At 38.4% G+C, this 144,179-nt stretch overlaps 2 protein-coding genes across 7 annotated transcripts; one reads left to right on the plus strand and one right to left on the minus strand.

The window, feature by feature from the left end:
- Positions 1 to 2,314: 2,314 nt before the first annotated feature.
- Map7d3 (MAP7 domain containing 3) lies at positions 2,315 to 35,687 on the plus strand. 4 transcript variants are annotated; one of them, XM_026392218.2, is made up of 18 exons: positions 2,315 to 3,266; positions 8,604 to 8,702; positions 8,791 to 8,874; positions 9,693 to 9,856; positions 13,555 to 13,669; positions 17,525 to 17,617; positions 18,537 to 18,662; positions 21,543 to 22,111; positions 22,691 to 22,827; positions 23,097 to 23,299; positions 25,071 to 25,206; positions 26,365 to 26,503; positions 27,705 to 27,809; positions 28,914 to 28,967; positions 30,150 to 30,252; positions 31,337 to 31,535; positions 32,615 to 32,886; positions 33,458 to 35,686. In XM_026392218.2, the coding sequence occupies exons 1-18, from the start codon at positions 3,200 to 3,202 to the stop codon at positions 33,463 to 33,465; spliced, it is 2,673 nt and encodes an 890-aa protein (XP_026248003.1). In that variant the 5' UTR covers positions 2,315 to 3,199; the 3' UTR covers positions 33,466 to 35,686. The 4 variants fall into 4 exon arrangements, with proteins under 4 accessions (XP_026248003.1, XP_026248002.2, XP_026248000.2 ...); XM_026392217.2 differs by having other exon boundaries at positions 26,365 to 26,491; positions 32,615 to 35,687; XM_026392215.2 differs by having other exon boundaries at positions 32,615 to 35,686.
- Positions 35,688 to 39,452: 3,765 nt separating this feature from the next.
- Positions 39,453 to 52,369, minus strand: Fhl1 (four and a half LIM domains 1). 3 transcript variants are annotated; one of them, XM_026392221.2, is made up of 7 exons: positions 52,149 to 52,369; positions 44,737 to 44,918; positions 43,689 to 43,863; positions 42,919 to 43,088; positions 42,236 to 42,422; positions 41,420 to 41,619; positions 39,453 to 41,020 (listed from the first exon to the last, which is right to left on the minus strand). In XM_026392221.2, exons 1-7 carry the CDS (start codon positions 52,168 to 52,170, stop codon positions 40,937 to 40,939), a joined length of 1,020 nt encoding a protein of 339 aa, XP_026248006.1. In that variant the 5' UTR covers positions 52,171 to 52,369; the 3' UTR covers positions 39,453 to 40,936. The 3 variants fall into 3 exon arrangements, with proteins under 3 accessions (XP_026248006.1, XP_026248007.1, XP_026248008.1); XM_026392222.2 differs by lacking the exon at positions 52,149 to 52,369 and adding an exon at positions 46,463 to 46,509; XM_026392223.2 differs by lacking the exon at positions 41,420 to 41,619 and having other exon boundaries at positions 52,149 to 52,354.
- Between the last annotated feature and the right edge of the window lie 91,810 nt (positions 52,370 to 144,179).

Here is a 144,179-nt window from a genome sequence, read left to right on the forward strand (position 1 = left end):
AATAATTGGGAAATGTGAACACTGGCTAGATATTTGATATTTTTGTTAACCCTACAGAGTATTTTTTAACTTTAAATGTTATCATCATTTTAAAGTAAGAGGTTTTACATTAAAATCCAGATTCCAAGCTTATTTTTTAAAAATAGAGAGCTCTGATCCCAAATGGACCCATCTCCCCACTCAGGAACTGTGTGCTGTGGTGAAGGCGTACTGGTCTTTTGAAAGTAAAACAAGGACTATCTGGTTCCCTAAGCCCCCATCTCAAGTCCAAAATAAGTGATACTTCTTCCCTTGACATCTCAAACAGGACTAATGTCTCATCCTTCTCAACTCTTAGAACCTATCATAATTAGTTAGCCAGCTCCTTGTACTTTTGTTTGTGGATGTCCTATCTCCCCTCCCTCTCTCACACCCAGGCTAAAGTTTTAACAGACTCTGAATACTGAAAAGATTGTGTAGGGTGCTTCCCTATATGTAGTTCCCAATCAATTTTATGTTTCCAAGTAAGCTGAAGACAAACTTTCAAGATTAAGAAATGAAAAAGAAAAACCTATGGAATAGTTGAAAGAATGGCAAAATGAACTCATGTGACTGTCCAGATTTTTAATATTTTTTGGTATTTGCTCTTATCTGGCTTTCTCCCCGAACTCCTCCTCATCAGTGTGTTTCGAATATTATGAGGCTTCACCTCCAAATTCTTTTTTAAAAAATATTGTTTAGTTGTCAATGTTTTGTGTTATTTATTTTTATGTGGTGCTGAGAATCAAACCCAGTGCCTCACACATGCTGGGCAAGCACTCTACCACTGAGCCACAACCCCAGCCCCACACCCAAGAAATTTGACCTTTATGCAGTATTATCTATTATACCGTTTGTATTCAAAATCTTCCAACTATCCCAATAATGAATGTCATTTAGAGTTATTTTTAAATTCAGATTCTATTCAAGGATCATGCGCTGCATTTGGTCTCTTTAGACTCTTCCAAACTAGAACACTTTCTTGATGTTTCAGTCTTTCATGACACTAACATTTTGAAGTATCTAGGACCATTGTTTTGTAGATTAAGTTACAGCCTCACTTTGTCCAAATATTCTATCATTTCTAGATTTGAGTTCCACATTTTTACAAGAAGCCACAATGGTGATGTTGTTTTCTAGATTTTCTATTTGTGAAGTTTCCAATGAATTAAAACCCAATTCATCAAAGTTGAATTTGGGTTTGTGTATGTGTATGTACTTTGCTGGTGCCCTAATCACAGGTGTGTCATAATAATAATCATGGCACCATGATCACTGTATTTACTTAGAAGCAGGGCTTCTAGTGTTGTTGATTATTTCCTCACCAATACTTATTGTTCAGTCGTTAATTTGTGCCAAATCTGTAGGTGTAACATGATATTTTTTGGTGCTTTTTGTTTGTATTGACTACTAAAGACTGAGCATTTTTCAATATGTATTGGCTATTTGTGTTTTCTATTGAGAGGTGTGTTTATGCCTTTTGCCAATTTTTTGGAAGTTGTTTTATCTTACATACTTTTAGATCTTTGAATTCTGAATACTAATCATTTATACATTTTCTATGTCTCAACTCTCATGAACCAGTATCACAGAAGGCATAAGCACATGAATACTGTAGTGAAACATTTTGTTCAGATTCCAGTTTTGTCACTTATGTGTGACTCTGGACAAAAGATTTAACATCTCTCTGCTTTATGTAAAAATGAGGTTGATAATGGTACATACGCCATAGGTTAGGAGGGGGATTAAATGAGTTAATACATGTAGTGAAGTAAGAACAGTACATGGATCTGGGTGTGGTGGCACACACACTGTAATCCCAGTGGCTCAGGAGGCTGAAACAGGAGGATCCCAAATTCCAAGCCAGCCTTAGCAACTTAACAAGGCCCTGAGCAACTTAGTACGACTCTGTGTCTAAATAAAATATTAAAATGGCTAGGGATGTGCTTAGAGTTTAAGTAACCCTGGATTCAATTCCTGGTACAAAAAAAAAAGAAAGAAAGAAAGAAAGAAAGAAAGAAAGAAAGAAAGAAAGAAAGAAAGAAAGAGAACAGTACATGGCACATAATAACAATAAGTGTTTGGTATTTTAGCTTCTTCCATTTTATAGCTTCCATGCTTTTTTATTTGTTCTTATTAGCTATACATCATAGTAGAATATATTTTGACATATTATACATACATGGAGTATAACTTCTTATTCTTCTGATTATACAGGATATAGACTTACATTGGTTGTGTAATCATATATATACACACAAGATAGTAATGTGCCATGTCATTTTGATGTCTGATTCATTCTGAGACTCAGTGGGCTTATTCAAGTGCTGTCCTTTAAGTGGTCTCCTGCTCCATTTTGAGGGTCTCCTGAAGCCCCAACCATAAACCCTTTCCTTTCAACCATGTGTCATAACACACAGTAATAATACATTAATGCCAGGGGTGAATGCATCTTGTATAAGCAAGTGTCCATGAAATCATGTTCTTCAAGCCAACTTAGTTTGTCCTGTGAATGGGAAAAATATTCTGCAACCTCAAAAGCCTCCCTCCAAATCTGGAGATTCATGCCAATAAGTGCTCCGTTTTACTTTAAAGGTACACACATATCCCAATGATTTTTCACTCAACTTTGAGGCCCAATGGCGTCATCATTTGGTCTGCAACCAGGTAAGATAGTCTCTCCTCACAATGGAGCCCCTAGCACCTCACAGCAACGTATCCTCCCATCCTGTCCCTGGGCCTCTTCCCTCAACTCAGGCCTTTGTGGTTCAAAGACTAGTAAACTGGTGATACAAGTGCTCGGTGGAGGCACTCCGTAAATGAATGGATGGGGAAGGATGGAATGTTAATGCGTTGCTAGGTAGAGATGAAAAAAGGAGAACAGGAATGTTGGATGGACAAGTAGGCTACTGATTAGCTAGCACCCAGGATGCGCAGGAGTACAGCACGAAAATAGGAGAGGGTTTCTTCAGATAAATTAGTCACTGCCCAGTCGGTGAGGAGACCTGATGTGTGAAGAGCCGCGCTGCCTAGATTGAGGGTTCCACGGCGGCGCGGTGGCTCTCCGGGCCCCGCCCCGCCCCGCCCCCCGGGGTCCAGGCCGCGGTCCCCTCGGAGGCTACGGCAGCGCCTGCGCATTGCCGTTCCAGAGTCACCAGTGGGTCCCATCTCGCCTCCGAAGATGGCGGACCACACTGTCGCCGGCCCCAGCGGCAGCACATCCTTGCGGGGACTTCGAGAACGTATGGGTGAGCTGGCCGGTGGCTCTCAGGTTAACTCGGGCCATCACGGGAGGTGGGCTTCCCAGGGCCCTAGAGGCTGAAGGAGCAGCGGCATGAGTTCCACAAAACTTTTCTCCGGAGTCGCCACGCGCGGTCCGGTCCTTCCTTCACCCCCGCGGGAATCCCCTGGGATGGAACTCCGGGAGTCCCGAGCAGGGGGCGGGAGGGGAAACGACTGTCCAGACCTGCCAGTGGTTGAAGTCCCGCTGCCAACGGCCAAACTGTCGCTGCCAACGGCCAAAGTCCCGCGGGCTGGGCGCGAGTGAGCTAACGGGCACTGCCCAGGCGGGTGGGGCCCGCGCGGCTGGAACCCCGGACTCCGCCGTTGGCCCCGAGCCCCGCCGTTGGAGGACGGAGGACAACCGTGCGACCGGCCGAACGGATGCTCAGCTACGGGGGATGTGCGGGAGACCCAGACCCCGCGCACCCGCGCCGCCACTGCGGCAGGGGCAGCGCTTCCAGCCTTGGAAAGTTTTGAGTTTTTTCCCAGCCCGAGGCGTTCACACCCTTCTGGTCAAAGTCCAGGAAGGAAGGAGCTGTGGGTGGGGGGTTTAAAGTTGGGAAGAAACTTGGCTCTCTGTACCTCCTGATTTGCCTTGCTGTAGCACATGACTTTGATAAGATGTCACCTTCCTGGGACATTTTGCAATCCCTCGGCTGAGCAGTACTTAGGAGTGCTTTCATCTCAACAGATCCCATCGTCAGAAAGTTTTTCCCTCCTAAAAAAAAAAAAAAAAAAAAAAAAAAACGAACAAACAACAAAAACACATTAATCAAACGTGGCAGTGCGTTGTTTGATTCGGGATAGTGCGCTCCTACCTGAGCCAGAGTATTTCTTGCTCACGGGAGGGTGTTTTAAGCCTGTCCTCAGTAATTACCTCTGCTATGAGCGTGAATAAACGGTTTTATTGTGTTTTTTTTTTAAATCCTTTTTTCATTTGCAATTAAGAAGTTAATTTAGATTGAGATTGGGAGGCTATATGGTACTAAACAAGACTTTGAATCAACTTTCCAAAGAATATATCAGAAAGAAATACACTTTCATTGTTCCGTAGGGAAAAAAGACTATACCTTCTGCGTCTAGGTTTGGTTCACTCAGAGTTTGCACTAACTTGTAGTGCTTATTGACACCTTAGGCCCTCTGATAGTAGATTATCAAGGATTGAAATTAACCAGCATGTATTCCAATATGTTGGAAAGAGCATGTGTTCTAATATGTTGTCTGTATACCCACTAAAAACATTTGTATATTGAGTTTTGGAAAATGTTTTAAAATTATGGAAAGTTGTCGGAATTTACAGCATTTCCTACTTCAAAAATATCATGCAAAAAAGCCTTAACCCTTCTAGAACCCTAGTTTACAGCATAGTTTACATCCTTGCTGCCCCTTTCATATTCACAATCAAAAACATCACATGTTAAGACTTCCACAAAGCACTAGCTTGACTAGAAATGCCCTCATGGTGTCAGCATTTTCCTGAAGGGGTCAATGAGACAATGGAATGTTTTTGCTAGAAGGTCAATTTCATCTCCTACTGGGAGCCTAGCTGCATGAATTAAAATAGAACAAATAACTTATGTAGGTGCACAGTAAACTCTACATATATTTATTTTATACATTTATACATGTATGCATTAATATATACATTATATAAATGTACATGTATATACACTATATAAATGTGTGTATATGTACATTTACTGAGTTACATTTCTCTGTATAGCACTATGCTAAGGTTGTAGTATTATATTGACAAGAGACATGTTTCACACTTTTATACAGAATTGTTTTAAAATAAAGTTTGTTTGAATATTTCAGCCAGATGAGCATAAGAAACTTTGCTCCTGACATGTCACCTTTTCCTTCTTATTTTTTAAATCTGCACATGATTTCTCAGTGTAGAGTTTATTATTCCAAGAAACAAATGCAGAAAAAGCCACTGAGACTGAAAGCCACATTATCATAGAATTTGAGAGCTGGAGTAATCTTAAATTTAGTTCAGAAGTCAGTATCCCAACTAGAAAATTCTGGGCAGGTTCTACAACTGGACCATACACTGTAATGGGGAATTTGCTGTTTTTCCACATAGCCATTCTATTCTAGACACCTTTAAATGGTAGAAAATTGTCCCTAATTTTTATTGTGTTTTAAGATATTGGTTTGGCTTTGTGTGTGTGTGTGTGGGGGGTGTCTTCTGAAAGTACTTATCCTTAGGACTTTGGCTGTTGCTGTTTTAGGCAAAATTCTGTGATCTACCTTTGTGTGTGTGTGGTTCCCTGATTGCAAATTTGTGTTCCTATTAGTTTTTTCTTAATACTTTAATATTTCAAAATTAGTTGCTTTTTAATGTACAGTTAATTCCTGGCTTTATCACTTACTATTTTTCTCTGTGATCTGGGAAAGTTATATTTAGCTTCAGTTTATTCATTGGTGAATATAAAAATGTGTACTTCATAGGATTGCTAAATGAAGTAATACAAATGAACTTTGTAGATTGCAAAGTGATATGTATTATTTGGTTTGGCAGTTCTATAAATATTAAGACTCATAATTCAGTTATTTAATTTTTTTAGCTATAGATGGACACACTATCTTTATTTTGTTTATTTATTTTTATGTGGTGCTGAGGATCGAACCCAGCACATCACATGTGCGAGGCAAGCACTTTGCCACTGAGCCACAACCCCAGCCCTATTTAAATTTTTTTACCTCATTCAATTTTAGTGATATACTTCAATTTCCAGGCAAAAGGTGGCTTGGTCCGTTACTTTGAGTTTAGAGTTGGGATAACAAATATAGAAATAATATAGTGTTGTATACTTACTGTACCTTGCCATTACTTTTTCTTTTTCCCTTCAGGGCTGGGAATGGACCCCAGGGCCTCATATGCTAGGCAAGTGCTCTGAGCTATCATCCATTGCCCTTGCTGCTGATATATATATATATATATATATATATATATATATATATATATATATATATACATACACACATACACATGTATGCATTAATACTTCAAATGAATGTTAAACAAATTTTCTCATTCCGTGAAGTTGAATGAAGTGAATCTGGAAGGAATTGAATCTGGACATAATCTCTCATTACCTGGACATTTAAAATAATTTTTAAAGCCTGTCTTTTTTGTGAACATATTTCTTACCAGTAGGAATTTGTATACAATGATCTAAAAATCGGGTTTAATATTATTACTACATTAGCCTTTATATGATTTAGTTCATTAATCCCACCGCAAGTACTTCTAAGGTTATGTGGTATAAGATTTTTATGGGCTGAGGTTGTGTGGCTCAGTGGCAGAGAGCTTGCCTAGCATGTGTGAGGCATTGGTTTCCATCTTCACACCACATTAAAAAAATAAATAAAATAGTTATTATGCCCATTTACAACTAAAAATTTTAAAAAAGGTCTTTAGAACCTGGTAAAATTGTACCTTTTGAATGAAATTGTCTTATGGTCAGCTAAATTGTAAAATTCAGAGTCTAATTCTTAGGACTTCTAAGTAGGAGAATTGAATGTGCAAAAACAATACTGTGTTCACAAAAATGTGAGTGGGGAAGTATGTGGGAGGGTTCAATTTATAGACTATTTGTAAAAATTACTGTCTCCACATAATTGCCAGTAGTTGAATTATCAAGAAAGAGGAGAAGAGTCTCATCTTCAAATTTAGCCAGGTCCTAGATTATCTGAGCTGTTAGGTCCATGGGTCAAAAATATCCCTTTTCTCTCTTGAAATAGTGATCCCTATGGCAGCATTTGTGATGTCACTTTCAAGGCTACCCTGTAAAACAATTCCCATGTAGCTTAAGTGCAAGGAAAGTACCTCTTTTCCCTTATTTTTAATATTTTTTAAACTTTTATTTATTTTATATTGTGCTGAGGATTGAACCTAGTGCCTCACATGTGCCAGGCAAGTGTTCTACCATTGAGCCAGAACCTCAGCCCCCTTTTCCCTTATTTGTTTTGATTGCCCATCTTTGTTATATTTTTCCTATACCTAACAATCAGACTTGTGTGCAGTTTCAAAGGTGCATATTTTCTGTGCTTTTATACAGGAGTAAAAAAGTTTTCAGTGTTATTCTCCATACCCTTCCTAAAGAAGTCCAGGATTGTGGAGTATTTTAGATACAACCATCATGGAATCAAAGGGTTCAGAGATCCCCTATAATAACTCTCATGTGTATCATTTTATAGTCTTTCTTACTTTCTCTCAAGTTGCAGTCTCCTAATCTTGCACATAGTCCTTACTGAAGTTTATTTTCTCTCTTTTCTGCCTGTTGATATATGTTAGCAACTTTGCACAATTTGTATTGCTTTGCTTGACCGTTTTACTACCTAGAATGATATGTCATTGGAAATTCCTTCTACACATTGCTGCTGCCTCCACCTTCCTTGTAAATTAGAATAGACTTTGGGAGGCCTGGAGATGTAGCTCGAGTGCTAAGAATACTGGAAAGCCTGGATTAAATCCCCAGCACACACCAAAAAGAAGAAAACAAGAAAGAGAATAGAGCTTTTTACAATTGCAGATGCTTGTGCCCCACCTGGGGCTGGATTAGGCATTGCTGATGTTTTTAAATTGACTCAGGTGATTCTAGTATGCAGCCACGATAGAAAGCCCCTATTCTAGATGATTTACAAATGTACTTCTATTGGGCCTAAGCACTGAGGATTTCACTGTTCATACTCTGCTTCCAGATTCAGATCCATAAATTTATATTTATATATATGTGTGTGTGTGTGTGTGTGTGTGTGTGTGTTGTATTTGGACACAATAACCTGTATTTTATTTTTATGTGGTGCTGAGGATCTAACCTAGCATCTCACACGTGCTAGGCGAGCACTGTACCCTCAGATCCATAAATTTTTAACCTCTTAGTTTCTAAATTCCCAAATTATGGTGAAACATATTTTTTCCCAGTTCTTGGCCAGCTCAGTTTTTTTCTACTACTTGGTGTAATGTCCTTCTCACACATTTTGAAGAGCTATCAATCATTGGTCCCCCATTGATCCATAAACTTGTGCTGCCATATACAATACAGTTGACTTTATGTCCACAAATATTTTGGCACATCCATAGTAAACACTTTTAACTCTTTAATCAGGTATTGTTGAACAATATAGGTATTCAGTACATCTTTATTGTTGACCCAGATTAAGCAGTCACAATTTTACCTTGAAGAGTGACCCAGTTCTTTATCATCACATAAAATTGACTGTGGTGATTCCTCTATTTCCTGTTTGTGTTTTGATATCTAATCCCTTTCCTTTATCTCCTAATATTTTAGTTGCTGCCGCTCAAGCAGTTGCAAAAGAAAGACGAGATCAAAGTGGAGTTAGCTCTTTTTCAAGTCAGTCTCCAACTATAAGATCAGCATTTAAGCCAGGTATAATTTCTTTAATGCTTCAAGAACAGCAAAGTGTTGTATCTTTAAGATTTGAAAGCATATTAATGTCTGTATTCTTTTTTTAAAGTAATAGATGGGTCTGTTCTAAAAAATGACTTAAAACAAAAATTAGCAAAGGAGCGCAGAGAAGAAAGAAAAAGACAACAAGAAGGTATATTTCAGACTTTTATTTATACTAAAATGAATAAATTTTATGTAAAGTTCATATTGGTTTTACTTGCTTTTTCTCTGTGTTTATATGATAGATAATAACTTTTGTTATATAAAAGATTATTATATTGGATTAAATCCAGTTACCAAATCAGATAAAAAATCTTTGACTAAATTATTCAATTTTTCAAGATGTAGTTTCTGTTGTCTGTAATTTTCTGAAAAGTAAGGTATGAACATTTCTTCAACATCTGCAAAAACAAGCAGAATGGGATTTTAGTAAAAATGATTTTAAGCCAGGTGTGGTGGCACATGCCTATAATCTCAGCATCTTGGGAGGTCGAGGCAGGAGGATTTCTAGTTCAAAGCCAGCCTCAGCACTTTAGCGAGGCCCTGAGCAGCTAGTCCCTGTAATCCAGGGTTTACAGGTGTGGGCCACCATGCCCAGCTAATTTGTTTTATTTTTGCTTTTGTTTTAAGTTTTGGGGATGGAACCTAGGGCCTTGTGCATGCTAGGCAAGAGCTATATCTGCTGAGCTATATCCTCAACCCCCTTAATTTGAAATTACCATTTGGACAGGATGACGGTCATCTGGCTCAGACACTCCAAATCACCAGAGTTAAATGAGCACCCAGTGAAAAATGGTTCTTTAGTGTCCACCTTTATCCACTTATTACATAAATCTTTAGTTTCTAGCTAGGTTATGTTGTTTTGAGAAAGACAATGAGTAATATTAGCTGTTTTCTTTGTGTGTAATGTAGAAAACAAATTTTTTTTCTTGGCTCTTACACCTTGAAATTGTGTTTGGACTATTTCAGCCAGTAAAGAAATACAACTACTTGAAAAAGAAAGAAAGGCCAAGCTCCAATATGAAAAACATCTGGAGGAAAAGCAACGAAAACTAAGAGAACAAAAAGAAAAAGATGAGCGGCGAAGAATATCTGCAGAAGAAAAAAGAAAACAAAAATTCGAGGAAGAAAGGGTATCTAATTTTATAGCCTATTCATCAGATGTTGCCTGAATCTGAAATATGTTTATTCTTAGCCCTTGTCTGCTTTACTCCCTGTGGAAAAGGACTCAGTCCCAGCTCTTTCCTCTCTTCTTCCCTTTTCCTTCCCTCAGCAGTAGAGGCTCTTGCCCTGTCCTGATAAGGTCCTAGGAGCTCAGACCCTAACCTCAGAAAGGAGTAGCCTTGCAGATGTAGGAACAAAGGTCCCATTTGCCTTTGGGATATGGCTCATAGGATACCTGTGATTTGGGTTGTGCTCTGAGCAGTTCTATCTATTATCGAAAACCATTCACTATTGTCCCATTGCCTAGAGACTGAGGACAAACCCCAGTGCCTCAGCTCCCTGACCTGCCCCCATCTGACTAGATGGTTTCTCTGGACTCCTCTAATTGTGTGACTCCCCAGTCAAATCTAAGCACTTTCTCTCCCCTTCCATGTACACTGCTGGCTCTCTTGTGTGTGTGTGCCTACTCTCTCCCTCCCTGTTCCTGTCCCTTCTGTGCTTCACAGTCCCTTTTCTGACTTGGCCCCTATGGACCTGTGGTTCATGGTCAGCATTCTTCATTTTTTCTCTTGTCTGTGGCACTACCACTCTTCCTTTCTGGGCTCTTTTTGGTGTGTGACATGTTAGTGTGAGCCGGTGGCTTCCTTATGCCCCCTTTCTTCCTCATGTGTGCCTCTGCAATCAGTTTGTCTTTTGTTATTTAAACTGTGCATCTGGCTACCTGTCATTCTCTATGATTTTCCTTTTTTTTAATCATAAATTTTTGTCTCATAGGTCATTTCACTGCTTGACTCCTGAATCTGGCATACTCTCTGTGACACAGTCTGTTTGTTCCACTGACTATTCAGTGTCTCTAAATGTTTTAGACTCCCTGACCCTGATTTTTTCTTCCTGAGACCACTCACTTTTCTTTTTATTTTCTTTGTCTTAGAGTCTCCATACTTTTCCCCATCTTCTAGCTCTCTGCCTGTCATTCTCTCAGTGTGTATGCATCTTTAATCTCCCTTCCTTATTTTCGGTTGGTCTGATTTTTGTATTTCTTTTTTTCTCCTTGTCTCTTTGGTTCCATTTCTCCCTGTGAAACTTCTTTTGTCTTTCTCTGTGGTACATACTTGTCCTCCTTTCTGGTGGATGCAGGTGCTCTCACATGTGCTTCATGCGCAGCCCTGCACCCCATCTGGAGATCTTCAGTATTTTCTTGTGCCTTTTGTTCCCCATCCATGGTCTGTTACCTTTTCCTCTCTGCCTTACTGAACATTTTTTTTTCAGTAGTGGGGATTGAACCCAGGTGTGCTCTACCACTGAGCTCTATTTCTAGCCCACACTTCTTTTTTTAATTTTGAGATAAGGTCTCACTAAGTTGCCCTGGCTGGCCTCAAACTTACAATCCTCCTGCCTGAGCCTTCAGAGTAGCTCAGTTTGTAGATGTGTACCACCATACCCAATCTGAGCCTTTTTCTTTTTTATTTTTTGGTACCAGGTATTGAATCCTGGGGTGCTTAACCACTGAGCCACATCCCCAGCCCAACCTGAACTTTTTTCTTTGGATGTTTGTGATCTGCAGGTTTCATGTTCCAGTATTTAGTATAATATCTTTCATAATTTCTTGTCACTTTCCATTGTCTTCTGTGAAACATGTCCTCATGAAAGCCAGAGAAAATAGTAGGAACTACGGAAAGACAGTTCAAGAACCAAAGAATGCAAAATAGAAAACTGTGTGCAGATTGAAGGAGGGTCCCTGGAGAAGAGACAGTCCCAGGGACTGAGAGAGAAGGAGAGAGATAGAGAAAGGACCATCTAAGTAAAAAAAAAAAAAAAAAAGCTGAAAGACAGAACACAGAGAAGAGAATATAACAAAATGACACTGCAGACAAAAGTGGAGCCAAAGGCTAGGTGTGGTAGTGCATGCCTGTAATCCTAGTGGCACAGGAGGCTGAGGTAGGAGGATCACGAGTTCAAAGCCAGCCTCAGCAAAAGTAAGGCCCTAAGCAACTCACTGAGACCCTGTCTTTAAATAAAATATAAAATAAGCCTGGGGATGTGCCTCAGTGATCAAGTGCCCCTGAGTTCAATCCCTGGTACCATAAAAGAAAAACGAAACAAAACAAAAAGAACAAAAGAAAGAAAGGGAGCCAGAGACATAGCCAAAGGGGCAGGAAGGAAGAGAGAACCACAGAGAGCTAGTGTGAGGGAGTCCCAGACAGAGTAGGGGACATGATGGGGCACTTTAAGTAGGTTTGGCTATAGGAAATGAGAATATAATTTTGAAGAGTAGAGAAGGAGATGTGAGTATAGAGAGGAAATATATGACACAAAATGGAAACTACACGTAAGCTATGGGCAGCCACAGATTTGAGAAGGAACCTGAAAGACAGCACAGAGGGTCAGTACATTTAAAACAGTGGGATACAATTCTTATGGATCAGAAATATTTTCATAAGGCAAGGTTCTTCTCTAGTTTTAGTCTATTATAGTTCCAGGGTTTCTAAGCAATTTAGAATAACTTGACTTTCTGTTAGAAAATGTGATTTTCAAATATTGCCATTACATAAATTCTCTTTCATTTTCCTGGCATGTTTATCTTTGCCCTCAGAAATGGTGGGGACATTATAAGGATGATGTTGCTATGAAACGGTTGTTAAGGAAAAATAGAAAACCTCTGGCCCTGAGGTTGATTTGCTTACTCAAGTATAGTACATGGTATTTTATACACAGAAATGAGAAATATCTGAGTAAAGATCTCATTTCTGGAGTGCAGCTCTTCTGCCACAGCATGGCAATTGTGAGCGGTGATTTGACTAGTTTAATGCACAGTTGAGGTCAAGACAAAGACATCACTTATCTTTTTTAGAACACTATTAGTTGACACCAGAATTAAGCTGCTATAGGTGTGGGTATAATAGATGAGTGTGGCATAGATTTACTGATATGCATGCTGTTATTTTCTTGCTTCATTTCACAAAAATTTAAGGAAATTTAAAAAATACATAGCACACCAGATATTAAAATTAATGGTTGAGAAAGTAATGATTGAGGGATTCAAGCTGAGGGGAGAATTTAGGTAGACAAAGGTATTAAGGTAGGTAAGATATGATTAGCACTCAGTCTTTGCAATTGCTAAAAATAGACCACAAACCAGGCTGTAGCACATGCCTGTAATCCCTCCAGCTCAGGAGGCTGAGATAGGAGGATCTTTTGAGTTCAAAACCAGCCTCAGCTATTTAGCAAGGTCCCGAGCAACTTGGCAAGACCCTGTCTCAAAACTAAAAATAAAAAAGGGCTGGGGATATGGCTCAGTGGTTAAGCACCCTTTGGTTCAATCCCCAGTACTGAGAGAGAGAGAGAGAGAGAGAGAGAGAGAGAGAGAGAGAGAGAGAGAGAAATAAACCACAAGTTTGACTCTAAATTTCCTAAGGATATAAGCAAAGAGGAAAGCATGGTCAGTTCATTGATGCAGGGTTCATAAAACAAAATAGAAACTATTCAGAAGAAGCACTGGTATTGATTGGTACCTGAAACATGTCTCCAATTATTTTAAACTTTTATCTAATAAAAACTTAACTTCTGATAATGAAATTTGGTGATGAGGTTTGCTTTGTAAACCACAAATCAAAATTTTACTAATATAGTGAATGTAGAAAAACGTGTTGGCATTTATTTTAAATAGGAAAAATACAAAGCTGTTCTTTCTCGCACTTTGGAACGGACTAACCGTGTTGATCAACGGCAAAAGAGATGGTCATGGGAAGGCTCCGCCATGGCAAATTCTGAAAACAAACCTGGTAATGAACACAACTATCAGATTTTAAGTTCACTAATGTTCATATTTAAATGTTGGCTATTACTATAAGGTTGCATTTATAGCAAGATTGTAATCTCTATCCTAAACAAAAATGCTATACACAGTAAATTTATATTTAAATTTGTGTCATATGCCAGTGTAGAAGAAACAGGTAAGATTTTATAATATATTTTAATTCAATATACCCCAAATCTTAATTAAATTTATAACCAGCATAATATTATAACTACACACTACTTGTTTTAAAAAATAAACTATTTTCTTTACTATTTACTCACCATAAGTTTTTTTATATGTAGGTGTAATTTTATGCAGTTTCATAAAATAAAATATTAAGTTTATATAGTTTGGAAGAAATGACAATAAATATTATATTCCTAATTAATGTAAATCTGTCCTCCATAGAACTACATCTATGAAAACTCATTTTTTCAGCTAATATTATCTTGTAAAAATATGATTACAGTAAATATCATATCTTTTCTCAGTTGATAAATGATCTATATTTACTGAAAATCTTCAGCAGGGCTTATCTGCTTTAATTAAATAGATGCCTATGTCATTTACAGGTCTTAAATTCTATTGCTAAGAGTAAGTAGTTATGTCATGAATTCTGCTGATTTTCAACTTAAGGAAATCAATTATTTTTATGTATTTGCACAGTGCCACTTGTTTAGATTGTAGAACATTTTAGATTTATTTCAGAAAATCACCACATTATTTTACAGTAGAATGAGATGGCCATTGCTATTTTGTATTTTCATCAATATAAATCCTTGTTTCATGATTTTTGTGTTAATCATATTAGATGGAATTTGGGGGGCTCAAATTTGAAATGTTTGAAACATATTTTGCCAAAAGACATTGGCATTAAGTGGCATAATAATTTATTTTACTTTTAAATTAATTCACATTCTAGTCAATTTCTAGAATGTAAATTAATTTAATTTACTTTTAAATTAATTCACATTCTAGAAATTTTGTTTTCTAAAGTCTGGTTTGACTAGTCATTCAGTTTCCACTAAGTGTCATTTAAAGAAAATAATAGTGGTGGACAGAAAATATAGTGGTGGACAGATTGATCTGCTTTACAAATATCATATTTGTTATCTACAGTGAACTTGTGAAATAGATCAGCAAGTACAATTGCCTTCCTTGTTTCATAATTAAGACATCAAGAAATTCAATGATTTCTACCTTAACATGCTTTATTTTTATTTTTTATTTTTTGGTACCAGGAGTTGAACCCAGGGGTGCCTACCAATTGAACCATAACCCCAGCTATTTGTTTTACATTTTATTTAGAAACAAGGTCCCCCTAAACACTTTAATGATAAGAATATTGCCAAGTTCACTTTACAAATCTTCATAGTTAAAAATGCAGTGTTGTTTTAAATAAAATGAAGTTATCTGTTATGAATACTTTAAATACCTTTTTTGTTCCTGGTGTTTTATCTTTTCATTACTATTTTTTATTTTTATACTTTATACCTTACGCTTGCTAGGCAAGTGCTTTGCCACTGAGCTACACCCCAGCCTAGTATTACTTATTTTTTAAAAAAATCTTTACTTCAGTGTGTGTGGTGACCATTTCTGACTTTTTGCACACATGTATTGAAATATATTAAGCAACCATATTTATCAATCTAAGAGGAAAAATACCTTTGTCTTTCCAGAGGAAGCAGTAGGAATGATCTTGGCAAGAAAAACATTGGGAAACAAATTCTGCATCATTCCCTCAAACTTGGCCATTAAAAAAAGATAAAGATAGCTGGGCATGGTGACATGTGCCTGTAATCCCAGCTACTCAGAAGGCTGAAATGGGAGGATCACTTGAGCCCAGGAGGTTCTAGGCAATATTTTGAGACCCTGTCTTAATAATAAGGACAAAAAAGATGAAACAATATCATTTTTATGCCTGGAATAAGACATCATAATAGTTTGAATTTAAAATGTGTCCTTGTTGGGCTGGGGATGTGGCTTAAGCGGTAGCTCATTCGCCTGGCATGTGAGGGGCACTGGGTTCGATCCTCAGCACCACATAAAAATAAAATAAAGATATTGTGTCCACCAAAAACTAAAAAATAAATATTAAAGAATTCTCTCTCTCTCTCTTTAAAAAAAAATGTGTCCTTGTGTTATTAGGTGCTTTGACATTTTTTGAGCAATGCTGATGACTTTAAAATTCTAGTACAGCAAAAGATTCTGGGTGGTACCATTTAAAGAATAGTGAATCGTAGCAGTGACTAATCTAGTGGATAGGATTTCTGTTTTTTGTCCAAAGCAATATTATACTTGTGATAGGTTCAGGGGAAAAAATGATTTTTATTTTGTTAAAACTCACCTGTTATTTGTCTTTAGAACTCTTACAATTTCAACTATGAGCTTTCATTTTGTCTTTTGTTTACTTTTGTTGACAGTCTTAGTCTAGCACATTTTCTCTTACAATAGTCTGGGAAAAGTTGGATCCACATTTGTTCTTTTCCAAAGCACTTTTATGTGTAGCCTGGGTTCATTCATACACTAATGTAGGAAGACTTTTTTTTAGCACCTTGCTTGTCCCATGGTAAAATTAATGTATTATTTACCAACTAAATCTCTTAGAAAAATTAGATAGCAATAATTGCAATAGCATATTTGTGTCCCACAAACATTGTTCTACAAGTGTTGACTATGTTTTATTATCTATTTACTTCAAGAATTAGCAGAGATTAAATATAATATTATATAAAACTATGCTTTCATTGATATGTCCACTTGCCATATTCATGAAACATGTAAAGAGAAGGGACAGGCGATGACTTAAAAGGTAAGGTAATGACTAGTTAAACTACACTGAAGGAGCAATACCAAGTTAACTTTTTAAATGATTTCTTTACTAGTTTTTAATAGAAGGTATGTATGGAAGATACTTTGTGAAGTAACCTATTTAAAGGTACAGTATGATATATACTCCAAAGTGATGAATGCTGTAATTAATGATTCCAGAAAATCTCTTTAAATTGAAATGAGACCTATTCAATCCAGAGAGATCAATATTTTAAACTCAAATGAAGTTCACAATTTAATATGTAATATTTTAAATAATCTTGTTTTAAATCTTGGTTGATTCAGATAGTCTTATTTTTCTTCCACTCATTGCTGACTCATAACTATTCTCAGTATTTTGTCATTTCTTGCAGTCTACTAATGAGGAATTGTGTAACTTAATCATTGACTTGCTTACAACTTTGTAGTTCATGCTATACAATCACATTATCAATTCAAGAAATTTTCAAATGATGCTAGATTGTCAATATGTACTTTAATTTACAGATCTCCAAAAGAGAAATTGTTTTTTTCAAACAGACATTCCTCAGTATTCTGAACTAGAATATTTGAAGCAAAATGAAAAAAGTGTCTATTGGAAGCAAATTGTTTTCCCTTGTGAATGGTTGGGTTGCTTAAGTTGTGACATCTATTCTAAACATTAATATTTTTGTTTAAAAATACTAGTTATAACTAACATATAAATCACTTTTACTATTAGACATCATGGATTGTGTCTAAAATCAAAGGTTGTATATTCCTAACTTGGGAACTTTGATGTTGTGGATAGTATCAGACATTTTACCTCTTAAATTTTAACATTTTCTAAATCACCTTATTTTCATTTCAGTAACAGAGCAAATTAGTTTTAAGTTTGGGGAGTAGAATCTCTGTATTGTATTTGAAATTAAATTCTTATAAGCAAGGGTAGACAAGATAAACAAAAATATGTAAACATGAGTGGCTCCTAAAATAATATATTTATGTCATTCATGAAAAGTGATATTTCTTTGCTTTTGACCTCTAGGAAAAACAGAAAATAAGAGAAGCTCATCTTTGAATAGAAGAGAAAACAAAGTACATTCATCTACTGACTTAGAACACATGGAGGACAAGCCAGGTGATTAGTGGTTAAAACAGGCATATTTATGTCAACATTATTGGTTAAAAATCATTTCTGAAACTGAAAAGTGAAGCATCCTTTTTTTCCTCCTTGAAGTTCTATGGATGGAACCCTTTCATATGTGTTTTGTTGCTTTTTGTTTCTCACCATTCACTTATGGAAGACTTTGTACTTAATTGATTCAGGTTCAACCCTATTGGAACAAATGCCATTTCATAGGAATCTTTAAGAATATAAATACTTATTGGAGCAAGATATTTATTTACAACAATGCTCATTTTGGTAGGAGGTACTGGGTATTGAAATCAGGGGCACTCGACCACTGAGCCACACCCCCAGCCCTATTTTGTATTTTATTTAGAGACAGGATCTCATTGAGTTGCTTAGTGCCTCACTTTTGCTGAGGCTGGCTTTGAACTCATGATCCTCATGTCTTAGCCTCCTGAGCTGCTGGGATCACAGGCGTGCACTAGCATGCCTGGCACAAAGCTCATTTTTAACAAAAAAGTTCAGTCAATTCCTGGGAGCTTTTGGCAATGCACTTGATCATTATGATTGTCAATGACATACATCTGGGAATCCATGTAAATGTTGTTTTGTCATGTGCAATTCTTTTTCTCCATGTGTGAGTTCCCATAAGGACACCATACTATGGGAGGTGGTTATGTCAAATATGTTACCTGAGTTTCTTCTTTGGGGGTATTGTGGTATGCTGAGGCCTTTGCTCCTTAATTCAGGTAATCTTGTCCCTGACAGTGCAATCTGATTAGATTAACAGTGTCCAATCCTATTATACTATGTATTGTTGGGAAAGTTACCATTTTTACAGCAGTTTACATTGATCATTCTTGCTTTGTATTTATTCATGTGTAAGACCTCAAATTGAATGCTTTTTAAATTTATTCTCATCATTTAGCTCGTCGATTTTATTGCAATCCCTCCGAGAATAATTTAATCAGTCGCCTGCTTATCCCAACAAGAGCATCAGTAGCCAGAAGCAAGACTGCTGCTTCATTATCCGTCCCAGGAAAAGATACTCCAGGTAACAGGCACATGGAAAAAAGCCTGAAAGTACTCGTGTTTGCACTTAAAAAGTAGGCTCTAACACTTGACTTTTTGCTTTTAGGTGTCAAAATAATTTGATTCAATAGTTACAAAATTTCTAGCATGGTAGATTAAACTGGGTAATGGGTAATTAATAGGATGAGATGACTAACTTGGTGATGGTTGTTAAAATTTTATTTTGTTTATTCAACTATTTATTTATTTATTTATTATTACATGGTGCTGAGGATGGAACCCAGGGCCCCACATGCACTAGGCAAGTGCTCTATGACTGAGCCACAACCCCAGCCCATGTTGGTTAAATTTTAAAGCTCTATAGATTCTAAAAATATAGAAGAACTTCACTAATATCAAACAAGAAAATTTCCTACTAACCTTTTTTTTTTTCCAAAAATATGGAGCAATAACATTGATCAAACTTTCAGTTTTCAATTAGGGACATAAAGATTGTAAGTACAACAAAACAAATCTTCAGGATTATGAGGACTTTCTCATTTGTAGTTTACATAGCCTGTGGACAGCAAGATATCCCCAATAATGGAAAGGTCTATTGCATTGTCCCCATTATTTACCCCCTCTGCTCTTTCCTTTCCAGAATACATCCCACCTCTTTTTTTCTGTCATTTTCATGTGATTAGTAAAATGAATCAACATTGTATCAGTCTTTCTTGTAGTGCTCTGATTCCTGGCATGCTTTAGGTATATATATATATATATATATATATATATATCAGATTAGTTTCTGCCAGTTTCCCCCACTACCAATCTAGATATTTCTGATTATTTTTGTTTTAGCTTAATAGATCACTATCATGAAAAACTCAGTATTTTGTCTTAAATTTCTATAACGAGCTAAGTGTAGTGATGCACACTTAAAATCTCAGCAATGTGGAGGCGGGCAACAAGACCCCATGTCAAAAATCAGAAATAAAATGGACTGGAGTGGGGCTGGGGTTGTGGCTCAGGGATAGAGCGCTTGCCTAGCATGGGCAAGGCCCTGGGTTAGATCCTCAGCGCCACATAAAAATAAATAAGTAAAATAAAGTTATTGTGTCCAACAACAACTAAAAAATAAATATTAAAAAAAGGACTGGAAGGAGATAATGCTCAGTGGTAAAGTGACCCTAGGTTCAGTCTCTAGGATCACACAAAAAATCTTATACTTTATACATTTTCTATAATACTAATTGTTGGTGTTAATTAATGTAACTGTTAGGCACATGTAGATATGTAAATAAACTGCTTTCTTTATCAAAAATGAGGAACTAAAAAAATAACAACTTTGTCAAGTTTTATTCATAAGTAGTTAATTGGTAATTCTATTTTAAATATTTGACAAAATCGTGAAAATTTGCCACTTAAAGTTGATGTGCCAAATAATTTTACCAAGTGTTAAGAAAGCTACCATGGAAGACATTTTTAAAATGTTTACTTTATTATATAAGCAGTAAACATTTAGCATAGAACAAGATTTTAAGTGTAATCTCCCTACTATTTCAAGGCACACTAGTAATTTAATATCTTTCCACATATATATTTTTTCACAAAAGGAGATAATAACCTGCCTTTGTTAAACTCAATAAATACCATTTTCTGTATCCAAAAAATTGCAAATTACTTCTTTTAATGACTGCCTTCCTATAGTGCAAGTTTTCTTTTGAATATTTGGATTATATTTTCAACTATCCCAGTATTTAAAACAATGGTTTAGTTAGCAACAATGTGAATACATTTTTACATATTTATCTAGTTTCCAGGGCTAAGGACTGAACTCAGGGCCTTGCTGTGCTAGGCAAGTGCTCTGCCACTGAGATAAATCCCCAACCCCTTTATCTAGGTTTTTTATCTTTATTTTTTTACTAAGGATAAATCCAGAGGTGGAATTGCTAAAACAAAGAGTATATACTACTTAAATGGCTTTTGATACATATTACCAAATTGCTCCTCAGGAAACATATACAAATCTACAATCCCACCAGCAGTGTATGAGGTTGCCTGGTTCCAAATATTGGAATTACCATTTTCTTCCATACAAGCTGACATGGAATATTAGCATTTTGCTCCTTCCCTAGGCAAAAAAAATATTTGGTTTGCTGAAACTGGAAGAGACCTTTGAGATCTAGCCCACTCCTAGTAAGTCTTAGTACAGTTTTTAATATGGCTGAGAAAATGCTTTTCTTAATTCCCTTCTGCAACAATCAACTATGAAGTGTCTTATGTAATCACCTGTAATGGTTAAAATCTAGTCCTGGTGAAGATGTTCATATTACTTTTTAAAGATGTTGAAGACCTTGCAATTTTCATGAAAATAATTCTGAAGTGCAGTGCAGTTAAAATATAAATGGCAGGTCTGGGGCTGTAGCCCAGTGGTATAGCCTTAACTGACATGTGTGAGACACTGAGTTCAGTCCTCAGCACCATGTAAAAATATAAATAAAACAAAGGTATAAAAAACAGAAATGGCAAATATGAACTTTGGAAAAACATCTTATTTTCATCTGTAATAAAGACCATTGTGGGCTGGGGATGTGGCTCAAGCGGTAGCGTGCTCGCCTGGCATGCGTGCTGCCCAGGTTCGATCCTCAGCACCACATACCAACAAAGATGTTGTGTCTGCCGAAAACTAAAAACTAAATATTAAAATTCCCTCTCTCTCTCTCTAAAAAAAAACAAAAACAAAAACAAAAAAAAACATTGCTTTCACAGTGACTGTTGTTGGCGAATACTTCCTGTGATGTGTGTAATCTCTGTGATTTCCTAATAAACAGTTGTCTCTTTTCTCTGTTCCTGTTCTTATACTGTCTTATCAAATTTCTAACTTTAGGGCATTTTACTCTCCATCCTCATTCACTTATAGGTGTCACCAATCACCTCCTCCAGTATGTACATATGCCCTTGCGTAGCCACAGTAGTGATGAATTGAAGAGTTCCATCATGTTCAGTAAGCCAATAGTGAAGACACCTCTTCAGACAAAATTAGAAATGGCTCCCCTAGAGAAAGTAGTAACACCCTTCAAGGTAAATGTGGAAGCTACTCCCAAGGCGAAAATGGAAGTGCCCTCTGAGGTGAGAATGGATGCCTTGTTGAACATGGAAGCCTCCCCCATGGAGAACATGGAATTGTCCCCTGTGGCGAGCACAGAAACATCCCCCTTGGTTAGTGTGGAAGTGTCCCCTGTGGTGAGCATGGATGCCTCCTCTGAGGTGAGCCTAGATACATCCCCTGAGGGGAGCATGGGCTCATCCCCTAAGGTGAACATGAAAGCTCCCTGTAACGCAAACATGGAAGCATCCCAGAGTGCGGAAACACTTCCTGAGGCAAATGTGGAAGTGCCTCTTGAAGGGGAAGTAGAAGCATCACCCAAGGAGAGCTTGGAATCATCCCCTAAGATGGTGGCAGAAGTGTCCTACAAGGCATCCCCCAAGGTGAGCATGAAATCATCTTCCAGGTAAAAGTGAGAGACTCTCCAGAAGTTTGTCATGTTTTATTGACAAGTTTCCTATTAAAATGCGTGTATTTCATTGTATAGAACATAATAGGTTGGGTTTTACAACAAAATTAACATTATTATAGTGTTCTGCAATAAAATTAATAAAATAATTCCCTAAGTAATTTAAAATCTCTGATGTTTGTTACTCTAGTGTAATATTTTCCCCAAACTGTGGAATATTGCTTTTGGTTGAAGGGAGAAAGTGTAACATTCCTATGAACTGTTTCTGAACTCTGAAGAAAAGATTTTTTTAAGAAGTCTTCCAAACCCTTAATTAAGACTTAGAAATGGAAATAGGTTTTGAAAAAAAGATTTCTCATAAATTAGTTATTTCTGTAATCCATTTGAATTGTGTAATATAATTGTTAGTCTAGAAGAAAATGTGTCTGAACCTGATTTCAAGCACTAAAGGAAATTCGTGGATTTAAGGAACTATAATTGTACTTTATTCAGAATGTTTTTCTTTTACAAAGCTAGCTGCAATAAAATACTTACTAATATCCTACTGCATTAGCCTGTTCAGAAACCAGAAATGGACAGACAGACCTCCAACCCTGTTATCAAGAAGCATCCATCCTCAAACATACTATCTAATATGCAGTCACCATCTCCTGCCAGCGGGTGTCATCCACCCTCTCCCGTAAATACTATGTAAGTAAGTAGCCTACTTGCAACCATTCTGGTAGGTGTTAATTTCATGTCAGGACAAATTTCATGTCAGTGTTTCATGATGAAATATGATTGTATGCGCAGTAACACAAATGTGAAGAAAAAAAACTTTTAAAATGGATTTAGCTTTGTCTATTATAAAAACTCCCAGATCATAATCTTATGATCATTATCTCATAGTGTTGAGACATTATATTTTATCAAATTGTATACTAAAAATTAACTAACACACATTTGTTACTTTTTCTCAGCAGGCATATTCAAAAGAACCGCCCACCATCACCTTCACCAGTCTTGTCAAAACAATCAGTACATGCTCCTCTGCCCTGTAAAATCATACCTGTTCAACGTACCCTATTTGTGCCAGATGGTATTGTCAAAAAGAAAAGAGAAACAGTTTCTAAATCCCCAAACAAATGTGAGCCTGTGAGCCAAAAACAGATGATCTCTGAGGGTAAGTTCTCTCATTAAGAAGTGTATTTTAAGCCAGGTGTGGTGGCACATTCCTCTGATCCCAGCTACTCAGAAGGTTGAGGCAGGAGGATCATAAGTTTGAGGCCAATTGGGACAAGTTGGTGAGGCCCTAAGCAACATAACAAGACACTGTCTCAAATGAAAACTAAAAGGGCTGGAGATGTAGCTCAGTGGTAAAGCACCCCTGTGCTCATTCCCCAATATAAAAAAAAAAATTTAAGAAGTTCATTTTAACAACACATAAAATCTTGAGGTACTTTGGGAATGGTCAATATAATTTTATTCCCCAATGGAAAGAACTTTAGGAAGTGATCTTTCTTTTAGATATTAAGAGAATTTAACTAAATCACTGGTTCTCCTGGAATGTAGCTTCTCTGCTTACTTGTCATTGCCAAAGCTTCGTTTTCACCCCACCTCTTTGTTTTAGAAAGTTCATTTTGAAACTACTGCTAAAAGCACAGGTTGGATGAGAGGGTTGGTCTAGGAGATCCCTGTAGGCTCTCCCAGCTCTGATGTTAGATGATTGCTGGAGAGAACACATCTAGCCATTCCTGGATGAGCAGGTTTCCATTAGGAGATGTAGGTCAGGTTCCATATATAGGTCAGAGCATGTGGTGTGCCTTAGTTTGTATTGTATGCAGGTTCCTGAAAATTGCCACATGGCTGTTTTGCCTGCCACACACATTTTTACACCTACAGACATTATTTAATTTTAAATACATTAGGGAGTTTTGCTTTTTAAAGGAATTTCACAGTAAATTCTTTGTAACAGAAATAATCTTTTTATTGCATATTGTTCATTCTTGATATGTCTTAAAATTTTCCTTTTCACATGTGATTTGTTTAAAGTAAAGCAATGAGTTACACAGACTAAAATATGATAATAGGCCTCCACATCTTCACCTTACTTTACTGATAGTCTTGGTTTCTTTGGTTATCATCTACAGTTAGCCACTTTATGATAACCAGATATACACACTGTTATCAGAGTTTAACTGGAAAGTAATGAAAATGTGCCAAAGATTTCCAGATGTATGCCTAATGTATTTTTGGGTTAATCAGGTATTTAAGATTTATACTCTTCATTTGGACCAGGCTAAACCTTGACTTTCCCTATAATCAGTATATCTTAATCTTTTCCTATCCAGTCATTTGATTGAGTTATCTCCAAATAGCTAAAACAAGGCCAGATGTGGTGGTGCAAGCCTGTAATGCCAGCAGCTCAGGAGGCTGAGGCAGGAGGATCCTGAGTTCAAAGCCAACCTCAGCAAAAGCTAGGTGCTAAGCAACTCAGTGAAACCCTGTCTCTCTTTTTTTATTGTGGTGCTGGGGATTAGAACCTAGGGCCTTGTGCATGCAGGGGCAAGCGCTCTACCAACTGAGCTATATCCCCAGGCCAAGACCTTGTCTCTAAATAAAATATAAAATAGGGCTGGGCATGTGGCTCAGTGGTCGAGTGCTCCTGAGTTCAATCCCTGGTACCCACCCACCAAAAAATATAGCTAAAATAAAGTAGAAGTATAGTATTGCATTTTGGAAAAAGTATTTATTTAAAAGAAAATGCTAATTCTCTTGTCAGGGAACAGTTGAGGCTTTGAACAAATCACCTATAGTTTGCTTATGGTTTATAAATTTGGATCTATGCACACATTGTTCATTTTTTAATGTTTTGGGTTATATTGTACTTATTTATTGGACTGAGAGACAATAAGTTCCCTAAACTAACTATTCTACATTTTCATTTAAACTAGAGTCTAGTAATAAAATTGCACCAGGAACCATGAGTGCTGAGGAAGCAACGAAAATTTTGGCAGAGAAACGCCGTCTTGCTCGTGAACAAAAAGACAAAAAAGAAGAAGAGAGACTCCAGAAAGAAATGGAACCAAGGTCAGCACAAAATCATCATCCTTTCTATACTAGTCTAGGCTGGGGCCCCAATTTTGAAATATTACCCACAAGTTATAATTTCTCAAAAATTGAATTTTTCTTCAGCAAGGATCAAAATTTCCTTGTTACCTTCTAACCAAGTGAGTGGCTGAACATAGAGGACCTCTCTGTCCCTTTTAATCTCCATACATTGTGTGCCATTAGGTTGTGCTACTGTATAAAAAGACCAAACTCATGCCCAGAGTTCCCATCTCTAAGCACAGTAGCACTTGAGTGATCACATGACATTTATATTTGTATTTTCTGGTGTCAGACCCTTTAAGACTTGTAACTTCAGTATTTGTAAACCTGGAAATTATACATACTCCTATTTCACTTTGGGTTCCAAAGACCTTTGTGATACCTGAATCTCATCTAACTAGTGAGTCACTGCTTGTAGGATGTCTTGTGGGCAGCAAACCTTATATACAGCTGTATGCCTCAGAACTTGAAAAGAAAGGTTCCTTGCTCTTCCATTTAGGGGCCCATTTTAAGTTGAGCCCTGTAATGTAAACCTCTGTCCACTGCCTGCAAGGAATACCTACAGCACTGGCTTTATTTTCTGTGCAATATAATTTCACAATTTCCATAAACTTTATATGGGCTCAGAGAAAGAGGAGAAAGGTGATATTGTGAATACTAACAAATTATAAGTGGAAGAATATTATCACCTAATGTAAACATGGCTAATTTAGCATTTGAAAGCGCTGGATAATGGGGCACCACTAGACCATCCTCCATATTACCCAGGTGAGATTGGGTGTAAGCATGTGTAAATAAGGACTTTGGGGAGGATCTCTAAAACAGTTCAGGAGTAATTCTTTTCTGTTTTGCATATGTGCATGTGTATGCACAGTTTTTAAGATTCAAAGCAGTCCAGTACTTGAGAGAAGTCCTTTTCTACTCTCTCAGGCTAGTTCCCCCACTTTTAAAAAAAAGGGTGAAATTGTGTAAATTTTGTGTAGTAACAACACAGAAAAAGTGGTGAATATGGTGTAAATGTAAACTGTATTAATGTGGGAGCAATTTCATTATAAAAGGTTGCATACTACTGCAAGCTGTATATGGTAGCAACTAAGATAAATACTAAGAATTATTTGAATACTCTTGTTTTCCTAGGAAAGTGGCAGATGTGATAGAGAAGGTGGACAAAGGCCAAGCAGAAGAGCTATCAAAATGTGAAGATGGGCAAGAACAAGAAAAAGAGATTAAAAAGAACAAAGGATGTCAGCATCAAGACCAGGAAGTACTACTACAGGTTTACTGGCTTAACATTTTAGCAGCAATTAAGAACCAGCTAATAAAATTTAGTTGAAACTCACAGCAGGGCTGGGCCTGGGGCTCAGTGGCAGGATACTTGCGTAGCATGTATGAGACTCTGGGTTCCATCCCCAACACCACACACACACACACAAAAAAGGCAGCAATCTTTGTTTCTTATTTTTAGTACCAGGGATTGAATGCAGGGATGCTTAACCACTGAGCCACATCCCCAGCCCTATTTTATATTTTATTTAGAGACAGGATCTCACTGTTACTTAGAGCCTTGCCATTGCTGAGGCTGGCTTTGAACTCACGATCCTACTGCCTCAGCCTCCTGAGCCGCCAGGATGATAGGCTTACTCCACCATGCCCAGCTGAAATTTGTCTGTAAGGAGATGTAGCATTCCCTGTGGCACTTTAACATTACAGTTTCACTATAACCCATTACCACTGCAGGTCATCTTCAGCCATCCTTGGCAAAGTCCCCAAGTTTCCCGAGGGCAGCTAAAAAAAGGCAGAAAACAGTATATTATAGATTAGTAGTCCTTTAGTTTGAAATCCAAACTGCTTGCTCAGATAAGATATCCCAGGTTGGTTTTCCCCAAATTTGCTTTCTGTGGTAACACTAATGGCATTCACAGCTGCACCCCACACCTCCCACACCAGGCAAAGTTCAAAATCAGATCCACCAGTAAGAATATATCACCCTTCTAAATTCAAGCCACTAGGAAACTAAATTCCTGAACTGAGCTCAAACTATACTCAGTTTGAATTATTACCATAGTCTAATTTCTAGTCCCAATTTTAGTGTGTGATTCATCAAATTTGGTAACATGTAAATTCCATAAATGATTGTGTGTGCTTGAATTTCTCTAGAAGGAACCTTTGTGGATTCTCTCAGTGACACTGGGAGAAATATGACTTTTCACTCTTGTTGCTATGTTAATGGATAGCTCCATAGTCACCTACGTAGTTTTAAAGTAAGATGATGTGATGTTCATAATGATACTCTTGACATCCTGAGCCTTCCAGATAACATTTCACCTAGTTCTGTGTATTCTAACTAATGGTTTGAAAATTGATAATCCATGACTGGTCATAGATAGGAGTGCTCAGTCAAGAGGTTACAACAGTTGACTTTTTAAATGTGCTATCATATATTGAATTTAAATGATATTTTTACACACTTTTTCTAGAAAGGGGATGCCAAAATAAAAGCTCAGGAAGAAGCTGATAAACGCAAGAAGGAGCAGGAGAGAATTATGTTACAAAATTTACAAGAAAGATTAGAGAGAAAAAAGGTAAGTGTTTTCTGTTTTGGGGTGTTTGATTATGTTAAACACAATTGGGTGGCATTTTTGAAAATCACAAGTCAGGTGTGTATTAGCATCTGGCTTTTTTTCCCACTATACTCTCCTCTTCCTTATCCAAGGAGCTGGTTTATATATAGAAGGTTTTTCCTCTACATTGCCATTTCCTCAAGAACCCTTGGTAATGATTACAGCATTGCCACAATATAGCAAACCTGTGGGAACACAGCTCCTTTGAACAGAATGACTAGTCATGGTACGGGTTGTCAAAAGTTAGAGTTTCTTCTAAACTGGCTAGCATTTGCAATAACTATCGTGGGAAGAAGTGCAGGCATCTTTGAGAGGCCAAGGTGCAGGCCATTTGTAAGGGTGAGCCACATTTTATGCAACTCACATGGCTCATCTGGGAGCCCCAACCTGGGCTGAGGTGTGCAGGACCTCCCTGTCCATAAATCATCAGGCACCCTGAGGTGGCCAGGGAGTCACAGTTCTCCTCACCTTATGCATGGTAGAGAATTCTTTTTTGTTAAAATAGATACAATATTTTATTTGTTTATTTTTATGTGGTACTGAGGATTGAACCCAGTGCCTCAAATGTGCTGAGCTATAACCCAGCCCCGTGCATGGTAGAGAATTCTTAACCCTCCCTAAAATATACCTCTTGTCAGCCTCCTGTCTATTTTTAGTAATGAAATCTGTTGACAGTGCCATGACTGAGGTGCATTATTTTCATTTAGCCTCAGGAAAGGTCCGTGAAGACTAAAATCCTACTAAAAACTCCAATTTGTCTGCAATAAAATATGCTTACTCTAATTAATGTCTATGTGAAAATAGAAGTAAGAAATTGTCATTTGGGTATCTATGTTGTAATAAAAAGTACAACTGTCACCATTCATGGCATATTATAGCTGAAACCAGTTCAGAAGAACAGGGAGGCCAGCTGTCCTGCATTGTCTTTTGTGGGTGAAATCTATGATTTTGGAGCATACATTGTGTGTCATTGTCCACCTGTGTAAAATGGAGATAATCAACTGCTTCAGGACCACTGGTTTTTAATCTCTTTTCATGTTTGACTTTTTGTTTTCCTTTTAATAGAGAATTGAGGAAATAATGAAGCGGACAAGAAAGACAGATGTGAACATCACAAAGGTAGTCTTCATTCTACTGCCAGCAGTATATAAGAATTCCTCTTAAAAAATAAAAATCATTGAACACCTGTATTAAAAAAAAAAAGAAAGAATGCCTCTTACTTCCCATCCTTGCCAACTTTTGCCTTTTTGCTGATCTTATGGCCATGGTATGAAGTATCAAGTTTACATTTCCCTGATCATTACAGAGGTTGAACACGTTTTCCTGTCTTTAATTAGCTTTCATATTTTCTCTCATGTGAAATGCTTTATAGGTCTTTTTACCTAAATCTTTTGGTTGTTTTGTCTTTTTCTTGCACTTTAAATCTCCTAGATATTGCTGCTTTTTAGGTTGTGTGTTGTAGATATCCTCACCCTCCAAATGGTTTGGCTTTTTGAATTGTCATCTTCTGCTAGGTAGAAGCTCCTAATGTCATTGCTGTTGAATTTATCAATACTTTCTGATGACTAATGAGGTCAAGTGCTTTTTGATATGCTTCCTGACCATTTGGAGATTCCCTTTGGTGACATGTCTTTTCAAGTCATTTGCCCATTTTCCTATTTTGTCACTTGCCTTTGTAGGAGTTTTTGCCTACCCCAGTGAGGAGTCCTTTAGATATATGTACTACAGGGAGCTTCTCCCACGCTGGTTTGCCTCACATAATATTAGTTTAATGGACCAGATGTTCTTCAATTTAGCAAACTCCAGTTTTTCTCCCCTTTATGGTGGAAAGTTTCTCTGTCTGTTGCATCATTATTTGCTTCCCCCAACAGTGTGTCTTTTGATTGAGCATGTGCCTTTTTCCTAGATTCTGTGCTGCTCTTTATATCCTGTGTTACAAAACTTATATTTTGCCTTTTTACAATTGTTCAGTTATAGTCGTTTATACTATTAAGCCACCCTGTCTTTAGTAAAATTCTAAGCAGAGATGATGAATACCAGTTCAAGGCTGTAGTGTCTGTTCTTGCTCAGGGAAATCTTTAATTCTTGAGGGTCTTTCTCTAGCTGAAAGACACAACAAGGGCAACCTGCCCCTGTCCCCATTCTTTGGACCACTTAATGTTGTTAGAATTTTTTTTTTATCTTGTAGTTGAAGTATTGAAAGTTAGCCATCAATCCAGTCTTGATATCTAAATTCTCTGAAATTCTAAGCCAGAATGATTGAATATTAGATATAATATTGATTTTCTTTTTTGACCATAGGCCTCAGAAATATCTGGCAGTAATACATCTGAAGAGGATGAAGCTGATGATGAGGATGAGACAGAAAGTGATGAGGACTCCCTTGATAAAATGTTCCCATCAGGTTTGTTTGTGCCTAATGTTCGATTAGTTGCCACGAAGGAGCTGGACTGCCTTGGTTTATATTTAAGGGCTCCTTCACATCTGAGCTTTGTGGCCTTGGGCAAGTCATTTAACCTCTCTGTGCCCAACTTTACCATCTGCAAGAGGGAGAGATAATGTCTCTTTACCAGGGTTGGGCATGAGATTTCAGTGAGATAAATCTGAGTAATGCTAAGAATAGCAGCTAACATGTAGTAAACTGTCAATAAATATTTGCCACTGCTTCTTAATTTTATACTTTATGCTATTAGATTGTAGGTGGTAGCTCTTCCTCAGTAGAATATGAGGACTGCTGACATAGCTCAGAGCCTCAGAAGGCAGCCATGATTAACTCTAGGTGGGATTCAACTTTCTAACTTATAAGGAAAAATTGAAATTGTGTCATGATGCTCATACCCTCTTGAAATATATTGGTGACTCCCTCCAAGTAGGAAATACTTCATAGTAATGGGCATTTGAGAAAACACTATTGATCCATATTTATCCTGAAAGCAGACATTGAACAGGTAAGCAGGGTATTCTCAAGGTACTGAAAAGCCATGGGGAGATAGACACCTGAACAGAGAGTGGTTACTATCACACAAGGACTGGGTTCAAAGAAGTCAGTTGAGAGTGCAGCCAGTGTATGGCATTAGGACAGAAGCTTTGGGTCGGCTGGAAGGAGGAGAGCCCACAGGAGAGTCCAGTGTGAAAAGTAGCATTTGGGGGCAAGACAAACTCAGGACCAGCCTGTTCTAGATGAATGCCAGGTGTGAGTAGCAAGAAGTAGCCCTACCCACTGGTCCACCAGTTTTTCAGGAGACAGGACAGGTTCCTTAAAGGTGGCCCCTTTGTGCATGGAGGGCAGGGTGAGTGCAGGTACTGGGCAGCGCTGACTGTAGCTCAAGCACCACAAGCAGCTGGGGGTGGTAGGCCTGGCTCCCCAGAGTGTTACCTGCCTGATGCCCTCTGTGTCAGGCACCCGCATCTCCTCAGGATTGCAGCTTTTTCTTTTTCTTGTGTTGTTTGAAACTCCAGTTTTAATTTTGTTCCTTTCTCTTCCCTAGCTAATGGAAATGGCAGAGAGTCACCTAACAAGCCCAAAATGCCTTATAAAAATGCCAAGAAAATGCCTCAGAAACTGGTGTTTTTACAAGCCACAACTGGTGAGACCGATAAAGAAAAGAAATCATATTTTAATGGTGATTTGAAACCTTTTAGGCAAAAAAGCCTGAAAGAGTCTTCGACTCAAGCAAAAGGCTTAAAGTAAGTCACTCTGCATCTTATTTATCTGAATAAACTTGGGGGGGATTATGATTGACCTTCTTAGAATGCCAAGCAATATTATTTCTTGAGCTCTTAGTTTGCACATGCCAAACACTCAACTTTACAGAAATAAGCTAAGCCCCACTATAGCCTTGCTTGGTAAAGAGCCTCCTCCTGATTAGACAACCAAACTGAGGTGCAGTGAGCTAAGGGGATTTCTTCAACATCCCACTGCTAAAGGGCAGAGCCCAAACTGCTTTTCTTTACATAATGACTGTTGTTTCATAAAATTAGAGAAGGAGCCATTTATTGAATGCCTGTTGTAAACCAGGCCTTTTACATGGCCTGCTTTAATTCTCACAGTACTTGTGAGATTGGTAATAATATCCTCATTTTTTAGATGGGGAACCAAGTTAGAGGTTAGTTTCTTGGAAAGGAATAGTAGTTGGGTGATTACCTGAAAAGATGTTTAAGCTATAAGGGCCTGTGGAAACACAAGGCTGCTAAGAGGCTCAGAAACAGTTGAAAAGAGCTCTAGAGTTACAAATCCTGCTCTGCTTCTCTAACTGTGCCATAGTGGACATTTCCCTTGACCAACTTGAAGGAGGGGGACTGGGTTCCTATGTGTTTATCTGCTCCCTATGTCCTGGTACCTCTGTGGCACTGTAGGGCTTTCAAGAATGCAATTTGAAAAGCAGTGTGTGATCCCCTGGTCCCTTCCAGCTTTCCCATGCTAGGATTCAGGAAGTTCATTAATACCCAAGCATCGTTTAGAAGTTAACTGAAAAATAATGCTTTTTTCAGGGTACAGGCTTGATTTTGGAACTATCTGGACCTTGTTTTGGTTTGTTTGTACCAGGGATTGAACCCAAGAGCACTTAACCACTGACCCATATCCCCAGCCCTTTTTAATATTTTATTTAGAGACAGGGTTTTGCGGAGTTGCTTAAGGCCTCACTAAGTTGCTGAGGCTGGCTTTGAACTCACAAAGGCCTCAGCCTTCCTAAGCTGCTGGGACTATAGGGGTGTGCCACTGGGCCTGGTACTATCTGGATCTTAACCAAAACATCTCTCTCCAGGTCATCTACCAAAAGATCATCTACACGCACAGCAAAAACTGGAAAAGCAAAGGAACTCAGCACCACCACCCAATCCATCCCGAATGTCAGCACACCTCAGGAGCAGACTTATGGCAAAAATGACAGTAGTAGTCACAACACTGAATCACAAGACACAAATGTCACCCCTGATATCCACAAACAAAATTTGAAGGATTCTGTGACATCCCACCCAAATCCTCAGATGCCTACAGACCATAAGAAAAAAAGCCAATCTGTGCCTGCTAATTCCAGTAAGGCCTCATCCCATCTCTGCTCTGCTCCAAAGGCAGTTGACCTTGAACCCTCTCCTACTTCTAGCAGTAGGGCATTTTTTGGAGGAGAGGAAGAAGATGGTGTTGAGTCTGCAGGAATGCTTTAGAAGAGTCTTCCATTAAGTTAGTTTTGAGAGAGTAGATGGCTTGCTTCTAATTTTTATGTCCTGCATTTCCTGTCAGATACAAAAAACTAAGTTCTTTTCAAGATCCAGATTCCTCAGAGCTCTTGATCCACCAGCAACTTGACAAGCACATAATTTTCCTTTAGGTCAGAGGTCCAGGAAGGTCTTTGGAATTAGTCCCTCATCCTCTGTTTCCAAAACCAAAAGACCCAAAAGACCATTGTTTCTCTTGAGAAGCTCTCTTAGAAATCAAGTGAGGCAGTGTGGGCTCCTTTGGGGATCTAGGAAGAGGGGAACATTTTAAGGGACCCAGTGTGTCAGTCTAGGGGGTCCTAGGCCCACCCCAAAAGGAGGCCAGGGACAAGTTGCCATGAGACCACCAGCATCTTCTCTACTGGTCTTTCTTTCCTTTTCCCTCTGCTTAGATACATAAACCTCGTACAGCCTAGAAGATTGATCTGTCCTCCACTCTGGATAACTCCCAGGCCTATGCCTCAGAATTTGCCTGCTTCATACTTGAACCTGGCAAAGGAAATGACCATTAAAACAAAAAAGAAAGGATACATCCGAAGGTCACCCTGACATCTGTCTTGGAAGGTGTTCATATCATTTTTTTTCTCTTGTGAGAGTTCTGAGTTAAAAAGAAATGCTTTGGTTTCCCTTAAAAAATCATGATTGTCTTTTGTGTGTGTATCTCCATGTGTGTTGGAGTGTGTATATCCAGGGTGCTTTCATTAGGTGATAACTATTGAGTTTCTAAAAGAACTCTATTAAAGGAACGATGTTCTTTCAGCATATATTAGAAGTCTTAATGATTCTTGTTTGACAATGACATCAATTTAACTACTAGAAAATTTGATTTTGTGGAGAACTTGATAGAAGATGTGAGGCACTCAGGATTGCTGGCAAAATTGTCTCTAATATACAAATGCCAAAGGCTGCATGATATAGTAAAATTTGAGCATAATATATGCGTATTTCAGTTCTTCTATTGTCAGTGCCCGGCATTGATACCCACAAATGCTAGCAGTCTTGGAAAGCATAAACTTGGAGCATTCAGCATCTCTCACACTCCTGTCAGTGTTTCCTTTGAAGTACATATTGGGGCTTATCTACCAAAAGATGGGTTTTATTTGTTGTGTCCATAAAGCAGTAATTGGCCATTGTCTCATGGGGTATGTTTAATTCCTCTAAATGTTGAATATTTATCATCTTTTTCTGTTTGTGCTCCCTAGTTCTGCCCATCAGTATAGGCTTGGGATATATAACCAAAATATACTTGCCTTTCTCTAGGCACTGGCTGCAGGTGAGGACAGCAGCAGTGTTATTCTTCAGTTCCCGTGATAGGCACACAGATGTACGTACACATACGTACATACGTACACACATAGGCTATATGATTCCATAAAACTTGAATGCAGATTCCTTGTCCTAATGGTAATGAGCTTTTAGTGTTGAATCACAAATAGTTTGAAGCGGGCCTGTGTTCCTTTTGGCCACCAGTCTTGGATTAGTCAACGAAGGTAATGATTCTTTCTGATTGCCTGGTTCTTTGCTACACAGAGTACTGTACCTTTGTTATAGATTAGGCAGGATGCCTTAGGTTTAAAACTATTTTTATACACTAGCTTTTTTTGTATAAAAGGCAGAGACAATCATCTTAAAATATGAAATGCTATTTTTCTGCACAAATGTCACACGCCGAAACATTGTTACCGTTCCCTGTAACTCTGATCTGTATGAAATAAACTTCACAGATAAAGCAATTTTTGTTTTCATTATAATGGCAAAAATGTACTGGTACTGGTCATACCAAGTTGTTAACTAAACTATGAACACAAGGAACCAGTAAGGTCAAGAACTAGTAATCAGATCTTCTGCTTTCCCTCTTCATCTAGTTGGTGATTAGACAGAGTTACACTTCTAGGACAGTAAGAACTCTTCTTCCAACTCTTCTTCCAACTTCTTCCTACAACTCTTAGGATGCTGCTTGTTGCTCTTCCTGTGATGGCTTGCACTTATTATCAAGGCCCATTGTTAAAATCTCTTTATTGTAAAAATCATAATCTAACAGTCACCATTTTCTTTTCTTTCTCTTTGAGATGGGGTCTCCCTGTGTTGCTCAGGCTGGCCTCAAACTCCTGGGCTCAAACAGTCCTCAGCCTCCTGAGTAGCTGGGGCAGCAGGTGCATATCACTACATCCAACGAAAAGTCATTGTTGTAATTGAAGTGTATGTTCACAAGGTTGTGTAGGTGTCCCCACTATCTAGTTCCAGAACATTTCAGAAAAGATATCTATTCCCCTGGCCTTTTAAATATTGAATCCTTGAATTCAGTGCTTGACTCAGAAGAGGAAATCTATCTCTACATTTCTTAATTTCTTTATTCTTTCTTTTGCTCACTTTTGTTTGTTTGATTGATTGATTGATTGATTGATTTTTGGTACTGAGGATTGAACCCAGGGAACCAGGGGCACTTACTTAACCACTGAACCACATTCCCAGTATTTTTTTATTTAGAGACAGGGTCTCACTGAGTTGCTTAGGGCCTCACTAAGTTCCTGAGGCTGGCTTTGAACTCACAATCCTCTTGCCTCAACCTCCGAAACCCTTGGGATTATAGGTTTGTGCCACCACACATGGCGATACTTGCTTGTTTTTTAAAGTCTATACTCAGGCAGTTTGTGTGCTATTTTATATGTACATTTCTTCATTACATTACTGTTAACTGTGAATGATAAAACAAATATTCTGATATACCCACAGATGTTTAGTTTGAACCTTTTTTGGGGGAGAGGTAACCAGGGATTGAGCTTAGGGGCACTCGACCACTGAGCCACATCCCCAGCCCTATTTTGTATTTTATTTAGAGACAGAGTCTCACTGAGTTGCTTAGGGCCTTGCTTTTGCTGAGGCTGGCTTTGAACTCATGATCCTCCTGCCTCAGCCTCCTGAGCCACTGGGATTACAGGCATGTGCCGCATCCGGCTGTTTAATGAACTTGCTTTCCTCCACTAAGTTTTTTGAAAAGGCCAGGTACTTGTTATCCCAGGTATTTGGGGTCTGGCAGTTATGTAGCCATTCTCCATTGACCTTTCAAGAGCATTCTATGTACATTTGAATCAACACAAGCTAGACACATCCCATTCCTGCCAAAGGTACCACCTCCATGTATTTATCTGAGGAGTTCTTCACTGCCAAGTCAGGTACCAGGTACTGTTGCTTCATCTGTTGGAACTGCTGAACCAGGGTGTTCTGTTTACAACTCCAAGGTAACAGAATCCCTAGCCTTCTCCCTGCTTATCCCCTCATGTTTCCCTCCCTCTATAGCTTTTAGGTCCCCTCTCCCTGAGACACAGATCTCTGGCCACTACCAGGTTTTACAGATGAGCACATTTCTTACATCACTGTTTTCATGGGCACTGCATGTAGAATGAAACTTTACACAGCTTCAGTGCCTAGAAAACCCAGCAGTGCAATATGGGATCCTGTCAGTGCTCCACAGTACCCTGAAGACCTGAATTCTAGCCACAAGGATTTGTGTGTGTGTGACTTTGTGCACACTGCCTCTCCTCTCTGAGCCCTGTTCCTTGTCTATCAAATGAAGGGGGCTCTGGGCCCTTTTGGTTCTGTAATTCTGACATTGCTAAATGCCACTCATTCTGGTCGGGGCCAGAACATCAGGAGATATGAAACAGGAGTTACTGCCAAGGAGCCAGAGGTGGAAGGCAAACTGTCCATCACTTAATCTTATCAGGGGTCAATTCCCTGTTGTTACTTTTAGTGCCCCTCCCCTGGCCTGGTTTGTTTAAGCAGAACATCTCCCTTCCCAGCAGTCCAGTTAGTGTTTCCAGATGGGTCCTAGCTGCTCCTCTACTTCTCCAATTCTGTGGTATAATGGTGGTCAGCTCTCATGTACCATATGCCAGCTCTTTAGAGACATCATTTTAAATCCTCACAACAACCCTATGAGGTGTGGTATTCATTTTTACTTATAGAACATTGCCATTTATACAGGTTGCATTTGTTCCAGGTTGCACAACTAGAAAGAGGAAGAGCTGGTATTTGAATTTAAGTCTCTCCAACTCTGAAGACACCTCCCTACTGCTATGGGAGTAAAATTGTCTTTTGGCTTACAGGGTAGGTCAGGGACACCAGAGCAGTGTCTTTGGTGCTGGGGAGAAAATTTTTGCTAACATTGATTACATTTACTGGATGCCAGTCACCCCACTCATTAAGCACTTATAATCATGTCATCTGCATGTGATTTGGCAAAGTAGGAGTCTCATTTTAAAGATGAAAAAAAAAAAACAAGCCAGAGAGGTTAGGGAACTGCCAAAGGTCTCATCGCTAAAAGATGGCAGAGCAGCCAAGGTTTGAACAGGCAGCCTGGCTCCCGACACCATCCTATTAGCCGTAGTTGGCCTGTTTTGATATTCTGATCCCCTTTGAGGATGAAAATGCCTCTTTATTGACAACGTGGTAAGTAGAATTTTACCCTCATTCCTCCTGAGCCTTACAGTTGTTGCTTTTTCAACACACACAATTGCCTTCTAAAGTATTGAGCATAGTGCATGGTAGTTTCCTTATTGTGATGCATTCCTTTTTATGACAATGCAGTATCACCATTGATAAACTAGAGGGTGTGGCTTGTCAGGCAAGCTTCTCAACCCATCTGAACCTCCATTTTCTCATCTAGAAAATGGAAACCATGGGCCTAGAATGGGCTGGAGGAGCAGATCCAAAATGTATGAGGTATTCTGAAGATGTTTAAGTACTAAGTGCTGAGCAATTGCTGAAGACAGACCCTTGATAGGCCTCCATGTCTTAGGTGAAGAAGGTGGTGGGGGCAATCTGTTGGGAATGTGGCCAAGTAGTGGAGTGGCTGTATTAGGAATGTTAGGCAATGTGGCTGTTCCTCAGTAGAACTCAGGCCACTAATTCAGGTTTTGTGGACTGGGGGTGAAGGTAACAGAATGGAGGCAAGAAAAGAATGATTGAGGTGCTGGGAGCAATCTAGGACAGATTTGGAGGGGAAGTAAGGATAGGAAAACAGAGGAGTTTAGAGCAATGAGCAGACTATAGAGGCCAAGGAACCAGCAAGGTGAGTGCCAGTTTCCAGAAGGACAGGAGTTCTGGGTAAAGGAGGGTGAGCTTGGGTGTGGAAAGGCCCATTGCCTGGCCCAAGTGGAGCTTGCAGAAGTGGAGATTACTGGGGTGCTGTCATCGGCTCTCCTGGGGAAAAGGGCATAAGCCAGGTTCCAAGTATTCAGGGAAAGGAGTGGCTTGTCTGTCCCAGGCCCATCTCCTTTGGGTTTTTTGTTTTTTCCTTGTTGTAGTTTCAAGAACCTGCTCCCTTGAGAAGCAGAACAGCTGCTCTCTACTCCCTAATCCACCACCCCTGCTCCCTGGGGTCCCCAGAAGACTGGACAGACTCTGTTGGTTTAAAGGTTTTGACATCGAATTTGATCTAGAGAAACACAAGGGGATGTGTTCCATGTTCTTAAAAACATTCATGGTTGTGCAAGGCCCATGTTCAATCTCTAGCACCAAAAACCAAAACGAAAACCCCAGTGGTTTTTGACAGGTTTCTATCCTCTTCTGAGATGGTAAATGTTAGCTACTAAGGGATTCTGCCCTAGTCATGGAGCCCATCAAAACCTAACACCCTCTCATCCCTCCAACTCTGCCTGTTAGCTGAAGTGCAATGAGGAGATGCCCTTAGGGCCTGTTAGACCCTTCCATGCCAGAAGGCAGGCACAGTAGCTTTCTGATGCCCTGGGACTCCTGAACTATACAGAACCCACCACAAGGGTGTGGGTGGGATGTGTGAACCACTTATGTCAATGTGTGGTGATCTGAAAGCTATAGCAACTTGGGAGCTGTATGCTGGACCAGCCTCTTCCTCTGCCCACACTTCTTCTAACCCCTCAGTCCTATCAAGAGACATGGGCCCAAACCTCATGGAGGAAACTGGGTCTCATTAAAGTAGAGGGCAGAGACTATGTAGTTGGGCTACAGTAGTGCTCAGCATGGATCATGGCCTCCAGAGGGCCCAAGAAGAAAGGAGCCAAGAGGAAGATCCTTCTGAAACAATCAGGGACCATGATTACTTCTCAGTGACATGCCTCATCTGGGATTGCCTCCCCACCCCACTCACACCACCCTGGCCAAATAGAATCAACTCATCCTTTTTAAGAGATGCAAACCTGGGGCATGCTATTTTGGGGTCAGAGTGGTCACTAGGTTTTATTTTTTAACTAGATCAAAGTGGCATTATAGGCTTGTTTATAATCTTTATGTTCAGAGTAATTGCACTGAGCTGAGGAAAATCTCTCAGAAGAAGTTACTTGGATTTCCAGTTTAGTACTATCAGGCTGTAGTGCTTCCTCTGCGCAGAATTGAAAGACAGGAGGCAAGTTCTTTCTATGCTGCTTTATTTCTGTAAGGATACACTGAAACGTTAGATGATAATATCTAATGACAAAATGTAGAAATGAGGCATTGGCTTCTATAACCACTTCTACAAGAATGTTAATATGTATTGTCATTACATTTTACTTTTGATATTGTCTCATTATACTATGTAATATAATAATGAAGAATACAGTAAGTAGGTGATCCTGCCTTTCAGGGAAGCAGGAGGTGGAAATCTGGTTCCACTGGTAAGGATGGTGGCCTCCCCACTCCCCCAGAGATCCAGCTAAACTCTTAAGGAAAAGTCTTAGTAATCACAAGAGAAGGGACTTTGCAGTCCTCTTGAACACACAGACAAAGAGCAGACAACTACTATGTTACAAGGAATTCAACTTGTCACGGTTTTGAAGTGTCACAACCACACTGATGACAGCCCTGGTGCCTGCTCAGCTACCCCTCTAGAGTTTTATAGTCACTTTTGTAGGATGACTCTCAAAACTGCAAGTATGTCTGAGGGGGCTCAAATATTGTCATGCAAGTTTCCAAACCCATAAACCATTAATTAAAACAAAAATATCATTAATTAAAAAATATAAAAAGGACAGCAGGGTTAGTTTTGATAAGCTTCCATAAGTACTCGCTGTGACACTGTTGCTCTGAAACAGGCTCGTTTTCTCAGGTCTGTTTACACTTCCCAAATCACCTGTATGTTCCATGTTTTAAAGTAGGAACACTCAGAAAACATGCCACACCAGGAAACCCAATGTTAGTATGGGGAAAGGTCAGGTGAGAATTACCATTAAGTTCAAATGTTAATTTTCTGGAAATTCTTGTTAGTCAAGTGAAAGCACAAAAGAACAGAAGTCAGAATTCTGATGAAAAAGTTACACCATGCATTCCAGCAAGTTCTGTTTCTGTTCACAGAATAGAGTGAGCAGTGAGTTGGAGCAGCCGCTGCAACTCTTGCACGTCATGTCACTACATGGTGGGTCCCAGCTGAGCCACAAAAGATATCTCAGTGGGGGCTTTATCACATATGCTTCTTGCTTACATCACGAAGGAGCTAAATGGTTAGCACTTTTCTGCTCTATGATAAACATGCAGAAGAGTCAATCTATCTAAGTTTTTGTTTTTTTGTTTTTTTGTGTGTTTTTTTGTTTTTTTGTTTTGTTTTGTTTTTTCATTGCAGCCATAGAGTAATGAGCTTTGCTGCAAAGGTTGCTTTTTGCTAAATCCTAACATGATCACTGTGTGCCCTTATGTGACAAATACTGTAAAATGGGAGAAAAGACAGAAGGAACAACTTTAAAGAGGTGAAAGGCCACTCTTCCCCTATAGATGGTGTTGGGCAGAGAGGGCAAGGACACAAAGAACATGATGCAAATTCCATTTTACAGGACAGGGGCCCCTGTCGATTTACAACTTTTTGGCACAGTCAGGGCAATACACTTGCTCCCCATGAAAAACAAAGCGCTTGTTGGCAAGATTCACGGAGCATTTTTTGCAGTGGAAGCAGTAGTCGTGCCAGGATTGTCCTTCATAGGCCACCACACTGGAGCCTTTACCAAACCCTGTGGAAAAACAAAAGAAAATGAGAGAGACAGCTGAATGAATACAGGTGAGGAAGCTGCGGTTCAGAGATAAAATGATGACTTGCCCCATTCACAGAGCCGACAAGCACGCAGAGTCAGTGTCTGGCCTGTTCCCAGCCCCCCACCACTCCACCGCGCACTGGCCCCACGCCGCTGCAACCCTGCTACGGCTCTCAAGGACCTGAGAAAATGCCGGAGCTCAGCCAAAGGCTTCCCTGATTTAAAGAACCCACATTCCCATGCCACTGCTATCGCCCTGTGACGCGCACCGCACCGGACCTCCCAGCATAATCAGTTTCTTTTGATTTAGGTCAGGGCCATGGCATCAAAGTGGCCACCAGGAGGCAAACTTGGGCTGTTTGTGGGGTGTGCACTTACCGGGCCTCGAGGAGCTGCTAAGCTTCGATTTTTTCTATAAAGAACCACCACCCACGAGGGACAAGTCCTCTCTCCACCCGGATGCCTGCCCCGGAGGTTGGCGCTGGGAAACAGGGTGAGAGGCAAGCGTTTCCCGTGGCACACTGGGGGCTTCCTAGCTTTAGAGACTGGGTGGCTCACTCTTGACACAGTCCTTTTCCCTGAGGATGGCAAAAGTCTTCTCAAATGTACATTTCAAGGCTCCCCCGGGAGATGGGATAATTGGAGGCAGGGGAAAGGGCCCGGGGCACGTGGATCGCGGCCGCGAGATGAGGAATGAAGTGATTAGCTTTGCTTCTGATCGCAAAAAAATTAAAAAATAAAAAAATAAAAAAATAAACCCTGCCAGCAGGTACCTCTGCGCTAGCCTTCAACTATGGGGTGTCCCCATCCCAGGTTATCACTCCGGCCTCCCTGGCCCTCCCCCTCCCCCAACCCCATCCCCACCAGCATCCCTCCCTTTCCCTCTCCCCCCAACCACCCTGTGCAGTGCCTCCCCCCCTCCGCACCCCCCACCCCACCCCCATGGTCTCAGGCTTGTGAACTCCTGGCGTGGTTAGCTATTCAGCAGTATTCAGGAAGTGTTCTGTATTGCAAATGCTAACCTGACCTGGGGGAGAATCCAAACTATTGTGGGACCTTTGGGAGCACAGTGGCAGGGGCAGAAGGGCATTCTTTGGGGCCTTTGTGGATGAAACCGACGACATAGGAAAATGAGAGATGGTTACCATGCATAAAACCTAGCCTGGCAGACTTAGCAAGGACTCTTTAGCCTACCAGTGATGGGGTTCTTGCATCCAGCACACTTCTTGGCCACAAAGTTCTTGTAGCAATCCACGCAGTAATACTGGTCCTCCACAGCGGTGAAACGCTGCCCAGCCAGCTTCTTAGAGCAGGTAACACACACAAAGCACTCGGCATGCCAGGGCTGATCCTGGTAAGTGATTCCTCCAGTTGTGATGGCCTAGACCAGGGGGTGTAGCACCGGATTCAGATTCAACAACCATTTTGTTGAATGACTACAACATGCCAGGCACTGTGCTGGGCGCTTTGGTATACATAATCTCCTTCTATCTCCACAACAGCCATGGGAGGCAGGTGCTATTATTATCCCCAATTTACAGATGAAGACACCAAGGCCCAGAGAAGGCAAGCCCCTCTGTGAGATTCCAACAATTAAGCAGCAAAAGCAGGCCTCTGGAGCCAGGGCTTCCCTGGCTCAGAGCACAGTGCCAGCCGCCGTGCCACACCACCACAGTGAGTGCACACACGGGGAGCCTGACTTGGTCAAGGCACTATTTTCTCATCCCACAGTCTCCTCATCTGCAAAATGGGCATAATAATTCCTACGTCACAGGGCTATCATGAGGATGGAATGGGATAGTGTGTGTGCAAGTGCTCGCAAACTGTGAAACACTTCTAGAAACAAAGGTCAGTGCAGAATTCCCTTGACAACATACCTTCTTGCACTTGACGCAGTGCTTGGCAAACTTGGTCTCATGGCAAGTCACGCAGTAGAAGTCTTCCCCTTTAGGGAAGAAGCTTCCAGTCCCGATGACTTGCTTGCAGCTGCTGCAAGTGAAGCAGTCCTTGTGCCAGACGGTTCCCTTGTACTCCACATTCTGGTCTCCTGCAGGGAGAAGCAACTGGATAGCCCCACTGACAGGCACTGCAGGGGGCTGCATCCACTCATCTCCCCTCCTCTTGGCCCTACAGAGGTGAGGGGATGCAGGCCCTGCAGTCACTGGCCTCACGCCTCCAACTAGCCTACTGGTGTGCTACTTGCAGTTGTGCCAACCCAGGATTTTGTCATGAGTAGGGACCCCAGCAGTATTAATTTAGGATGAGATGCCTGAATGCCCAGTCCCCCGCCTCTACCCCCTACATGGACTTAGAGGTTCAACAGGGGGCTGCCACATCCAGAATTACACCCCAGAAAGAAACATGCTTTGATCACTTACTACACCCAAATGAGAAAGCGCTACATACTTTTCACTTCATTCTCTTGCCACAAGCTGTTCTTGCCAGTGTTCTTTAGTCTCCGAGTGTGTGCGTGTGTGCGAGCATATATGTGTACGCATATATACGTGTATGTATATGTGTACATATATATGCTAAAATCTCAAAGCAGCTCACAGCAACGTTAGCCCCACCGTGACAAGCAAGCCCGAAATCACGCCTGCCCTCAGGGCCTCCTCCCTGGCAGCCCAGGGTGGGAGAGAGATAGTACCTGCCACAATGGCCTTGAAGCACCCTTTGCACTTGGGGGAGTCCTCCCGAGTGACACACTTGTTGCAAAAGATCTTGCTCTCCTTGGACACGAAGGTCTCATTGGCCAAGGGGTGAAGGCACTTGGCACACCGGAAGCAGGTGTCGTGCCAGTAGCGGTTCTTGTAGTGCACCTCCTAGAAACAAAGCAGAGTGGGGCAGGCCACTGTGAGGGGTGTCAGGGGCAATGGAAGCAGCCTCCTATCAAGGCCACTTTCCCCAGGACCGACTGACTACTGAGATGCTGCAGTCCCCTATGCCTTGGGGATGCCCTGGGGTAAGTATTCGTATCAGTAGCAAGAGAAACACTGAGGTGAGGATGAAAAACTCACATTTCCTGAAATATAGAGGGTGCAGGTTGAGCAGTCCTAATCACAGAATCTGAAATTCAAAATGCTCCAAAATCTGAAACTTTTCGAGAGATAACACGATGCCACAAGTGGAAAATTCCACACCTGACCTCATTTGCCGGGGGGAGTCAAAACCCAGGCACACGGCACAGTTTATTCAGTGACCCCAAGGGGAAAAAAGATCTTCAGAGCCCCTTCCTCTGCAATGCACACAGTAAGCTGCATGTACACAATTATTTAAAAATTTGTATAAAATTATCTTCAGGTTATGTGTGCAGGATGTATATGAAATTTTGTATCTAGACTTGGGTCCCATCCCCGAGATACTCATCATGGGTATATAAACATGGTTATGTAAATATTCTAAAATCCAAAAAATATCTAAACTCTGAAACACTTCTGCTCCCAAGCATTTCAGATAAGGGAGAGTCAACCTGTACAACCAAAAGAGCTAGCAAGGGCCTTGGCATCCCTCTAGTCCAAGGCACATATTAAACATCTCAGGACACCAGGAACAGTCTCAGGAACTGGAGAGGCCATCTCAAGGTCTCAAGATGGCTACCCTGATGAGAACTCACAAAGAAAGCTATTGTCACAGCTGCAGGAAAAGTACACTCCAAAGCCCAATCTGTCCTGCTCACACATGGGGATGATCATTACCTTGGAGTCGGCACCAATGGGCTTGCGGCATTCCACACAGGTGTTGGCGCAGAACTTGTCAAAACACTTCAGGCAGCAGTTGTGGCCATCCTTCTCCACGTACTTCTTCCCCTGCAAGGGGTCCCTGCAGTAGTGGCAGTCGAACTTCTCAGCCATAGTGCCCACCCTATAGCTGGAGGGACCTGTGGAGGCAAGCCAGCAGAACAAATGACCAATGGAAGAACTAGGGCACTCTACAGAAGAGGGTCCTAGAAATATCTGTGCACTACTGTGTGACCAATAAAACCCTCTGAGTCCGTGGGATCTGGGGACCAAGGCCCAGCTTCCTCTGGGAACCGGAGCCCAGCTTCCAGTGGAGACTGACTGGCCATCTGGTGCCAAGGCAGCAGATACTTCACTATGATTCCCAAGAAGAAAGTGCTCTGAGTGGAACTCCCCTGAGTGCGAGAGGCCAAGGGCCAGCAACTCCCTGGGGAGATGGCAGAAATCCCTGCTGGGACATACCACTATGCTGACTCTCATAGGAAACTGAGGAGGATAAGGGGATCAGAGCTTCTGCTGGCTGGGATTACCACACTGGGATTTTGGAAGATGAGGTCATAGTGAGCAGTGAATATGAGAGACTGAGGGAGTGTGATGGAACAGAGAGGAAGAAGAAATAGTTTCACACAAAAAAGAGCAGCAGGCATACTATGTGCCCACAGCAGCTTCTTGGGGAGATGCCCACACTGGCAGCTCGGTCCACAGGAGGAGACAGGGGTCAGGCCCTATGCTCCAAGGACTGCCCTGGTTACCATATTACAAGACAGAAGCCTCCCTGCCAGCTGTTGCCCCCTTTCCCATCACTTTCTAGGTAGAAAAAAAGTATTCTCTGCAGGCCTTACTATCTTCCTATCTGTCCAATTCTATTTGTCCTGAACAAAACTTAACTGCTAACTCTGTACCATACTAGGTACAGAAGTTCCTCAAGAATTCATTTTAATTTACTTGAAATCTGGCAGAAATGTTTGTAGTCCTTGAATAGATCCCTAAAAGTTTTACCCCTGACTTTTGAGGCCTGAGCAATAGGGCCACAAAGTATTTATCAATATGGCATTCTTGACAGGCACCAGCATGTTTCGCAACTGAATAATTTTGTCATAGTGATATGTGGTTTTGTGACAAACCAAAATCAAATCCCCTTTGGGTCAAGCAAGTGAGAATCAGTATATTCACTAAAGTATATTCACCAATTCGGACAAGTGCTGTTTAAAACACTGCAAGTTTAAAATACAATGTGGAAAAAATGACTTTTTACAAAGGTTTTAGCTGATTATTCCAAGAATCTCAGAAGTCCCTTCTCATTAACAGACTCCACTTATTCCCCCAGCCCTGCCATGGCCAGCCGTAGCCCTAGACAACAGGCCAGAACAATCCTGAGCACTTCCAAGGCCTTTTGTGGCCCCTTTGCCAAGTCATTTTCTAAGGAATCTTGTGCCCGGGAAAGTACCAAATTATAAGTTTCTATTAGCTCTCAATTTCTTTACACATATGCTAATTTTTCCTCTCCTTCTGAAAAAAAAGAAATCTGTACAAGTAAATTGAGAGCAATTATCTAAGCTATGCAAGGAACACTAGAACTCAGAGTATTTTATTTCAAACTATCCACATACATGGTTATCAAGCATCCCAAGTATAATTTAGAGAGAAAGGAGGGGAAATAAATGAGCAGTTGCCTGCTACTCACCGCAGCTCTCCCATCAACTGAATGGCCCCAGACTCCCACTTTGGGTTCCATTCCCAGGTTTTTTTTTTTTTATACAACCACATGTCCAAGTTGTTTGGATCCTGTTACCAGTGGCAACCAAACAGCAGAGAGTGAGCTAAGGAAACCACACCCTGTGTCTGGGAACCAGCCTGAGTCCAGGCTGTTGAACTCTCACTCAGACCCCAGTAAGTCTCTGCAGCCAACCTCCAAACAAGGGAAACTGGGTCACTGAACACACACAACACCTTCTGCCTCATAGGGACATACATCCAGGCCCCCTCATCTCCAGAGAGCTGGCATGCGAAGTAAATGAGTGACATTCTTGTGTAAGGACAGTTGCTTGGACAGGTGTGTCACAGTGAAGAGACAAGGAAGACAAGAGAATGGTTCTTACTTACATATTTCCCTAAAAGGAATATGGAGATGTTCCCTTGTGTGACTGGGTTAGAAACAAAATGTACACACACAGTGAACCCAGGGCCAATCTCCTTGAACTATGCATTGTTTATGTAAGACAGCTGTTCAACTGTCTGTGGCTCCATGCCTAGAGACAAAAGTACCTGTCACTGTGAGAGCATGTGGAAAAATCACTCTCCCTCATCCACTCTCATTGGTCTTTCCCATGTCATGAGATTCTTGTATTCCCTTTGCCACATTGAAACTGTGCTCTCAACAAAGATTTGCTTTCTTGTTAAGAAGCTGACTAGTGAGACCAAATAAATCTCCAGTATGAGTAAATGCCAGGAAATTAAATTATCAGTGGCTCCTAGGTGCCATTTGGCAGAAAAACAGATTTTGTAAGATTAGCCAGCAATGGCTTCCTACACGGCTAGGAAGCATGACTGGGCTCACCTTTCAGAGACTATCTTCTTGGACTATATCTGAAAGTCCCTCTTACTCCCTTACTGAGGCCTCTATTAAGAATACAACTTTGAACCTGCTCATTTTAGACTCTTTTAATGTCTATCAAAACAGAAATTGGATTCCAAACATTTCTACATTAAGGTACCATGCACAACCCCACTTAAGGGGAGTCCTCTACCTTTTGGTAATTTCAGAATCCTAGCTTTATGGTATATAAGTATCAGCATCATACAATAGAAAAAGAAATGCTAGGTGCTGGGGTTGTGGCTCAGTGATTGAGTGCTCGCCTTGTACATGCAAGACCCTGGGTTCGATCCTCAGCACCACATAAAAATAAATGAATAAAATAAAGGTATAAAAAAGAAAAAGAAATGCTAAAAAACAAAGAATTTCATTTAGAGTTATCTAGAAGTTTTCAAGAGAAGGAAAACTGCAATAGGAGTCACAACACCAAAGATATAACTGCCAAGCCTTTCTCACTTTAAAAGCAAATGCTTTCTGCATTATTCCCAGTGCCAAGGTCTTCAGTGCTTACTTTCATAGTTTTAGAACACAACTCTCTCAGTTTCTAGGCACCCCAATGATGAAACAATCCATGGCTCACCAATGAACAAGGAAGTACAAAAGTGTGTTGAAAACATCAGTCAAGGAAGCACAGTATTATTCCTATATAACAGGGTCTTAAACCAATCAAAAGTAACAATAAACGAGTCAATCTCAAGTTAATGGTACCAATAAGAGGAGCCTCATTTGTTGGCATTTTGAATCCTGGCTGTTCTCCAAGTGTGAGAAATTTAGGGTCATATGGCATAATGAATCCAAATATTATGTATAGTTATAATACACCAATGGGAAAAAATAAGAAATCCAGGGTCACTTGATATTCCCACCAAACTCTGTATCCAGATAGACATAAAGATTTCCAAGGGCATAATTTAGAATTCACTTTGACAGTTGTCTTAAGTCATTTTTATGTGTGTGGAAACATTTATTAATCAAGATAAAACAGGCACTTCTAGGAATGTTGGCTTTACTGCCTAATAAGTAAGTAGCCTAGAAATACCTAAAGTATGTTACCAATATCTATGTCAAATTCATGAACTTTAATACTTTTTGTTTTTAAAAGAAATCTTAAGTAGAACTTTGGGAAACATGAATTAGCTTACCTCATGTATTTCTTTTTGATCATTTGGTATGAAATTATTTCAAACCCTCACACAACAAGTTTAGGGTGAATCTGGAGTAATAGCTATTCCTACTGGCAGGATAGCTACCACACTAAAACTTTCCATAAAGGAGGGGATAATGTGTACAAGATCAAAATGTTTTGCTAGGAATTATCTTCAAAGGGGTCCACAACTCTAAAAACCCAGCTGATAAATGACAATGCTGACAGAAAAGTTCCTAAAGGACAGAATATCCCAAGTGGTGGGCACCATCAGTGTCTGGGACACAGTTCAGCTTTAGCTTCATAAAGAGAGAAAAGTCTGCACTCCCCCCCTTAGCCTTTATTAGACATGCTCAGAGAAGAAAGAAATACTATGATTACATTTCAGCTTTTCTTCAGGGCTCTATTTATTCTTATTCAATTGACAAATTCTTAGTTACTTTTCTCTAGGGAATAATTTTTATCCCTTTAGCAATTTCTACATATGTGAAATGTGAAGCCTTTTAACTTTTTAGAAGGCAGTTAGAAATGTGGATAGGTGATCAAATTTTAGATACCAATTCCAAAAATGGCAGGCTTTCTTTTTATCCTTCTTTTTTCAAAAGACACATCATTCTTCACTTTAAAATTTTTTCCTGAAGAGAAAAAATTTGTTATCTACATCCAACATGCTAAAAGGTGTCTACACAAACCTTAATATTGCAATAAAGTTTAAGCTTTCAATTTAATCATGTATGTATATGAGTAATATAACATTGCAAATTTGGTTTGTTTTTTTTTTTTTTTTACTATAAACCTCTCATTAGAAAAGCTCCAGTCTGTCTTTTATATGTATTTTCCCAGGTGTTTCTTGCTAACATTCATTTTTTTTCTTCTTGCCCAAGTGGCTCAAAATAAGAATACTGAAGGAAAAAGTGAGTATTATGACTAGGTTGTGTTTTTCTAACCATTCCTTTCCCGGGGTACTATAATGTACAGTATCAACAATGAACAACAACCCAAATGGAAAAAAATTCAGGTTATTTCTGGTCTGTTGATGGCTAAGTCCAACATACCAGCACAACAGTGACTCCATGTAGAAATAAATGTTGGCTTCCAGAGAACATCTGACAAATGGAAGGAGCCTCAGCTGATGAATAGGACACTTGTTGTCACAGACATGCTAATGCACCTGGAGGTGTCATCAAACATTTGGGAATAAATACCCAAATAGCTACAAGGAGCTGGAGCTCGTGAGTCATGGCTGCAAAGTGATCTTTCATAGACTCTCACAGAAAAATCAGAAAGTATTTTTCCCTTAAAAACAACATGTACAGGGTGATTCTATATTATTGGTATGCTGCATTTAGAAAAAAAAAATCCCCTTTGGGTCACCAATACCTAGAGAACACCATTTTAGATTGTATCTGGTGTCAGGAGGGTTGGATATAGATCATTAAATTAAAAGTTATGTGCCACTGGGCTTGCAACAGGCCAGATTCTACCTTAGTACCATTTTGTCAATATATGAGGTTTATCTTGATGTTGTACATACTACTTGCAGCATATCCCATCTTTCATATAAGAAAAAAGCGATCACAACCTGGCAGCAATAGAACATGTGTTTTTAGTTTACCCAGTTGTAGACAGTCATTTGGTGGTCATTAAAAGTACAAAATGTTCAGTTCACCCTCAACCAAATCTTTTGACTACCATTTTTCATTGATTTTAAGAGGACAATCCAGTTTGACTGCTCCCCTCTCACCCCACTCTCTCATTTTCCAGCCCTTCTCTGAGAAAGGACTAGTGGGTATGTGCAGCCCACTGGTCAGTGACTGGTAAAGGGACCTAATGGCTATATAATATGGCCAATGATCTTATTTCCCTTTCTAGACCCCATTCTGGCCTTGATTTCAAATGCCAAAGGGTAAAAAAATCAATCTACATTATTTTGCAGTGTTCAGGGTCCCTGAAATGTTCTCTTAGTGTGTGGATTTGCTCACAATAAATTCTGATCCAATGATCTGAACCTCTATTTTTGTCCATCTGAAGCACATTTCAGTGTAACACTAATTTTCCTTCTGTGAGGACTTATCTTCCTTTCATGGACCTAGTTATTCTCTGCATTCATGGAACAATGAACATAATGAAATATAAAATGCTATTTATTGATTTAAAAAATCTTCTAAAAGATTTTTAGAAGGACAGACCCCAGATTCAGATAACCAAAAATAACATGATTTGGTGTAATTTAAAACCCAAGATTGGGCATGCCATAAATATTTCACCTTTTAAACTTATTTTCCTATCTGTCACTTAATTAGTAAATAAAATGGAAAGTCACTCTATAGTTAATGTGCATTCAAGGTCCATCATAACAACAGGGACAGTTGCCCAATTTGTCTACACCCAGAGAATGCAAATGTTGGTCAATAACCACGTTCTTGGGCACGCAGTACCATGTTTTTAAAACAGTTTCTAGGGATTGGGGGGAAATACCAAACACCTTCAGAAAACTTAGAGACAAAGCAGGTATTGCATTCTCATTAATTAAAGTAATGAATTCCATTGCAGCATATATGCTTTAAAAACCAAAAGGATTACCATTGTTGAAATATTGACAGACATTTACAAGTTTTCAAAAATAATTTTCCCCAAACATACCACAATAATTACTTTGGCCCTTAACCTGAAAGCTGGGAGACAGGACAAAGTGCTTGTTTTCTTCCCAACTGTCTTACTTCACCAGCTCCAGGGCAGAGGGCAACAAGAACAACTGCCACATTCCTGGCCTTGGGGGAGAGACACAGGGAGCAGGCTAACTCCACAAAACTGGGCTTCTGTCCTTTAGCCCCTATTCCATGGGTTTCTTGTTTGTGGCAAAGGGCTTTCATAATGCCAGGTTACAAAACAAGAGGATGAGTTGTGTGGTCATCATAGACTAAGGGACCCAAAACTTCGACCTTTTTTCCAAAAAGAAAAACTAATGACCTATTTGTCATATCAGAAGAATCTGTAGTTATTTCTTTAGGAACACTAAAAATATTATTCAGGGCTTGGGTTGTGTCTCAGTGGTACAGCACTCACCTAGCACATGTGAGGCACCTCAGCACCACATAAACAAAATAAATAAAATAAACGTATTGTGTCCATCTACAACTAAAAAAAAAATTAATTTTTTTTTTAAATCTTGGTCTGAAAAAGGGAAGATATGGTAAGTCACTATTGACTTTTATAGTTACAAATATCCCTCCTTCTTCTCCATGTTCATTTTATCTTTTTCCAACACTTTAAGTTATATTTCAAACACAGTCAAGATGAAGAGTTATATATTATAAAAAACCAAATACTAAATAACCAGTCTCCCCTCTTTTCTCATAATCTCTTATAGTTTCATAAGACATCCTGAAAAATGTAAAATATCATCACTTATATTTTTAAACGTCACTCAAACGGCTAATTCTATTTGAGTAATAATCTTTTGTCTTTGAAACAGTATGAGAGGGCAAGCACAAAACAGATAAAAACTATGATTTGTGTACTATTTCAATAAGAGTAAAATCATTTAATTGAAAGTATCTTTTAGGCAAATAATGAGTTCATTGCCCTAACAAAATTGTGCTCAAGAGAAAAGAAAGAATATGAGGTTTTTACCTGAGTGTCTATGAGAAGCCATGGCTTAAAGACCAAGTTCAGCAGCTGCACCTAGATCAGTCTTCCCTCAATCTCAGCTGATAGGACTGTGGCTCATTTGCGAACATACATTTAAGGGGAAGCGGCTCACAAAAATAACCAAGAGCAGATGTCCCACCCCTCCTCAGAGATCACAACCTTAATCCCACTAGAAAATTCTTAACCATTTTAGGTGATCCAAGGGAGAAGAATAGGACCCAGTAAAAATACCAAACGCTACATATAAATACCTGTGGGGCGACTCAGCATCCAAATTAGCTCCAGAGCCAGAGAGGCCACATAGAAAGTCATCCCCGTACCGGAATAAAATTTGGACTCAGCTCTGACATAGCTTAACGCTGAGCCAACCTTATTAATCTACTTTATATGCCTCAAGAGCTTGCATTTGGCCCTATAAATAATGCATTTTTGTGCTGTTAATGATAAAAGTAACTAAGTGATAGACTTTTGTTACCAGTGTAATTAAAGAAGATTAGACACTATGACTATAGAGATTAAGGGTATTATAAATGCTTAACTCTATGTCCTCCTTGGTATGTACCAGAGATCAGCAGATAGCCGAAGAGAACAATTATAGCCACCCTATCTCCCCAACATGAGATAGAAGAAAACAGAATGGGGATGCACATGCATATCCCTGCTACACACACAAAGAAGACTGTCCCACCTACTCAAATCTCTCGCTTTTTATTGTCATTGGTCTATAAATGTAAAAGCATGAATGAAAATAAAGACATGAAACCTTACATGTTATAATGGCTCCACAGACCATCAACTGGCTGGAGACTGGCCAGACAGGAATTTTAGCAAAAGCCTCCAAGTCCCTCCAGGACCCCCTACCAGCCACTCCTCTGCCCTCATCCCCAAACCCCTGGCACTGGTACACTCTTCACTGGCCTTCTCACTATTCCTTGCACCTTTTTGGTACAGAACATCTCCTGGTTGCTCCTCCAACTACTACAAGTCTTTGCCCCAAGCCACTGTCAACAGAGTCTCCTGTGACCACCCTTAAGGTTCAAATTGCAACTTCACTCCCTGCCAACATACTCCTTCCCTTTCTTCTGCAAGTTCTTGTCCACACGATAATTTTCCGCAACTCCTTCTTCTCCTTCTAACACAGCAGGCGTCACACTGATCTCTCTCACTTGTCTGATTTGCCCCTCTGCTCCAAGAGGGTGGTGGTGTTCACTGCTGTGGCCCCAATACCTACAACACAGTGCAGCTCCCAGGAGACTTTCTAAAACCATTTGTTGGAAAAATCAAACAAAAGAAGCCAACAAGTGTCAAGTAACCCTCCAAAAACATAAGTGCTACCAAGAATCCTTAAAGTGGCTTTGGCTACTAAACTTCAAGGATAACAAGATGAGTTTTGACTCTGGGACCAGCCCTGGGATGAGTACCTTTATATCCAGTGTCTTATCTAATAGTGCATATGTCACTGCTTTGGGCCCTATTCAAAAAGCTCCCCTACCAGGCTGAGGGCTCACGCAGTGCTTTGTCTTGTCTCCACATTCCTACAGCACATAATAGGTAAGTGCTTCACAGATAAATGAATGAATGAGTTTCCCAATTCTCATGCTCTTCAAGCAATCCAGGAAAAGTTATTCTAGGAGATAGCTGAAATTGCCATTGACTCCTAGTTAGCTGGAAAATGGCATAACAATAAACACCTGCAGTTTCAGGCAAATACATTGCATGTTAGGGTTAAAAAAAATAGACCTGAGAAAAGATAGGAAGTGGCACTATGCTCTCCCCTCCACATTTTTCTAGCCTTTTACTCATCCAGGCTGATTAAATTATGGCAGAGGGATTGGCCAGTTGCAACAACACCATGCCCACAGAATAAACTTACACTTTTCACTGAGGGGAAATGCTCTTATTTTATTATATGATTAACATTTACAAAATCAAAATTTTAGATTTTCATGAGGGAGGCATATTTTTTTTTAGGTAGAGTAAGTGTATTTTTAAGTGCTTCTCTTATAGTGGTGTGAATAATAAGCTTAGTGTGCCACAAATGCTTTCCTTTAGGAAGTCAATTTTAGTTTCAAGCTATTCATCAGGAGGTAGATCGTCATGGTGAGTAGAGTAGTCCTTTAGGGGTCAAATCATTTTGAAAAGCAATCACAGATAAATATGAATCTATTTTGCCTGAGACATAAGAAAATACAAAGACAAAACACCACTTTCTGAACACTAACTACTCAAATATGACAAGCCACTGAGCTGGGAGTGCCATCCTACAACTAACTACATTTATTCCAGCTGAAGTTCACATCAACTAGATAACTCTGCCTTCCTAAAAACTTTATGAAGCATGACCCGTGCCTGCTTGGACATTACTCCCTATTCCTGCTGTCCTCAGGTCACAAAACTAGACCTTTCACAAAACCAAAAAGAAAAAGGCCAACTGTAATGTAAAAATCAATTTCTCAGTAAGAATAGTTGGTAGCTTTGTCCTGTGGTTCAGAAACCTTGATGGTTATTTAGCAGATACCTGAATAGTCAACTGGCTTTACTGGTGTCTGAGCTGATCTTATTACACATTAACAGTGTGATGTTTAATAATATCCTTGATAATCACTGTGCTGCTTTTAAGTGCCTTAGTATAGTGCTGCTGTAGCTGCCTGCACTAGTGAATCAATCTTGTTAGTGTCTGAACGCACATTTCAGGTCTTCAAGTCTCTCCTGGGCTAGAAAAATTAGGATGACTTTTTTTTAGGGGGTGCTAGGCATCAACCCCCTGGCCCCCAACTTGGTCTTGTATGTGATCCTGAGAATCATTCATATCAGAGTTTATCTACATATCTTCGTATTCCAACTACCCATGGATGCATTATGCCCTATCTTGGGGTCCACCTGTATGTGACACTGTGCCATCCATTCATTTATTGTATATGATAAACACTGAGCAGATGTCCTACTATGTAATGTAAGACATTTTACATATCCCTTACTTTCAATGGTGCTAAGATAAATATACAAATGACTTCCATTCAAGGCAGGGCTTGGTGAGTATTACAGGGGAGATATAACATATTATCGAGATTTATCACTAGGAGAGATCATACCAACTTTGGTATGATCTCTTTCAAGTGAGAAAGACTTGGTGAATAGTTATCATGGCACTGGAGTGGTCCCTGAAGAATGGCTAAGACTGTAGCATGCACATAATGGGGAGGGGCCATTCCAAGATAAAGGTATGGTGAGGTCAATTGTGTGAGAAGAACACAGAGCTTATCAAGAAGCAGGATGTAGCCTGCAAGTGGGGAGGTGACAGGGCATGATGATAAGTGGTAGGACCCATAGAGAGAGAGGTGGGAAAGCCATAGCAGAGGGCTTTTTATAAGTGGTACATGGAAAGGGTGAGATCTGAGTGATGCAAGCAGCTAAAAGAAGGGTGGATCTCACAGGAAGAATCTGGAGGCAGGGAAAGGGCCTACAAGAGCATTACACTTATTAAGGAAGGGCTGCATGAAAGACACTGGCTGTGGGCCTGGAAAAGAAAGACTAGATGGAAAGGACACTGTGAGACAGGACTGAAAAGACTGAGTAGACACAAAGGAGGGGATGGAGCCAACGAGCTCTTGGGAGATTAAGATTCTGGCAAGCAGGAGAATCATAGGGGATGTGAGAGGCAGAGCCAGTGTGGGACAGAGTGGCACTCTGGACTCCATGATGAGGTTCTTTTATGATGTCAATAGTGAACCCCTTTAATGAGATTCAGTTGTTAAGCAGAGAGAAAGTAAGACTAGTTTGTGGGGATTCCCACACTGCAATTGGATCCTACCCTCTACCTCAGAAGCACCACTGGGAGGATCACACTTCAAAGTTCAAAGTGGTGCAACCATAGAGTCAAATGCTGCATATTCAGTGACCCACTTGGCTCATGCACACCTCAGGAATTTCTCCTTCACAGTGTGACTTGTGGTCACACTTCTCCTTTATTTTCCTTTTATTAAAGACTTTTTCAAATGGTTGAAAACTTATTCAGACAATTACTGGTCATTAGTCATGGCCAGAAGCAAGAGGCTGAATAACAAGGAATGGATTCTTTGTGGATTTATCAGTGATTTCATCTCAATATTTTTTACATTCTTCTTCTCCTCTTGTCTACTACTAATAAATTAATATGCTACGAGTTTTTTCTCAATATAATTTTGTCAGGCTAATAGTTCCTCTGCCAACAATTTCTCCTGAGTGACTCCAACTGCAAGATTAAAGCATCTAGTCATGTACTATGATATGATGTGATTCAATGTTGAACTCTCCAGAGTATTTCTTGTCCTATGTACTCTTGCCAGAAAAAGTCAAGTATAGCTTTAGCCATCTCAGGTTCCTGTCAATCTTTAAGGTGGGGAGAGTACTTTTTCCTATTCACAAGTCCAGTTTTGCAAAGTCACTGCTTAAATGTCACCATTCCCAGCATAACTATGAAAGAGCAAAATGAAGGAGCGCTCCCAAAACTACATAGGAGGTGATTTTCTTCATGCAAGATGCAAATTAAAGTCCTCAATTCTGCCTCTCCAAAGGGCCTCTGAATCTCAGAGCAAAAGCAAAGGTGGCTATGAACAGGGGAAGATCTGTTACAAATGAGATAAGATACATGAAATAAAAGACCCTGTAAACAGCAGGGCACCTTTAAAATGCTAATTATCCCTACTGCCGACCTGTTCATTCTACAATTGACCAAGGCTCAGAAGGTTTCCAAATAATATTCACTGAGGGATTAAGAATTGAAATATATGCCATGGCTTCTGTCATTTGATTTTTGAAAATGTCATTCCATGATTAGTAACGGTTTAAAATGTCTCCTGTTCTCAAAGTCTGCCCCTTCCCATGTTACCTTTAGACTCTCTTCAAGATGTAGAAAATATTCTACAGATATTTTCATGGACCTCTAATCAGAAATCATTATCAGGACACCATTGCACAAATGATTTTCAGAGCAAGCCACTATGATGAGTTCAGATATAAAAAACAAAGGTGGCACTTAAAAGAGAAATAAAGAGAAACCAGAAAATAACTAGAAACCAGAAAGAATTTTAGAAGGAAATATATAATACACACATAAAATCTCACATCAAGGGGAAATGGACATTTCATGAAACTGAGAAGCTGGTAGGGATAAATCTCTGTCATATTTTAGGTGTTAAAATTCTCTTCAAGTCTATTTCTACCACCCACTTGTGATATATCTGTTTTATTTCCATGTTGCCATGTGCCATGACTCAAAACACCCTTTCAATCATACTAAGTCCTGGCATTCACCAAGCCCACCTGTTATGGACATTTCAAGCCTCTGATGGATGCTTGAGGGCTAAACATTCCATGGCCCTCTTCTATAATTTACCCAGATGATTAATACCCATAACAGGAAAGAAGAGCAAGTCAAATAAGCTACCATCCATACCTGTACTCTTAATGCTGATAGCAACTGACTGCTTGAGATTCGAAAGAAACCCTAATACTTCATGAACCCTTCTTCTTAGTGTGAAATATTAAGACTAGTAACATATAATCTGTCTTCACTTACCAAAGGACTATGTTGAGTATATTACTGTGCTATGCACTGTTCTTTTCAAACACCAAACAGGATAGTCCTAGAATTCAAGGTCAAGGTTGAAGAAACACCTTGACCTTGAAGGTTGAAGAAAGTAGTTGTATGGGATTTGCTCAATAGAACATCTGAACTTAACGTACCCCGAAGTAGGACTGTGAACATAGGAGAAGGAAAGAGACCAAGCAGTGATCTGGATGTCACTCAGGAAGTCATATTTTGTTAAGACACTAGAGCATCTTAAAAGCAATCTAGATTTCTGGAGAAATGACTATAGTACAGAAGGTACTTGGCCTCCATATGCAAGTTTTCCTAAGGGCCCTGGTAAGTGTCTCAGCAATGCCTCAATCTACACTCCACCCAGGAGTAGTTAGAGGTGGACTCAGGAAGGTGGTAGCCCACAATGATCTATGTTGAAAGAGCTCACAAGAATAACTTTCTACGGAAAGAACTCTTCTATTGTGCCGAGACAGGCACTATTTTGTAAAAACTATGTGGCAGTAGCAGAGTGATCTGCATGTGTGGTCTGCCAAGACATTATTACCCTGAAGCATAGCTTGTATGCCCTTGGTCCGTCTGTGCATGGTCAAAACAGAGTGTAAGTAGGTCCCTCCAAATGTGGAGATTCTAGGAGGACCTAGAAATGAAGTGGACCAGGTCTATGGGTGTTTCCACTTCGGTAAAGATTGCATAATGACAGAGCTAGAAATCATCTTCAATACCATCTAGTTCAACTCTCTCATTTTGCAGATGGGAAAACTGCAGCTCCAAGATGGGAAGATGACTTACTTCCCTGAGTTAGCTGCAGCTCCAAGTCTGGAACCTGAGTGTCTATTCCCTCAAAAGGTACTCTTTCTTGCTCCCTGTCAAGCGACTTCCACCAGGGGGTCCTTTACTCATGACAATGCAAAGCCTAGGAATGTGGTTTATGATAAATGAGGTTCATGATCCCTTGACTTTGGTAATTACAACATTTGGTCTGTAATATGGATCACAGACTCCAAGACTAAAGGACAGTTATATGACTTACAAGTGAAACAGCTTAGATTCCCTTGTGCTACACCAAGAGTCTAGTCAAAGAGACCACACACTGCTGAGATAATTTGGAAACAGTTGCTGATATAGAGCTGTGGGAGACAAGGTCTAGGTTGAACAAAGAAGCAAAGAGTCTATCCAAAACAGCTAACATTTAAACAAGAGTGTGTGAATTCAAGGATCTCAAAGTCAAGCAATATGTTTACTATGTTAGGTAGCAATGAGAGGATATAAAGCCAGCAAATTGGCTTCACAAAAAAGGAGGATCTTGAGGCTGGGGTGTAACACAGTGGCAGAGCACATGCCTAGCACAGGTAAAATTCTGGTTTCAATTGCCAGCACCACAATAAAAAGAGGGTCTGCAGGTAGACCCAGAGTGGCAGAAACCACCAAAGGATACACGCTTATTGCATCACACTGACATCAATCTCAGCCCTTCTTGTTCATTTTCAAGCAATGTGATAAACAGAACATGTGACATATGTACTTAGTATAAATAAGACCAGATTATGTAAAGTACAGAAAATGAAACAAAGAGTGATAGAGATTATTCTATTCAGATAAATGAATGTAGGCTGGATCAGAACTATTTTGAAAGTTTCTGTGAAAGAAATTCCAAGTTCAATTATATATAAGATTGGTTGAACAACTAGCATTGTTAGTTCTGAGATAAATAATAAGGAATTTCCAAGATTAATATGAGTTTCAATAGAATAAAGTGTACTACAGTGTCCACTTCCTGGTTGTATAACATACACAAACTAACTTCTCTGTTACTCCATTTGCTCATCAGTAAAATGGGGATAATAGAAGCTATGTAATAGGGTCACTGCAAGGATTGGCACACAGCAAGAACTATATTATTATTTATTCAACTGCACTCTAAAAATATAGCTGTTCCGAGCAGCAGATTCCTGCAAGTACAATTTATCTTCAAGTTTACCATTTCACAAGAGATATGTTAAAAAGAGATAAGAGCTCAAGATGTTGGCCAAGAGCCCAGCTGTAAAGACCATGGGAATAACTATAGCAGAGAGCAAACCTCAAAGTCCTAGGGACTTAGAGGTATTGGCCTCTGGCCTAGCACAGAAAGATGTATAAGCAACATGGGCAGAGAAGGGTTTATGAACAGAGAATGAGGTCGTGGGAAGAACAAACCTCTTTTGCTCCTCAAGGAAAAGGCCCAATAATCTAGGTCACCTGCCCAGTTTGCGGGTACATAAGAGCCTTCCTACCAAGAAAGGGTCCAGGTAGCACAAGAGAGGATTAGAACTTCCCTGGCTGGAGTTAATAGGCTTTCCAACATAACAAAGAAGGGTTTGCTCTTATGAATGCTATTTAATAAAAAGACTATACGTGCTTCACATCTTGGAGCTAAAGTTGGTCCATAAAGATCAACAATGCAAAGAAACTACTTATATCCATTAGGCAGCTCCCACCAGAATGCAGATTAATTTTGCATCATGAGTTAATTATGAATGTATGCCAAGAATATGGATCTGAAACATCCTATCTCCAGCTCTTTTTGTTTATTTTGAGACAGGGTCTTGCTAGGTTGCTGAGGGTCTCACTAAGTTGCTGAGGCTGGTCTTGAGCTTGCCATCCTCCTGACTCAACCTCCCAAGTCACTAGGATTACAGATGTGTGCCACCAAGCCTGATGTTTTTCATTATCTTATATGTTCACACTGACTGTTAAAGCTTTCATTTTCTCACTTTACCAAGTAGCTTTTTATTTATAAACATCTTATTTACATATCATAAAATTCACCCTTTAAAAATGTACTATGGTTTTTAGTATACTCAAAGTTGTACAGTCATCACCACTATTCAGAACATTTTCATCAACCCAAAAGAAACCCTGATTATCTTAGCAGCTACTCCTCATTCTCCTCTTTACCCCTAGCTCATCCCCTGGCAACCACTAATCTACTTTCTATCTCTACAGATTGGCCTATTCTAGACATTTCATATAAATAGAATCATAACAAGATATGGTCTTTTGTGTCTGACTTCTTTCACTTAGTGTAATATTTTCAATTGGTACATGTTGCCACATGTACCAATACTTCATTCCCTTTCATGGCTGAAAAATATTCCATTATATGGATAACATTCCCTTATATAGGGGCTGGCATTGTAGCTTAGTGGTAGAGCGCTTGCCTAGCACATATAAGGCACTAGGTTCGATCCTCAGCACCACATGAAAATAAATAAATAAATAAACCAAAGATATTGTGTCCATAAAAAAGTATTCCATTATATAGATACATCATATTTTGTTTATCCATTTAGAAGTTGACAAATATATGGGTTGTTTCTACATCTTAGCCCTTATAAATAATGCTACTATGAACATTTTCTTTTTTGTGTAAATTTATCTTACTTTGAAACATCTTTTTTAAAGGTACAAAAAAAGTACATACAGAAAAGCCTTCCTCCTCCTGCCTGTCACCAGGCATCTACTTCCCCTCTATATTCATAACCAATGATACCATGGTCTTCTTGTGCTTCCAAAGATACAAGTATATAACAATTAGGTAGTTATATGTCTTCTTCTGTGTCTTGCTTTTGCTATTTATTCTACTGCTATTTGTATTTATTTATATTTAGAGAACTTTGTATGCCAGAACAAAAAAGAGATTCCATTTTTAACACATATATCCTAATTCAACTGTGTATATATACCACAGTTAACTTATGTGGTTCCTTGTTGACATTTAAATCGTTTCTCGTCTTTTGTTGTGACAAACAGTACTGGAAAGAATATGTGTATATCTTGGTTGAGAATATAGCTCAGTTGGTAGAGTGCTTGCTAGCATGCATAAGGCCCTGGGTTCAGTCCCCAGCACTACACACACACAAAAAAGAATATATGTATATCTAGAAAGGATGGAATGTACCAACTAAAAATACTACATAATGAGTGAGTTTAACCAGATTGCCCTTCTCTAACACTCAAGAGGCATCAGCTATGCTAAAGGAATGGGAATTTTGGTTTACAAAGAAAGGGAGAACAAAAAAGGAAAAGGATGAGCTTGGGGTATAAGTCAGTGGCAGAGTGCTTGCACAGTACATGTGAGGCACTGATTTCGATCCTCAGCACCACATAAAAATAAATAAATAAAATGAAGGCACTGTGTAAAAACAAAAAGAAAAAAGAATGAAAAGATCTCAAGCAGATCAGGAAGAACAACCACCAAAGCTTACTGAAATGACAGATTATTCTTGTTCACAAATTGAAGATGCCATCTAGAAATCCCATGCCAACTAGGCTACGATTACCTTTAGCATATCCACCCAGAGAGGAAGTGGCTTTTGATTCCAAGTCTAATGCTCTTTGCACCCAACTACAATGCCTTGCCAGTGAATTTAAAAACAACAAACTTAGTAAAATGCTTATGCTGACAGTGTACACAACATGTGCTCATGCTACACCACATCATGGTGGATTAGTGGCAACAGAGGATCTACTTCTCAAAATTAAGGACAGTCAAATCTTAGTATTCCTCAAATCTTAGGCTAAATAACTATATAAAGTACACACATTACTTGACTTTCAAATATTCACGTTGTCTTCTTTATCTATTTAAAAAAAAACGAAGGGTGGCTTTTCAGCTGGGGATTATAATGGAGTAATTTGAGCTGGGCACAAGCCTTTTTGGAGGATAAGACTGGCAACATGTCACTGATGCATACCACCAGGGAAGTGCACAGTTCTGAGTCACAGGTCTGACCTTAAAACTGCATGCTGGGAAAACAAAACAATATCCTCATTTGTTATATAAGTCTTTCAGGGATTTTCCAAGTGTATCTGTGTCAGTTTTTTCAATCCACCCTATAATTGTTCCCACTTTCAAAGCAGAGTAATATCTTGATGTCTATAATTTCAAAAGTAAGTCTTTTCTGAAATAAGCACTTGGATTTTTAAAGGTCATATAATTAACTGAAGCCAAGTGACCTAGTCTGTGGCTAATTGTCACTGATTTACCAACTTGTAATGTACCTCTGTATTTCTACAAAAAAAAAAAAAAAAAAAAAGCAAAGATCACTGATACCCTCATTTCACTCACACAATGAATACTTTATTAACTCTGGAAAAGAGTTGATGTTTATAAATAAGCTTAAATGTGCAAACTATTTTTATTTATTTATATATAGTATAGTATTATATTAGTATCACCACACTATTATATATATTATAGTATTTATATGTGCGTGTATATATGTGTGTTTATGTGTGTGTGTGTGTGTGTGTGTGTGTGTGTGTGTGTGTACACAGGGGATTGAACCCAAGGGTGCTCTACCACTGAGCTATATCCCCAGTCCTTTTCATTTTGAGACAGGGTCTTGGGAGCTAAGCTGCGGAGACTAGCCTCAAACTTTGGTCATCCTACCTCAGCGTCCTAAGTCACTAGGATTAAAAATGTATACAACTGTGCCCAGCTCAACCATTTTAAAAGTATGGATAACAACTAACCTTATTAGATGTCAAAATGGGGATCCACAGTTATGGTGTTGTGACACTTCTGCATGGCAAACCAGGAGTATGTAAGAAAGGCAAACCTAGTTACTTTTAATTATCTTTAAACTGTCTCATTAATATCACAAATAAATGCTAAAGCCTATTTAAATTATCATATACTGGCCCAGGAAATGTTCAAAGAAGAGATTAATTCAGGAGTTGTGAAATAGGATATCTAATTTTCAAACACTTTTAGGGAGTTCAAAATCAATTAAAATTTACTTTGTAGAATTTAAATTGGGATAACCATTTAAAAATTAATTTTAAGCTTTCATTTAATGAAAATAACAGTGAAATTTTGTTGACTTTATTGTGTTATAACTCAAGGAAAGAATTCTAGACTTGGAATCAAATACCCCACATGTAGTCTCTTGATTAGTGAGTTGCTTACTAGCAAAATTAATTTACTTTTCTCATCTATGAAAACAGGATATCAACATCTGTCCTGCTTTCCCCATAGAATTATTCTTTTTCAATAAAGAATAGATGTTTGTTTAGCTCACATTTTAGAGACTGGGAAGCCCAAGAGCATATTCATGACATCTTGAAAGTACCTTCTTACATCATAACATGATTGGGGGGTATCACATGGTGAGACAAAGCAAGGGAGCTGGAAAGAGCTCTCTTTTTTAACAGTATGATTCCCATGATATTAACCCACAATACCTAATAACTTCTAGAAGTCCTACCTCTCAACAAGTTAGCTGTTAAATGTATAAATTTGAGATGGATGTTCAAACTATAGCAGTTCTGAGTAAATACTAGTTCTCTCCTTCACTTCCTATCTCTTGTCTTCAAGAGAGTTGTTGTAAAAAAATAGAGTGTTATAATTATACATAGTAGTATAGAATTGTTTTAGGAACAAAATTGAATGATGTCTCCAAATATTGTATGAAATAAAAGGTAGCAAAATATTTGTAGAATAAAAAAATATGAATACATATATAAATCAGGCTGTGTACATATGTAGGTAGTATCTTCTTGGTTTTCAGTTGGACTTAAATTTTCATGACTCACACAATTTCTATAATAAGTACACACACATTTATTATACACCACAAAATACAGAGGCAGATCATTGTGAAAAGATTGACAATCTCTGTGATAGAGATTTTCTCTCTTACATGTTAGCCCAAACTTTCAAGGATATAGAATTTAGAAAAATAGTAATATGTGTATTTTAGCTTTACTTAGAGTCAAGCCATTTAATCCTCTTGTATATAGCTAATATGGAATTCTTTGCAAAGGCACAAGTAGTTGGGAACAAATGTATAATAAGCAAGCTCCACATAATCTTGGGTCCTTGCTTTGATCTAAAATCAAAAGCATACTACTGTGCATATTTGTATAGGGTATTTTTAGTAGCTTTAAGTAACTAACACGGTTCATCCTTCATTCTTTACAAAGAAAATAATTTGGAAAGCCATCAACTAAAGAAAAATTTCAGCTAAGATTAGTTATAAGACTTTCACTTGGGAAAAAGTAAATAAAATAGGAACACTTTAACTTCTGTTGTTTAAGGGCTGGAACTTCAGTAACAACTTGAAGAAGTGAGTTAATCCCTTTGTAACCCAGCCAGGACAGGGTTTATTTTCCTACTGTTATGATGGTAACTTAGAACACACAGGACAACAATATCAAATATCAATTCCCTCCAGAGTGGTAACTTTCTAAATGTAGTAATTAGTAATTTGTCAAGATTATCATTCAGCATACAAATAAATACTTTCTACATAGTAATTTGAACTTCTGTGCCACTTTTCATACCAAGTCCTCAAATGCTAAAATATAAACTAGAAACTGTTTTCATGAAATAAGATTACAGGTGTTATAGGTGGATAACTGAGACATTAAAAGATTAAGTGTCTTGCCTGAAGAGAAGGGAGCAAGGACAAACTAAGAATAGAATCTCAAGTACTGTCACCTGTCCTAAGCATAAATCTAGAAAACTTTCCACCTTCCTACTTAAGCCATAAGTGTAATCAATTTTTATTTATATTTTAAACATATGCTTAGCAGTTAAGAAAAAAAATCTTCTCAACTAAGCTGTGGAAATATAAAATCAAGGGTGGTACTGTACACATGAAGTATATAAAATTACATTTACATATAAAATAACATTTATATAGCATTCCTATATAAAATAACATTTCCAAATAAAATTAAATCTCATTTGAAAGCTTAATATCATATCTAAATCCCAATAAAATAATTCATAAATGAGCTATTAACAAAAACTACATATGGTTTTAAACTGAATTCTTACCCTATATACAGTAAATCAGTTTTATTATGGGTGATTATGAAATATTCACAGGACAAGTCAGTCACATTCTAAGATCAAAGAATAAGTCAGTGGTAGACAAATCAAAATATCTGCAACCCAAGTCTCTTCCCAGACCAAAGTGCATGCTATTCTATCATGCCAAGGAGTTTTTATGGGTTTTAAAGGGTCATGTGCTTGTCTGAAGGGTTGGTAAGTTTTTTATAACTCCTATATATAACTTTTTAAAAATTCATGCTCTACTGACACATTTAAAATATATATAATTGCCAAATTTTCCCCACCTAATGCCTGTCCAAGATTTTCTGTTCTTTTTGTTTTTATACACTAAGTTTTCATGAGCCATCTAGAGATTAGGAACATAGAAGTCTGTTTCTACCCAAGCAACAGCAACTGGAACTGAAGTGGAAAGAAGAGCATTATCCCCTATAGGGAATATGAAAAACTGCTTGGAAATGCTTTTAAGGGATCTCCTGCCAGCTAACTCAAGAGTGCTAGTGAAGACTTCCAGAAGGAAATACACCCAGCCAACCCCCTGGGCCAAAGGGAGACTGTTTGGACACAATTCTGGGGACTGAGAATAAAGGGAACAACTACTCAGATTTGCAAGAACATAGGGAGTGTTTTCCACATAAATAGGGGCAAAAGTCTTACACTGGAACCTTTTAGCTCCATCCCCATTCTCTCTCTGTTCAAATTGTTTTAATAATTTGCACTTAACACCTTGACACCAGGGTTTGGGACTAGATCCAGCATAGACCAATTTATCCCTCGGTTAACTGTTCCTCTGCTTTCCAAATGCAATAGCATCTGTGGGCGGGACCAACACAATGTTTATAACTCTTTTAAAGATGATCTTACCTCTCTATTAAGAACTGGAAGCTATTTGGCTTCTACCTCTGATGAAAATGAAATTTACAAGCACACTCCAACTTAATTAGGGGTCAACAATGTCCAAGTCACAAAAAAAGTTCAGATTTTAAAATAAGACAGTATTTTTTCCAACTCCATGCCAGAATTCCAGAAAACCTGTTACTTTTAAAATAAGGCTCCTAAATTTTTTTCCTAGTAAAACTGGGACATTTATTTTATATCTTCTTTCACAGCATCTATGCCAGTTTAGGCACATTAGTGTAATGTTCAAAAAGCTAGACTTGAAGTATATAAAATACATGAAAGTTAAGAGTGGTGAAGATTTCTTCTATATTCACTTTGTAATGCATCCCAAAATAAGATGGACTGGTGGGTGGATGGATATGTGGTAAAACAAGTAGAGTAAAATGTTGTTAATGGCAAACTATAGATGATGAATATACAGTTGGTCACTGAAAAAAACATTTCAGCTTTGAAAATCTTCATAATAAAATGTTAGGAGGAATTAATATATAAATAAAATCTTAAAAATCAACTGCAGCTACACACAAGCAGGTATTTACTTCTAAAAGGCATTTATGACCCCACACACAGAACATGATACAATCTGAGCTGGGTGTGGTGGAAGACACTGATAATTCCAGCAATTCAGGAGGCTGAGGCAGGAGGATCACAAGTTTGAGGCCACACTTAGCAACTTAGTAAAACCCTGTCTCAAAGCAAAAAAAAAAAAATTTAAAAAATTAAAAAAAGGAATTGGGATGTATCTTAGTGGTAAAGCACCCCTGAGTTCAACCCCCAGCAAAAAAACACATAAAAAATGAACATAGTATAATCTGTAGTGAAGGAACCAAGGTGAGTACAACTGCCTCTAATGCAACGAATCTATCAAGCCCATTTGAAGGTTTCTCAGGGATAATATCAAGAAGTCCTCAAAAAATCCCACAATGAACTGAAATATTACATACATAAATTTTCAGACCTGTCTTGAGCAGTTTGCTTTCCTAAATTCCCTAATCCATTTCCACAACCTCATCTGAGCAATGATACCATAGCCAGCCTCCAGCTTCTTAATCATCTTTCCCCTTTTATGGTCGTTTCAAGTTTAAAGGATATACTCATCTGTTTCCAGATTCCTAAAGGTACTAGAAAAAAAAAATCTAAATATAACAGATGGATAAGTGCTCATGGTAACTGGAAACCCAAATGTAACTTCAGCCTTCACAGGCCAATGTCTTAACACCCATGGCTTTAGTGTAATGGCCCACTGTAGACCTTTTGTCTTTATTCCCCCAACAGAAATATTATCCTGACTTTGATGGATGACAGAAAAGTGCTATTCAAAGTTTTATTTTAGGCTGACATTAATAACCTTTACTTATTTTAAAGTCAATCAGTAAATATTCTCCAGGATGTTAAAATTGACTGTACAACACAGATGAGTGTGTCTGTCATTTTTATTACTTTTTAAATAGTTCAGTGCGCTTTTAAAATCAAATTCAAACTTGGTAAAACCTCTGAAACACAGCTATGAATTTTACATTTCCATAAAATATAATACAAAACCCAATAGAAGCACTATTTTTGTACTCTTAGTGCTTATTAGATCTATGACTTTTGAGTAACATTAAACAGATACTAAACCCTCTCTAGACTTCACAGACTAAAGCACAATCAAGCTGGTAACTTCTTGATTCTCAACCTGTCCATCCCCCTATCTATAGTATCTAAGTCTATCCCCATCCTTACAGTAACATTGCACTACTATCCTCAACCCCAATTCTTTGGTTTCATCATATATAAGACCTTCAATTGCATTTACTAGGTTAATCTTCCAAGTTTCAACAGTATAAATAATGCAATCAGCAATGTGGGGGAGAAAGGGGCAGCAGTATGTATGTTTGTATACTTGCCTGTAGTTAGAAACAAATGGAAACTTCCCACAGTCTGAAAATGGAGTATATTTCACATTCAAGTTAACACTTCTTCTTGGCCACCACCAAAATAAATGTCAGGATTTCAGCAAATCTGATAATAGCTCTAAGAACATCAAAATCAAGGCCACACAAAGATATTCATGCCAAATTGTTAGAGGTGAAGTGGATATATGCCTGCAGCTTACCATGAAATGAATCTTAAAAAATGAGAAAGGGGGCTAGGGATGTGACTCAAGCGGTAACTCGTTCACCTGGCATGTGCAGGACGCTGGGTTTGATCCTCAGCACCACATAAAAATAAAATAAAAATGTTGTGTCCACTGAAAACTAAAAAATAAATATTAAAAAATTCTGTCTCTCAAAAAAATTTTTTTTAAAAAACCAGAAAGACAAATAGATCAATGGACATGTAATAAAGCAAATACAGAAAATGTTTAATTTTAGATTATGTAGGAATATGAGTGTTCACTGCACAATTTTAACTTTTTATGCTTAAAACACTTCATAATAAAATGTTGAGAAAAAAACGATGCCACACTATAATGAGGTAGGAAAGACTACATTTGGGGAAGTTCTCCAATGATGTCAGGAATATGGCTATTAAAGGAACAGAGAGTCAAATAAAGATTCTGCATTATCCTGTGCAATTCCAGATAATGCTATGGTTTGCAATATATTCAATTCCTTTCATTCAATTTATTGTATCTCTAGCCAATGCCTACTAAGCCTCTGGCACTAATAAATTATGTAGAAGACCTAAGAGAAAATATGAGGATTCTTGCTCCCCAGGATCTTCCCATTTCCTGGAAAAGCAGGGTACCATTTAAGATAGTAACCTCAACCAAATCCTTTATTTTTTATATTTTAGATTGTTCAAGTAGAAAAAATGGGAAACATTCAAGAGAGGGCCAAAAGAGTCAGATAAAGATCCTGTGTAAAGTTTTGGGGCCTGACAGTACAGATGGCAGAACTGTGAATATGGGCTAAAAATATTGACACACGTTATACTGTCACTCAGTTCAATCCTATTGCATGAGTCCAAAGCAAGTGGTAGAACTCTCCCTCTCCAATTACCAAGTGGATGAATCACTTGAGGCACCAAAAAAAAAAAAAAAAAAAACTATGTACCCTGACAACTATGTACACAAACCCTTACCATCATCCACAGAAAAAGCTGTACTGGTTCTGGAAAAAAACAAGTCGAATACCTTAATTAGCACATTACAAATTCACAGCTTTAAAGAGTGTATATTTAAAGAAATGGTCATATCATCACATGCATACATCCCATGGTTTAAGAGATGTCCACAGACTCAATAAACAGCACAAATTTTTTACCAAACTACCTATGGATCATTGCTTTTCTCCTCAGGTGAGAAGAACTGTTAAAGAAACTATCTAATAATTGGACATCCTCAGTAAGAAATGCTCTACAAAGTGGGAAGTCTCTCTGGCAGACAGTGAGGTTACTCTAAAAACCTTTTTATGTATTTCATCCAATTCTATTTACATTGATTTGATCCCTAGTTCTATTTACACATAATTCAAGTATTAACAATGAAAGAAATAACAAAATTCACAAATTATAACAGTTATTTGCACAGTTCTCCACAATGGCTTCCAACATGTGATATAAAACTGATAGGATAATAATAATGATAAGAGTTATGATGAAGACAAAAGTGCTATTCATCCTCAAGATTATTAAGGGCTATAGGCCGTAACAGTGATTTCTGTAAAATGCTTTCACCTAAGCTATAACTATACCAGCCATGACAAAATTTATATGATTTACCTATGACCTTAACCTAATAAATTTTCTAAGTTCACGGTTATAAAACATGTGAGTCAAAGTTTCAAAGCAGAAATTAAGAAACATCCAACATTCATCTCACAAGTGTAGCTCTCTCTTACAAGTGAGCATCTGTTGTTGGCTTCTCAAGTCTTTGTCCTATTAATAGAAGAGGTGACGATGGACAAGATTCCACATCCACTGTGCTTTTATGATTAAGTATTCACAAGTTCCTATTGTACCTGAACTGAACTTGATGACAGTTCTTAATATTTTACAACTGGGGAGTAAGGACAGGACCCAAGTCATTTCCCTTGCCATAGCCTTTGTGCAATCCTTATTAATCATTTTCTGTTTCCTTGGTTTTGGTCTTAAGAAAAGTTTGTGTATGTGTGTTCCTAAGAAAGTAAAAGCTCTTGCAAATTATCCATGAGTAAAGTGACAATATGCACTAGCCTTAAAGAATTCTGACTTGATTTTGAATAAATGATTTAAGTTCCCTAAAACTGGAATCTTTTTAAGTCTCAGACAAACCATATGGGAGAGAATAAAAAGTACTCTGTCATCACACAAAGTAACTGAGGTCCAAGACAGTGTGACTCTAGCTATGTTAGAAACCAGATATGTGTTCTCCATTTAACATCAAGTGAGTATAGATGAAATGCTAGATTTGAATTTCAGTGTCCAAGTCAGATTTCTTGCATGAGAATCCTGATCAAATTCAACCTTTATTTTGAACTTCCATGGCACATAGTTAATTACATTTGAACTCTGACATATAGTCTAAACACTGATACAAATGCAAATATATTATTCCATAATGGATAAAGTATATTCTTTCCAAAATAAACACAAATGTAATATCTAATCAATGTTCCCATTGAGTTACTATCCTTACAAAAGTTCTCTTACAGAAAGTTCTCATAGTTCATTCACATTAAGAAACAAAACTTTATTTCTCTGAAAAGAAAATTATTTCCTTGGGATATTAGTGATGCTGTGTGTGTGTGTGTGTGTAGTGCATGTGCCTGTGTATGTACATCTGTGTGTATGTGTGTGTGTGTGTTAGCTTTTCTTTACAAGTACAATGTGTAATCTGATCAAAGACTGTGTAAGAATCAAAGTCTCTAGAGATTCTATTTTTCATGACTCTTAGTTGGGACCCCTTTTATAAATGAGGCAGTTTTTCTCCTTAAGTGAAAATGAATTCCTTTTAAATCAGAGGCTGGGCAAAGTTAGGAGATGTTAGAAGAGGTCAAAATTAAGTCCATTAAATCCCAGGCCCACATTTAGTCACCATAGAGACAGGGGAGATAAATAAACCAGTAACCTTAACAAATGTGCTGCACCTTTGCCAGGCATATCTCTGACTTACCATTATTTTTACTTAAGTATCTCTCAGTCCAAACATAACCGACTCTGAAGAATACAAAACCAAACAGAACTAGGCCCAAAAGAAATACGAATGTTCATTCAAGCAAAGGGCAAGAAAGAGAGTCAAGAACTACCCCCACCCCGCCGCTAAGCAATGTGCTTTCTGTTCCCCTTGAAAAATAATTGCAACATGAAGCTCCAGAGGCAATGACATATGGGGAAAATATGTGGTGCCAAAGCCAGAGGAAACCATGTCAAAAAAGAAAAACAGACATGAAGTAACTGACCTAATTAAAAAAGAAAAGTATACTTAGAGCAGGGAAATGAGTATATCTGAAACAGGGAGAATAGCTGAAAGGGAGGGGGCACTGTGAGAAGGCTTGCAACTTGAAAGTGAATTTTTATGCCTTATATGAAGGAAATCAGAAGATAAGAAGGGTCTTGCCCTCAAATTATAGGTTCATTAAGATTCTCCTTCATGGGACTAGGGTTGTGGCTCAATGGCAGAGTACTTGCCTAGCATGTGTTAGGCACTGGGTTTGATTCTCAGCACCACATATAAATAAATAAAGATCCATTGACAACTAAAAAATATTTAGAAAAATTCTCCTTCAATATACACTGAGCCTTTACATATGAACTCATTCCCAGGCATTGCTACACATCAGTTAAATGTTCTGAAGCAAACATTTGTACCTTGTCATGTGGAACAGCAAGATGCCTTTCTACCAATCACAAAAACATAGAAGAAAGAAAAAAGGGGGTCTTGGGATGAAGGAACAAAATAAACAAGAAACTGTATCACTGAAACTCCATATTTAGGCTCTAAGCAGGAATCCTCGTCAGGTATTTACTAGGCATCTACTGTGTGATAAGCAGGAATGTCCTACTTGCAATATAGAGTTAAGTAGTCATAGTAGAAGATTCTCAACCTTTAAGTGAACACAAACTTATGGTAAAATATATATACAACATAAATAAAACCTCAAAGTGATACATTTTTATCCATGTGCCTTCTAGTTCTTGTCCATATGTACATATCACTTTGCAAAGTTATAATCACAGCATATACACCCCATTTTGCATCCTATATTTTTTTTACTAAGGTTCTATTGCACAAATTCTTTAAATTATAACTTTTAACAAATTCATGGAATTCCACTGCATAGATGTGTCACAATTAATCAAAATACTTGCTGAGTAAATGAACCATTTCTCTATCAGATATTTATATTTGTTTTAATTTTTATTCTTACAAATAACATTGTGATTAATACCTACAACATACAGCATTTTTTCTTCTTTGCTTGGGAAAATTTGTTTCATAGAATATATCCCCCAAAATAGGATCACTGGATTAAAAAGTAGCAATCTGTGATTTTTGCCATATACTGCCAAATAATGCTTCAAAAGGCTTTGTGCCAACCTATAAAGCTACAAGCAATAATTATATGTGTGTCTGTCTCAAATAATCATATTAACATTGTTTTCTTTTTGTTTTTGTTGATTCAATTGGTGAAAAGCGTACCTTATTGATATTTGAGTTTACTTGTCTTTACACCTAGTAAGGCTAAACCTTTTTCCAGGCATTTATTTTTGTGATGTAATATGAATATTTTTTTACCCATCTAGAGAATACATTCAGCCAACTGGTATGGAGCATCTACCTCACATCAGGCCCCTGTACGCCTTTCTTACTATCAGAAGGAGTTCTGCATAATATAGAACTTAATTATCTTTTCATATGTACAGTAAATTTTTCATGGCTTACTTTTCATTTTAATTATACTTTTTTTATGATAGAGTTGTATATATTTTAATGTGTTGCTTTATTCCTTGCTGCCTTTTTCTATCATCATATAGCTTATGACATTATTATATATCCAGAGAGTTGATAATAATTCTATTTTCTGTGAACTTTTTTACAAGCTAAGAGGCCCATAAGTATATTGCCTTATATAATAAAATTAAAGGGGCTGGGGTTGTGGCTCAGTGGTAGAGTGCTTGCCTAGCATGTGTGAGGCCCTTGGTTCAATCCTCAATACCATGTAAAAATAAATAAATAAAATAAAGGTAATATGTCCAACTACAACTAAAAAATAAATATTAAAAAATTGCTAAAAAATAATAAAATTAAAAACTCTAATCTCTACTTCACCATTCTTGAACTTTGATGTAACTGGCTTCTTTACTAGGAGCACATAATTTAGAACAAAATATTCAAACAAAATTTTGATTTATCTTCCACATATGCTAAATTATATTCAAAATAACTGATTTTTCACCTAATTTGCTACAAGTAGAAGTGAACCCAAAATAATCTTGATAAGATTACTTTCTCTTTCTCAGGTCAAAGGAAAAAGTCACTGCCTGTTTTTTCTTTGGATTGTTAAAGGGTTAAAGTCCCCAAACTACCCAAGTAGAGGCAGACCCTTAGACTAGTAGCAGTGTGAATCTAACATTCTGTGGAACTGCAGAATCTCAAGTCCTACTCCAGACCTCCTGCATCAGATTCTTTACATTAGAATTAGAAAAGTACTGAGGGAGTCCACAGGAATCTTCCAGAATGAACTAAAACACCTGTATCAGCTGATGTTCCTTCTCTTAATCAAAAGTATCCCTCCCTTGAAATGCTTACTTTCAAATCTTATAAAGCACCCCCCCTATAATGAACATCACTCAAAATTGTACACCTGAAAATCAACAAGCCCATCTTCTGAGAAAAAGGATGACCTTTTCTTTGCAACCTCAATTTCATCTATACCTGGGGCTGAAAATTCACATGCTTGCATGAGTAAAACATTCCCTTAATGGCACCTGACCCTTGTCCTTAAAGTTATGGAGACTGCAAAGAATGCTGGAGATTGTGGCAAACCCCGGAGTCTGTGCAAAAATTAAAACAGAAGCAACTTGGCTCCAGCCTGATGCAGCCAAACAGGAAGGCAGGCTCAATACTGCCAGATCTTCTGATACTGAGAAGAAGCTGAAAAATCTGAATTTTTAAAAATATGAAATCTCTCAATTTTTAAATTCTGGCAATTCAGTTGAAATTTTAAAAGAACACCTCAGTGTGCCAGATCCAGCCCACCAGTTTGAGACCTTGGCTCTAGACTGATAATTTCCAAATTGTTTAAGCCTGTGTAACCCATCTGTGCCGATTTGCATGCTTACTACCAGTGCTCCAGGAAGACAGGTCACATCAATATAAATGGCACACATAAAATCACTATGACTACTGTCTTTTAAAATTTTGTGTTTTGTGAAAATTAAAAACTGCCAAAATCAATAATGAAAAATGACCATATGTCAGTGATACAAATATTTCCTAGATGTGAAATACGTGTCTAATTAATTAACAATATTGTCATTACTAGAGTACAAATAGAGAGTACTCATATTTAGCCCAGCTCATATACGTGTTCAAATCTGTGTTCCAAATACTTCCATAAACTAAAAGGCAGCCAAATGGAATAATTTCAAGTTTCTGAAATATAAAGTTTATCTAAGATAAATGCTGTTAAGCTTAAAAATGGGACACACAATTATTTTAAAAATATATCTTCCTGTGGAAACTGCAAAGTTCACATTCCCAAACTGTTCAATTATTCCAAACAAACTTTTAAAAAATAGAGTGTGAAAGGCACAGTTTACATTTATGTTCACTTGGGGCATACGGATCCCAGGCACAGCTGCATCCCCAATCATCATCACATACTTTATTATTTTGCACATGCTTATAATAATTGAGATGGCATAAATCAAAGGCTCAAAGAGCCAAGTAGAGACAGGGAATATTGGGCAATGTAATAAAGAAAAAAAATCAAAAGCAATTTTCAGTTTCCTCATCTGCTAAAGGGAAAATAATATAAGGATATCCTACACTGGAGGAAATATCAGAACCAAAATATATTATTCTTTTCTGTTTTGAATACCACTACATTTCTGGCCTGGCACATAGTAGGGCTGAATGAATGAATGCATAAAAGGAACAATGAACACAAGAAGCAACTGCATTACTTTTATGTATTTCTGTCACCAGGAAACAGAATTTAAAATAATCCATTTAAGTGACTCATCTGGGAAACTCATTGCTCTAAAAGAAAACTCAAAAGATACCGAATTTTGGTCAGAGTGAAGATGTCGTTGATGTATTGTTGGTATTAGAAAACCACTTTAAACACATGTTGAAAAACTTCAATTAAAGTGTTCCATCTTAAGAACACAGCCTTATACACCTATATCAAAGTTTTCTACTGATGAAGATTGTCAAAGTTGCAGATTGCTGTGGAATTCCTGAGGGCAAACAATGAAGGTGAATTGCCAGATTCCACTAGCTGGCACTTTCAACTAAGTTAACGGGAGGATGTTTTACTTAAGGAAACTAGTTTCTATTTCTGTGGGAAAATAAAAAATTAGAGCTGTGAAGTAATAGAGTTAAATCTCTGTGGGGCTGGGATTGTGGCTCAGAGGTAGCGTGTTTGCCTAGCATGCATGAGGCACTGGGTTCGATCCTCAGCACCACGTAAATATAAAATAAAGACATTGTGTCCACCTGTAACTAAAAAATAAATATTTTTTTAAAAAAATCTGTGCTCTTTAGAACACTGTGGGATTCCTCAGGGGAAGGGTGGCAAAGTTACAGACTCCTACTTGAGCCAAACCATTTCTAGTTTGGTTTTCTTTACTGGGGTTAACACTAAGATTTTTGGGGAAGATAGGTTTCTATGGTGGTTTGTTGTTTTGTTTTTTTTTTTTTAATTTGAAAACACTGTGCTGAGTAAATAGTCATTTATAAAGGATATGGCAGAGTTCAGAGGCAAGGATGAAGAGTCCACCTTGATTTTTACTATTAGCCAATTTAAAGCCCCAGACCCTTGGAAGGACTTCCCACTACAACCAGAATTGAAAAAATAAAAATAAAATAGGTAAAATTCAAATTAAACATACCTCAAAATTTGCTCTGTTTTTCACTTTTTCATGTTTAATATATTGGTGTATCTGAACAGATATACAGGTTGAGTATCTCTAATCTGAAAATCTTAAAAATCTGAAATCTTCTAAAATCAAAACCTTTTTGAGCATAAACATGATATGATACCACAAGGACAAAATTCTATACCTAACCTCATGTTATGTGGGTCAATCAGTGTAGTAAAAATATTTTGAAAATTACCTTCAGGCCATGTGAATATGGTGTATTAAAACATTAATTATTTTTTAAAATATTTTTTAGTTGTAGATGGACACAATAGTTTTGTTTTATGTATTTATTTTTATGTGGTGCTGAGGATCAAACCCAGCGCCTCACATGTGCTAGGTGTGTGCTCTACTGCTGAACCACAACCCCAACCCCAAAACATTAATTAATTTTATATTTAGAATTTGGTCCCATCCCTAAGGTATCTCAAATACTCCAAAATCTGAAATCTGAAACACTCTGGTCTAAAGCTTTTCAAATAAGTGATATTCAATCCGTATTTTACAAACTGAGATAGGTTCTGCCAGTAGACATAACAAAGGCAACCTAACAAATATCTAATATAAGTACGTATACTGAATGTCTGATAGCTGCATGGGGAAGGGGGAGTGGAAAAGACAAAAATACAGCAACCTTTTAATGGATGAAACTGGAAATCCTGAATGGTACAATATAGGCAAATGCTACGTCCCCTCTTGTAAATGCCTGGGGCACAAAAAAAATGAGCAACTATTCCTGCATTGTGCTTGAGTGAGTCATCTTTAAGATTTCCATTTTTCTGGATCATCACAGAATGTAACTAAGCCACTGTGGCTAAATGAAGAGGACAGAGGATACCTAGCCAATGTATAGTAAATAAAAGTTCTGGGCCATCAGGCTGCTCACACCAATGCAGTAGGGCTGCTCTGAACTTCAGGGCAATTTTTTTTTTAATTTGCTGGTGCATGCTAATGTGACCCACCAGAAGTACTCTTTTGTGTTTCTATCATGAGATTTTTCAGTGGAAGTCCCACAACTTGCCCCTTTCCACCCAGCACAGAAATATTCCTGATGGTTGATACAGTCAGCACTAGTCTCCAGCAGGAGTCTGCTCCCTTCCATCCTGGTATTTGCTCCATGAAGCTTTCCTGCTCCCTACTGTTCATGCTGCATATAAGCAGGTCTTTATTTTTTAACTAACCTTCTAACAATTCTGTTGTGCCTACCACACTCATTTTTCATGCCCCCAAGTTCAAAGCAAATGAGATTTTCCCTTGAAAAAGCATTCCCCAGAGAGCTAATATTTAGGGTAAGCAGTGATATTGGTTGGGCCAATTAAAATAAACCTCTTAAACCTCATGTACAAATAAAGCTCTTCGTACAATGCTGCCCCTAACACCACAAATTGGAAGGTTGGAGAACAGCATAAGAACCTATGGCAATTAGTAAAACTTACCTCACACTGGACGTGTGGAGAACAAGATGTGTTCAGCAAGGGCTGGATACCGTTGGGAACAGCTTCCACTTGCCTAAGTTAGGGAAAAAAATGAGAATCAAGAGACAAAGTTACCTTTTTAGAATAAAAGTCAGAAATTCTAAAAAAATAAAGTCAACTTCCTTTGAAATGGCTCATGATAACACATTCTACTTAGTATTTACAACCCTTAGAGTTAACGGAAAACTGCCAAGATGTTCTGCATATTTCTCCAAATGTCTGTTTATCATATAACATTAGCACTGGCAGTGGATCTGGCTCCCTCATTATCAAGCTGTATTAGCTCAAACACTCAGCATTGTTAGGGGAGTGAGCTCATGGCCTATTTCAGTTTTAAATTAACATTTGGCAATCACCCGGGTAATCAAAACAAATGACTCAGTCGTTTAGAATAGATTTATTAGTTGAGCCTTTTTTCTCTTTTAACATCTTTAGAATATTTTGCCACAGGAGGGCTCTGATCCAGCTAGAATGTAGAACACAAGTCACCAGAGGAATATTTAGAGGTGTTGCCATGGAGACGAGGTGTTGTGTGACCACTGAAGTTATCTCCAATCAACACCAGGATTAGGATGCAGGCTAGCAGGCAGGCTCATCTCAGTGTGGATGGCTCTATAGCACTAGGAAACAGGTGTGCCTTCTGTTGTTCCCATCCCTGACACAAATACAGTCCCCACCGTGACACGCTGCCCATAAGCCCATACACATCACCACTTTATGTCTTACACTGCCTAGTGATCACCTCCCTGAGAGCAGGACCCATCTGTTTTTTCACTGTTCTGAACCCACACCCAGAACAGTACCTGGCACACAGGAGGCTCTCAAGAAGTATCCATGGGAATAGGGCAAATATAAACCAAGGATTTTTTAACCAGGCTTGAAATCCCCACCACCTCACACCAACCATACCCAGGCTAAATATCAAAAAGGCAGTAGTGCAGTAGCTATAGATTTAAATAATTTAATAAACTGTTCAATAAAGAGTTGGTTCCATTCAATAGGCTAAAGGGTTCCTCTGTTTAAGATATCCTAATGATAACTGTCATAATTAAGAATTACTCTTCTGAACTCACAATGTACAAAACTATTAACTATAGGGACAGGATTCTTGTTGCCAGGTGAAAAGCCCAGTGGAAGACAAATTTGTGCTGATGGTGATTAGCTAACATTCAAATATGTTCATTAAAGAGAATGTTTAAAAATGCCTGAACTCAAAGAAACACCTTCTAGTCTTCCTCCCACCTATACTTAGAGATAATATTTCCATATTCTATCATATAAATCGACATTATTTGTTTCATGCTATAACTCATTTTTACTACATGACTTTTAAGTGTTTTGGTGGCAGAGACACAGATCTTCCTTTTCTACCTCCCAGTACTCAGCATGGAATGTACAAACAAAAGCCCTGCTCAGTCTCCTGTCCCATCACTCATACTCCACTTATATGGAACTTACTGTTTCTAGAAGATGCCACACCCTTGTATGCAGCTGCGACAGGAATGCAGCATGGCACAGCTGTTCACAGCCTGGGTGCCAGAGTCACACTGCCTGGGTTCATACACTGGTCCCAACTCATATGACCTGCCAAACCTCTAGGAGCATCATAATGGCAACCTACCTCACAGTGGCAAAGAGGTAAGCACATTCTATGCCCTTGGCAGTGCCTGCCACAAAACAGGTTCTCAATGAATATTAGATATATAATTATTGATACTCACTGAGTATTAGATATATAATTATTACTTCTAGTATAGCAGGCGAAGTATCAAAATGTTATCAAACACATAATAATTTCATCTGCTTCCACAAACACTTGGCACCCAACTTAAACTACAAAACAAAACTGAATCCCTCACATTCTAGCCTTAGTATCATATTTCAACTTATTCTTGTGGAATTGATTTTTCCTGGGGGTGGATACAATTTGTACTGGGTTCTACTTGAAGGAATCTGGTTCTCTGCTTAAAGAACCAGCACAATGTCCTTCCTAACATCTCAGCCATGCTGATGCCTTCCCTGCTTTCACTGTCCGCTCCCCAACTCTACAAGTTCTGGTTTGAAGTGGGGGATTACAAGTGGAGAAGGGGCAGGGAAGCTGTCTTCTAATAACCAGACCAGGACTCTGGCTATCCCTTTCAAAGGAGCTCCTTGCATCTCCTGTTCCCTGACACCCTCCAGAGGGCAGAAGAGGGAAAGATCCAAAGGCTGAGGAGGCAAGGCTCTCAAACTGAGGTCCAACTTAGACCCCTGCTAGGGCAGCCTTCTATTCCAGTTTGTGGTTTTCCATCAAGAACCGTCCAAAGGACAAAAACCTACAGTGAGATCTGAATGCATTTGTGTCTCTGTATCATTTTACTGTCTATATTAATATTAGTTAGGGTTGTGACGTTGAAGACACTCATGGTAGGTATATTTGTGCATACTTCTTAATTTGTAGTATACAACTTTGGTTCTGACCAGACATAATACAAATTGTGTTGTTAATACTGCACAAGTCAAAGAATAAAAACAGAAAAGCAGCCAAACACACTGGGCAAAATGTGATGACAGCAAAGTAATCCAAAATAAAACCCAAACACTTTAGGGTCAGTCATGCTTTAAAATAAATCATGTTAATCTTATCCCACCCTGACAAAACTAATAAGTGAAATTAGAGAAATCATTTATATTATTCCAGCATAAGTCTGTAGCTACTTGTAGTAACCATCCAAGTTTAAATGATCCCCAATCTCCAATCAATTGGGTGAATTATATGGAAAAATAAAATCAAAACAACAGCTATTTGAGTGAACTTTAAAGACCAGTTGAATCAATCAAAATGGATGATCCCCACAGATTCATTGTCTCCTCTAGATTCTTTGAATGTGATTGCCATGGCAACCATTCCTTAATCAGGTCCTTCAGAATATTCTCTCCCACCTAAGAAATCAAAGAATCGGTGAACCCCAAAGATCTCCTTAATTAGGTACACTTGTGATGATAACAGGCAGTTCAGACTTCTCATTTACCACACTTTTATTCATTTACCTTATTTAATCTTCTATGGGAGTCAGAAACACTGGCACATGCACCATTAAAATGACATTTTCAATGTTAATATAAAATGCAATAATAAATACACCTGAGATGGTCACAATTCCTTTAGCAGAAGAACTGACAAAATGGTTCTCACTTAGCTAAATAATGTATTCAAAATAAATAACTGAGGTGAAAGATGCCCCACTGAAATTTTTTTTAGTTGTAGATAGATAAAATACCTTTATTTATTCATTTTTATGTGGTGCTGAGGATTAAACCCAGTGCCTCACACATGCTATGCAAGCACTCTACCACTGAGCCACACCCCAGCCCAAGATGCCCCATTTTTAATAATTCCAAAACAATCAAGATCAGCAACACAACCAAATCTTTAATAACATATTGACTTAGTAAGTAAACAAAAACCAAAAGGATATTACCACTAACAGAAATAAAATAAAGTACAATTTTGTGTTTTTATACTAAGATAATTTATTTCACACAAGCTCCTACACTTATTTTATATAACATACTCACAATATTCTTCACAATTTGGAGACAGGTTTTATCCTTATCTAGTTTGGGAAAAGACCAGTTATATTTTTTAAAGGTATCTACTAGATACACTACACATTTAAACTGGTGATTAGTCCAATATTTTTCCATGGATTTTGGCAGTTCCTTAAGAAAACTACAATGTGCACAGATTTGCCATTTTTCACTTTGCACTGTTATCTTTTAAAATACTGAATCTGCTTTTGTAGATTTTCAAACTAGACTTTCCTTCTGGATGTGGCACGATCTATAAACTAACAAAAGGTGGAAGGGTGAGCAGTGCCTCCACCATTTCCCAAATACTAAGGGACCCTTTTCCTGGGCCATTTCCAAATCAAACTTACAGAATTTTTTGTCAAGGAAAATATATTTGCTTATTTTTTGCCTGGCATAATAAAACAGTAAGAATACTTATGAATAAAATAGAAAAAACTAAAATTATCAGGCATTAGGAACAAATGGGAACAAAGCAAGAACACAAGTCAAATGGTGAAATCCAGCAAGAAAAATGGAGCGACAAATATTTGCTAAAGTCAAAAGGTAAAACCTTGAAATTCTTGTCCTTTGCCCTAATGTTCAATGATGTTTTTGCTTTGTTTTAAAAATAAGGAGATTGATGTTCTTTCAATGACTATTGCAGCAGCTCCCAAATAAAACAAATGATAAAATAAAAATTCACTTAGTTGACTGAGAGGCTTGAATTAATCACTGCCAAGTTTACAACTTTCCCACAACTCCAAACATTCTTTCCTTAAGAAAAACAGCATTTTTCCTCCTGACATGACCATGGGTAGCTTTTTAGGTGACTGTAATTCTGTATTTTTATATAACTCATTGTGGACCCCCACCCACAAATTAGAACTATATCAAAACAATAAAGGACAAAGGATTGTAAAGATCCATAAATGACAATTCTGACAGATGCATCCAGAGAATAGTAGCCCTCCCTCAAGTCTGAGATGAACTCCTGAACAAAAGACAGACCCATCATCCCCACAACCCTCACCAAACCCTGCCCATTTTTTCTACAAAAGAACTTTCATACTTTTTTCTTCCCTACAAACTATTTTCTACTGTCTTGGTATAGTCCATTAAAGGCATAGAGGATGAAGCCCTTGTGAGTGGGAATAGGTACCCTCATAAAAGGGCTAGACTGAGAGGATGCAGAATCAAGGCACCATCTTAGAAGTGGAAAGCAGCCCTCACCAGACAACCAAACCTGCTGGTTGATCTTAAGACTTCCCAGCCTCCAGAACTGAGAAATAAATTTATGTCTTATATAAATTACCCATTCTCAGACATTTTGTTATAGGAGCATAAACAGACTGAGATAGTGCCCTCCCCCCAATAAAGTTTCCCCAGATGAATCTGATGTGCAGCCCAGGTTAAGAACCACTGACCCAAATTCCTATAGTTCATAGTTGCAAAACTATAGTAGGCATCAGAGTTTCCTGAAGGAGGGGAGGATCTTGTAAAAATACACATGGCTGGGTTCCATCCCCAACATTTCTGCTTCAGAAGGTTTGGAGTGGGGCTCATGAATTTGCATTTCTAATAAGCTCCCAGGTGATGTTCATGAAGCTGGTCCAAGAACCTCACTTTGAGAAAAACTGATCTATACTCATCAGTTGTATAATTATACAGTATAAACATATGTACCATATACATATAATAGTAACTATTACATATATAGTTTGAGTATCCCTTATGTGAAATCTTAGGGCCAGAAGTATCTCAGATTTCAATTTTTTTCAGATTTTAGAATATTTGCATACACTTTACCATTTGAAAGTCCTTAATCTGAAATCTAAAATGCTCCAAAATCCAAGCATGTAGGGATGCTCAACCCATACAATCCATTTGGCAAAAGAGAATGGGCCACCTTATGGAACCTCTTCCACATTTTTTATGAACCAAGCTACAGGGTATCTTAGAGATGATCTAGTCCAATTCCCTTTTTATAAACTGAAACCCTGAGTAGAGAATTGATTTGCCCAGAGGATCAGATGGTTTGTGGCAGAACTCTGGCTAGGATTCAAAATTGCCGATTCTCCTCACTACCATCACCCCACCCAGTTCAATATTCCCTCTACTACATCTTTAATGCTTCTCTAACAGCTTCTCAGAGTGAACATTCCTTGCTTGAAGTGATCACAATGTTTTAATATTCCCCACAGCATCTAGCCCACCCACCAACGAGCCGTGAACATTAGGGTGAGCACTTCATAAACATTTGTTGATTAGATTTTATGAAGTACTTAGCCCTATACTTGTCAAAGCCAAGTCTGGCACTCTGTGAACCATTCCATTATGCCATGCCAAATGGGCAGCTCTGCTTCAATCAAATGGCCATAGAATAAATCCTTCACATCAGCGTGCATGCTGCCATTATCTGCTATACGGACAATGATAAACACATAAAGAAAAATTATGGGGGTTTTAAAAGTAGCAGGAATGATAACCAAGTTTATATGGTGACACAATTCAACTTTCATGTTGTATATGTCAGATAACCTTCACAAAGTACCTACAGACCATTTTATACCTAACAAACCACAGCAGTAAAAATTTGAATGTTAGAAAATTATGCAGTGCAGTGTGAAGCTCTGGTAGTTTCGATACTTTGGTCAATGTTTTTCTAAGCTGAGGCCCTCCTTATTCCTTAATAGATAATTAAAAATATAACTGGAATAATGTTTAAAAAAAGTAGAGGAAAGGGAAAATTAAAAATGACAAAATGGGGTTGGGGTTGTGGCTCAGTGATAGAGTGCTTGCCTAGTGTGAAACACTGGGTTTGATCCTCAGCACCATATAATAAACATAAATAAGCAAAACAAAGGCATTGTGTCCATTTACAACTTTAAAAAGCACCAAAATGTAAACAAGAAGCAGGTTGGTGAGTAGCAAGGGGGTAAGATGCTGCTGTCATATACCCGCCCCCAAAACCATTATCACTATGCCTCCCCAGTCCTTCCAAGTACAGTCAGCCCTCTATATCCATAGGTTCTACATCTACCAATTCAACCAACTGTAGATAGAAAGTATTCAAAAAGACTGCATCTGCACTGAACATGTACAGACTTTTCTTATCATTATTCCCTGAACAGTATAACTGTTTACATAGCATTTACACTGTATTAGCTACTTGAAATTATCTAGGGATGATGTAAAATATACAGAAGGAAATGTGTAGGTTCTATGCAAACACTGAACCATTTTATATAAGGGACTTAAGCATCTGGAAATTTTGGTATCCAAAGCAGGGAAGGGAGGTTGTAGAACTAATCTTCCAGAGATGCTGAGAGATAACTACACTTCCAGCAGCCAGGGAATATGACTCTGCTGTGCCTCATGTGTAACTTAGCCTATCTCTACCCGTGAAACAAATGCATTCTGAGTTGGCCAGATCATTAGTTTTTCCATATTTCCAATTCGCAGGAACTGCTGTCAAGACAAGTCAGTAACAGAACTTGGTATCAGCTGTGAAGGTGAGTAAAAGGAACGTAGTGGTTTCACCACCATTTGTCTCACCACTGCCATAAAGTGACTGGCTCTTGGCTCCTGAACTGGAACCCCCAGTCTCCATCATAGACTGTGACTCAAGGCAGAGGCTATTTTGGTCACCGCTTTGTCCTTCTCCCTATTAAAATTTGTTGCTTCTAACACAGGTAGTGCCACATATAGTAACCAGGCAAGCAGTGAAATTAAGAAAAAAATAAATAAAACTTTGTCTAATAACAGATATAACAAGATTTTATATATTATATATACCTAATACATATATTATGTATATATAATATACATACATATATATGATCCATATATAAAGAATTACTTCCAAGGTACAAAATAAAATTTAATAATTTAAACAGAAGTGTACTCTAAAACCAACTCCTCCATTTATTAGTATATTTTCAGACAAATATATGAACTAAGAAGTTTTCTCCCCTGGGTCTTACCACACACATGGTAAGTATGGGGTACATTTCATGGATACCTACTTTAAATGCTCATTACTTTCTTGGTTACCCCTTTGTCTTATAATGACAACTTGTCATTTTTTTTTCTCTCCCTCTTCCAGGGATTTTAACATCATCACAACATCTGCTTGTTTCCTTTCTCAGTTTCAATGGCCCTCATAGACCCAGTCACCACCCTTACTACCATCTACCACAGAATGCTGGGGTTTTTACAATATTTTTTTAGTTGTAGTTGGACACAGTACCTTTATTTTATTTATTTATTTTTATGTGGTGCTGAGGATCGAACCCAGGGCCTCACAGGTGGTAGGCTAGCTCTCTACTGCTGAGCCACAACCCCAGCCCTAGAATATTGTTTTTATAGCCAACTCAGAAAAGCAATACATACTTGTAGTTGCTCCTCAGAGTTACCCAGTTCAATATATAAAAACCATTTACATTAGCACCTATAAAATCTTAATCTTGTCACACACATTTACAGTAGAGCTGGCGATACTAACTGCATGGAGGTACTCGTGTCACACGTCACACAACAGCCTTGGGCCCAAAGCAATCAAACTGACCTGGATATTAGTTCAGGGATACTGGATACTGCTGCTAGTGATACCACAAATGCTAGGGTCAAAAAAAGGCTCACTGGCTTGAAGGGCAGGAAAGTGACCGATCAAGTGTGGGATTCCACTTCCCTGCAAAGATGGCATAATGTCCCAGTGGGTGGCAGACAAAGAAAGTCCCAAACCAGTGTTCACAGTGATACATCCACTGAGTACTGTACCACTAGGCAATATTTGACAATACTGGCTAGCTCTTGTGGGATCTCATACCTTCCCCTTCCAGGAGCCTATATCATAAGTTAAGTCACTTATACTGAAAAACAAACACCAGACTTTACAAGGTAATAAGATGCCTTACATGTTCTTACATTCCTGAAACCCAAACAAATGGAGGGATATTGTTGGTTTTTGTTTTGTTAACATACTTTACTTTTTGAGAAGCTTTTGTGTTACAGAAAAACTGAATACAAGGTACTCACAGTTTCCATAAATCTCCTCAACACTCCCCTCTCAGTTTCTCCTATTATTAATATCTTGGATTGGTGCAGTACATTTGCCACAAATGATGGGCAATATTAATATTATTATACACTGAAGTCCATAGTTTGCATTAGGGTTCAATCTTTGTGTCAAACATTTTCTGAGTTTTGACAAATGTTAAAGGGGTTTTAAATACCTGTACAGGACATTCTGGGGAACAATAAATCCCCATGCCTTGAGACCATTTTAATTGCTTTAGCATTGTCAAAGGAAGTTATCATGTAATCATTCATTTATTCTTAGCAATCTATGGTGTCAGAGAACTATGATAACATAGCCATCAAAAACATTCTACTTTGATTATTCAAAATCTGGCTTTTCACAATTCTCGAACTTCTAGTATGGCTCCAAACTTAAAAGGTATTTGAAAATTTGATTGGATCACAAAATGAAAAGTAAGAAATATAGACCCCAAGATGCTATCGGACATGTTAGAGTCAGTTTGCTGCCCAGTCTGGAAATGCTGATAAAAAAATGGATTTGTAATAAAAAAAAAAGCAGAGCAGTTTGAGAGAAGTAGCATCAGGAGACAGGAAATACAGATGACAAAAGTTAGGGAAGGAAGAAAGAACAAACAGAAACAGTAGCTATCAGGAATGGCAGAATGAAACTAGATATAGGCCAGAGCAATAGCAATGAAACAGTCAAGTTTTAGCCTTTTAATTTTTTGAGGGGTGAGAGAGAAAAGGACAAGCTGTATGTGTGTGTGTGTGTGTGTGTGTGTGTGTGTATGTATGTATGTGTGTGTGTGTGTGTGTGTGTAGGTGGAGGTACAGATACACTGCCATGTACCACATAACATTTCAGTCAATGATGGATTGCAGCATATATGATATTGGTCCCATAAATTATAATAGAGCTGAAAAATTCCTATTACTAGCATTTTGTTTTCTATGTTTAAATTCACAAATACTTCCCATTGGGATATGATTGCCTATAGTATTAAGTAAATAAAATGCTGTGTGGGTTTGCAGCCTAGGAACAGACTTTACCATATAGCCTAGTAATCAATAGGCTTCACCATATAGCCATGTAGTAAGCTGTATCATCTAGGGTTGTATAATATGCTCTTGTGTATGTACAATGTTGAAATCACCTAACAACATGTTTCTAAGAAAACAGACCTTTTTTTCAGTAATGTATAACTTATAGATGGTTTTATCTTAAAAGCAAGCATAAAGCAAAATTTAGAGTATTTTATTTTTTCCTGCTTTTAGAAGATTTGACATCTCACTGAACTTGAGAATTACATATTCTGCTCTCCTGTTTATCAGAATTGTTTCTTTCTTAGCTGTAATTTTCCTTCAATCCAAGTATGTAATGAGACAATATGCTAAGCAGTTTACTTGAAAGCAATCAGGAAAAGATTCTAGAAAATCAACACCTAGAAATCTTTTGTAATATTATTTTATTTTAAACATAGAGATTAATATTGCATTCTGAAAGCCATGCATGATGGTATACAACTATAATCCCAGCAACTTGGGAGGCTGAGGCAAGAGGATTGCAAATTCAAGGTTAACCTCAGCAACTTAGTGAGACTGTCTCAAAATAAATTTTTTAAAAGGGCTAAGGTGTGTACCTCAGTGTTAGAGTACCACTGGGTTCAATTCCCAGTACCACAAAATAGTGGTATGTATTTGTGTATATGTGTGTGTAGCATTTTAGACATAAATCCAGTTCTTGGATAAAGGAGAATTCACAAAATTCTCAAAGCTAGTTTGGAAAGTGACTCTTACACAAAAGCAGATCAGTGGGATCCTGAGGACAAGGAAAGAGGGGAAAATATACTACAAAGGGGGCACAGGGAAACTTTGGGAGACTAAAAAACTGCATATCCTAACTATGGCACTGGTTTTGTGGATATATACATCTGTCAAAACTCATCAAATTGAAGGCATTAAATGGACACAGTTTATACATAAATGATGCTAAATAAATATTTTTAAAGTAGCTCTAACAAAGGCCAGCTGTTTTTAAGTACAAACTTTTACCACTTCATATTAGTTTGACTGCTTGGTTTCTTTCTTTAGTATGATTAGTTGTGCTTACTACATTGGAAAGTTCCTTTCCACTTATTCCTTAAGAGGCAGAGCTGGGCTGGGGTTGTGGCTCAATGGTAGAGCACTTGCCCAGCACATGGGAGGCATTGGGTTTGATCCTTAGCACCACTTAAAAATTAATGAATAAAATGAAGGTATTGTGTCCATCTACAAATATAAATTTAAAAAGAAGCAGAGTTTCTTGTGGCCCAGAAGGCAACTGGTCTAGGGTTTGATAACTTGCATTTATCTTAGTATCTAGAAGTATAGGATTGTTAAGACACTTTATTAAAGGACCTTTTTGGCTGGGTGCAGTGGCACATGCCTGTAATCCCAGCAGCTCTGGAGGCTAACAACAGGAGGATCATGAGTTCAAAGCCAGCCTCAGCAATGGCAATGTGCTAAGCAACTCAGTGAGACCCTGTCTCTAAATAAAATACAAAATAGGGCTGGGGATGTGGCTCAGTGTTTGAGTGCCCCTGAGTTCAATCTTTGGTACCAAAAAAAGAAAAAAGAGAGGGGTGGTCTTTTTGGCTTCTGACTGAGGACTTCAATTATTTTATCATTTTCAGCATTTAAAACTACAACTATTCATGAGGTAGTTCTTAGAAATTTGTGTGAAAAAACATACATTTTGTTAATTTGAAAACCTAGATCCATGACTATGACTTATCAATATAAAAAGTTGTGGGCTTTACAGTTTGCACGTGTGCCTCTCTTTGTGTGTATAATCCTTAAGTCTCTGAGAAACCTTGAGGGGAACTCATTATTTCAGTTCTACTGGACACATGAAAGTACATATGATTGATTATACTTATAGGCAGATGCTAGCAATCAGCTTCATAAACAGGAATGGCATATAGAACTAGGCCTGTCAGAGTTCACTGAAAGACGAACCCTTAATGTCATCCTAATAAATCAGAAATTTTAAATCTGACAGGAGCCAAGTAGCCTTAACCACACTCTAAAATTGAAGGCAAGTGAAAAGACTTATTAACTAATCAAGTAGACAGATTTAGTTTCGTACTATCCTTATCAAAACAACTTTGCCAATAAAATCTCTGCATTTCTAGCTATCCTTAATATAGAAAAGTAAATTTAAAACCTTGTGGCTATTACAAATATTCTGGTTAGGATATATATGGAACATTTTGTGTCTTGAAATATCTGTAACACTTTATGTAGGTAAATAAAATATAAATTTGACAAGCAGTAAAGTGATAAGAATTATTATTTCGATTGTTCTTTCCTTTCACCAGCTTTAACTGTGTTTGAAAAAAATTGTCCATATCCATCTTTATCTGTGGATTTTATGTATAAAGTAGTTCAAACATGAGGTACGTGTACATCTCAAGGGTTTAAATTTGGAGGAAAATCCATTTTTAGTAGAAAATAGAGATTACCATAGGAAGAGCTGAGAAGAGCTGACTACTTACCGGTGATGTACATATTTATTAGCAAGCAGTAATGATGAATAGGGACAAAAATTGTTTTCAAAACACACCCTCTAGGCAAAGGAACAATGTTCTCATTTGTTCAAATAGTAAGCCCTTATCAGTGAGTATCCTATTCATTATTTCACATAGCTTTAGCATTTCGGGGACCCTGGCAGTAAGAAAGAAAAAAGGCAAAGTAGACAAAAGAAAAAGACCCAGAGAGCTACATAAAGAAATGAAGAGGAACAAGGCATAAGGGAAGGAAAGCTAAGGAAGTTTTATTAAAAGAGTGTAAGATTCAATGGAGTATTACTCTGCATTAAAAAATGACAAAATCATAGAATTTGGAGGGAAATGGATGGCATTAGAGCAGATTATGCTAAGTGAAGCTAGCCAAGCCCTAAAAACAAATGCCAAATGACTCCTTTGATATAAGGGGAGCAAACAAGGACAGGGTAGGGACAAAGAGCTTGAGAAGAAGATGTACATTAAACAGGGATGAGAGGTGGGTGGGAAAGGGAGTGAGAAGGGAAATCGCATGGAAATGGAAGGCGATCCCCAGGGTTATACAAAATGACATATAAGAGGAAAGGAGGGGTAAGACAAGATAATACAAATGGAAGAAATGATTTACAGTAGAAGGGGTAGAGAGAGAAAAGGGGAAGGGAGGGGAGGGGAGGGGAGGGGAGGGGGGATAGTAGAGAATAGGACAGACAGCAGAATACATCAGACACTAGAAAGGCAATATGTCAATCAATGGAAGGGTAACTGATGTGATACAGCAATTTGTATACGGGGTAAAAGGGGGAGTTCATAACCCACTTGAATCAAACTGTGAAATATGATATATCAAGAACTATGTAATGTTATGAACGACCAACAATAAATAATAAAAAAAAAGAATCCTCAAAAAAAAATAAATAAAGTTGGGTCCTTTGAGAAAAAAAAAGAGTGTAAGATTAAAATAAGTGTTATGTGTACATGTGTACGTTTTAATGACACTGTACTGCCAGCATTTGCTATAATTTAACTTTCTATCCAGATTTCCAAAAATGCAATCTTTAAAACCCCTTTCCTACAATTTCAACAAACATCTCATTTTAATAGAGCAATAGTCCAAATAGTGGTTTTCCAGGTTACCATGTCTAAAGACTCTTAAAGTCATCTTTCATTTTCATACTTGATATGCCTTTGTACTTGTCCCAGAAGCCAGGGGAAATTAAAGTGAGGGCTAGATGAAGGCAAGAAGATCACTATCACTAATGTTCAATTTCAATTCAGCAAGTGATATGAAAAATTCCTGAACAGCTCACAATTGTTTTGATCATTTTCGAAAATTAAGATGTATTTGGGCTTTTGGTATCCTTCAATACAGTTAATATACTTCCACCACAAAAACTTATTCTTTTTGAGGGGTGGGCCACCAGAAAGTTCTTGTTTATGAAAAGTATTTAACTGCAAAACACAAACTGACCTGTGTATAGAGAAGACCAAAAAATCCAAACTGCAAAAAAAATTTTAATCTGGAACCATGACACTTTATATGACCTTGATTCAGGTGCTTCACCTCATTCAGTCTCTTGTTTCCTCTTCTGTAAAATGAAGGGAAGGATGGGGACAACCCCTTCTAGCACTGTATTTCTATTAATCAAGTTGAAAGAGGAGAAATGTGAAGAAGACAACCTTAAGCTTCTTTAGATAGATGTCACAAGGAAGCCATAGTGTGGTTCTCTACCTCCCTGGCAGCTTTTCCATTTCACTCACATTATGATCATGACTCTATCTAGATATGCAGCAATGATTTGAAAACTCTTTTGGTAGTCTCAAGAAACCTTAGAATACATTTATAAATTGGATACTTTGCAATGATATTGAGTCCACCATTAAAAAAATGACTTCATTTTGAAGATATACAAAATATTGTCACTAATTTGTCACTTAAGGGGTGGATCATGCCTGATTTTCCTTTTCTTATTTAGGGTTTTCTACACTTTCTGCATTTACCTACAATGAAAAAGTACTACTACTATGGTTGAAAAATTAGATTTTCCAAAGAATGTGTTCAAGTTTTGCCATATCCCACAAGTATACTCAAAAATCAGTGGGGGATAGGCCTGGGGATGAAGTTCAACTGTGGAGAAGTCGGCCCTGGGTTCCATTCCCAGTGTCACAAATAAATTAAATAAATAAATAAAGTAAAGCCAGTGGGTGGGGGATACAAAATCAGGCAGCATCACCACGTGTGTCTATACACAGCAGTTGATTATCCAAATAGCTGATTGCTACAGTCAGAATCAGGACATTATTATTATAATCAGAATCTATAGCTCACAATCCAATGTGGAAATCAAAACATGCATTTTATCTAAATAATAGTTTTTCTTTGCAGCATTCTGGCCCTTAAGAATCCTGGTTAAAATTCCTTTCCAATTTAAAGTAAATGAAATGAAACATGAGGTCCATTTTTTGCATGTGCTTATGTGCGCGCACTCGCGCGCGCGCGCACACACACACACGCTTTCCAGACAAAATGTAATTATTATTGTACTGTAAAAATTTTTTCTTCTTTTTATGCTCTAAAACAAAACACATAAAAAGTTAAATATTTAGCTTTCAAAACAAAACACCCCCATATAGATACACAAGTATTAATCTGATGATATTTATTATCAAAACAACTTCTATGGCAAATATGCACATTTAAATTGTGTAAAAAAGAATTCAAAATGAAATACTGTCATTACTGAGTTCTATATAACAGTTCTAAGGAAAGCAGAAGGTGAGCTGCTGAAAGGATATAAACCCTGGTAACTTCCAGATTAAAGGCTATCAAAGCACTGCCTGAAATTTTCAGGTAAGAAAGAAAATGAAGATCTCTTAAAAAAATTCCATGGTGCGTACTATGGGGATACTGCTACATCGATGTTCATAGCAGCACAATTCACAATAGCTAGACTGTGGAACCAACCTAGATGCCCTTCAATAGATGAATGGATAAAAAAAATGTGGCATTTATACACAATGGAGTATTACACAGCACTAAAAAATGACAAAATCATGGCATTTGCAGGGAAATGGATGGCATTAGAGCAGATTAAGCTAAGTGAAGCTAGCCAATCCCTAAAAAACAAATGCCAAATGTCTTCTTTGATATAAGGAGAACAACTCAGAACAGAGCAGGGAGGAAGAGCATGAGAAGAAGATTAACATTAAACAGGGGTGAGAGGTGGGAGGGAAAGGGAGAGAGAAGGGAAATTGCATGGAAATGGAAGGTGACCCTCACTGTTATACAAAATTACATATAAGAGGAGATGAAGGGAAAGGGAAAAAAACAAGAGAGAGAAATGAGTTACAGAAGATGGGGTAGAGAGAGAAGATGGGAGGGGAGGGGAGGGGAGGGGGATAGTAGAGGATAGGAAAGGCAGCAGAACACATCAGACACTAGTATGGCAGTATGTATAAAAGTGGATGTGTAACCGATGTGATTCTGCAATCTGTATACGGGGTAAAAGTGGGAGTTCATAACCCACTTGAATCAAATGTATGAAATATGATATGTCAAGAGCTATGTAATGTTTTAAACAACCAATAATATTTTTTTAAAATTCCATGGTGAATACAATTCTCATCAGTTGAGAAAAGTACAGAAATTTACCTCTCTAGTCTCTATCTGAATACAGCAAAATCCATTGTTGACTACATATTACCTCTGAAATTACCTTTTACTCCACTCTCACCACCAGGCTCCTCAACTCACCACCAATCTTTACAGCAAATAGCAAGGCAATGACTTAGTCATGGGACATCAATTCAAATCCCAACTCTGTCACTTATAAATTGTGCAGTCTAATCTTCCTCCCTCTCATCTGTAAAATGTGCAACATAACAACCATGCAGAGTTGCTATAAGGATCAAATTAGATAATTGGTGTAAATTCAACCAGTATACTTTCTGGAGCTACAGCAGGTATTCAATTAATGTTGATCCCCCTTTACCCCTTCTCCTGCCACTTAACTCCAAGATTGATCAAATTTAACATTCATGATTTTAATTACTCTCAACAAAGCTCAATGGTATATAGGACATGCAGCAATTTTCATTTAAGTAAGATTTTGAATGGTGTATGCCACAAGGGAGATAGTATGAAATTGTGCTCAAAACCGTAACTTGAGAGGACTAAGTAATCTTAATTTTGATCTCTATTTCCAAACTTGAGAGCTGTGAGACCTAGGGAAATTAACTTTACCTCTCTGAACCCAGTTTTTCACTTGTAAAATGAAGAGAATAGTCAATGTATACAAGCTTCTAGCACACACTGCCATAAATGGTAGCTGTTGTTATTCTGATTTTTCAGATCAGTGTGCAGGACTAGTCACTTTTAAGACTAGCCAAGTGAGCTCAGCCAAGTACTCAGTCACATGAACACACTGTTATTGTTCTCTACTCTCCTGGAGTTATGTTTTACTGCATTTTGTAGAGGAAATTACATCAACCTTGGCTTCATTGACATTTCATTACTTCTTTGTTGTGGGGTGCTGCCCTGTGCATTCTAGGATGTTTAGGCAGCATCCCTGGCCTCTACCAACTAGATGCCAGTAATTGCATCTGGCAAAAATGTCTCCTGGATACTGTCCAAAGACTCCTGTGTGGCCCAGTCCCCTGGTGGAAAAAAAAATCCCTGGTCTAACATGATCCACACACAGGGGTATTCTCCAAGATCTCAGGAGGTAACCTTGCAGGAAAATCTAAGGTTTAATTGAGCTATTACTTAGTACTATTTACTCTTCTGGGCTTCATCATGTATTATTATCCATAATTCAAACCTTGCCACAGAAAAATAATTTGTGGGGGGAGGCTCGGTCTGAAATCAGAACATGCTTTAAATCACAGGAAGGGATGCTGGCTATTCACTTTTCACTACTCTTATTCTATATAGTGACACAAAGCTGAATTTTAAAAAATCTGTTATGTGGGCTGGGGATGTGGCTCACAATAGATTCATTGTCCATTTTTCGTTTTAATAAACACACCAGAAACGCAGGAGCCATTTTTTAACCACTGTGTATGCCCACACCTAGTACGAGAGCCTCCACCAGAGGTAACTCAGTAAATGTTTGTTGAATAAACGAATGGTCATACATATACTCTTACTTAATTAAGTGCTCTGTTCTCTCTCTCTCTCTCTCTCTCTCTCTCTCTCTCTCTCTCTCACACACACACACACACACACACACACACACACACACACACAAATCTTTCTTTGCTTTTGTGCAACAGGAGCTGAAAGATCTCTTAAGAGAAAATAATTACAATCTACTCCCTTTTACCCCAAATCCAAACTGAATAGTTCAATTTAAAAAAAAAAAAAAGTGTAGGCAAAAGTTGGGGAAAGCAGCCAAATAGATAAGGCCTAAAGTTCAAGCAAGCAGGAACATTTGTTCAACTCCCACAAGGTTATAAAAGCCAATGTTGCTGGCACCAGGGGGAAAAAAGGGAGGGGTGGGACAGAAGGGAACCCAGAGGTGGAGAGAAGGAAAACAGGGATCAGTCTCAGGAGATTAGTTGCCATTCCTTCAATAAATGGCTATATTTTTAAACTGTTCAAACTTCAGAGGTGAGGGGGATTTTCTCACACAAAGCTTTGACTTACAAATTATTTTTCCAAGGGACATTAGCAAAATCTTTGAGAATGTTTAGAAAGATCATTTGATCATACTTTTGCTAATTTCTGAAATTCCTTTGTATTTTTCCCTCATATCCCACGGGAGAGCAACAGGTTCTCAAGAAAACAGGTTAAAGACATTCCCTTTACCCCTTCTTAAGGCCCACTTCCCACCAACATGTTGGTCTTTGTAAAGTATCTTAACACTTTCAGCATTTTATTCCTCAGAAGGCAAAAAAAAAAATGGACCTGTATTGCAAAACCATATTATTTTTAAGATAGTTGTGTTTGTACAGAATGCAAATCAGACTAGCAATGGTACATACAACAGCATAAATAAATGCATTTTCACCCATCTTTGTAACCCAAACTCTATTTCCACTTTAATGTTTTTAGAAAATTATCTTTTTCAAGTGACCTATTGCGCTGATATTGTACAAGAGGAATTTTACCAATTTAAATCTTTTTAAGTTTCACTCAAAGATCTAGACTTGCTTGAAAAAATATTTTCCTTTTCCAAAAATTAAATATCGGAATGGTAACCTAGAATTTTAAAGTACCATATATGGTTACAGAATCTATATGGTAGTCTTAGACTATGTACTTACTGTGAGGTGGTTTGGGAAAATCGTGACCTAAGTAGCTGACCAATTTCCTGTTGCATAAAAATTATATTTGCCCTTAAAAATGTTAAATAAGCAATTTTAAAGACCGAAGGTAAAGACTAGATTGGAACCTTATGTAACCAAAATGCAAAAGCATTATTGCTCCACCACATTAAAGGCCAATGTCTTTTTAATATGGATTCTTCTTAAGTAAATATAAGCATGGGTTTCCAAAGGCAAAGCTACCATCCCAGAAGCCCTTGCTTCTTCAGTATAAGGAACCAGGAGGACCCCAATGCCATTCCTGAGGATGAGCTCGGGTGCTAAAGCTTTACAAAATTCCAAGGGGCCTATAATTCAAACTTGTGCTATTCTGCAAATGTTCACACTTCCAAGGAACAATATTAACATTTACATTAAAACTGTCTTAATCAAGATATCGAAAAATATTCCTGGTGTTCTATAAGCTTGCCATATATTTGATAACCCAGAGAAGAATTACAAGCAATTACAAAATGATGGCTTCAATTAGGAAAACTGGATCTGTTCCAAATTCAAATCAAAGGGGGCTCAGATAGTCCCGATGGAATAATTTAAGTGAATAATACAGGGGATTTCCAGCAAAGACATGCGTTTATCCTACTATTTATCCTCTTCTGAAAGCCAAGAAAAATGCTACAACGAAGTACCTCTTACCCTTCAGGAAATTCAAGAACCAAACCTGCTATCCCGTTAATAGACCTTGTTCTCTCCTTTTCCCAAGGGGGTCTCCCTAGTACAGGGTTTTTATTGTAAAGGGCAACCAAAACAAACCTGAGAAACTCGCCTGGCCCCAAACGCAGAAAATAATATAGCACTGAACACGAACCACACACAGCGTTTCCCTTAGCCTCGCTGATTTTCAAATCTCTACCTACTCCTGGAAGACTAAGAGGCCCAGAAGAATGGAAGAGAAAGAGAAACTTCGAAAGCAGAAACCTTTCCCCCAGAACCTAGATTAGACGGCACCTTGTAGGGATTTCAAGCTTTTTGAGACTGAAAGGTCACACCCTGCGGTTTTGCAAACCCACCTTCTAAGGCTCAACCCGGTGACACAACCTTCCTCTTGGCTTCTCTAGGTTCCACGCTGGATTTGAAATCCCCCACTCTTCCCACCCCCATTTCCCCAGCCCCTGCCATCCCCTTGAAGAGCAAAACCACAGCGGGCCCTCCCCCACTCCTCCACGCTCTCTGCACCCCACCCCCACTCCTTCCACCCCACCCCCAGCATCCCCGACGAGAAAGCCACAGCTAGCCCCCTCACTTCCATTCCCTCTCATCCCCACCCGTTATCCCCATGGAACAAACCAGGGGAGGTCCCCCACCTCCTACCCCTCCCAACAGCCATCCTTGATGGGGAAACCAAGGGAGCCCCCACTTCATATTCACCCTCCCCCCACCACCCGGGTAGCTATCTTTGAAAAAACCAAAAGGTGCCCCCACCTAGCCTGACTCCCACTGCCCGCCAACCTTGGTGAGAAACACCAGGACCACGTTCACTCCCTCCCCATCTCCACCCCCCAGAGGAAAACGTGGAGAGAGCTCCCATTTTACTCCCGCCCCCCACCCCCGTTCTACTCCTTCCTCATCTCCCAGTGGTGAAAGCCCCAAGGAGGCCGAGGCACGCACCCCAGGGGACCTCCCAGTCCCTAAGCCCGCACCCGGCAGCACGGGGTGCCCCAGATGCGGCGAGGCCGCCGAGGCCCGAGGCGGCAGGTACCCAGCCCCAGAAGTCCAGGCAACCGGGGCCGCGGGGACCAGCCTGGAGCGGCGACGGGGGTGGCGGGGCAGGAGGGCAGCCGCTCCCCCGGGACGCGGGCGGGAGGCACACACGCATGCACACGCGGAGAGAAAGCGGGCTTACTGCCTGGGGATGCTCGCCCGCGCAGCTGTCTCGGTGGCGGCGGCGGCCGCTGCCTGCACCGAGGCCGAAGCGCAGCGGCGGCGGCGGCGGCTGCGGACTGAGCCCCCTCGGCCGGGCGCTGGATGTAGGGCGCGGGAGGGGCGGGAGGGGAGGGGCGCGCGCAGGGAGGCGGGAGGGAGGGGGAAGAAGCGCGCGCGGGGGCGGGTGCGGCCGGCTGGGGCGGGGCTGGGCGCGCGCCAGCCCGGGCTCTGCCCGCGGCGCGGGGGCTGCGGTGCGGGGTGCGCGCGCGGGAGCCGGCCAGGCGGGGGCGGGGAGGGGGCGCTCGCCACGCACCCGGCGCAGCCTCGTGTCCCAGGCTCAGGAGAGGCCCGGCTGCCTGCGAAGCGCGCGCGCGAAGAAGCTGCGGGGAGGTGGTGGCGGGCGCTTCCCCGAGGACCCGCTACTGGCCAAAGGCGGAGAGGAGGGTGGGCTGGGGGCGCCCGGGACCCCCTCCCTTGCGCCTTAGGCCTTCGTAGGCTGGCGGGGAGTCACGAGTCACTGCAGGCAGCCGCGGCCAGGACCAGGGAGGTGGGAGCAACAAAGAGAATCGGCGTCTCGCCTCGCCAGGGGCCTCAGTAACCTGCGCACCTCCTGCAGAGCCGCGCGGGTCTGTAGTGCACTGGTCTCAGCCCCCTACTGCGCAACCCCGCAGTTGAGAGCCTGGCTGAAGGACTCACCGACCACCCCTCCCTGTAATAACTAGCTGGAGGGCATTAAAGGAGCCAGGTCCTTAAGCCTAGTGCCACCACCCTGAAGGCTTTACATCGTTCAGAAAACACTAATGGCCGAGTTGCGCGTGGCGCCTCATTCATTCATTTCACTGAGCCTCACCGTGTGCCAAGCGCTGTGCCTGACGCTGGAGATACAGTGCAGTCAAGCAGACACTATCGCTTTATCCTAGGATCTTGAAATCTAATTTGGGAGACAGACTATAAAGAAGTGAGAAGATAGTCACATTTGTATAAAGCGGTGCATGCAGGAAGAGGGGGGTGCAAATAATGTGGTCAGGAAAGGAGGAGGTGGCATTTAAGCTGAGCCCTGAAAGATATGAAAGAAGCAACCACCATTTGAGGGGAAATCAAGGAAAAGCTTTCCAGAAAGAGCAGATGTAAGAAAGCCAGAAAGAGGGGGGCAAATCTCGAAAACTTGTAACTAAAAGGTGGTGATTGCGGTTGGTGCCAGGAGAGCTGGGGAGAGTAGCAGAATGTAAGGCTGAACAGGTTGGCAAGATCAGATTGTGGACTGCATCCTGGTCCTCATTTGAGGCCGTTTTATTCCAAAATCAATGAGAGGCCATTGAATGGATGGCTTAACCCTGGAGCATGATATGATCTGATTTATATTTCTTTTAACTGTTTTTCCCCCTTTGGGGATGGTTGTAGATTTTCATGCATTTGTAAAATAATACCAATTCCGTGTGCCCTTACCCAGTTTTACTCAGCTTAAATTGCAAAATAAAACTACAATATCACAACCAGAATATGAACATTAGTACAACCTTCAGATCTTATTCAGATTTCCCATTTTACCTTAATTCATTTGCATGTGTCTGCTCTATACAAATTTATCACTTGCATCAGCTGTGTATCCACCACCACAGTCAATAAAACAGTCATCTTACAAAGATCCCTTCAGTTGCCCTTTTATAGCCACAGCATCACCCCAGTTTCCTGGGAGTCCTTTACCAATATCAACCACTAATCTCTTCACCAGTTCTGTAATTCTGATATTCCAAGGATGTTATGTAAACCAGGTGTGATGATGCACTCTTGTAACCCCAGTTACTCAGAAGGCTAAGGCAGGAGGATTAAAAGTTCAGGGCCAGTCTCGAAACTTAGTGAGACCCAGTCTCAGAATTTACAAATAAAAAAAAAATGTAAGGTCTGGGGATGTAACTCAGTAGTAGAGTCCTCCTGGGTTCCCAGCACTGCAAAAAAAAAAAAAAAAAAAAAAGAATGTTATGTTAATGAATAATAATACTGTATGGTCATCCCTCAGCAGCCACAGGGGATTGGTTCAAGGATCCCCTTTGGATACAAAAATCCACAGATGCTCAAGTCACTTATATAAAATGTCATAGTATTTGCACATAACCTATGCACATCCTCCCATCCACTTTAAATCATCCCTAAATTCCTTATAATACCTAATATAATGTAAATGATACTATGGTTGTTATAGTTTATTGTACAAAGAATAATGGCAAAGTCCATAGATGTTCAGTACAGACACAATTACTTTTCTAAAGATGCAGAACCCACCATAATGGAGAGCCAGCTACACACTTTTTAATACTGCACATATCCACTCAGCTTGATTCCTTTGAATTTCACCCAAATTGTTGCATGTATCCATAGTTCATGTTTTTATTGCTGAGTAGTATTCTAGGTCAGATTTATCTTTTGAAGTCCTCCTTGACTACTGTGTGAAGAATGGTTCAGAGGAGATTAAGAACCATAACCAGGAAACTAGCTAGGAATCTTTCCAATAATCTTAATGAAAACTGACAATGGTTCAGATCAAGTTGGTGCCAGTGGAGGTAAGTGGAAGTGTTTGGAAGTGTTTGATAGAATAGGGCTGAGGAGGAAATTGGAGTTGAAGTAGAGACAGTACAGGGGAAGCAACGGTTTTGAGACCTTTCACTGTAAAGTAGAACAGAAATAGAGTAGAACTGAAGGTTTAGTAGGGATTAGGGGATGTTTTCCTTCTATCTTTTGAATTTCAAAAATGGAAGTCTGTTTATAAACAGTTTATGGACAATCAGTTGGGAGGTGCTGGTGAGGTATGAAAGAGAAGACTTTACTAAAGGAGTCAAGTCCAGAGGTAGCATAAGAGTTGAATTCAAGGAGAGGATTGGCCGTCAGTCTGGAAAAAGACTTTCTGAATTGTAAGGAAGACCATGGAGGTGGAAGGTAGTCCAGCAGTGTGTTTAGATCAAGCTAATAGGGTCTGTTGACTCTTCTCTTCCCACAGCTTACAAACTGGGTGGTGACTTCTTTTACCAGAGATAAGTCCTCTTCTCTATCCTGGACTAAGCCCTTCTCTTTTCCCTTTCTGAGCTTTAGAAGCACCCAAGTTCTGTCTTTCTGGGATCAAGAGAAGCCCCATTACACATTGCCTAGGAAAAGATGAGCCATCCATGCCTCCTCCCATTACAGAAGATAATGAACAATCAGCTGTGCTGCAGATAACTCCCCTGAATACCAGCCCTGTGCCCAGCCTAAAATAAATGGCCAAGGAGCACACAAGACTCTCTGTCAAGGAAACTTCTGGCCATTCTTTAGCACTCAGTCAGTATTAGTTGTGGTTCACTCTTCAAAAATCCCCTTCTTTTCTTCCTCCATACCTTCCCTCCTTCCTTCTCCCTACCTCTCTGCTCCGCTCCTTGCTTCCTGCTTTCTACCTTCCCCACTTCTTTCTAACCTTCTGTAAACAGTCACATTCCTTGACTAGGTACAAGGTCGCACCTCCCACATTGCCCAAGACAAGGACAGTCCTGTTTGCCTCTTAACACTTGGTTTCCTTGGATTGGGATGCAACTTCTGGAGGTCATGGAAACACATTGTTTCATTTAAAGCATGCAGGGTACTTGTGGTATGTGTTGCCAAATAAGCAAAACAGATAAAAAGAAAGGGGTTGCACAGACTGAGAGCTTATGTGCTATATTTTCATAATGTTTTCAGCATTAAAAATCAAAAATAGACTAAAATCAGTATGATCTCAAATATGATCATTTCAGTTTCCATTGGAGCATGGAAATAGACATGAGGAGAAGGTCTTCAATTTTTAACAGCATTTAAAGCACCTTTGAAAGGAAATAATGGAACATTTATCAGCCCACAAAGCAATCAAGTCCTTTGCCTCCTCTTCAAAAAGTAACATTAAGACCATTAATCCCAAGTTATTGAAAATGTATTACATACCAGACAGTTTGCATACATAATTTTATTTACTCTCATGTTAGATACTATTATCCCCATGTTACAGATGAGGAAACTGAGGCTTAAAGAGGTTAAACAACTTTGAGGTCAGGATTAAAACAAAGCAGTGTAACTCTAGAGCCCACAGAACAAGTCAGTATACTATACTTCCAAAAAGGCTGCTTCTTAAAGGTAAGTGATTTGTTTTTTCAAAGTGGCACAGAGTCCTTCATCTTCTTTTCCCTGTTCCTGAGCATCAAGCATCCCCTTCTACAAGGGACCTCATGCTGTCAAACACGTGGTTCATTTCATGATCATGCAACATACCAATGATGGAATCCAACATAACTCTCAAGGAGTATATCTATGTCTCTGGCCAGCCTCTTTCCACTCAGATCTTATGGTCCATGAATCTGGGGTCTAGAAGGATCTTGAAATACATCTTGTATATTTCCTTCATGAAACCTTTGGCACTGCAGTTTCTTCTGCCTGGAAACACAGTTTCAGTGACTTCCTGACCATCTCTGTATTTCACAGGTAGCTTAACCTCAGGAGATACAAAGATAAACTGCCCCACACACCACCTACCCCCATCATGACCTATTTATTTTCTGATATTTTCCGTCTCCATTAATGGTAAAAGTAAAAACTTCCATTACTTTTGACTCCTTCACAACAAATAAGCTACCAAGTCCTATAAATTCTACTTCTGAAATAATGAAACCTTCCAACTTCTCCCTGAGCAGCTCAGGCAGAACCCATTGCTCTGATGGCACTTGATAATCATGATGTATTTGGATATTTCATGTTTATTCCCCCCCCCACCTCCAGATTATAGGTTTCTTGAGGACAGACAATATAATGTGTCTTTCCTGTTTATGACTCCAGTTTCTTGGAACATGGTAGGCATTAAATTAATAGTTACTTTTAAAAATATTTCATCAGAGCCAAACACGGTGGTGCACGCCTGTAATCCCAGCAGCTCCAGGGGTGGAAGCAGGAGGATCGAGAGTTCAAAGCCAGCCTCAGCAATTCAGCAAGGCGCTAAGCAACTCAGTGAGACTCTGTCTCCAAATAAAATACAAAATTAGGCTGGGGATGTGGCTCAGTGGTCAAGTGCCCCTCAGTTCAATCCCTGGTACCAAAAAAAAATCATCATGACAAAATGGAGAAAATAGTGTAATGAATTTCCATGCACCAAATACTCAGCTTTCACAGTTTTATCAACACATGACCAATTTCTTAATAGTCACCCTACACATTCCATCCAATGCACACACACACACACACTGGGCTACTTTAAATCAAATGCAAGATACTATGTATTTCCACTAAGAAATACCTCAGTATATATTGCTGAAAGAGAAAGATTTTTTTCTACTTTTTTTTAAACATAGGCACAACATAATTATCACACTTAAGAGTTGTTAACTGAAGTTCCTTAATACCATCAGACTCAGGATTCAGAATTACCTTGAGTAGCTGGGATCATAGGTTTGTGGATATCTCACAAATATTTCCATACAATTTATTCCAACCAGGATAGCCCCATTTATTATATTTGTCTATTCTCTTTTTGTCTATTCTTGGATGAATGGATGGATGGATAGATGAATGAGTAAATGAGTTCTCCCTACTTTCTCTTACCCACTTCTTCCATCATTAATTTTACAAAGACCCATCCATCAGATATTAGAACCTGTTCAAACTCTTCTCTGATACTTCAGATAACAGTAATATCTCCCCTTTTCCACAGCATTTTTCATAAATGTCTATAAGATTACATTTAATCATATAGTAAAGATTTTGTGAAGATGGCTTATCTTTCCTATAAATTTTCAAGTTACTTGAAAGTAAGTAAAATGTTTTACTCATTTGTGTGTACCTATTGGCCCCAAGCAGAGGATCTTTCTCATATAACAGAAACAAATAATTTATTTCTAAGATGAATGGAGTTGATTATTAAAACTCACATCCATAGGGGCTGGGGCTGGGGCTCAGTGGTAGAGCACTTGCCTAGCATGTGTGAGGCACTGGGTTCAATCCTGAGCCCTGCATATAAATAAATAGGTAAATAAAATTTCACAAAAAGATCCATTGACAACTAAAGAATATTAAAAACAAAAACAAACAAAAAAAACCCTCAGTTCCATAGACTCCTCAGTGTAGACATGTTTCCAGTCTGATCTTAGCCTCCTGTTGGTTGTATGGCCCAGGGAAAGTTATAAACTCAGGTTGTCTTCAAATGTATGTGTTCACATGCTCCCTAAAGTAGTTTTGAAAACCTGTGTACCTTTCCCCACATATTCTAAGTTGATACCTTAACTTTTTTCATGTCATGTTCAAATAGTTACAAAAGGAAGCTATTTTATAGTAAATATTGACAGTAAATGGTTGTATCACCTTTTTGAGTATGTCCAATTGACTCTAAATATAATAACCTATACCCACCATCAATCATTCAAATATACACGATTAACCCAGAAAAATGGCACACACCTATGATCCAAGCTACTCAAGAGACTGAGGCAGAAACATCTCAAGTTCCAGGCCAGCCTCAACAACTTAGCAAGACCCTGTCTTACAATAACAATTTTAAAAGGACTGGGGATGTAAGTCAATGGTAGAGCACCCCTGGGTTCAATCTCCAATCTGCAGAAAAAGGAAACAATTAATAAATTTGCATTGTTCCCTTTTTCTCCTTAAACTCATATCTCTATTCATTCCTTCCACAGAATTTTGTCCTAAAGTAATATATTTTATGCATGTAAATCTGTTTTTAAAATCTGTTTTTGAACATTCTATATATGTCTCATGAACAAATACACATACACATAAACATATATTATTTAGATTATAGAGGGAGAATTTTTAGAGATGAAAGAAATATCTTTCAATCTGCTCACAAATTTGTGAATAAATATTGCTTATTGTTAGAATAATTCAGTTAAGTATCAATTTTATTTTGGTTCTTTATTTTTTTAAAAAATGCGAACACTAAGAAACTTTGTTCACCTAAATAAGTAGAAGGAAGTGAAGAGTTTTTTTCTCATAACATTGTCACACAAACCTTTGTGTTACTTCTTGAGTTATATACCCAAAATCCCAATGTACTCTATCATCAAAAAATAATTTTAATGATTTATTAGTTGACAATGCCATTAGATCCTTCAGCAATTTTGTTGAAGGCAAAGAATTGGAATCCACCTGTGTTGCAAAAGGTCTTGTTATGCAGTGATTGGGGTCATTTATTTTTCCACATCAACACCCTTATTTTGGCTTTCGGCTTTGTTTGTCACCAGGAGGTTTCTTACCCCTGGGGCAACACATCAAAGTCAGATTAGCAGTGGAGGGATGCTTGGGAGGATTGGCTTTCTTTTGTAAAATATGAGGAAAGTTTTTGAGAAAGAGGATGAAGGCAAAGAGAATCCACCTGCCTGAGAGAGTGTTCCCAGACAGATCAATTTTTTAAAGTTGAGTGAGTATCTAGTAATTGATTTCTTGACAACTGAATGTGTCCACAGAATCTTGGCACTTCTTCATGTATCCCCAAAGATATGTGTACTCTAATGTGACTCAATTTACCCTTTCCCAGTTTTGACATCTGCAGTTAAGGGCTAGCATTAACTAAATCACAAGATTATTTGGAAGATGGAATTAAATTATATATCACATGTAATGCACCTAGTAGAACATCAGACATATAGTAGGTGTTCAGAAAATGTTATATTCCTTCTGCACCTTTCCATCTTGACATTCCTATTTTTATAAAAGTATGATTGATTATCTTTTTTTCTTTTTGTACAGCCTGAAAGGGATGTTTGAAAAAAGGTTGGCATGGCCCAAATTGTACATTAAATCAATATAAGGGGGCTGAAAATTTAATCAGGACATTTTGCCGTGTATATTTTTTTAACTTTCAGACATTTTTTAGAAAGAAAAATACAAAGAATAATATAATGACCACTCATACTCCCCCCTCCCAGAATTAACAACTGTTAAACAGTTTATACTTTCTTTCAGTCTCTCTTTTGAGAAATGAAAGAATGAAACATTACCGGTAATTACTTAATAATGGCTACTATCTTTTTTTTTTAAAAAAAATTGGTTCTTCTTAGTTATACATGACAGCAAAATTCCTTTTTGACATAATTATAAAGGCAGATAATATGCCTTGTTCTACTTCAATCCCCAGTCCGTCTCCTTCCCCTTCCCTTTCCCTACCCCATGGTCCTTTCCCTCTATTGATCTTTCTACCATTTACCCATAGTTGATTTTTTAAATTAATTTCTTGTGGATGTACACAATGGTGAGATTCACTGTGATATATTCACATATGTACATAGAAAAGTTAGGTCAGATTGGACATCAAAAACATGAAAAGATGTTCAACATCTCTAGCAATTAGAGAAATATACATTAAAACTCCACTGAGATTTTACCTCATTTCAGTCAGAATGGCAATTATCAGGAATATAAGCAATGATAAATGTTGGTGAGAATGTGGGACTACAAATTGGTGCATACACTCTGGAAAGCAGTATGGAGATTCCTAAGAAAACTTGGAATGGAACCACCATTTGACCCAGTTATCCCACTTCTCAGTTTATATCAAAAGGACTTAAAATCAACATACTACAGTGATACAGCCACATAAATGTTTATAGCAGCTCAATTTATAATAGCTAAACTATGGAACCAACTTAGATGCCCTTCAACAGATTAATGAATAGAGAAAATGTACATATACACAATGGAATATTACTCAGCCTTCAAGAAGAATGAAATCATGACATTTATGGGTAAATGAATGGAGCTGAAGACTATCATGCCAAGTGAAATAAGCCAATCCCCAAAATACCAAAGGTCAAATGTTTTCTCTGATATGTGGAAGCTAATCCACAATAAAGGGAGGAGAGTTTAAAAATTAAAAAAAGAAGTTCAGTGGGATGAACAAGGAGGAATGATGGGAAGGGTGGGGCAATGGGAAAAGGAAAGAGTGGAATAAATGGCTACTATCTCTAATACTAGACCCTTACCTCTCTCCTGAGTCAACCACTATTCTGAGTTGGTTTGCTTTACAACATTATGTTTAATGTACATTTGTGTTATTATTAGTCTATATCATTCTACAACTTAACTTTTATTTGTCTATTTGACTCAATATTATGGCTTTATTCTTTATTCCTTCTTACCTCCTCACCTCCAGTCATTTTAGAACACAGTTCTCTCTTGGTGTCCAAATGGAAATGACTGGTTCTTGGTATCCCCTCAGATACCAAAATCCAAGGATGCTCAAGTCATCTTTATAAAATGGTGTTGTTTTCACGTGTAATCTACAACACATCCTCCTTTATATTTTATTTATTTTAATAATATTTTAGTTGTAGATAGACACTATACCTTTATTTTGTTTATTTAGGTTTTTTTATATGGTGCTGGGGGGAAAAAAAAACAGTGCCTCACACATGCTAGGCAAGCATTCTACCACTGAGCCACAACCCCAGCCCTCTCCCTTTTATTTGAAATGACCTCTAGATAACTTATGATACTTATTACAATGTAAATTCCATGTAAATAGTTGATATACTGTATTGTTTAGAGAAAAAGAGCAAGAAAAAAAATCTCCATACACACTCCATACAGAGGTAATTCCCCCCCCCCCAATGTTTTTTATCTACATTAGCTGACTCCTCTGATGTGGAACATGCAGACACAGAGGGCAGGCTGTGCATTCTATTTCTATTGTTTAGTCCAAATGTATTTAACACTTCCATTCTTCTCCCAGACGAGGCAACTTTCCACCCCACCTTGACTCAGTGTTTCTATCCCTTGACATTTTTATTTCACTATGTTTGTTTTTGAGATAAAGTTCAAGTGCCATAATATTTACCAGTTTCATGTGCACAGTTCATTGGGTTTTAGTATATTCACAAAGTTGTGCAATCAGTTCTACAATCTAATTCTAGGATATTTTCATCATCCCAAAAGAAATCTCCTTACTATTCATTCTCCCAATCTTTCCCTATTGCCCCCTCTCCCAAGCTCCTTGCAACCACAAATCTATTCTCTATCTTCCTGTATGTGCCTATTTTGGGTATTCCACATAAATCAGATAATATGTGCCTTTTTGTATTTGTCTTCTTTCCTTTAGCAACATGTTTTCAAGATTCATCTTTTTATTGCTGAATAATATGCCATTATGTGGATATTTTGCTTATCCATTAATCAATTGAATGACATTTGGGTTGTTTCCACTTTGGACTGCTACGAATAATGCTACTATGAATATTTGTGTAAGAATTTTTTAATGGGCATAGGTTTCCATTTCTCTAACATCTATATACCTAGCAATGGAATTGCCAGATCAAGTGGTAAAGCTAAACTTTGGGGGAACTGCAAAACTTACATAAAATGAGTACACATTTTACACTCTCAACAGTTTCAATTTCACTACATCCTCTCCAAAACTTGTCATTGTCTATGATTTTTTTATTTTAGCCATGCTAACATGTATGAAGTAATATTTCATTGTGATTTTGATTTGGGTTTCCCCAATGACTAATGGTATTGAACATTTTTGTATGCTTCTTGACCACTCATATATCTTACAGACATGTCTACTTAAGTCCTTTAACCATTTTTAACTGAGTTATTTATCTTTATATCATTGAGTTGTAAGAATTCTTCATATATTCCAAATTCAAATGTCCTCTTGCATATTTTATTTTTAAATGTTTTCTCACAATTGTATGGTTATCTTTTCCTTTAAAGCCTGTATTAGTCAGCTGTGGCTGATGTAACAAAATACCCCAGATTGAGTGGATTACACTACAAAAATGTATTGTCTCACAGTGGTGGAGGTTAGACATTCAGGATCAAGGTGCCATCAGGGATAAATTTCTTTTGAGGCCTCTTTTCATAGTATGTAGACAGCCACATTCTTACTATGTCTTCATGTCTTTTCTTTTTTGTGGAGGGGGGGGAGCGGAAATGCACATGAATCACTGTCTGGTGTCTTGTTTTCTTCTTATAAGGATGCTAGTCCTGTTGGATTAGGGCCCCACCTTTATGATTTCATTTAACCTTAATTGCCTCCCTAAAGGCCCTATCTCCACATTATGGTCACATTGCAAGTTAGGATATTAGGGAGGGGGAGGCACCATTCAGTCCCTAATAAAGCAGAAAGTTTTAATTTTAACAAGACTTCATCAAAATTTAAGTCTTTTTCCTTTTGTTTGTATTTTTCATGATCTAGCTAAGAATGCCTTGCGTAAGTCAAGGTCATCAGGATTCACTCCTATTATATTTTAAGAGTTTTGTAGTTTCAAGACTTACACTTATGTCTTCGATAAACTTTGAGTTAATTTATGTGCATGCTGAGAGAAAGGCTTCCAATTTCATTATCACTTATGTGGGTGGCCAGTTATTCTAGCACAACTTGTTGAAAAAACTATTCGTTCCCTTATTGAATTGTCTTGGCACCCTACTGAAAATAAATTTGCCATACATGTAAGGGTTAATATCTAGAGTCTTTATTTTAATTCCACAGATCTATGTGTATCCCTATGCATACAACACACTCTCTTGATTAATGCAGCATTATATTAAGTTTTGAAATTGGGAAATGTGAGTCCCCCAAGTTTGTTCTTCATTTTTAAGACTGCTTTCATTATTTGGGGTCCCTTGAGTGCCCGTATGTATTTGAGGATGACCTTATCAATTTCTGAAAAAAAAGACAGCTGGGATTTTGATAGGGTTTGTTTTAAATATATAGATCAATTTGGGAGGTATTACAATCTTCACTATATTGTCTTCTAATTTATGAACATAGGATGTCTTCTATTTAGGTCTTCTTTAATTTCTTTGAATGATACAATTTTAAGACTATTAATTTCACACTTTTTCAAAATTTATTCCAAAGTGTTTTATTCTTTTGATGCTATTATAAATTGAATTGTTTCCTTAATTTTATTTTTGGATTGTTCATTTGTAAGTATAGAGTTACAATCAGTCTTCACATATTGATATTATTCCATGAAACCTGCTAAACTCTTTTATTAGTTCTAATAGGTTTTGTTGTGTGTGTACTCAGTAAGAACATCTGTATCCAAGATTGTGTCATATGAAGACAGAGATAGTTTCATTTCTTTCATTCCAACTTGATGCCTCCTATTTTTTTTCTTAACTGATTACATCAACTAGAACCTATAGTACAAATGTTGAGTAGAAGTGATGAAAATAGGGGCTGGGGTTGTGGCTCAGTGGTGGAATGCTTGTCTAGCACGTGCTGGGCACTGAGTTCGATCCTCAGCACATAAAGAAAAATAAATAAAAGAAAGGTATTGTGTCCAACTATTTCTAAAAAAGTAAATAAATAATTAAAAAAAGAAGTGATGGGGGATGGGGATGTGGCTCAAGCGGTAGTGCACTCGCCTGGCATGCCTGGGCGCTGGGTTCAATCTTCAGGACCACATAAAAATAAAATACAAATGTTGTGTCCACCAAAAACTAAAAAATAAATATTAAAATTCTCTCTCTCTCTCTCTCTCTCTCTCTCTCTCTCTCTCTATAAATAAATAAATTTTAAAAAAGTGATGAAAATAACTTATCTTAAAGAGAAAGCTTTCAGGTTTTCTCCATGATGTATAATGTTAGCTGTGTTTTTATTTTTTTAAATTTTTTTCCTTAGAGGAAATTCATCTCTACTGAGAGTTTGACGAGTATTTTTATCATGAAGGGATGTTGGCTTTTCTCAAATGTATTTTCTGTGTGCATTGAGATGCTTAGGTGTCTTTTATTATATATCAATTTTAATTTTATTGATATGTGATTTCCACCAGACTTCTACTTTATAAGGGTTCCTTTCCCACCTTATAATAAGTAATCTAGGAAGTGATATTTGGGGAGTGTGTGAATATCTTATTTCTTTTTCATTATTATTTTTAAATTTTCCATGTTGCCTTTAAAAAATAAACAAAAACTTACTTATTCTTCTGGAAAATGAAAAACGGCACACATTTTTCTTAGATTATATCCACATCTATAGAACTTTAGGTTAATGGCCTTAAGAGATTAAGTAAAGCCATGTGTTTTAGGAGATGAAAGTCTAATTTTAGTCTCTGGAATAAGTAACCAAGAAAATCAGGAAATTTTCACTCTAATTACTTTCTGACAATCTATTATGTCCTTTCTTTCTTTCTTTCTTTTTTTTTTTTTGTAGCGCGAATTGAACTCAGGAGCACTCGAGCACTGAGCCACATCCCTAGCCCTATTTTGTATTTTATTTAAAGACAGGGTCTCACTGAATTGCTTAGTGCCTCACTTTTGCTGAGACTGGCTTTGTGTTCGCAATCCTCCTGCCTCAGCCTCTTCAGCCACTGGGATTACAAGTGTGTGTCACCGCACCAGCTATTACATTCTCCTTTTGATGAATACTCTATTTCTGAACATATTTTCATCTGATTGCTTTAGCACTTATTGATAGTTTTTGCTTGAATAAGTTATTACCATAGCAGTTATAAAAATGATGATTTGGGTTGGGGTTGTGGCTCAGTGGTGGAGCACTTGCCTAGCACGTGTGAGACACTGGGTTCAATCCTCAGCACCACATTTAAAAACATAATAAGCTAATGTGTCCAACTACAAATAAAAATATATTTTTAAAAATGATGATTTTCTATATCTGCCATTTTTTTCTACATTTATTAGTTGGAATTTCCTACAAAAAGGAGCCATGTTTTCTTTCTTTTTTGAGCTTTCATTTTTAATATCATTATGGACTTTCTTTCTTATTGTTCAATGTGGTATAGTCCATTGCTGTCCTTATTTGTTTCACTGCTCAAATTGTCCCAAATTTGTCTGGGATTCCTTATAATAGGATCCCAATTTTTAAATGAATCCATTAATTTTTGACCATTTTCTTGTTTTCTCACATTATAAAATGTTCCAGGCTCACTTTCTTCTTTCCTTGCCCTGGACATAGAATCAGCCACTTGTCTTAGGAAATCTAGTTCCTTTTATTGTGGAATAACATGGTAGACATGAAGAGGTGCCATCCAGGTCAATCATCAAGAACAGAGTCGCTGCCTAGCTGTGGAAAGTATGGTCATTGGGCAGCCTAAAGTTACCAGCTCCTTCAGGTCTATTTTATTTGCAAAACTCCTTTAAGTGCCTTTTCCAGGGCTACCCACATCCAGTGATGGAGTTAAACATGGGTATAAAGTCCTGGCTTTTCAACCTGATATGGGGCACTATGTTGGGGAAAAATATTAGCTTCGTAGCTCCTTGCTCCACACCTGGCTGAGGCTTACAATGCAGTTAATTTCTTTCTTTTCTCAATCCTACTTCCTTCCTCCATCCTTATATACTTGTTGATCTCTGGTAAACAACTTGTACTTTTTTCTTTTGATACTGGGGATCAAACCCAGGAGTGCTATACCACTGACTTATGTCGCAGCCCTTTTATTTTATTATTATTATTATTATTATTATTTTGAGATAGGTTTTTTCTAAGTTGCTGTGGTTCATCTTGAACTTGCAATCCTCCTGCCCCAGTCTCTCAAATTGCTGGAATTACAGGAATGTGCCACCATGGCCCATGGCTGAGAATATTTTGTGTTTTAAACTCCATCACAGCATGTTTCAGAGAACCCAACCTGAGCCATGTGGTATTTAGAATATGATTCTAAGTACTGTGTGCTAATATTACTAGAACTCCACTGCTTCTATGCTCTTTTAGTAGACAGATACACATTTTAAAATAATTTCCAATCCAATGCCACATGGTACTTCTATGCCTTCTTCGACAAAATAATTTGTATTTCCTTCTTCCCACAGTGAGAATCCTGATCCTGATTTATTTATGCAATTTCACTGTATTTATTCATTTTCTCAATCCAATGATGCACACAAAATAACTTCAGTATTGCTACATAAATAGTGTTACCAATAATAAACCACTAAGAAATGTTCGAGGTTTCTTTGCCATATTTTGTGTTTGCTTTTTCAGAGACAGGAATCTCATTATGTTGCCCTGGCAGGCTTCAAACTCCTTGCTCAAGTATTCTTCTTGCCTTGGCCTCCCAAGTAACTAGGACTACAGGTATGTGCCACTGTGCTCAACTTATTTTTGTCTATATGATACATCCCACTAAGATTGCACAAATTATTGTGTCAAAAGTTATTAATTTAATCATCCTTATTCTGTCACATAGTTACATTTTCAGTGTGATGTGCAGTTAGTTTAATTTCTTTGTTTATATGGAATTGAATTTTTCTCATATGAATTCAATTTTATTTATTGAATATTTAAAATACTAATGTAATTAAAAGACAAAGCATACAGAATAATCCTAGAGAATTCCCATTGCCCTCCCTAGTATCCCATTCATACCCGCTCCCTTTAGATCATCAATTTCCTTAATTTCTGGTTTATCTTTCCTGCAAGATGTATTTTGCAGATATTAGCAGATACGTACATATATATTTCCCCTTCTTTCTTACACAAAGGTAGTGTACTACAGATAGTATTCTGCATTTTACAAGCACGAGATTTAAATTAAAACTAAATTGAGATCATAATTTCAAATTTGGAGATTTTAAGCATGCTTCCTTGAATGTATTTAGGTCATTCTATTATCTTCATTTCCTCAGTTATTGGATGTGTTGGCCACTTTTCATAGTACCCATCTTCCCCAGGAATGGTATAGTTTTGCTGAGAACTGATTTTCTTCTTTATGCTTATGGTGCTAGTTTTTCAGTTACCTCAGTCCTGGCCCCTCAAATTATCAAAAGTTCATACCAGGGCTTTTCCTGCAAAGTTTAGCAATTCTAATACCTACACTCACATGACACAAATGCAGGTATAGGTCTCATATTAGCTAGAGTTTTCTGCCTCAGGTAAGCAGGTGATTCTAGCCCAATTCTGGTGGGTAGGCAGGATAGGCAGGAAGGCCTGGTTTCACACAGATCCTGGCTCCAGTCTCCTACCACATTCTGGGAAAGTTTGGCCACAGTTTTCCATGGATTTGAAGTCCTATCCCCAACTGCTTCTGACTTAACTGCTATAGTTTCTGTTTGCTTTGGTCTGTCATGATTTTCCTATCATATTTGATAAGTTATGTACTTATTTTGGGGGGTACTGGGGATTGAACCTAGGGGCACTTTACCACTGTGCCACATCCCCAGTCCTTTTTAAATTAATTTGTTATTTTAGTTTTGAGACAGGTTTTCCCTAAGTCATTGTGATCGTCTTGCCTCAGCCTGCCAAATTGCTGGGATTATAGGCATATGCTACCATACCTGGCTGATGATTATGTACTTTCAAGTGTATTTTAAACAACCTTATAGATCTTTGCTGTGTTTGAAATAATGTCAGGAGCATTATGCATATGCTCACTTTACCATCTTGACATGAAACCATTTATTCAACCTTTTTTATATATACTGGGGATTGAATCTAGTAGGGCTTTACCACTGGACTACATTCCCAGTCCCTTTTTACATAATAAAAATATAGATATTGAGAGAGGATCTCACTAAGTTGCTTAAGGTCTGGCTAAGTTGCTGAGACTGGTCTTAAACTGGTGATCCTCCTGTCTCAGCCTCCTGAGTTGCTGGGATTATAGAAGTGTGCCACCATGGCTCAGTCTCAACAAATTATTTTTGCAGTGCTGGGGATCGAACCCAGAGCCTTGTGATTGCTAGGCAAACATTCTACTGCTGAGCTACACTGCCAGCCCCTATTCAATAAATATTTATCGAGACCTACTGGGTGCCAAACACCAATCTAAATTTGTGGGATACTGAACTAGATTATAGAAATTTTAAACAGCTAATCAGAGCTCAAGCTTCTTTGTCTTTATGCTTTGTTTATTAAGAAAGTGCATATCACTTTCATAATATAATAAAATATTTCAAATATATTAGGATGGTCAGGTTATCTTGAAGGGATGCCCATCTTGCCTACTTCTTCCTCCCCTCCACCTATAGCCATCTGGTTATACACTCTGAAAATGAAAGAACCCGAAGAAACTAAAAGCTCACCCCAAAAAGAAAGCTTCTCTTTTAATCCTTCAATACTTCCCTTCATTGCATTGATGATGCCCTTAAGTGCTAAAGTAGACCACAGGAAACCATTTGTAGAAAAAGACCTTTCCACCTACTCAGTACTCTGTATTATTCCCTAGGACCTTTTCTTTTGTGGATGGAAGTCTTGGCTTTTATAATGTTAAATTATTTTAAAGAATCTCCTTGGATATGAACTGTAGCTTCCGGACACACCTCTTACATATGCCGCCTTCTGCCCTCTCGGCATTTTTCCTCTGACGAATGTGTACTTAGACTGTGCGTGACATTTTTCCTGATTATTGTGTTTCACATCTTTTTATTCTCCTCTGGAAATGCTAAAATTAGATGCATTTTCAGTGTCTGGCTCAATGCTGAGACAAAAGACCTCCTCTGCTCTTTGATATTTAACAGGCTGATGTGCTGACTAATTCTGCTGCAGCTTTCTCTATTAGTTCAGTTGCTAAATATAGCAATGGACATGGTGTCTGATAAAAGCGAGTTAATTAAACATACTTTTCATCCATTAATATTTCAGTTGTTCACTGTTTAAGCACAAACAGTGTTGCTCTAGAAGAAGCGATTCAAAACAAAAGACATATACATACTTAGAATATATAAAGCAATATTCAGCCATTTTCTGTTACTTCATTTTCTTCTATAGCTGTTGTTCCAAATGAAGTCATAAGCTAACATTTCCGTATTAGAATTATGGGAGCTGACGGAGGCCAAAAAGACCAATTGAGGAAGAACCAGATTAAGCTTTGGAGGTTTGTTCTGGTTGGGGTTAAATCATGTTAATGTAATGTAATGTAATGTAATGTTAATGTAATTTTCTTAGTCCATATTGGCACATTCAGAACTCTACCATATATGTTCGTGGTACAAATATGCATGGCTTCTCTCAGCCTGGGATTAAATTGTATTTAGAGTCAGACAAATATTAACAGCACTTGGATTCTGAATCATTAGATAATTTATGTTGTTCATTGATTAATGGTTTTGGCAAAATTGAACATAAATGGAGGGAAATTAATTCTTGACTTGTTTTGTAGGCTGGAATGATTTAGGATTGAGAGCCATTTTTTGGTCAGGATTAGGCCTATATTTGGGAATCAAATGAGAGGTGCTTCTCTACAAAGCTTGTTAAGAATATAGCCATGAAGACAGAAATTACCTTCCATTTAAGTCACTTTTTCTCTTCTGTTTCCTCCCTCCAAAATCCCTCAGTTCAGATAGCACACTGTTAATTTCTGTGAATGCAATATAAAAATGCAAATTGCCTTAATTCTGTGTTTTTTCAAACAATGCAGGAATTAAGAAATAAACAATAGCTTCGGTAATGAGACTGGCATTATTTTATGTAATATAAATATATGGTCTCCTTTACTCTTTACAGTAACCTTATAAAGGAGGTAGTCTGTAATCCCATTTTATGGATGAGGCAACTGAAGGCTTAGAGAGGTTAAGCAACTTGCCAAAGGTCATGCAGTTATTTAAAGGGGCTATTGGCAACTGACACTAGGATGTATGTATGTATACACATGGATGTATAACTAATGTGATCCTGCAATTTGTACACATGGAAAAATGAGAATTCACACCCTATTTGAATCAAATGTATGATATGTCAAGATCATTGTATTGTCTTGAGCAACTAATAAAAATAAATAAAAATAAAGGGGCTATTGGAACCAGGAGTGGTGGCTCATGTCTGTAATTCCAGCTACTATAGAGGCTGAGGCAGGAGGATTGTGAATTTGAGGTCAGCCTGGGCAACTTAGCAAGACCCTATCCAAAATTAAAAATACAAAGGGATGGGGATCTAGCTTAGTGATAGAGTGCTACTGGGTTTGATCCCCAGTACCCAATAAGGGAATGGGATGCAGGTACTGGCATTTAGGCCCAGGCACTCTGACTCCTCTATGACTGAACAGGCAGTACACCCTCAAATGGCTTCTTTCTTCAAGTTTCTCTCACCATCCTAACTAAATAGCTATGGTCACATTAGCCTGTCTTTATGTCTTCACAATGCATGTAACTATCAGAACTATCTATTTGTCTCTTTATTATCTATCTCCCCCACTAGCATTGTAGCTGTGCAAGGAATTCCTGTCCCTTTGTCCACTGTGCTAACACAGGCCCCCATGGTATCTAGTAAATGCTGAAGTTCATCTTTCTTCCTTCCTTTTCTCCCCACTTCCCCTCCTTTTCTCTTCCTCCTCCTTCATTTTCTCTTCTTCCTCCTTCTCCTCCTCTTTCTCCATCTCCAATTCCTTCCCCTTCTTCTCCTTCTTCCTCTTACTTTCTCCTTCTCCTTTCTTTTTTCTTAGTGCTGAGGATAAAATCTAGGGCCTAACACATGGTGGGCAAGTGCTATACCACTGAGTTATATCCCCAGAGCCATCAAATATGTATTTATTGAATGGATGAATGATTAATTACTAACTTGTAATAAAATCATAGGGGTTTAGAAGAAGAGGAGAGACATGAAAAAGTTCTTAAAGAGGACGTAAGATCTAAGCTGTGAGATATGGGTTAAAATAAACATGATTCATTTTTTTCTAGTGTTTCTTTGGACCAATTTTTGATGAGCTGTGGCTTCCTTAGATCCTCTATCAGTTAATTATATTTAAAAAGCCAAAATACATCAATGGGGATGCCATTCAAGCAAGAAAATCCTTTGAAAATGTAGAATAATTAGCCCTTCCCTAACTTTATCCATTTTACAAATAACACTCTTGACATTAGAGTCCAAACAACTATTGAGAAATTGATAATTAATTAGCTGCTGACTAACTTTGGCAGTAATGATTTCTCCAATCCTGTCTCAAAACCTCAGGAGGGGATTAATGAATTAGCTCAGAATTCATAGACTCAAAGGCCTCCTGGGGCCAGTAGTTAATGCTACTGAAGGGAGTGGACCAGAGGAGGACCTTGACACATGCCCCCAGTATACACTGTGCTGCACTGTGGGCCTGAGATAGCCACATTTGCCCACTTTTTCAAAAAAGTCAGAAATCCAAAATTTTATGTGAAACTGGCTGATTTTTAAATGTTGGCAACTAATTTAAATAGTTTTAAAATACCACAGGGGCCAAATAAAACATGTCTACAGGCAGAACTTGGCTCACAAACCCACGCCCCCAGTTTCTAAGCTTCCTTCCAACTCCTTAAATGCCTCCAGTCTATAAAATTTCTTTTAAAAGATTGACACAAAATCTGGGTAAACATTTTAAAACCTCTGATTATCATAGAAACATTTTTTAAAATCAAAAAACAATATTGTTTCAAGTAAAATAAATTAATATTCACTGCATATCTGAAGTGCTTTGTTTGTTTGTTTGGCTTGGTTGCATTTATTTGCAATGCTGGGAATCAAACCCAGGACCTCACGCATTCTAGGCATGTAGTTGAGTTTTGACCAACAACTTTATTAAAATATGTAGTGTATTGGTCAAAACTCACAGCTAGTGTACTCCTCTCTTTTATATTTCTGGCTGTGATGACTTAAGGCTAGGATAAAGAAAAAATAGAGGGAGCAACCTTTCTAGGTGAGGGGTTGGGGTCAATTTATGTCTAGCACAAAACCCCAAATTCATCCAGAACATTAACAGAGTCCTGATCTTGGCTCTTGAGAAAATTTTAATCTCATTGTATCCATTTTCCAGTTTCTTAAAGAAATGGAGTGATTAATACCAGCACCCAGGAATTTTCCATGTCCCTCAGAGAAAGAATTGTAATTAGAGAAATACCCACTCACCCAAGAAGCATATTAAATACTTTTAACTATTAGCAGACAAATTTCTGGGACAACCAAAGTAAGCAGTTTCATATTAACTTTCTTCTGATAGGATGAGGTTGGTTTGGAATTTTTATGATGATGTTAAATCCATTAGTGAAGCCAATTGTTTCCACATTACCAAAACATACTAATGAGATAATTTTTAAGCTTTATTACTGTGTAGCCCATTGTAAAAACATTGGAATCCTTGAAAACAACAACCTAAAAATAGTAAAAACCTTTGATTTTAAACTTAAAGATTGGTTGTGATGGTGTGGTTTTTTAAATTCTTATTTAAAATGTTGCAGTAACAAACTGAAAATACAAATAAGAAAACAATGCTATTTATAATAGCATCAAAAAATAAAATATTTATTCTTTGTATTTTTTCTAAGGAAAAAATTTAACAAAGTAGTATAAAACTTGTACTCTGAAATGTATAAAAACTCACAAACAAGTTAAAGAAGACCTAAATAAATGTAAAGGTATCTGTATTCATGGAGAAGAAGATTTAACATTGTTAAGATGGAAATACCTGCAAATTGACCTGCAATTTAATGCATTACATATCAAAATCTCAACAAATTTTTGTGGAAAGCCAAAGTCAATCCTCAAATTCATATGGAATTGCATGATACCTTGAATATCCAAAACTATTTTAAAAAAGCAAAATAAATTTGGAGGACTCACATGTCCTAATACAAAACTTTAATACAAAGCTAGAGCAATAAAAAGTGTCCTGAGATAAACATAGACATATAGACCAATGGAATAGAACTGAGAGACAAGAAATGAACCTATCTACATCTATCATCAATTGACTTTCAACATAGATTCCAAGTCCATTCAATGGGGAAAGAACAGTCTCTTTAACAAATGGTGCTCACACAACTGGGTATCCATATCCAAAATGAAGTTGGACCTCTACTTCACACCATGTACAAAAATAAACTGAAAATGGATCAAAAAACATAAATTTAAGAGCAAAGTATAAAACTCAAAAGAAAACAAGAATCAATTTTTTAAAAAAATTTAGTTGTTAATGGACTTTTTAAAAAATTTATTGATACATGATGCTGAGAATTGAACCCAGTGCCTCACACATGCTAGGCAAGCACTCTGCCATTGAGCCACAACCCCAGCCCAGGAATCAATCTTAATATCCTTGTATTAAACAAAGCTTTCTTAGACATGATACCATAGACAAAAGTGACAAAAGAAAATGAACTAATAGCCTGCCAGGCATGGTGGTGTACACCTGTAATCCCAGCAGCTCAGGAAGCTGAGGCAGGAGAATGGCGAGTTCAAATCCAGCCTCAGCAGCTTGGTGAGGCCCTAAGCAACTCAGGGAGACCCTGTCTCTATGCATAAAAAGAGCTAGGAATTGGCTCAATGGTTAAGTGCCCCTGGTTTTAATCTCTGGTAACAACAACAACAAAAAAAAACTACTAACAGCCTTTTTGTGGTACTGGGAATTAAACAAAGGAGTACTCTACCACTGAGCAACATTTTCAGCTCTTTTTCTTATTTATTTTGAGATGGGGTCTTCCTAAGTTGCTGAGACTGGCCTTGAACTTGCCATCCTCCTGCCTCAGCCTCCCAATTGTCTACTATGGCTATAGGGCTTCTTTGGGGGGTAATGAAAATGCTTTAAAATTGTGGTGATGGTTGCATAATTTTATGAATGTATTTAAAACCACTGAATGATACACTTTAAAAGGATAAATCACCTAGGGATGTGAATATCTCAATAAAGCTGTTAAAATGTGATGGAAGCTGGGCACAGTGGCTCATGCCTTTAATCCCAGTGACTCAGGAAGCTGAGGCAGGAGGATTGCAAGTTCAAGGACAGCCTCAACAACTTATTGAGACCCTGTATCAAAATGAAAAATAAAAGGACTGGGGATGTAGCTCAGTGGGAAAGCACCCCTGGACAATAGAAGTGAGAAACATCTATTGTGTTTGGGCAATGTCAAGTATGTCATTTAGCATGGAGGTCAGAACTGAGGTGTAATAACTCCCTAAGGAAGTGAAGGTAGGTTAGGGCACTGAATACCATGACAAAGAGTTTGGATTTGCCTCATGAAGTAAAGAGGAACACAAAAGCTTTGGAGCAGGGTCATCACACAATCAAAGCTATGCTTTAAATGATACCTTCATTCTCCCATGCTACCTCCAATACCATCCTCACTCTGAATCACACAGTGCCCACTAACACATTTCCTTAAGCAAGACATCTGAGCAAATAGGCTCAAGAAGTTCAGGACTTCAAGACACCAGGCACAGAAAAGGCTGAAATGTCAGTATAATGGGGATGGCAAGAATTGAAAACTCTCCATAAAGTCAGTAACATAAGGTATAAAGAAGAATCCAGTCTCAGGCTTCTCAAGAGCAATACTACATGCTCCGAGATAATTGAGCAATGCCATAAAAATGTGAAGGAAAATAATATTTGATCCAGAATTCTATTCCCAGCTGCAGGACTAATCAAATGGGAGGTTAAAGATCTTTTCAGAAATGCAAGGGCTTAGAAACTTTCTCATGCACCTTTTTTTAAAGGTCTCACATATTTATTACTGAAACAACTTACTAGTATGGAGGATAGAAACAAAGAGAAAACCATTTTCCCAATAAGATACGCCCCACTGTCCAAATAGTGGCAACATTTTCTTCTTGATACTGTACAATGCTAATGACCTTGACACAGCATAAATATGTTTGTTCACGTACAATCCTTATAGGTTATTCTCCAGTGCCTCCTCCGTTCCATACCTGATTTTATTGCCATTTTTTGTCTAAATCCAGTGAGGATTGGGATGATTTTGCTTGTTTCTTGTACAGGAATTGTTTGATCCTGAAAGTCTTATGAAAAGACATGGTGTGTTAGTTTTTCATTGTAATCAAAATGTCTGACAACAGGAATGTAGAGGAGGAACTTCATTTGGAGTTCATGGTTTCAGAGGTCCATGGTGGACTAATTGCATTGCTCTGGGCTCAAAATGAGACAGAACATCAAGGCACAAGGGTGTGGTAAAGGAAAGCAGGATATGGCAACCAGGAAGCAGAGACAGACAGACAGACAGAGACAGAGAGACAGAGAGGGAGAGCTCTGCTCACAAGGGACAAAATGTATACCCCAAAGACACACTCCCCCAGTGACTTATTTCCTCCAGTCACACCCTACCTTCCTATAGTTACCATCTAGTACAGCAATCCTTCCAAATTAGTAATCCATTAAACTGATTGATTCCCATTTCATCAAATCCATCAAACAGATTATGTCACTGTTCTCATAATCTAATCATTTAACTTTTAAACATTTCTGTATTATCTCACACATGAACTTTTATGGGACACCTCATATCCAAACCACTACACATGGTGAGGAATGGAATCAACCACACACACCTCAATGGTGGACAAATGGAAAGGGGACTCAAACATATTTCTTAGAGACTTCTGGAGGATATGCTGTAGAAAAATGAAGGAATATAATAAGACTAGGGAAGAAACAGGATCTGAGAAACTGGATCCAATCTAGAAGAGTAACACAGGGAAGGCTCAGGATGACAAGCATGCAGCAGGCCTGAAGAGCAAGCAGTCTAGATTGGTGCAGGAAGGTGGTAGGCTTCAGGAGGGCCATGCCCAAAAAAGACAAAGGGGAGGACTTGATAGAATATCTAACATTATAGAGAAGCTAGAAAGAAGTTAGGATGTGTAGATGACAGGAGAAAAGAAAACAAAATAAATAATATTCCATGATTCCAGGAAAGATATATTACAAGAAAAGAAAAATCATCATATCATCTTGTTTGACTCCATGATGAATGAGATTAACATAGTTTCAATAGTATAAATACTTGTTTTATTTTAAAATACAATTAGAAACCATACAACCATATTATGTGAGATTGGTAGATTTTTCTTCTCTTTAGTGCTCTTCAAGCAGAACAAGAAGTCAAAAGATGATGTTTGGGGCTGACAAGTCTAGAAATGCCAAATAACAAAATCATACTGCAATGGAACATGGTCATAAATATTAGAAGAAAACAGCTAGTAACATTTAAACAGCTACTTCTTTGAACCAGAACTAGGGTGCGGTAAATAGTCAGGAGAAGAACTGTGGGTTTTCATTATATGACTTTCAATTATAATTTTTTATAATATTAATATATCCTATTACTATGTATTTTTATTGTTCAATTTAAAAAATAAGAACTCTAATTCTGGGCATGCTGTGACCTGGAATGGATAGAAACTTAGTGTCATAGTCCTAACCACAAATTATAAGATTCTGAATGAGGCTAATTAAGCAAACAAATATCCCAGATTTATTCAACTCATGTTCATGAAGACCTTTGTTCTTTTAGAAGTCTCATTAGAATGTAGACTCCTTCAGAGTAGGGACTTGCCTGTTTTGTTCACTGCTATATCTCCAGTATCTAGCAGTGTCTGGCACCTATAGAAGCTCAATCAATATTTGTCAACTGAATAAGTGAACAAATCTTAACACATTTCTGCAAGTCCAAATTGTATTCTTCCTGATGCCTAAAGTTTTTCTGTTTTTGTTAGTTTTTCAAGAAAGGAGAGTTAACATCAGCATGGTTGTTATTTTGTTGCCATCTAAGAAAGAATTTGTGTTTATTTATAATAATAGCCATTCCTCTGTTAACTCTCCTTTCTTGGAAAACAAACAAAAACAGAAAAACAGAGCAAGGTGCATTGTTATGAAATGCAGGGCAATATTTACCTCTGAAGCACAGGAAAGATCTGTAACAATAATGTACATATTTCCAGGTAAATGGTAAGATGGAATTGTGAGTTGGGCTTGCTTTATGGACCTTAGAGTTTAGAGTTTCCAGAGTCTGTTGTCTTTATCTTTAATAAATAGACCTGGATCAAATGCATAATTGAAAATCTCTTGTCTTCACACAAGGCATTTTAACAGAATTTTGTGCCCAATTTTGGAATTTGAGAAGATAATAATTCAAGAGGTAAAGTGCCTACAAAGTAGTATATCAAGTTATACAACCATCTGTAAGCAGTGCCAAAGGAGTTCTGCATCAATATATTAGAAACTAAGAAAGAGATGTTGGTTACCCTCTAAGTGAAAACCACTGAACATATATTTTAGTCTGCAAGCCCACTTACTGAATCCTCTTAAAACCCTTAAGATTGAATTTTAAGCAGATGATCTAGTGGTGAAAAGGACACAAGAAAGGCTAGGTTTTCAAATAATCCCCATCATCTCAGCAAGTGCTAGGTAGACTATAGAAAAAAAAATTACTTATGCATCCATGTGTGGTGGTTGCACTTCCTACACATTTAAGAGTCTTATTACTTTAGTATGACGTGATATTGTAGCCTTAAAATTAAAAAAAAAAATGTCTGCTAACTGCATGAAGGCAAATTTCCAAGGCAAGAAGTCAGCTGCACAGGAAGAAGGCAAGAATCACACCAGTGGAATTGGGGTGTGAGGTGAAGACTCGAGTGCCCCACTCACCCACATCAATTTCACTATATCCCCAGCCATGTCTATTTCACAACTCTCAGTGTTGCCCCAACTCCAAGAATATGTCCTTCAAAATTTTCAACTCTCCATTTTGTTTTAACTTGTAGTTAAACAAGTTAACTACAAGTTAAACAAGCAGTTAACACTATTAACTCCTGTTAACTACTGGAATTTCTGAGCCAGTCAGTGTAGCCTGTATTATATGGTTTGGTTTTATTGCTCTTTTTTATAATATGAAAAAGTTTTTTTTAAAATTAAGAGTTGGGAGAGTGTCAGAAATAAGAGACCATTTGTATTTTCACAGAGCACACAAGGCAAAAAATATGTTTCTCAACATTGCAGCTGCTAAGTAACACAAATAGTTTTCCAATCTCCTAAACATTTGCTTATGTACTTTTGCATTCCTCTGATACCATCGAAAAGTTGTGCTTAAATCCTCTGTGATTTAGGTATACCACAGGAATAGGAAACGTCATTTCTTGTTTATTCTTATTTCTTTGGAATCAGCAGCCAAATGCCATCACAATTCTAAACACTTAAAAAGCAAGAAGTGCTTGCTTAGGAAGAGGTGAGAGAGACATCTTGTCCTAAATGTCATTCACCCAGTGTTGGGGCACATGCTAGGTATAGGAGACAAAGTGAATCAGACAGACCTATTCCCTGTCCTCATGGAGTCTAATAGGCAGAGTCAGATCATAACAAAGAACACAAAAGAAGAGCTTTGGGGGGTTGAGCTATGGAAATAAATAGTACGGTTATGGTAAGAGTCACTGAGGGTCCTACTATAGCAACTGAACATTTTTTCATGTAAATAAGACAGCCCTTGTCTTGAGTAATCTGCACTCTAATGAAGGACACAGACTAACTGCAAGTAGATAGATAAATAACCTAATCGTAAGTTATGATAAAAGGAACAAAGGGTGAGCAGAGAAGTCCTCCCCCAGGAGTTGCAATTTAAGCTGAGGTTTTTCAGGGTGAGAAGGGACTGGTCAAGGCCAGAGCTGGGTAAACAGTCTTTCAAACAGTAGGAACAAAACTTCTAAAGTCCCTAAGATGGGAAAAAGCCAGTTATTTCCAGAAAGTAGGAAGATGTGGCCTATAAAATAAGAGGGAGAATGGAAGGGAATGAGGTTGGAGAGTCAGACAAGGTCTGGATTCTTTGGGGCCTTCCTATCCATGGTGAGACCTGGGATTCTTATTTCAAGGGCACTAAAAAATGCAAATGTTGTATTCCTCTGAAACCATTGAAAAGTTGTTATATTCTATTCTTTGGCCTTCTGTTCTGCAGTGGCTCTTCTCTGTAAACCTGCACTGGGCAGATGGACATAGGGTGTTAGTGAGAAATGAGAAATGTCTGAAAGCATAATACACTAACTTTGGCTTTAAAAATTTCAAAGATATTCAGCTGGATATTTGAATACAGTGGTTGAATGAAGGCCTATTCTTGTAGCTTTTTATAGCCAAGCAACCAATGAAGCCAATTGGAGCCCAAGTCTATTATTCCTTCAATCTCCCTAAAGTGGCTAACAGGAATGATGTTCCCATTCGTTATGTTCATATTGCCTTCCTCTGTTAGTTGATAAAGTAACTAAGGTAGCAAAATGGTCCTTCCGAAGAAGGTATGAAGTGGGTCACACAACCTATGTAAGATAACAAGATAAAAAGTAATCAACAGATAAAATTCATAATCAAGGGGAAAATGGATGGGAAAATTAAATGAAACTGAGAGTAAAATTAAAACTAAGCTGAAATGCCACAATGATCACAACATGGCTTAGAGTTTCCTGGTGAATGAAGGAAAAAAGGAAGCAAGACCAAGTTCATATTGTCTATAAGATAACCCATAGTTTTACTGAAGGTAAGTGTAGATTTTCCTGGTAAAGGATCCTGAAAGAAATTTCTCTCATCGTTCTATTAGATTTGGGTCATTGTAGTCAGTGAACCTATGTCTTTTGTTAAAAAGCAGTTTGATTGAGATATGCTCACATACCATAAAATTCACCTGTTATAAATATACAATTCCCTTTGTCTTCTTTTTTTTTCTTTTTTAAAAAATTTTTATTGTTGGTTGTTCAAAACATTACATAGTTCTTGATATATCATATTTCACAGTTTGATTCAAGTGGGTTATGAACTCCCATTTTTACCCCGTATACAGATTGCAGAATCACATCAGTTACACATCCACTGATTTACATATTGCCATACTCGTGTCTGTTGTATTCTGCTGCCTTTCCTATCCTCTACTATCCCCCCTCCCCTCCCCTCCCCTCCCCTCCCCTCCCCTCTTCTCTCTCTACCCCCTCTACTGTAATTCATTTCTCCCCCTTGTATTTTTTCCCTTTTCCCCTCACTTCCTCTTGTATGTAATTTTGTATACCCCCTTTGTCTTCTTAATGACATACCTAACAACACCCAAGAAGTTTTTGTAATTGGAGGACACAATTATCCCCTTTCTTTCAGATAGAGGTATTCATGGGCTGGGGCATAGCTCCGTGGCAGAGCCTGTTATGTACAAGGTCCTAGAGTCCATCCACAGTGCTGGGGGAAAAAAAGCAGATAAAGTGATTCATATGGACAATCACACTTTCTCTTAGCAAAAAGTTCTACAGTTGTTACCCTGTTCCTCCTAATTATTGATCTTAAAGATTAAAGTTTTAGTTCCATTTTATAAGATGGAGAGCCTAAGGATCAGGGAAGTTGAGCAAATTAGCTGAAGTCAGACATATAGCTAAAGCTAGACTTCAAAACTGGAATGCTACACAAGCCATATCCTGATTCCAATTGCTTAATATGGGTTCATTTTCCCTGTTTACAGATCACTTCTCTTGTAGTGTGTTCATCTCACTCAATTGAAGTCCAGAAATGTTAAAGGGATCCAAGAATTCAAACATTCTTAAGGCCCCTTTTCAGATTGTTAAACACAGATTAAGTGTAAGTAATACACTGCAATGCTATAAATGAAGAAATGAGATGTTTGCTTTGTTATTTTTAGATCAACATATGAAAAAATTCTTTCAACCCTTAAAAAAGTAGGTAGAACATTCCAGTGCATTGGTCCAAAGATCAGTTTTTCAGAATTTGCTGATTTTTGGTTAATGGCATGTGGCCCAACAGAAATATATAGATAATAGCTCACAAGCAGAATGTGGAAATATGCAGATATTATTGCAAAAGAACTTGCTATTTTTCCAGAAGTATGCTAACAGAAGGATAGTATGAAGTCCAAAAGATTTGTAAATCCATCCTCTTTGTTTATCCAGGATGTTTGAGCTCCTTGTAAATTATTCTACAGAGCCAAGCAAGGAGTTGACCATTCTGGAGCCCACAGTCCTGGAGCTGGGTGTTGTTCTGATCTCTCCAGACTAAAGCCAGCTTAGATTAAGAGATGGAGAGAGATAATGAGGCCAAAAGGTGCTTACTTTGATCATCTAAGAACTAGCACGGTGCTGGAAACAGTAGGTGCTAAGAATTTGGATTTTCAATCTGAGGACAATGAGATGGGAAATTAATTTTTTAAACAATTTTTCTTATTGTTTTGTACATTAAAAAACTTTTTGCTGACTGTACTGTAGAACTTGGTGAATTTTTACAATATCACTCTACCTGTGTTGCCAGTTAGCTAGTTACAATGAGGATATTTAACAAGAAAATGATCAAAAATGACTAAAACATGCCCTTGGCCCTGGAGGAAGACATAATCTGGTAGGGAAGATGAAAGATAAGACAATTACATTATAGACGATACACTAAGTGCAGTAATAGAAGTATGAACATGGTATGCAGGAATATGGTAGAAAAAGTGGTTCATTTTGCCTTGATTATTAGTGAAGTCATCACAGAGGAAGAAAATTTGAGGTAGGTCTTAAATAATAAGAGATTTTCAAGTGGAGAAGGGTAGAGAGAGAACTTTGCTCATGGAAAGGAAAGTATAAACAAGACAATTTAAGAGAGCTAAGGATAGTATGGTGGAAACACTGGAGATATGAAAATTTCTCCATTGACCTCATACCCTTCTCCACCTGATACTCTTTTTCCTGTTCCCTTCCTGACCCAACTTCTCCAAATAATCATCTACTTACAGGGCCTCTTCCTCCTCACCACCCATCCACTCTTCAATCCACTTCCATCTATCTTCCAGATTCTCCACTTTACTGAAACTGTTCTTGGCTTCAGTGTTGGTAAAACGAAGGGAAAACTCTCCTTTCTGCATATTATTTAGTTTCTCATAAATATACAAAAGTCAGTCATTCTTTCATTCTTAGAACGACTTTGTTTCTTGGTTTCTGTGATATTCTACATTCTTCAAGCTTCTCCTTCAGTGTCTTTTGCTGGATCTCCTGTTCCTCTTCTTATGCAAAGAGTAAATAAAATAATAAATGAAAAAAGATTCAAATAGTCATGGTAAATAATAAACACTCAATAAATGCTATCTGCTGGTGGCATCTTTTTCATTTTTCCAGCCCTGCTATCAGTTTATTCTTATTTTAAGTTATTTTTATTTTTTTAGTTGTAGGTGAACACAATATCTTTATTTTACTTATTTTATTTTTATGTGGTGCTGAGGATTGAACACAGTGCCTCACACGTGTGAGGCAAGTGCTCTACCACTGAGCTACGACTGCAGCCCTTATTTTGAGTTATCACCTGACCTCTAATGTTGTTATTCACCAGGACTCAGGTTTTAAATACCTCCTATGTATTGTTACTTATCCACTGAACCCATTTTTTCACAGATGCCAGACTATTCATTTTTGAGACTTATATGCCACTACACTTACAGGTGAAATATTGAGCACTTTTCTTCAAAGATTGATGACAAGGCAAGGATGCCCATTCTCATTACTTTTATTCAATACTGCAGTGAAAATCCTAGCCATACAATAAGGCAAGAAAAAGAAATAAAAGACATACAGATTGTGAAGGAAGAGGTAAAGCGTTTCATTGAGACAACATAATGGCGTGTAGAAAAATGTAGGAAATCTACAAAAAAAAAAAAACCACTAGAGCTTATAAGAAGGTCTATATGCAAAGTTAATTATATTTCTATATATTGGTGATGAAAATTTTGAAAATGAAACTTTGAAACACATTATTTATGGTAGCATAAAATCTTCCCTTAGAAAATTTCTGAAAGATGGTCATGGTCCCTAGATTAAGAAATAAAACAGTTCTGAAAAATATTACAGGTCTGAATAAATTGAAAGCTACATCATGTTAATAATTGGGAGAATCAGTATTGTTAGTCTTCTTGAATTTATCTATGAATTTAATACAGTCTGATTTATAATCTCAATAACATTCTTTTGTATAAATTGACCAGCATATTCTAAAATTTATATGAAAATGAAGAGGACTTAGACAAAACAGCTTATAAAAGAAAAACATTGGAAGACTCACACTACCTGAATTCAATATTGACTCTAAATGTACTATGTGGTACTAGCATGAAAACAGACAAAGAGATTTTGCAGGACAGAATAGTGGGTCCAGCGAGAACCATATACATGTATTGCAATTAAATCATCTTTGTACAAAGATGATTTAATGGTGAGAGGATAGTCTGTTCAACAAATGAAGCTAGGAACAGCTCAATATTTTTATGGAAAAACATGAACCTTGGTCTTGTAACTCACTACTTACCTAAAAATTAGTTTGAGTTGCATCATACACCTAAGTGCAAAGGAAAACTCTAAAGCTTCTACAAGAATTTGAGGCAAATATCTTTATGACCTGGGGATATAAAACAGTTTGTTAGATAAGTCAGAAAAAGTACTGTTGATAAATTTTTTTAAATTATCAATGAAACAATTAAAATGTAAAACTACTCCTCATCAAATGACACCATTAAGAAAATGAACAGTTCAGCAACTTAGTGAGACCCTGTCTTAAAGTAAAAAATTAAAGGGGCTGGAGATACAGCTCAATGGTATAGCACCCCTGAGTTCAATCCCCAGTACTCCCCTCCCCCTAAGAAAGAAAGAAAATGAACAGTGAAGGCACACTCTGGAATAATTTATTCACAATACATGTAACTAGCAAAGGACAAAAGACAAAAATAGACAAAAGACTCAAACCGACACTTTACAAAAGAAGATATGTGAAGGGTCAATAAACACATTAAAAAGGTTCTCAACATTATTAATCATCAGGAAACTGCAAACTAAAACTGAAATAAAATACCATTCCATATGCTCTGGAATGGCTAAAATAAAAGGACTGACAGCATAAAATATTAGCAAGGATGTGGAGTAATGGGAAACTTCACACATTGCTGGTAGAAATGTAAAATGGTTAAAATGCTTTGGGAAACTGTTTAATAGATCCTTTGATACTTATATAGTTAAATATTTATCTACTTTATGATCTAACAATTCTATTCATAGATAAATGTAAGATAAATGTAAGTATATGTCCATGAAGATAAACATATAAGAATACTCATCACAGTCTTATTCATATAGTCAAAAATAGAGATGGGGAACCAAAACATTACAAGAGAATAAGGAAAATGGTGGCGAATTAATACAGTGGAATATTATTCATCTATAAAAGGAACCAACTACTGATTCATGCAACAATGTGGATGATGTTGAATCAAAAGTTAGTCATAGAAGTGTATAATGAGAGCTAGGTGTAGTGATACACACCTAAAATCCTAGCAACTTGGGAGATTGAGGCAGGAGGATGGCAATTTTAAGGCTAGCCTGGGCAAATAAGCAAGACCCTATTTCAAAATAAAAATTAAAAAGGGCTGGGGATATACAGCACACTTGGGTTCAATTCCCAGTACCAAAAAAAGAATGTAATATATGATTCCATTCATATGAAGTTCAAGAACAAAAAAAAAATACACCTAATCTGTATGATAGAAATCAGATCCCCTAGTAGGGGTAATTGCCTGTAAAGGGATATAAAATAACTTTATGGGGTGTTAAAAAGCTTTATGGCTTGCTTGGGATGTTGGTTACACAGGGATACATAATTGTCTAAACTCATTGAGATGAACATTTAAAATTTGTGAATTTCTTTTTTTGGTACTGGGTATTGAAAAAAGGGGTGATCTACCACTGAACTATATCCCCAGCCCTTTTAATTTTATTTATTTATTCATCTATTTATTTATTTATTTTTAGAGAGGGTATCACTAAGTTGCCCAGGCTGGTTTGGAACTTATGATCTCCCTGCATCAGCCTCCCAAGGTGCTGGGATGACAGGTGTGTGCCAGTGCACACAGCTAAGACATATAGAATTTTATTGTGCATAAATTAAAGCTCATTTAAAATATTTTTAAAATAAGTCTCCAAAATCTGAAACAATAACAAAGGAGCACCAACTATTTAGTTGACGCTGCTACTTGGATGATTAGTCGTCTAGAATAGAAATCAGGTGTTGAGTGGCAGTCTCAAAATCCTTTGACATGATAAAGAAAAGAAAATAAGGCCATATGATAGTGGCACAGAACTAATTTAGATAGGGTAATTAACAAGCCATGTAGTGAGCTGTGAGAAGACTATTCCAGACAGGAAAAGCAATGGCAAAGACTAAGATAAGAATGAGAGACTACTGGAAGTTGGTGAGCAAGGGAAAATAGTGGGAGATGATATCAAATAGGTAGGGCTAAATCATGAGGGTCATATAGGCCGCAGTGAGGCACATTGATTTTGAGTGTGATTTAGTCAGCTTTTTTACTAGTGTGACTAAATGACCTGACCAGAACAATTTTCGGGCAGGAAAAGTTTATTTGGGGGCTCATGGTTTCAGAGGTCCCAGTCCATGGACAGCAGGCTCCATTCCTTGGAGCTTGAAGTGAGGCAGGGCATCATGGTGGAAGAGTGTGACAGAAGGAAGCAGCTCACATTATGATCAGAAAGCCGAGAAAGAGAGACTCCACTTGCCAGATACAAAATATATACTGCAAAGGCACGCCTCCAATGGCCTACCTCCTCTAGCCACAGGATACCTGCCTACAGTTACCACCCAGTTAATCCTGTCAGGGGATTAATTCACTAATTGGGTTAAGACTTTCACAATCCAATCATTTCTCCTGTAAACCTTCTTCACTGTCTCACACATGAGCTTTTGGAAGACACCTCACATCCAAACTATAACAGAGTGTGATAAGAAGCTACTAGGAGCAAACTCCTCCAAGTACATGACATGACATGATTTGCATTATGAAGGATTACTCTTAATGTTTTGTGGAGAATAGACTTGAGGTTTGGAGGATGGGGAAGAATGGAAGCAAAGTGACCAATCAGATGTTGGGATACTTCTTTCCCATAACTTTCTTTGCCCTTCTATGACCCTGAAGGCTGACTCTTACACACACAGCATCTCCAAAGCTGGTTTTTGGTTGAATTAGCTAAAGGAAGCACTGACAGGAGATAGAAAAGTGGGAGAAGAGAGGTCAGGATACTTATTACCATCTCTCTTACCCCATTTCCTTCCTTCCTCCACCAGATCCTGGCTTTGGCTGATGTTGCTACACTACAATCCTTATGCTTGTTCCTGGTATTGCAACATCTTTTGATTGTTTCATCAGCCCTGTCCACATGTTGGTTAATGGGCACATCATTAAACTCTCTTTAGTTAATCTCTTTCGAATGTGTCTATCTTCCTTCTGGTACTCTCAATGGCACAGGTGGCTATTGCAGGTGAAAGGATGATTATGGCTTGGACTACACTGGTAGTGCTAGAGGTAGAAAAGAGGGCAAATTCAAGATGAGAGAAGATTTTCTGGAGGTGGAAACCACACAACATCCTTATGGACTGGATATGAAGGATGAGGGAAAGAGAAATAGAGGGCCATCCCTGGGATTCTGTTCAAGTGATTAATGGCACTTGCTATTCACTACAACAGGAAGTCTGAAGGAGATGTAGACTTGTAAAGGTGGAGATGGGTAATCAAGAATTTGTTGTCAGCCATAAGTACAAGTTATCAGGTTTCCAAATGGAAGTGGTTCATGGGCTTGTAAAAGAGCAGTCTGAAGTTCAGGAGACAAGTTGGACTAGAGATAGAAATTTGGAGGTTATCAGTATATCCTAGAATTTAAAGTCATGGAGCAGGATGAGGCAACTTAGGTAGAGAGTATGTTAGGGAATCCTTGTTGTGTTATCCTGATGGGAGGCAGGGCACACCTTCCATTGAGGAAATTGAAAAGTCCAGATACTCACTGTCCCTGACATCTAGCAGCCAAGGTAAGGGTGTGTAACCCAGTTTCAGCCAACCTAGGACTCCAATCCAGGACTTAGGACTTTGCATCTGGAACCAGTGTTGCTGCTAAGAGCCACAGCCAAGTAATATGATGCATGGCATTTTTGGTTGAAAGGTGATGCCAGCAAGCCATTGAGATGATATGATTATGTTAAGATCTGCATTCATATGGATATTGGACTCCTGCTGTCCACCACGGTCTGCTAAGGGACTCCTGGAGAGTTCCCATTGGTTGGGGAAGTGCAGTAGGAGGGAATTCCGGAGGAGGGACTTCCTCTGGGGGTCGGGGATAACACCGCGTGTGTAGGTCGGCAGTCCCCCCCTCCCCCAGTGTATGGGGCATTGGCGGCAGTTTCAAAAATAAAGTTTGCCCCTGCTTGAGTGGCTCGTGATTTTGTGCCCAGCCAGACTGGATTCAGCAGCAATAGAATCTAGTGGCCATTGGCAGTGGTTATGGGTACGATATCCACAATCAGTGCTGCTGATGCCAGTATCAGCATTCAGTGTCCAACAGCAATGGCAGAGACATATAACTGTTGCTTCCCTGTGATATGAGGTTGCCTGAGACTGATCCCTGAATTTACCTCAGTCTCCAGACTGTTCCTCAAGCCTGGTCCACCAGAATTCCTACAATTCTGTATGCAACCTAATTTCTTGCCAGAACTGCTTTTTTTTTTCTCTATTCTGGGTTGTTTCCTGTTGATTTCAACTAAGAACCTTGTTAGTACAATGCCTTGAACTTAGTAAGTACACAACAAATATCTGCTGGTAAGCATCTAATCCCTTTCTCCGTAACTTGAAATTACTCAGTAAGAAATCCCATGAATTTCCACCATGGCTGAAGTAGTCTAATGGCAAGTACTATTTTTGTTGTTGTTAGTTGACAGCTTTCCTTAGAATTTTGGAAGGGAAAAGAAACAAGAGGTCAGCAGCTGAAGTGACTGTCGTTCCAATATAACAAAAATGAACATATTGACTCAAGGATGAAGTCAGTTTCCTTCTAAAAATGGCATATGGGAATCATTATTCACGGGAAGGGATTCTTCTTAGATTCTCTGGTATTTAATGATGTTCCACATCAACCCACCCACCATTTCCCATTTTTTTAAAGAGCAGTTATAGAAACAGATAATCTCCTGGTTTTAAGATGAATATCCACAATAAAACAAGGACACCTTTCGTCCTTTGGAACTAGAATAAAGAGCTTACGTTTCACTTTTCAAAATTTTGCAAGGTAATTCAATTCCTCCCTACCCTCCAGTGCTTTTAAATGAAAGTCAACTGTTGTCTTTGAAGAGACTTAAAGAAATTATTGGAACAGCTGGAGTCTCAATCTACTTTGGCAAAAACAAAAACTATGTGGAATTATCCTACACTGTTTTATTTTACATTTTATTGATTTTGAACTGCTTAAGGGGCCATCTGCTGGGGCTTCTGAAAAGAAATCAACTTTCTGTCTACACACAGCTCCGACCAAAAGAGAAGGTCAGATCCTTAACTGTGGTGTGAGCCCAGTCCTGGAGAGTGTGAGGTCAGTGGGAGTGCTGGTTGATAAAATATGGAGAAGTCAGCAAATGGAGAAATAAAGTATTTTAAAAGAACCAATATATCTGAGGGTAAATTGTATTAGTTCCTTTTAATTTCCCTTCCTATCTATACCCTCCTCTCTATCCCCATTTAGTATTGACCAATCCTCCTCAAACTTGAATATGGACATCAGTCTCCATATTATAATGCAGATTCTGATTAAATAGGTGTTTGGTGGGTCCTGAGATTCTGCATGCTTAAAAAGTTCCTGCTGGTTTGGACAACATTTTGAGTAGTCAGGATCTAGGTCACCATGACATCACTACCTAGATATTTACAGTAGCTTTCTAACTGATTTCTCTGATTCCAGGCTTGATCTCCTTTTCCGTTAATTATTTAGAGAGAAGATAGAAATGGTTGATTGAGAAGCTAATCCTGACTCTGTAACATCTCCCCTCACCCCCTCTACTTAAAGTTCCCAGTGGCCCCCAATGTTAGAATACAATTCAGACACCCAACCCTTGCCCCAAATACCTCTATGCTAAGGAGCTTCTTGACTCTACTCTTTATGACCCCTGCAGTCCAGCCCTTCCACGCTGCTGTGCTCTCTCACAGCTTGATATCTTTGCCAATCTTATTCCTCCTTCTTCTGTTGGGCCTACTCTCCTCTGCCTGTTAAATGAATCAGGTCTGCAGTACTCTCTGGTAAGCCTTCCTTTTCCCTCCATAGCTCCTGCCCCCTTTACAGAGGGAGGCCTTCTTTCTTGTGTGTTTCCACTTTATCCTGAAAATGGGCCCACGATCAATTTTATCAAATTGAGTTTTAATTATTTACATGACTATTCCCTAGTACTACATTATGAGATTCTTGAGAGCATCATTTTCTTCCTCCCTTCATCTTTCTCTCCTCTCCCTCCTGCCCTCTTCTTCCTCTTTCCCTCACTTCCTTCTTCTTTAATTACTCCCTCCTTTCCTTTGTTCTTTTCTCTTTTTCATTCCTTCCTTCCCTACCTCTTCAACTTCTTTCTTCTTCCTTCCTATGTCTTCCCTCCTTCCTCCCATCCCCCTTTCTCTCTGTCATCTTCCTCCTTCCTTCCCTCGTTCCTTTTCTTTCCTTCCCTCCTTCCCTCTTTTCTTTTCCTTCTTTACCTCTTTTCTTCTTTTCTGTTACAACAAACTGTTATGGATTAGATGTAAAGTGTCCCCCAAAAAGCTTATGTTGAGACAATGCAAGAGGGTTCAGAGGTGAAATAATTGGGTTGTTAGATCCTTAACCCAAAAAGTGAATTAATCTCCTGATGAGATTGAGTGGTAAATGAAGGCAGTTGGGGTGTGGCTGGAGAAGGTGGGGCATTGGGGTCATGGCTTTGGGGTATATATTTGTATCTGGTAAGTGGAGTCTCTCTCTCTATCTGATTCCTGATCGTTACATGAGCTATTTCCCTCTGCCACTCTCTTCCACCATTATGTTCTGCCTCACCTCAAGCTCCAAGGAATGGAGCCCTGAGAAATGGAGCTGGTTGTCTATGGATTCAGACCTCTAAATGGAGCTGGTTGTCTTCTCTCTGTGACTTCTCATCTGTCTTATATAAGAATGTTTGTAATTAGATTTAGAGCCCACTCAGATAATACAGAATAATTTTATCTTGAGACCTTTAACATAATTATATCTGCAAAAACTCTGCTATGGTTTGTATGTGATTTGAGTATGTCCCATAATTGTTTATGTGTTGGGAGCTTGGTCCTTAGTGTGTTGACATTAATAGCTGGAGAGACCTTTAAGAGGTGGGGCCTAGTGGGAGATCATTACTGGCCTCTCCTTAGTCTGGTTTCCCTTCTCACAATATAACCTCTTCCTCTTACATGCAGTCCTAACAGGACACCATCTTCTCTGTTATGACCAGCGAAGGAGCCTCTCCCCATAGACTGAATTAATGGGACCACTCAATATTGGACTTTCATCTGCAAAACTGTGAGCTAAGTAAACCATCTCTTTACAAAGTACTCAGCCACAGGCATTTTTTATAATAATAAAAGGGCCCTTTTCCAAATAAAATCATACTCTCATATTCTAGAGTCTAGGAGATAGACCTATTTGGAGGGTGGGACCATCCAGCTCATTAAAATTGGTGACATGAAATCTAGAGGTTCATAGGCCTCCCATGACCATTGTATCAAGGACATTTGGGTCCCAACTCTTTTCCTGAATCCTGGGCTTCTCAAATACCTCAGATCCTATAATGAAGATGTAGAAAGTCAATTTTGTATTTATAAATCCTTGCTCTGAGATATTATACAACATATTGAGCACATTTATTTTAGACAACTGCACATTTTCTCTCACTCCAAATAGTCGGTGGCATAATAATAAAGATATTTTAACAACTGATCTGGTACAGGTACCAACCCTCTAGAATGGACACTGAAACTCATCACATGAGGGTGTTTCTGGATGAGATTACATTTGAGTCAGTAGATTGAATAAAGCAGAGTACATCACTCATATAGGGTAACCCAACAAGAAGGGCAGTCTGCAACTTTCAGGTGTGAGCTGAATCTGCTACCTGCAGACAGAATTCCTCCTTCTCCTTTTCCTTCTCCTCTTCCTTCTCCCTCTTGTCCTCCTTTCCCTTCTCTCTCCTTCCCCTCCTCCTCCTTTCTCTCCTCCTCCTCTTTCTCCTCTTCCTCCTTCTTTTTCTTTCAAGAAATCTCACTTCTGCTCCTAAGACTTTTCTTTGGATTGAATCAGGGCTACTTAGATTATTCAGTAAAGTATAATCTCCCTTGCTTAAAGTTAATTGATCATAGACTTACATCACATCTATAAAATAACGTAACAATGTAGACATTAATATTTGAACAACTGGGGACTATAGCCTAACCAAGAACACATAAAAGTGACCATCACAGAACATAAATTGCCACACTTTTTAAAACATTTGCAATAGATACTAAAACTCAATATATACATATACTCTATGATCTAACAAGTGTCTTTCCAGGTTTATATCTGTTATAAATGCATGTATCTCCAAAAGCCATATACAAGAATGTTCATTATAGCATTAATTGTATTAATTGGAAACAACCAAAATTTCTATCAACAGGAGAACGGATAAAGAAATCATGTTACATTCATTTAGTAGACTATTATTTGATGATGAAAAAGAATTTACTACCATAGGCAACAGTATGGATGAATCTCACAGACATAATGATGTGCTGAAAAAGTCCTTCATGGCAGGAGCTATGGCTCAGTGGTTGAGTACTTGCATAGCGTGCTTGAGCCAGAGGTTTGAACACCAGCACTGCAAAATAAAGAAATAGCCACTCTCAAATGAATATATCTTGTATTATTCCATTTATGTAAAGTTCAAAAACAGAAAAGATTAATCTATGATGTTAGAAATCAGAATAGTAGTTACCTTGTGGTGGAAGTTATTAAGAGGCACATGAGAGCTTCCTGGATACTGGTAATGCTATGTTTCTTGATCTCAGTGGTGGTTACAGGTGTGTGTATGTGTGTGTGTGTGTGTGTGTGTGAAGTCATACACTTAAAATATATGCTCTTTATATTAAATTATACTTTAATGAATTTTTAGAAATAATAAAAAAGATTCAGACAGGTAGGAAGAATAAGTCGAAACAAACAAGATGAATTTAAAAAAAAAATTTAGTTGTAGTTGAACACAATACCTTTATTTTTTTTTTATTTTTATGTGGTGCTGAGGAACCAAACCAGCACCTACCACATGCTAGGAGAGCACTCTACTGCTGAGCCACAACCCCAGCCCAAAAAGATGATTTTTAATATCTAAAAATTTTAAAGTAGACCACGAGAAAGACTTGATTTGGCTGCATGGAGAAAGACTTGGGGGCTTTAGTTGACCACAAGTTCTATGTGATCTAGCCACGTGCCATGGCAATTTTAGAAGTGTGTGTGTGATTTAAGCTGCTTTAGCAGAGGCAAAGTATCTGTGATATTTCACTTAGCTGGCTCTCTTTGAATCTTAATTCTGTCATGTGGGACAGAATGGGGTTGTAGGAAGAATTCCTAACTAGGAAATTAAAGTAGAGCCTTGGAACTATCTTTATAATGAAGACAATAATTTTTAATGCTTAACAAAAGTCCAATACATTGCTTTCATTGTAACTGGATGTAGGTCTAGAGACTAGACACAACACTCTCCAAAAATTGTTGACAAATTTAAGAGGATCCTTAGGCTGAGTTATGATGGGAAAGAGAAAATAACCTTGCCATATATGGAGGAAATTCAGACAAAAACTAAGGAGGAACATGGAATCTTTTTTTTTTTAACTTTTGAATATTGGATGAGTTGGCATGTCCAAAATCAGAGCTAAACCCATAGTTAGGTGTAATGGGAAGCCAACTTGAGTTCTTTATTAACAAAGAGGGAAACTCCTAATGCCCCACCAACCTGCAACCTCAGGAGAAGAGTTTAAGGAGTTGCTGAAAAGTGCTTGAAAGATTCCTGTCGTGCAGAAGTAAAGAAGGGGAAAACAGGTGGAGTCTCAATGAGAAAGGAACACACTAAAGTTTATGTTCCATCATTGCTATTCATTTGCAATCTCTTAAATGTGCTCAATGAAGATGCTTGCAAATATCTTTTTTCCATATTGAGGACTGAACCCTGGGGCACTCCACCACTGAGCAGGAACCCTAGCCATTTTCGTTTTTTTATTTTAAAACAAGGTTTTAGGGCTGGGGTTGTGGCTCAGTGGTAGAGTGTTTGCCTAGCATGTGTGAGGTACCACATAAAAATAAATAAATAAGATAAAGGTCCATCGACATCTAAAAAATATTTTTTAAAAAAACCAAGGTTTTACTAAATCACTAAGAGTGGCCTTCAACTTGCAATCCTCCTGCTTCAGCCTCTGGAGTAGCCACCAACCTATCTACTTGTAAACATTTTAAACTAGAAATGGAAAGAAATAGAAGGCAAGGTTGTTACAATTTCCCTGAGGTGCCTCTGTCAAATGGAGCTCATACCATCTTCCAAGTTTATGTTTTTAGAAGAGAGACCAGTTCCAAATGCTGTCTGGGCTCTCTAGTCCTTTTATGGGGTTGCACATTTCAAAATCTTGGTTCAGTCAAGAAGTATAAAAAAAGGCATAGTATAACCCTTAAACAAACAAACATCCTTTTTGCTGGAAATGGTGGTGGTACATGTGTGCCTGTAATCCCAGAAACTTGAGAGACTGAGTCAGGAGGATCACAAGTTCGAGGGCAGCTTCAGCAACTTAGTCAGACCCTGGGCAACTTAGCAAGACCCTGTGTCATAATAAAAAGAAAATTAAAAGGGTTGGGGATGTAGCTCAGTGGTAAATACCTCTGTGTTCAATTCCCAGTACCAAACTAACAAATGAACATCCTTTCAACTGCATTCCCCCTAACCCCGGTCAAACTAAAGTCTAGCTATGTGGAAAACCCACCAAATCTTTATTCTCACAATAAAGCTTTTGCTTTAACTGTGTCAAATTTAGTAGAGTTGACATCAAATATAAAAGATTATGTAAGCACACGTTGGTCAATCTGACCCTGCACAGAATGCAATGCTTATTTTATTCTGTGACTACAAAAAATATTGTCATAAATATCTATGACTATTAAGTACATAAGGTTATTAAAATACATTCTCTTACTGAAGCAGCACAAAAATATTACATAAACAAATAAAATGAGAACAAGCATATTTCATTTGCTTAAATAACACTGAGGAAGCCACTGAAGTTTCTGATTGTTGGCAGGCAGCATGGAGATAATTTTGGTGATGATATGACATGATAAATTGCCTCTGCTGTACACAATTTTCACTCCAGAAAACAATTCATCTCCTACTCCCATCACGTTGTTCTTTCCTACTGATGTGTATGTTAGTTCCCTTATCGCTGCAGTCTGAGCAGGACCAAGCGTGTCCTTTGTGGCTGTTGCTCCAAAGATGTAAAACCACTAAAGAAAAATAAACCAGAGAACAATGCCTGTTTTGGCATGACTGCTCAAATGGAAATGTCATTGGTTTAATCCCATGGACATGTTTGCATGGAGAGTTCAGAGATACCAATAGTATAATAATCAAGACACCTTGAGAAGAGGCAAAGTCACTGTACTGTGACCCTATGGAAGTTTGGAGCTCTAGTACTTAGAAGATGTATGAAGTTGGAAATTGACAAAAGTCTTCAGTTCTCTTATCTGTAAGATGTAGACAGTAATGTGCCTTCCTAGGATTTTTAATGCAAACTAAGTAATATTATGAGTGCTAATTTAGGTCATTCAACCAGTATTGAGTGAGCATTGATTTGCCAAGCACTGTTCTAGGTGCTGGGAACACAGCAGTGAATGAAGTCACTGAAATCCTGAAACTAATAGATCCTAAATCTGCCTAGTGGAAACAAAAAAAATAATTAAAGCATATAATTTGTCAGAAGATCATGATTGCTATGGAGAACAATGTAACAGGGAAAGCGAATAGGTAGTGCTAAAAATGGAGATGGGGTGGCAGTTTTTGATGGGGTATCACCTAAGATGGTGACATGTGAGCAGACCTAAAGGAAGTGAGTGAGCCAGGAGCCAGGAGGCTATCTGGGGGAAATGTGTTTCAGGCAGAGAGCACAGACCCCAAGAACTTTAAAGTAGAAGCATGCAGGAGCAGGGAGGATTCAGAACAGCAGAGAGGCAGATGTGGAATGGGAAAGTAACAGAATGAGGTCAGAGAAGTAATGGTGGCCAGACCATGTAAAGCATATAGTTCCTGGCATGTAGCAAGTGCTGTATGTGTAATAGGTATTATTGTAACATCATCATCACCACTCAAATATTTAAAGGATCACCCATTGCCAGGTTGAAAGTAAACTATAGAAGGGATAAGGATGGTAACAGAGAAATAATTGAAGCAAGCATATGAGACATAATGAAGGCTTGGGCAAGAGCAATAGCAGTGGAAGTTTCGAGATGCGGTAAGATTCTGGTATATCTTGAAGTTAGAATCAACAAGATTTTCCAATTTATTACATGTGGCATGTGAGTGAAATAGAGGATGCAAAGATAACTCTAAAGTTTTGGTGTCTGAGCATTGGAAGGATAAGTTTCTCATAGTCCAAGATGAAGACTGTAAAGGTCTAGGACACCAGCAGCTGGCTTTGAAATGTTACATTTGACATATCTATTACACATCCATGTGGACTGGTGAAGTAGGCAGTTGAATATCTAAGTTTAGAATTCAGGGAGAGATCCATGCTGATGTTGTCACTGTATGGAGTGTACATAAACCACTGAACTGGATAAGATCATTAAGCAATAAAGACAGCTAAAGAGGGAATTGGGCTCTGGTGCACTCCAATATTAAGGAGTCAGAGAGAAAAATTGGCAGTCTGTACAGATGCAAAGTAGATTTATGTTTGTGACTACTAATGGGTGAGGGGTTACATTTTGGGGAGGTTCTGGAATTAGTGGTGGTAGTTGTACAACTGTTGAATATTCAAGAAAAACTACTAAACTGCCAGGTGCGGTGGCACACGCCTGTAATCCCAGTGGTTTGGGAGGGTGAGGCAGAAGGATCACGAGTTCAAAACCAGCCTCAGCAAAAGTGAGGCCCTAGGCAACTCAGTGAGACCCTATCTCTAAATAAAACACAAAAAGGGCTGGGGATGTGGTTCAGTGGTTGAGTGCCCCTGAGTTCAATCCCCAGTACCAAAAAAAAAAAAAAAAAAACTACTCAACTGTCACAATGAAGCAGTAAAATTTTATGGTATGCGAATCACCTCTCAAAAAAAAAAAAGGGGGACAAGAGGAGGAAATAACAAAGGAGATTCAGAAGTAGTGGTCAGGGAAGTGGGAAGAAAACCATGAGTGGATTACTCTGGAAGGAAAGTTAAAAAAAAATGTTTCAATAAGCATATACCAAATGCTGCTGAGGCTTCACCTAGGTTGATGATGGAGATTGTATCATTGGATTTAGCATCATGAAGATCACAGGTGACCTTGACTAGAGCCATTTAGGTAGAATGATGGGAGCAAAACCCTGACTGGAAGATTTTTAGGAAACCTCATTAGTGATTGGCCTGGTGGTACACACCTGTAATCTCAGCTTTTTGGGAGGTTGAGACAGGAGGATCCCAAGTTCAAGGCCAGCCCATGCAATTTAGCAAGACTTCGTCTCAGGATAAAATAGAAAATGCCTGGGGATATAACCCAGTGCTAGAGCACTTGTCCAACATATGTAAGGCCCTGAGTTCCATCCTCAATAACACACACACACACACACACACACACACACACACACACGAAAACTCATTGGTAACTGTTGGAGAATGTTAGGGAATCAACTCCTTATTTTGAAAACTGGTATATAAAAGGAAAGAATCAGGTGCCTCTCTTGTCTTTCTACAGAAAATAGTTCAACTATAAAACCATATAGTCAGTGAGGGGCTATTTCTCTTTATAGAAGTATATCAACTAATAAAATAAGATGGGATAATGTGATTCAAATATCACCACGTTTCAACCCCCCATGGAGCATCAGCAGCTGCTAACATCACAAAAAGACACATTATCACAATTCCATACCTCTAAATGGAAGTATGCACAGCCATCAAAGAAATGGTCTTGCAAAACAAACAAAAAACAAACAAACAAACCAAATCTGATCAGGCTTATAGTTCCAGTTCACAAATGTACAGTAAACAGAGAAGAAAGAAGAAGACAATTACAGTGATACACAACAAGAATACAGTCAGTAAACTCCAGCCTGTGGGAAATTTTTTGTATAAGCAACCAGG

The sequence above is a fragment of the Urocitellus parryii genome, chromosome X, assembly GCF_045843805.1.
Source record: "Urocitellus parryii isolate mUroPar1 chromosome X, mUroPar1.hap1, whole genome shotgun sequence".
Taxonomy (NCBI): Eukaryota; Metazoa; Chordata; class Mammalia; order Rodentia; family Sciuridae; genus Urocitellus; species Urocitellus parryii.

What these genes read in the sequence shown, in the direction of transcription:
- Fhl1 (XM_026392221.2), bottom strand. Translation starts at nt 52,170, where the DNA reads ATGGCTTCTCATAGACACTCAG. An exon ending in GGCTTCTCATAGACACTCAG is followed by an intron (nt 44,919 to 52,148) that starts GTAAAAACCTCA and finishes TTGCCTCCACAG; the next exon opens with GTCCCTCCAGCTATAGGGTG. An exon ending in CCATTGGTGCCGACTCCAAG is followed by an intron (nt 43,864 to 44,736) that starts GTAATGATCATC and finishes CTTTGTTTCTAG; the next exon opens with GAGGTGCACTACAAGAACCG.
- Map7d3 (XM_026392215.2), top strand. Translation starts at nt 3,200, where the DNA reads ATGGCGGACCACACTGTCGCCGGCCCCAGCGGCAGCACATCCTTGCGG. An exon ending in AAATTCTGAAAACAAACCTG is followed by an intron (nt 13,670 to 17,524) that starts GTAATGAACACA and finishes TTTGACCTCTAG; the next exon opens with GAAAAACAGAAAATAAGAGA. An exon ending in AAAACAGATGATCTCTGAGG is followed by an intron (nt 23,300 to 25,070) that starts GTAAGTTCTCTC and finishes CATTTAAACTAG; the next exon opens with AGTCTAGTAATAAAATTGCA.